General features: G+C 41.5%; 1 long non-coding RNA gene across 2 annotated transcripts; it reads left to right on the top strand.

Moving 5' to 3' along the window:
- The first annotated feature begins 137269 nt into the window (after nucleotides 1–137269).
- On the top strand, nucleotides 137270–139223 carry LOC123330866. 2 transcript variants are annotated; one of them, XR_006547110.2, is made up of 3 exons: nucleotides 137278–137815; nucleotides 138096–138247; nucleotides 139049–139223. It is a non-coding gene; the product is annotated as an uncharacterized LOC123330866 (long non-coding RNA). The 2 variants fall into 2 exon arrangements; XR_006547109.2 differs by having other exon boundaries at nucleotides 137270–137815; nucleotides 138096–139223.
- Nucleotides 139224–144179: the final 4956 nt, after the last annotated feature.

The raw sequence follows: 144179 nt of genomic DNA, 5'->3' as shown, positions 1-144179 counted from the left end.
AGTTAGGAATTTAAGTAAGCACAGGAAATGCTGAAATTCTAGGAAATTGTCATAAATCATTTAATCAACTCTTCTGTGTTTTGAATCTATACAAACTGGTATTAGTTGTGAAATCTCATTCAATTTCTTTCCATCTGTTTTAGATTTGCATTTATTCTTAGAAGCATATGAGACATTTTTCAAAAATCAGCAATTAGGTCATGTATGTTCTGACCATTAACATCTGAAGTTGTGATTAGAGTTTTACAGATTGATAAAATAGCTAGTTTAGTAGTGAGTCCTTTTCACACAGTACTATTTTAGTTAATAATCCATTTAAGTCTGTATATAAACACATAGATGATACAACTGAGACAATGAAGATGTGCTGAGTCCAGCATGTCACTGGAGGGGCAGCACGAGATGGAGAATGACAGAGGAAGGAAGCTTGAGCACTAAGCTTGATGTGGCTCAAGCCTGATGCAATTTCCTAATCCATCAACATGAAGACAGGGTGAATTTAGCTCTCCACCTTTAATATTTTGATAAGGCATCCTGAGACTGAAACTGAGACTGAAATGGTGTCAGTGAACCAAATAGGTTTGAAGAACCAAGAGGGTTTTTTCCCCCCAAGTTTCACAGACATTGACAAACTCTGAGAATGAAATGTATATTTCTGGATTCTTTTTTTTTCTGAGTTTATTTTCCTTTTAAATCATATGTTGCAAATATATTTTATCTCGAGATCCAGTCCCACTTGACCAATAGTGGCCACCCGACACACCAAGATGAGGTTTCTGAAGCCAGGTCCAAGGCTGGTGGAGTTAAGAGTGCCATGACTGATAAGTGGTGATTGCCTTGGGGCTGAAAAGGGTGAAATGGCAATAGCTGTGCCCATGTCCCATCCCTGTTCCTGGTCTTTTCATTAACACCAGCGTGTCCTTCATCTCCCATTAGGTACTTCTGAAGTGAAATGAATGCTGGGATTCTATATTTCCCCACTTTTCACCAAGAAAATTTAGTTCATTGTTAAAGTGGCAATATTCATCCAAAATATTTAGCTTTTGAGTCTTTGATAAGCAGCTTCAATTTCAGTTATATCTTTTTTTTTTAATTGAACTGCAGTTGATTTACAATGTCTCAGGTATATGCAAAGTAATTCACCATTACAGATATATATTCTTTTCAGATTCTTTTCCATTATAGGTTATTACGAGATATTCAATACAGTTGCCTGTGCTATACAGTAGGTCCTTGTTGTTTACCTATTTTACATATAATAGTGTATATCTGTTAATTCCAAATCTTTATAATGACCTAACAATCATCAGTTGACTCACTTAAACAACTAATCTATTTAAAGGGGAAAATTTTTTGTGTTCAACACTGTTTTGGCAAAACAAAAAATGCTTTTTGATTCTTTGACTTTTAAGCCAGTTCCATTAGACACAATCTAAAAGATACGAGAAATCGTGACTTTCCTGCTATTCCACCTCCTTAGGTTTGGATGGCTGTGCTTTTCTCTTCAGGTCATGTGACACCACAGCATGATCTGACAAGTAATTAACTACTTTAGAAGTTACTCCAGAAGTTACTCCACTTTGGAGCAGAAGCAATTCTATCCCTAATAGTTGCCTGGCAGGTTGATTCTTCCTTCTGGCTCTTAAAACTCTATGTAGTAATTGCCCCAGAATTTAAAAATTATCTGGGGAATTCCTTGTTTCACATTTAGGGTACAAATAGCTAGTGACATTCTGTAACGTGTTTGTGAAGGGATGGAGAATCACTGTATGGATAAGAAAGCTGTCTCTTTTTACTACAAAGACCTGGAAAACCCTTATTTGACCAGACTGCAGAACTGAGTTTCAAAATTAGTAAACTGATAATGTGTTGGAATATGTGTTTGTCAAGAGCTGTCTCTACAGGACACATCTCAGAGTGAATGCTCTCACACTCAGGCACTCTGGGTATGGATTTGCCTCCTTTAATGTTGGTTTTGTTGGTGCTGTTAACTGTTTGCAAAACAGTGTCATGACAACTCTCTTCAGAGTTAACAATTTGGCCTATAAATTATCCACTTATTTTCTTGATCAAAAGATTGTCCTTTGACACTGCTCTCCTATCCCTCCCTTTTATGCTTGTCTTCATTTGATCATTAGACCATGTTCTACACACTAAACTGCTAAATTCCCTGAGATTGAAGCGGGGGGCAGGTTCCAGGTCCTCTTTCAATTTCTTCTATCTTCTCTAACTTTATATAGTCTCATGCTACACTTGACATACAAAGAAACCCTCACTGAATAGTCCATGAATGATCATGATAGCTGTGTGTAGTTTACACTGGTTATTTACACTCTGTCCCTTTTAAGAAACTGGGGGTGGTTCAGTTGGGATTTTCCACTATTATCATTTTCCCATCAATGAATATAAACCCCTGAATTCTCAAGGCAGGTTCAGTATCTTAATGGCTTGAAATAACTGAAAGTCACTGAACTAAGTTATTCTCAGACCAGAGACATATCTCCAGTTTGGGGGTAATTAAAGGAATCAGTTTGAAAATAACGTATTATTAACTTATAGCAAAGATAAAATAGGAAACTTAGACCTTGCTCTCAGGTTGGTTGCAGTTTGTTTGGAGGAGATGAGAGGAATGTGAGAGAGAACATATGCACATGAGGCTTTTGGTTGCTCAGTCCTCAGAGACTATATAAGTTAGAGGAGAATGATTCCTGAGGATTGGTTATGGGTGAACGCATTAGGTGTGAAGCGAATTAAGTCAGGTGTTAAGGAGAACAAGTTTTGGAAAGGCAGGAGGGAGAAGGCAGGCTTTTCCAGTGAGTTGTCAACAGGGACACACACACTAAAAGAATAACCAGTGTGGTCCACGAAGCGGACAACCATAGGAATTACACAAACTCAACAGGGAGGGGTCCGGTGATAGTGACCTTTAAAGCTACATTGAGAGGCTTGTGGTTAATGTGATAGGAAATAAGGAGCTACTGAAGAATTTTGACGTGAGGAGTGACATTACAGGTGCTTCCCTGGTGGCTCAGTGGTAAAGAATCCACCTGCCAATGCAGGAGATGCGAGTTCAACCCCTGGGTTGGGAAGATCCCTTGGAGAAGGGAAATGGCACCCCACTCCAGTAGTCTTGCCTGGGAAATCCCATGGACAGAGGAGCCTGGTGGGCTACAGTCCATGGGGTTGCAAAAGAGTCAGAAATGACTTAGCAACTAAACAACAACAACAAAAAGTGACATTACAAAATGATGTTTTCAGACTCGATTTCTGCAGAGATACACAGGATGAAGACTAGCAACAGGGCAGCTGAAATGGCTTAGCAGGAAGGTAAAACAGGACATTCTGGCTACGGTGGGGGCTGTGGGAACAGAGGCCAGATATATTTTGAAAGAAAATACAACCTATCTTGGTGTCTGGCTAGATGGAGGATGGAGGAAGTCAAAGGTAAATTTGCAGGTGGGTAGATGAGAAGGGAGGGGGCTCCATGACAGAACCAGGGGAGTCAGAGGAGGAACTGTCTTTTAACAATTTGAAATGACGGTGAGCAGGGTAAGGAGGTAACACTGCAGGAGGCAACAGAAGGAGGAGACTTGTTTCAAAACCTGAGTCTAAGTCATTTAACTTCACTAACAAGGAGAACAGTCCCTGACTCACATGGCTGTGAAGCTGATTAGCCATGGTAAGACTGTGGAAGTGTTCTGTGAAGCACTCTCCAATGTATCCAATGTATGCCTTTGGCATTTTATTCTCTGTGAGTCTCCTTCCCCGCTGCATGTGATACTAAAGAGGATGTAAAACTTCTGCTCATGAATTTCACTCCAGTATGTTTTTATATCACTTCTGGTGGAAGGGAGATTGGTTGGGAGGCCTGAGCAGTGAAATGGGTAAGAAACTGTAATGAGGATCTTAGTCCAGGGTACTTGATGGCATAAGATGAACTAAGCAGACTTAGACACTTTTTAGGGGGAAGAGATGACAGAACTTACTGACTGGATGTGGGAAATGAGTAAGAGGGGGTATTATAGGATGATGTCTAGGCTTTCAGTAGAGGCACTAGTATAGACTAAGGTTCAGATCATTGAGATGGAAAAGATCGGAGAAGGAAAGAGGTAACCAGGGAGGAATATCACAAATTTGGTTTTGGACATTGTAGTAGGCAAAATAATAGCCCCCAAAGATGTCCACACCCTAATGCCTTGTGAATATGTTACCTTCCATGCAAAAGGGACTTTGCAAATGTGATTTTGGTTTCTGAGATGAAATTATCCTGGACTGTCTGGGTGGGTCCAAGGTAATCACAGATCTCCTTTTAAGTGAAAGACAGAGGCAGGAAAGGTAAGCGTTGCAGTAATGTGATGTTAGAAAGATGGGAGCTCACTTTTAAGATGGAATAGGCTATAAGCCAAGGGATGCAGTTAGCCTCCACAAACTGGAAAAGGCAAGAAATGGATTCTCCCCTAGAGCTCCCAGAGTGAATGCAGTCCTGCTGAAACACTGATTTTAGCCCAGTGAAACCAGTGTTGGACTCCAGACCTCCAGAACTGTAAAATAATACATTTCTGTTGTTTGAAGCCACTAAGTTTGCAAAAGTCTTTTTACAGCAGCAATGGGAAACCAATACAGACATATTTGAAACTGAGATACATAAGAATCATCCAAGCAGAGATCTGAGACAGTTTTATAGAGGGATCTGGGATGGAATTATATACTAATGACAGAAGCACGCTGGCTACGACCAACCGCGCAGAAGCGCGCCCTAGAGGAACTACCCACGCCCGAGGTCAGGGGCGGCAACCGAGAGCGCCAGGCTGCAACAGCCCAGGAGTGGTCGAGAGGAGCTACCCCACACCCGAGGTCAGGGGCGGTGGCCGCAAGGAGCTACCCCACACACGAGGTCAAGGGTGGCAGCCAAGAGGAGCAACCTCATGTCCAAGGAGCAGCGGCTGCGCTTTGCTGGAGCAGCCATGAAGAGATACCCAACATCCAAGTAAGACGGTAGGTGTTGCGAGAGGGCATCAGAGGGCAGACACACTGAAACCATAATCACAGAAAACTAGCCAATCTGATCACACAGACCACAGCCTGTCTAACTCAATGAAACTAAGCCATGCCCTGTGGGGCCACCCAAGATGGATGGGTTGGTGGAGAGGTCTGACAGAATGTGGTCCACTGGAGAAGGGAATGGCAAACCACTTCAGTATTCTTGCCTTGAGAACACCATGAACAGTATGAAAAGGCAAAATGATAGGATACTGAAAGAGGAACTCCCCAGGTCAGTAGGTGCCCAATATGCTACAGGAGATTGGTGGAGAAATAACTTCAGAAAGAATGAAGAGATGGAGCCAAAGCAAAAACAATACCCAGTTGTGGGTGTGACTGGTGATAGAAGCAAGGTCCAATGCTGTAGAGCAATACTGCATAGGAACCTGGAATGTTAGGTCCATGAATCAAGGCAAATTGGAAGTGGTCAGACAGCCAAGAGAGTGAATGTCAACATTCCAGGAATCAGCAAACTAAAATGGACTGGAATGGGTGAATTTAACTCAGGTGACCATTGTATCTAATACTGTGGGCAGGAATCCCTCAGAAGAAATGGAGTAGCCATCATGGTCAACAAGAGAGTCCGAAATGCAGTACTTGGATGCTATCTCAAAAATGATAGAATGATCTCTGTTCATTTCCAAGGCAAACCATTCAATATCACAGTAATCCAAGCCTATGCCCCAACCAGTAATGCTGAAGAAGTTGAATAATTCTATGAAGACCTACAAGGCCTTTTACAACTAACACCCAAAAAAGATGTCCTTTTCATTATAGGGGACTGGAATGCAAAAGTAGGAAGTCAAGAAACACCTGGAGTAACAGGCAAATTTGGCCTTGGAGTACGGAATGCAGCAGGGCAAAGGCTAATAGAGTTTTGCCAAGAGAACGCACTGGTCATAGCAAACACCCTCTTCCAGCAACAAGAGAGAAAACTCTACACATGGACATCACCAGATGGTCAACACTGAAATCAGATTGATTACGTTCTTTGCAGCCAAAGATGGAGAAGCTCTATACAGTCAGCAAAAACAAGACCGGGAGCTGACTGTGGCTGAGATCATGAACTCCTTATTGCAAAATTCAGACTTAAATTGAAGAAAGTAGGGAAAACCACTAGACCATTCAGGTATGACCTAAATCATATCCCTTATGATTATACAGTGGAAGTGACAAATAGATTTAAGGGATTAGATCTGGAGATGTGGATGGAGGTTCATGACATTGTACAGGAGACAGGGATCAAGACCATCCCCATGGAAAAGAAATGCAAAAAAAGCAAAATGGCTGCCCGAGGAGGCCTTACAAATAGCTGTGAAAAGAAGAGAAGAGGAAAGCAAAGGAGAAAAGGAAAGATATAAGTATTTGAATGTAGAGTTCCAAAGAATAGCAAGGAGAGATAAGAAAGCCTTCCTCAGCAATCAATGCAAAGAAATAGAGGAAAACAACAGAATGGGAAAGACTAGAGATCTCTTCAAGAAAATTAGAGATACCAAGGGAACATTTCATGAAAAGATGAGCTCGATAAAGGACAGAAATGGTATGGACCTCACAGAAGCAGAAGATATTAAGAAGAGGTGGCAAGAATACACAGAAGAACTGTACAAGAAAGATCTTCATGACCCAGAAAATCACGATGGTGTGATCACTCACTCACCTAGAGCCAGACATCCTGGAATGTGAAGTCAAGTGGGCCTTAGAAAGCATCACTATGAACAAAGCTAGTGGAGGTGATGGAATTCCAGTTGAGCTGTTTCAAATCCTGAAAGATGATGCTGTGAAAGTGCTGCACTCAATATGCCAGCAAATGTGGAAAACTCAGCAGTGGCCACAGAACTGGAAAGGTCAGTTTTCATTCCAATCCCAAAGAAAGGCAATGCCAAAGAATGCTCAAACTACCACACAATTGCACTCATCTCACACACTAGGAAAGTAATGCTCAAAATTATCCAAGCCAGGCTTCAGCAATACACAAATCGTGAGCTTCCAGATGTTCAAGCTGGTTTTAGAAAAGGCAGAGGAACCAGAGATCAAATTGCCAACATCTGCTGGATCATCAAAAAAGCAGGAGAGTTCCAGAAAAACATCTATTTCTGCTTTATTGACTATGCCAAAGCCTTTGAGTGTGTGGATCACAATAAACTGTGGAATATTCTGAAAGAGATGGGAATACCAGACCACCTGACCTGCCTCTTGAGAAACTTATATGCAGGTCAGGAAGCAACAGTTAGAACTGGACATGGAACAACAGACTGGTTCCAAAGAGGAATAGGAGTACGTCAAGGCTGTATATTGTCACCCTGCTTATTTAACTTATATGCAGAGTACATCATGAGAAACGCTGGGCTGGAGGAAGCACAAGCTGGAATCAAGATTGCCGGGAGAAATATCAATAACCTCAGATATGCAGATGACACCACTCTTATGGCAGAAAGTGAAGAGGAACTAAAAAGCTCTTGATGAAAGTGAAAGAGGAGAGTGAAAAAGTTGGCTTAAAGCTCAACATTCAGAAAACGAAGATCATGGCATCTGGTCCCATCACCTCATAGGAAATAGATGGGGAAACAGTAGAAACAGTGTCAGACTTTATTTTGGGGGGCTCCAAAATCACTGCAGATGGTGACTGCAGCCATGAAATTAAAAGACTCTTTACTCCTTAGAAGGAAAGTTATGACCAACCTAGATAGCATATTCAAAAGCAGAGACATTACTTTGCCAACAAAGCTCCATCTAGTCAAGGCTATGGTTTTTCCTGTGGTCATGTATGGATGTGAGAGTTGGACTGTGAAGAAGGCTGAGCGCTGAAGAATTGATGCTTTTGAACTGTGGTGCTGGAGAAGACTCCTGAGAGTCCCTTGGACTGCACAGAGATCCAACCAGTTCATCCTAAAGGAGACCAGTCCTGGGTGTTCATTGGAAGGACTGATGCTGAGGCTGAAACTCCAATACTTTGGCCACCTCATGCGAAGAGTTGACCTATTTGAAAAGACCCTGATACTGGGAGGAAATGGAGGCAGGAGGAGAAGGGGACGACAGAGGATGAGATGGCTGGATGGCATCACCGACTCGATGCACATGAGTTTGAGTGAACTCCAGGAGTTGGTGATGGACAGGGAGGCCTGGCGTGCTGCAATTCATTGGGTGGCAAAGAGTCGGACACAACTGAGCGACTGAACTGAACTGAGCACATATATATATACATATATATATATATGCATGGCATATATACTATATATATAATATTTTAACATCTCTGAAATCAGGGTATGTCTTATAACTGATCATATAATTGTTATTGACAGGCAACATGCCTATGCATGTGCAGGCAGCCAGACTGGACAAATGTGACCCCTGAATATTTCAGTCAACAAAACACAAGAACTATTTGAGAAAGGTCTGAAACCTAGTTGTTGTCTGGATGCTTTCTGTTAACACATTTTGATAAGATCAAGAAAGGGCCAACGTCAAAACTTTCAGAATCTTACACTAGAATCTTTCTCCTATATTAGTAGAGAATTCTCTTTAGTAATGCTGATTCTCTTAAGTAATACTTTTGATGGATAGTAAACAAAGATAAACATGAATCTGAGTCAAAAAGTAGCTCCGAAGAATTGGTCTCTGAAAAATCTCAAATATTTAATACATTAAGCAATACATAGGCTTCTAATATTTCCTTTTAATACATGCACAAAGGTCTAGGAGATATTTTTCAGAAGTTATGAAATAAAAATTTTAAGTGGTAAGAAAGTTTCATGTCATTGTAATTAACATGTTTTACTTCCACCACTCATAAAATAACAGTGAATCTTACAATTGAGTGGTGCCTTAAACTTGACAATCTTCATTACCATGGAGATGAGTGTGATGATAGAAGATTCAAAGAGAGAATATAGAACAAGAAAAGAAGATCCAGGGAAAATCTCTCAGAAATATTAGTGCTGAGTAATGTGACATTATATAGAGTCATAAAAATATTTATATTCCTGGGCTTCCCTTGTAGCTCAGTTGGTAAAGAATCTGCCTATAATGCAGGAGACCCAAGTTCGATTCCTGGGTCAGGAAGATCCCCTGGAGAAGGAAATGGCAACCCACTCCAGTATTCTTGCCTGGAGAATCCCATGGACTGTAGGCTGCCAGGCTCCTCTGTCCATGGGGTTGCAAGAGTTGGTCACAACTTAGTGACTAAACCACCACCACCACCACCACCACCCCCCAATCACACTTGGGGTAATTCCTCCCAAGAAAGTCATCCAAAAGAAGAAAAAGAGAATTACACTGGGTAGTGGGAGTTTACTTCCATGAGGAAGTGAGGTGGGCCCGAATGACAGTCTCAGAAGCCGGACTCTGACCCTCAGTCCCAGCCCTCTGACACTGGCAAGCTCTCCATGCCTCATGCCAAATGAGATAAAGTCCATCATTATTCAGATCATAATAGGCTTGATGAACCAATGACCTTTGTGTCCTGGAACTCTCTTTTCCCTCTCCAAATAGGTATAGAGGCCATCCTGACTTCTCTGTGTAATCTCACATTTAGACTTACCAAAAGAGAGGAGACAATTAGATCAGTTTGATCTTTTCTAATATGGTGCTCAGATATTAGGCAGAGTCTCTTGTGGAGCTACTGTGGGCCTTTCTGACATGAGATGCCTACCTTCTGGCCCAGGTACAGATCCCTGGCCCATTAGTATCTATAGGGATGGCAAAGTCACCCGGCTTAGAGTGTGACAACTTAGGAGGACAGATTTGTCTGCAGTTACTTTCCTCTTAGGCAGGCTTATGGCCATAACAGGCACTTAGCATTTCATGGACTATCCAGAACTACACAAATTGGAAAGGAAGGAATAGGTGTGCTTTTTATTACAGAAAAGAGAGAGGGATAGCAATCGAAATGTCTGAAAGTAATGAAATGATTATTCAATTACTTTAGTACATTCACTCAACAGAGTTTTTTTCATATTTAGAAATATCAATTATGAATAACAAGAATAACAAGTAACAATATGGAAAAGGAAAAATACAACATTGAACAAAACTATCAGTGAAACTCCATAAAAACATATATTTATATGGAAAATTATCCTAGTTGTTTAGGGAGTGGGATTGTAAGTGACCATTTTCTCTGTAATTTGATTTGTGAGGCATTATTATTTTATAACCAGAAGTAGAAAACATTATTTGAACAGTTATAGTTTATGAAATAAAGCCATAAATCCAGCATCATAAAAGATACACAATCTAGAGTTGCAAACTACTAAAAAATGAAAGAAACTATATGACAAGTGACCAATAAAAGTCTGATCTAAATAAATGATGCTTTAAAATGAACTCATAAAGACCCAAAGCAGAATGATCTATTTCCCTTAATATTTATTTCATCAGAAATAAATTTATTATCAATACAATAGTTCTTGCAAAAAGCAGAATAGATTTTTATGTAACTTCTACTTAATAATATTTTGACTTCTTCAAAGATCTCAAAGGGTTTTCACATATAATAAGATTTCCTACACTGACAATTGAATAGTACACATATCAATCCCATTTTTACAGAGGAGGAATTGGTAAAGACATGTTCAAGATTATCCACTGCTCAAATATTCAAGTGAAAAAGTTGCTAATTTTTGTCTTACTTAATTGATGATATCAAATACCCAGCATTCTGTACTCAACTGGCATCACTGAATAATAATTTTCTAGCTAACTGAAGCCCACGTCTTTAGATATCAAGGACCCCCACTGCCACATTCAGGATTATTCCCTCTCATCAATGCATTACAATTTTCCCTGCCTCCTTAAACAGGATACATTGAACATAATTTAGCCTTTTAAAATCAAAGATTCTACTTATTAAAATGAATATCAAGACTTATATACTAATTGTTTTTGCAATGGCTTTTGGGGTTTTTTAAATGTATAACAATTTTTATGGAAAAATGGCCCCAGATATAATTTTATCCTTTGAATTACTGAATCATTATTCCTGAATATTTTTATGTGTACACACACACACACACACACACACACACACATTCATATTCCATCCTGGTGAACCTGCCTATTTTCTTACTGCCCCTTTTTTTCTATTTGAAATATATATTTTTTATTGAAGTATAATTGACTTACAATGTTTCAGGTGCACAGCAAGGTGATTCAGTTATACAAATACACATATAATAACTGTATTTGAAATTATTTTCCATCCTAGGTTATTCTAAGATATTGACTATAGTTCCCTATGTTACACAGTAAAACTTGTTGATTATTGCATATCTATTTTTTAACTAGAAATCTAGCATTCTATTCATACTAAGTCAAATAAGTAGAATCAAAATGTCATAAATTTTTTAGTTAGGCAAAAATTCATAACTTTTCTAAAATATATATATTATACATATTTATAAATACGTATATAAAATCTTTTGTACTATACTTGATAAAGGCTTGAGAAAGAATATCAAAAAAAAGAGAAGAGATGGAGAAATTGGAGAACATATACTAAATGAAATGGGAGCACTGAATATGAAATAGAAAAAGTAAAACAAACTAGCTAAAGGTAAAAAGGTCATCATATAGTCCAGTTGTTTTTAAACATGACTGCTCATTAGAAACCTATCTGGAGCTCTGGAGAAAAAAAGCAATTCCTGAGCATTTGCATTTTTCAAAAATTTCAAGATAATTCTGATATGCCTCAGATTTTTAAAAGTGATTACAGGTTTTTCTATTAGATCCTAGTTTGGGTGATATCCTGGTGGCTCAGACCATAAAGAATCAGCCTGCAATGCAGGAGACCTGGTTTCGATCCCTGGGTCAGGAAGATCCACTGGAGAAGGGAATGAAACCCACTGCAGTATTCTTGCCTGGAGAATTCCATGGACAGAGGATCCCGGTGGCTACAGTTCATGGGTTGCAAAGAGTTGGACATGACTGAGCAACTCATACTGGATACTTTGGTGATATAGAGTTCTATTATTCTTCTGTTGACCAATCATGATACAACAGTATTAAGAGTTACAAAATCTTTTTTTTTTTTTTCTTTCTTTTTTTCTTTTTTTATGGCTTTTACATTTTTTTTCTTTTTTTTTTTTCTTTTTTTTATTTTTTTTTTAAATTTTATTTTATTTTTAAACTTAACATAACTGTATTAGATTTGCCAAATATCAAAATGAATCCGCCACAGGTATACATGTGTTAAAATCACAAGAGTAAAAGATATTTATAAGAGTTCACAATCAATAGCCAAACAAAAAATAAAAGATAATAACAATTATAAGCCATAATGGCAATATGATTAACTTAACAATATAAAATAATTACATACAATTTGGAGAGGTGTCAAGCAGAGTTGTGGTAAGTAGAATTGCATACATGCACATGTTTTCATCCACCCAGCCAGTCTATGTCTTTTGGTTGGTGCATTTAATCCATTTACATTTAAGGTAATTATCAGTAATGTATGATCGCCATTTTCTTAATTTATTGTTTATTCAGGTTTATTTTCTGTAGGTCTTTTCCTTCTCTTGTATTTCCTATCTAGAGAAGTTCCTTTAGCATTTGTTGTAAAGCTGGTTTCGTGGTACTGAATTCCCTTAACTTTAGCTTATCTGGAAAGCTTTTGATTTCTCCATCAAATCTGAAGGAGAGTCTTGCTGGGTATTCTTGGTTGTAGCTTCTTCCCTTTCATCACTTGAAATATATCATGCCATTCCCTTCTGGCTTGTGGAGTTTCTGTTGAGAAATCAACTGATAGCCTGATGCAAATTCCCTTGTATGTTACTTGTCATTTTTCCCTTGTTGCTTTTAATATTTTACCTCTGTCTTTAATTTTTGTCCTTTTGATTACTATGTGTCTCAATAGGTTCCTTCTTGGATTTATCCTTCCTGGAACTCTGTGCTTTCTGGACTTGGTTGACTATTTCTTTTCCCATGCTCAAAAGTTTTCAGCTATTATCTCTTCAAATATTTTCTCAGGTCCTTTCTCCTTCTCTTCTCCTTCTGGGACCCCTAGAAGGTGAATGTTGGTGCATTTAATGTTGTCCCAGAGGTCTTGTAGGCTGTCTTCATTTCTTTTTTTTTTTTAATTTTATTTTATTTTTAAACTTTACAATATTGTATTGGTTTTGCCAAATATTGAAATGAATCCGCCACAGGTATACATGTGTTCCCCATCCTGAACCCTCCTCCCTCCTCCCTCCCCATACCATCCCTCTGGGTCGTCCCAGTGCACCAGCCCCAAGCATCCAGTATCATGCATCGAACCTGGACTGGCGACTCGTTTCATACATGATATTATACATGTTTCAATGTCATTCTCCCAAATCTTCCCACCCTCTCCCTCTCCCACAGAGTCCATAAGACTGTTCTATACATCAGTGTCTCTTTTGTCTTCATTTCTTTTGTTTCTTCTATATTCTGTTCTGTGGCAGTGATTTCCACCATTCTGTCTTGCAGGTCATTTATCTGCTCTTCTGCCTCAGTTATTCTGCTATTTATTCCTTCTAGTGTATTATCCATCTCTGTTTATCCTTTAATTCTTTTAGGTCTTTGGTAAGCATTTCTAGCATCTTCTCAATCTTTGCCTCCATTCTTTTCCAGAGATCCTAAATCATCTTCACTATCATTATTCTACTTTTTCTGGAAGGTTGCTCATCTTCACGTCATTTAGTTGTTTATCTGGGGTTTTATCTTGTCCTTTCATCTGGAATATAACTTTCTGCTTTTTTATCATGATTAACTTTCTGAATAGGGTTTTTGTTTTAGCTGCTGTGAGACTCTGCTTCTTCTTGCTTCTTGTCTGCCCTCTGATGGAGGAGGCTAAGAGGCCCATGTAAGCCTCTTGATGGGAGGGACTGGTGACTGGAAAAACTGGGTTTTGCTCTGGTGTGCAGGGCCTTTGCATTATTGCTGAGGAAGGCTTTCTTATCTCTCCTTGCTATTCTTTGGAACTCTGCATTCAGATGCTTATGTATTTCCTTTTCTCCTTTGCTTTTCACTTCTTTTCACAGCTATTTGTAAGGCCTCCTCAGACAGCCATTTTGCATTTTTGCATTTCTTTTCCATGGGGATGGTCTTGATCCCTGTCTCCTGTACAATGTCACGAACATCCGTCCATAGTTCATCAGGTACTCTATCAGATCTAGTCCCTTAAATCTATTTCTCACCTCCACTGTATAATCATAAGGGATATGATTTAGGTCATACCTGAATGGTCTAGTGGTTTTCCCTACTTTCTTTAATTTAAGTCTGAATTTGGCAATAAGGAGTTCATGGTCTGAGCCACAGTCAGTTCCTGGTCTTGTTTTTGCTGACTGTATAGAGCTTCTCCATCTTTGGCTGCAAAGATTATAATCAATCTGATTTCAGTGTTGACCATCTGCTGTTGTCCATGTGTAGACTCTTCTCTTGTGTTGTTGGAAGAGGGTGTTTGCTATGACCAGTGCATTCTCTTAGCAAAACTCTATTAGCCTTTGCCCTGCTTCATTCTGTACTCCAGGGCCAAATTTGCCTGTTACTCCAGGTGTTTCTTGACTTCCTACTTTTGCATTCCATCAATGCAAAGAAATAGAGGAAAACAACAGAATTGGAAAGACTAGAGATCTCTTCAAGAAAATTAGAGATACCAAGGGAACATTTCATGCAAAGATGGGCTCAATAAAGGACAGAAATGGTATGGACCTAACAGAAGCAGAAGATATTAAGAAGAGGTGGCAAGAATACACAGAAGAACTGTACAAGAAAGATCTTCATGACCCAGATAATCACAATGGTGTGATCACTCCCTCACCTAGAGCCAGACATCCTGGAATGTGAAGTCAAGTGGGCCTTAGAAAGCATCACTATGAACAAAGCTAGTGGAGGTGATGGCATTCCAGTTGAGCTATTTCAAATCCTGAAAGATGATGCTGTGAAAGTGCTGCACTCAATATGCCAGCAAATGTGGAAAACTCAGCAGTGGCCACAGGACTGGAAAAGGTCAGTTTTCATTCCAATCCCAAAGAAAGGCAATGCCAAAGAATGCTCAAACTACCACACAATTGCACTCATCTCACATGCTAGGAAAGTAATGCTCAAAATTCTCCAAGCCAGGCTTTAACAATACATGAACCATGAACTTCCAGATGTTCAAGCTGGTTTTAGAAAAGGCAGAGGAACCAGAGATCAAATTGCCAACATCCGCTGGAGCATCAAAAGAGCAAGAGAGTTCCAGAAAAACATCTATTTCTGCTTTATTGACTATGCCAAAGCCTTTGACTGTGTAGATCACAATAAACTGTGGAAAATTCTTCAAGAGATGGGAATACCAGACCACCTGACCTGCCTCTTGAGAAATCTGTATGCAGGTCAGGGAGCAACAGTTAGAACTGGACATGGAACAACAGACTGGTTCCAAAGAGGAATAGGAGTACGTCAAGGCTGTATATTGTCACCCTGCTTATTTAACTTATATGCAGAGTACATCATGAGAAACGCTGGACTGGAAGAAGCACAAGCTGGAATCAAGATTGCCGGGAGAAACATCAATAACCTCAGATATGCAGATGACACCACCCTTATGGCAGAAAGTGACGAGGAACTAAAAAGCCTCTTGATGAAAGTGAAAGTGGAGAGTGAAAAAGTTGGCTTAAAGCTCAACATTCAGAAAACGAAGATCATGGCATCTGGTCCCATGACTTCATGGGAAATAGATGGGGAAACAGTGGAAACAGTGTCAGACTTTATTTTTCTGGGTTCCAAAATCACTGCAGATGGTGACTGCAGCCATGAAATTAAAAGACGCTTACTCCTTGGAAGGAAAGTTACGACCAACCTAGATAGCATATTCAAAAGCAGAGACATTCCTTTGCCAACAAAGGTCCGTCTAGTCAAGGCTATGGTTTGTCCTGTGGTCATGTATGGATGTGAGAGTTGGACTGTGAAGAAAGCTGAGCGCCGAAGAATTGATGGTTTTGAACTGTGGTGTTGGAGAAGACTCCTGAGAGTCCCTTGGACTGCAAGGAGATCCAACCAGTCCATTCTAAAGGAGATCAGTCCTGGGTGTTCATTGGAAGGACTGATGCTGAAGCTGAAACTCCAATACTTTGGCCACCTCATACGAAGAATTGACTCATTGGAAAAGACCCTGATGCTGGGAGGGATTGGGGGCAGGAGGAGAAGGGGATGACAGAGGGTGAGATGGCTGGATGGCATCACCGACTCGACTGACATGAGTTTGGGTAAACTCCGGGAGGTGGTGATGGACAGGGAGGCCTGGCGTGCTGCAATTCATGGGGTCGCAAAGAGTGGGACAGGACTGAGCGGCTGAACTGAACTGCAGGGCCTTGCTCAGAAAAGCTTTAATCCAATTATCTGCTAATGGGTGGGGTTGTATTCCCTCCCTGGTAGTTGTTTGGCCTCAGGTGACCAGCCCTGGGTCTATGGCAGGGCTAATGAGGAACTCCCTCTATGGTAAAGGTAATAGCGAACTCCAAGAGGGTTCACGCCAAAGGGGACCTTCCAGTGCCCCCATCCCTGAGGTTAGCCCCTGCCACGCCATGCCTCCACAGAAGGGCCTCCAACACTAGCAGATAGTTTTGGTCAGTCTCTTGGGAGTCACTGCTCCTCTCCTCTGGGTCTTGGTGCATGCAAAATTTTGTTTGTGCCCTCAAAGACCAGCATCTCTGTTTTCTCCCAGTTCTCTGGAAGACCTGTAATCAAATCCTGCTGGCCCTCAAGGCCAAATTCCCTGGAGATTCCCAGTCCCTTTGTCAGATCCCCAGGCTGGGAAGCCTAATGTGGGGCTCAGAACCTTCACAACATTGCAAGAACTTCTTTGGTATTATTGTTTTCCAGTCTGTGGGTCATCTACCTGGTGGGTATGGGATTTGATTTTACTGTGATTGCGCCCCTCCTACTGTGTTGCTGGGGCTTCTTCTTTGTCTTTGATGTGGGATATTTGGGGGGTTCCAGCATCCTTCTATCAGTGGTCCTCCTGGTTCAATAGCTAGTTGCAATTTCGGTACTCTTACAGGAGGAGATAAGCACACAACCCTTTACTCTGCCATCTCGAAGCCCCTCCAGGTGATTTTAATGGGAAAAGCTGTGGTTTGTCATTCTCATTCTCTCCCTACCTAGGGCTGTAAATGTTTGGCACAGGGGTGGGCACATGACTAGAGTCTAGTCATTCAGTTCCTTCCTTGGACATTTAAAATTGAAAGAAAAGGAGGGAGGGTGGGAGAAAGATCAGTCTCTTATCAAGTGACCAGACCCATCAAATGAAAATTCTGAGATCTGTTAAAGGTGATATATCTGACACAAGAACCTAAAGGCTGAGAAAGTATAAGAAAGAATGTGGAGAGGCACAGATGGAACGTGGAGAGACCTGACAGCTTCCAAGAGCCTGGGTCTAGTGCCTTCCTGAGGTCCAGCTAAATCTCTGTCTCTGGGTTCTGTGAGGCACCCACGTATTCTAGGGTGACCTTCAGAATATTTAACAATGGCACAGGAAAACAAAAATCAGGACAAGGCCAGAGGCCAGTACACAATCCTGGAATTCAGCTGTCATTCCAGGCATTACCCCTTTTGTTACAGAGCATAAAGTCCTGAGATAATTCCCAGGTGTCTGAGGCTGGGCAGAGACACGTGAGGGTCTCAAGGCATTTGACAATATTACTGGCGTCTCCATGCCAGTGCAACCAGCTGACTATCAACTCTGTCTGTATCCTTATAAGAAATGCTGCTCTTCCACTATAGTGGTTTGTGTCACTCACAACTTTAACTCTGAAAACCTATGATTTGTGCTGTGTCATGATTTGTCATCTATTTTGCTGACATAATTTGATGGTAACTTCAGAAAGTCTTAGGGCTTGAACAAACTTTGAAGTCATTTTGTCCAATTTCCCACCTAATGGGAAAATTCACTTTTCATCTAAATAATTTAGTACGTGGTAGAAAAAACTTATGCCTTTCAACTGAATAAAAGCATAAGAAATATAACCCACAAATTAAATTTTTATATTGTACGGTAATAGCTGTTTACTGTAGAAAATTTTTTAAAAATCTAGATGAAAAAAGCATAAGATGGAACCCATCCAATCATTAATTTTTTAAAAATCCCTGTTTATACTTTTGTTTGTATATATCCCGATTTTATGCATTTATAGAATTTCTAATTTTTGCAAGACAAGTTTTACCTGGAAATCATCTTTTAGTTAACACAGTATGCTCCTTCTTTCCATAAAACCCAGATTTTTAGTCTCTCATCTTGTGTTTCATTCCTTGGGTGTGTGGGCACTGGGGGAAGGGAGGAGGGCAGAGTTTCAGAGTTCTTTGAGGTACGATGTTTACGTAGCTCTTTGCTCCCAGGGCAGCTCTCAGGAGAACAAGGTTGACCTTCTTTCCAGGCAGAATTATTCATGTCACCACTTTTACTTTGGAAGCTGTTTAGCAAGTCATGTCTGACTGTATGAGAAAGGATGAATTTACACGTTCAGCAGCAGGTGCACCAAAGTCAACAAAGTCCATTATTTAATCCCCAATATTAGCTCCCAAGTTGAAAAATGGGAGGAAGACAAATGAGTTCTAGAACCTCATATATCATTGAGCTTCCTTTCTTCCAGTGGGAAGTAAAGTCTTTCCAAGTAAGAAAAGCTGTTTGCATTTAATCACTTAGAGTTATATCCTGAGTATTTTTAAGGTGATGCAAATTGTTGGTGTAAAAGAGGACCTGCCAGACCAAGGGAAGAGGCTGGCCTTTTTTCTTTACCTTCTTCCGTGGTAAAGAATCCACCTGGCAGTGCAGAAGATGTTGATTTGATCCCGAGTCAGGAAGATCCCCTGGAGAAGGGAATGCCAACCCACTCCAGTATCCTTCCCTGGAGAAGCCCATGGACAGAGGAGCCTGGCAAGAAACAGTCCAGCCATAGGGTCACAAAGAGTCAGATACGACTGAGCGACTACATACACACACACTACTACACACAATTTTTCTTCTAAGTTATGAATTTTTTACAATAAACATATCACTTCTGCAGTCATATTAAAACCAATAAATATATAGAAAGAGGAAGAAGAAACAAAAGTCCAGATGATGGGAGTAGAGTGTGTGTGTGTATTTGTATACAGAAAGAATAGTTTTCCTTCACTCTTCGTTTTTATCTTAAATTACAAAAGCAATACATGAATACATAACAAATAATTCAGATATAATTTCAATCATTCAACAGATAGCCACTGAATACCTATTATGCACTTTTATTCTTCATGGTTCTGGAGGACAGAACAAGTAGTAGTAGGCAGAAGAGACATGGAGGTAGAAGATGGCTCAGAATAAAAAAGAAGAGATATGTGTATATGTATAACTTATTCATGTTTCTGCACAGCAGAAACACAACATTGTGAAATGACTGTATGCAAATAAAAATTTTTTTAAAATATATTATCAGAACTGCCAACAGAATGGGTGGTTTTATACAAGCAAGAACTTCCATGTCATTGTAAGTATTCAATCATGTATGTTACTGTGGAAATTCTTATACTGAAAGATAGATAATACATACATGACTTCTAAGATCCTTTCTGAGAATATATTATTTTCTAAATTAACATTAAGGATCAGGAGATAAGTCCTCACCAGGCATCAGCCATACAATATTGGGAAACTCAATTCCCTCCTGATAGTCCTTTCTAAAATAAAATTCCCTCCTGATAGTCCTTTCTAAAATAAAAGAAATAGCACTGACTTAAACCAACGTAAACTTGACAGGTGATATTTAGAGAACGTTTCAGAATGTTTCATGTTTAGTAGATAAATGTAGTCATTTGTGGTAAATTATCTAATGTAATTATCAGGGCTATATCATCAACTATAATATTAAAATCCTTAATGAATTTCTGAAACTCAAACCAGACTTGCAAGTACTACTTTAAAAAAAACCTCTGGTTCTACACACACTGCTCATCTATTATTTCCACACTTTCACAATATAGTTATGTCACAATATGACCTTCTATATACTGGCACTATTCATACCACAATGATTCAGAAATAATTTTAGAGATTTAGGACGGAGGATCCTGGTAGGCTACAGTCCATGGGGTCGCTAAGAGTCAGACACAACTGAGTGACTTCACTTTCACTTTTCACTTTCATGCATTGGAGAAGGAAATGGCAACCCACTCCAGTGTTCTTGCCTGGAGGATCCCAGGGACGGGGGAGCCTGTTGGGCTGCCGTCTATGGGGTCGCACAGAGTCAGACACGATTGAAGCGACGCAGCAGCAGCAGCAGCAGCAGGCATTTTTTTAAAGTAAAAGAGAATTATAAAAGCCAAAATAAGATATCACTTTATATCCCCTAAGATGACTATAATCAAAAAGACACAATAAGAAATATTGGTGAGGATATGGAGAAACTAGAACCCTCATGCACTGCTTGTGGGAATATAAAAAAATACAACCATTCTGAAAAAGTTTGGCAGCCCATCAAATGCTAAACATGGAGAGTTATCACATAACCCAGCAACTCCACTTGCAGGTACACACCCAAGAGAAATGAAAACTTATATTCACGGAAAAACTTGTCCATGAAAAAAAAAAAAAAAAAAACACTTGTCCATAAACATTCATAGCAGCATTATTCATATAGCCAAGAAGTAGAAATAAATCAGATACCCATCAACAAATAAACAAAAATGTAGCATTCATACAGTAGAATATAGTTCAGCAACAAAAAGGAATGAAGTATTGACGTGTGCTACAATGTAGACGAACTTCAAAAACATAACACTAAGTGGAGGAAGTCAACCACAAGAAAGTACTTATTGCACGATTCCATTTATGTGGCATGTTCAAAATAGGTAAATTCATAGAAACAGAAAATAGATGAATGGTTGCCTAGGGCTGGGAGTCTGTGGGAGGGGACATAAGAGGGATTGCTAGTGGGAAAAGGGTCTCTTTGGGGGATTGTGAAATGTTCTAAAATTAATTTTGGTGATGATTACACAACTCTGAACATACTAAAATCCACTGCACTGTGTACTTTAAATGGGTGAATTTTATGTTATGTAAATTACATTTCAATAATCCTATTTTTAAAAAAAGAAATAAAGTTAAACTTTCACAACTCCATTTCAGCTTCCCAAATGTCTCTGGCTGATATCTAGCCTACTGTAATATTTCCTATATATAGCTTCATAACTAAGACACCACTACAGAAATAGGATGTGGTCTTCCGGTACAATGTTCAGCTATGTGTCAGAGGTTTAAAACAAAGGCCAGAGGGTAGAACAACCTAGAAAACCAAATTTAGATCTTGTGAAAAAATATTGCATAAGTGAAATATTAGCTTCAGGGCCTCATGAGCTGATGGGACCCAGTTAAAATTACTGGACATCAGAGCTCTGTGACACAGATCAAAAACTAACTAGAAAATAAAGCAGATGTTTCAGTGTTTCAAGGTGTGCATAGATGAAAAGCCTCTCAGATTGGAGTCAGTCTTAGAAAGATCAGAAGACAATACAAGAGTAAATAAGTCACCAAATAACAAAAAGAGAAACAAGACCACAAATTAAGACGTTCACCAAAGAAAAAGGTGTAGTGAATTAAAAACAATTTTTCCTTTTTTTCCTGTGCTTGCCTTGTCTTCTCAACAGGAATGAAAAATCCAAAGGGCAAGGTCCTTTTGAGTCCCTCCATGGCACTTTACACAGAATTCCTTCTGCCAGAGGGAATTCTAGTGACCGAAGGACCTGTTACCCACCTTGTGGGCACTCTCACAGCATCTCATCCCATAGCCCCTGTGTTCATCTGCTTCTGACACCTGGCTCCTCCATCTGTCAGATCTTCCAGGCTCTCTCCCAGCTTATGGTCCCCCACCATGCTGGTCCTTTTGCCTGAACACTCTGCCATGTTCTTTTCATAACCTTTTTTCATCCTTCAGGTCTCAGCTAAAATGTTATCTCCTCCAGGAGGCTCTCACCACCCCATATTAATTAAGTGGGTTCCCATGAGAGTCTGTCATCTCATCCAAGTTGACCTCATAGTAAACAACACTTCACAAATATTTATTCCATTCCTAGTTTTATACAAAGGTACTGTTTGAGGTGCTGAAGATATAGAATGTACTAAACAAACAGCCACTCAGTCATGTCCTACTCTTTGTGACCCTATGGACTGTAGCCCACCAGGATCCTTGGTCCATGGATTTTCCAGGCAAGAATACTGGAGAGGGTAGCCACTCCCTTCTCCAGGGGCTCTTCCTCACCCAGGAATCAAACTTGGGTCTCCTGCATTGCAGGCAGATTTTTTACTGTCTGAGCTACCAGGGAAGCCCCCAAACAAATAGTAATTCAGTTCATATTTGTTGTTTCTTACACAGTCTTTGTAAGCAAACTATAACCTCCTTGTAAGCAGGGACTGGCTAAAATGACAGCATGATGTAGTGATCAAGTGCCTGAGAATTACAAGAGAATCCTGGCTCTCCTGCTTAACCAAATTATTTAACTTCTCTGAGCCTCAGTTTCCTCATCTGTAAAGAAGGCATAATAATAGTTGTTACAAGAACTAAATACATAGTAGAATTTAGTTACTTTGATAACTATTGGAAAAATACTTGACCGTACTATGCTCCAAAACATGTTTATCAAAGAAAAGTTTTTTGATTATTGGGCCAATACTGTACATGACAAACCAGTGGCTGTAGTTAAATGAATTAAACTATTTTGTCTGTGGTTAAAATTATTTTTGTAACTGGGCTAATACATAATGAGAGAGTAGATCAGCAACAATAAAATGCCCCCTTTCATGCTTGAACACTTTGTTAAAAGAAATTCTTTGGTCTTAGATCCAATGTGACATTCTTGGTCAATTCCAAGCCAGTGGAAGAATTCTCTTTTGAATTTGCTAGAAATATTGTGGTTGTTTTCTACCAGAGAGGAGGTTCTGGGACTTTCCAGGAAGAAAGAACTATCAACTTCCGGCTTTGTCTACAATCTGACTTCCAATGTCACCTGAAAGAAACCACGTGTCTCTAGGAGCTGTTGGAAGGGTCGCAGAGATACCTCTGTATTTGTCATCTGCTTCTCCTATCCTCTTATTATAGCCACAATTTTTATTAATAATTTGAAGTTTCCATCCATATAAAACCAAAATAGAGTTATGAAGAGGCTAACTACTAACCATTCTGGATGGCAATAACTTCTTCCTGTAAACATCAGCCAAACAAAAGTAAAAATGCAGTGCATCAGCCCCTGTATTCTATATGTACATACTTCTAGGACAGACATAATAAAATGGAAGGAGGTGGACTAAAGTAATCCAAGCAATTGGGAGCTGCCGGCTTGTATTTACAATGATCTCGCTAAGTTCTGGCACTATTGAAGGTTAGAGAAAAGCAAAGTATTTTGTCACAGATTTGCCTTCAAGAAGTCTATAGTCTCTTTAGACTATAATCTCCATACGTGAAAACAGGAAAGACTTTATAAAGGAGTACAGTATATGGCAGGCAGAATAATTAGCACCACCCCCAAAGATGTCCACATCCTAATTTCAGGATCTGTGAATATATTAGGTTATGTAGCAAAAGGGAATTTAAAGTTGCAAACATAATTAAAATTGCTAATCCTCTGACCTTAAAATAGGGAGATTATTCTAGACTGTCCAATGTAATCACAAGGGCACTTTAAAGTGGAAGGAGGAGGCAGAAGAGTGTTAGAGAAAGATACATGATGATGAAAGTAGGGTCAGAGAGAAGCTGTTTTGCTTCTGGATTTGAAAATGAAGGGAAGGGAACATGAGTCAAGGAATGCAGGCAGCCTCTAGCTGTGAAAAGTACAGAAACAGATTCTCCTTGATAGAAGAAAATTTCACATATTAAGATGTGGGGAAGTCATTCTGGCTTATACATAATTTGACTTGAACTTTGTGCTAACTAGAACAACTTGTCTTATGGCCTGTCAAACATGCATTGTACATCTGTTTCAACCATTAAAGAAAAGAATGCATTTAAAAATCAAACTAAAGTAAGTGTGATTCAGGCTTCAAAATGGGAGGTGGGTGGCCACTGTGGATGTGGCTTCAGACATGTTGTTCCTGCATCATTGAGAATTTGAAATTTCTGAACTGTATCAGCCTCAAGGACAGACTCAAAACAACATCTGCTAGTAGCATCCAGCCACAACCTTATGGTCTCAAGGTCATCCCTCGTAACTATGCAACCATTCTGGACACCAACAAGTCTTGCTTAACAAGCCCTCTTACTTCTTGCCAGCTTCAACTCTTAATTCTTGACAAACAGCTTATGCAACTTTGTGGGTTTTGCCTAAATTAGCCTTCACCACTTTGGAGTCCAGCAGAACACAATTCAAGTGTGTTTGAATCTGTGTCTCCTAGCTATAGTCCTCAGTTTGACTCAAATAAACTTTCTTTTCTATTCCTATTAATAGATTGTTTATTGATTATTTCCATCTACATCCTCCAGAGCTTTCAGGAGGAATGAAGCCCTGCCAACATCGCAGTTTTAGCCCAATAAGATCTTGTTGGACTTCTAACCTACAGAACTGCCAGATAATAAATGTGTGTTGTTTTAAGTCACTAAGTTGTTTAAGCAACTGATTTGTTACAGCAGCAATCAGAAACTAGTACAACACATAATAATACTCTAAACTACTATTATTAGAAAATAATTTAGAAAGTGGAGAGACAGAAATGCTGATTAAAGTTATTAGGAAAAATGACTTTGAGTGACTGCGATTTGAGAATACTCTTTTCAGAATTTATAGGATGAAATGTAAAAGACAAAATCTGAGAAGGGATCTATGTTAGATCTATAAAATCAAAACAGGAGCATTGGTTTGTATACTAAATCCCAGATTACCAGAACCAGAAAGTAATTCCTTGAAACTTGAAAGAAGTAGCTTTAAGATGGATGGACAGATAGATATATGGATGAATGGAGACAGAGATAAAGGAAGAGAAAAAAGCAGAAAGATAAAGGGGAACTGCTGCTTTATGCAATATGAGACTTTCATCTTTAGAGGAAGCAGGGGCTGAAAGTATAAAAAGCTTTAAAACTTTCAGATAAATTCAGGGATACCAGATCCAAAATGAGGTCAGGGAAACCAAGATGTTGGGGTGAAAGTCAAGCCTTTGTCATGTAGATAACTTGCTTCCCCCCCTCCCCCACCACCTCAGTTACCAAATCCTGTCAGAGATAGTTCCAGCTTCCAGCAGCTTAGAACTCACACATATGGCAATTTCTGTTCTTATCTCAGGTTTGAAGATTCCTTGGAAAATAACAAAGTTGGCTTAAGTGTTCCTCTCCCTCCCCACTATCATGTGTCTGTTTTTCTGGTCTAAAAACAGCAAACAAGAAAGGGCCTCGTGTGCTCTTTCAGAGACATACTTGAAAGCTTAGGTCTTGAGCAGCTGGAAGCATCCTTCCTAACTATGGGGGCGTACACAGTTGTCCTGCTTCACAGACACACAATTACTCTCCTCCTACAGAAATTCTTCTCCCCTTTTCAGATTCTATTCCCTATTTCCTACTAGAGGGCCTTTCTCTGAGCTATTGAGTAACATTCAACTCCCTGGGAGATACCAGACAATGAGGTGTGAGGGGACACCTAAGAAATATGCCAGGTCTAGCTGCTCTTGCCTCCTCCAGAACTACAGTCCACATTTGCATGGATAGAGTACATGGGATCAGTGGGGACCCAGTGCAGCAGGAAACTGACCCTACCAGTCATGAGGCCTGACAGTGGGGCTTGGTGAGGTCATCACTGCATCTGCTCTTACACTTAAGGGATGAGACTCAGAGACCAGATGCTGAGCATTCCTCACCCGTTAGGACTCCTGGGGGAATATGGGATCATCTACTAAAAGCCTGCAAGTTCACTTAGGTCTTTAGACCAGTAAGGTTTGGGAACTGCGTACAGTGGATGCCTTCCAATCTGGAGTCCGTCAAGACTCAAAGAAAAAGAGAGCTTAAGCTACCAACCTCATCTATTTGCCTTCTTGTAAAATTGTCAGAGTGAGTCCAAAACAGTTGTAACTCATTTCAAACCCAGGTGTGTACATATCATGCTTCCTTTCAATGAATGACAAACTTTGAAATATTTTAGGTTCCCAGCAGTTGTTCAAAACCGATAAGGAATACAACCAACACACACAGCACTGAAATAAAACAATTTGATCATTACATGACTGTCTTATAAGGCAAATGTGCCTTTTTTCTCCCTTAAAGATATCCCTGGAGGTTTACAAAATTGGGGAGTGGAGGGCTTCTCTGTCCAACACAATGGGCTGTCACTCTTTCAGGAGGTAAACCTTATCAGCAGCAGAGGAAAATGTTGGAGCCAATTCAGGAGACATTTTAAGTAGACTATTTTACCAACTGAAGGCCAAAAGGGAAATAGGAAACAAATAATCATAAAATGAACTTTCTGCTGCTGGAATATAAGAGCTCAGTGGAAATTAACATCTCTGCTCTGCTATTCCACTGGTAGGGATTTCCAGTGCTATTCAAAGAACTTTGCTCTTTCATCCCTGTCACACTTCTTGTTCTTTCCAATGTTTACTTCTATTATCACCCACCAATATATGAGGCAATTTTGCGCATAAGACCTTTCCTAAAGCTTGGCTCAGTTCTATTAACCTTTATGTGTAATTTATAGTTAAGGTCTAAATGGCACCGGTCCATGTAAATAGTGTCTTGTGGGCTCTGCCATCATGAGGAAAGTACTGTGCTTAAGTGGCTCCAACACATTTGCTCAGAACATTATGAAAGGAACTGCTGAGATCTCTGCAGGACATTATTTAGTGAAATTCTACAGAAGATTAACATTGCTTTGTAACAGACTTTTCTCTGTGTTAAGCCTAGAAGCATTCAAGGAAATCTGTGGAATCCAAGGCTTTGTCTTTCTTTCACATCAGTTTCTGAGCTGCTCATCTAAAAAGAAAAAAAGTCTGGAAGCCAGAAACCTCAGAGACTTTCTAATTTCCTTGGGATCTCTCATCAAAGATGAGTAGATTTGAGAAGTCTCTCTACGTCTCAGGAGTGAGCACAAAGAAAGGAAAGCACCCTTGGCCAAGGTGGTGCCATGGAACAAATTTCTCACATTCTTCTTCAACCTTCCTTTCACTTTCTCTCATCCAAAAGCAGTCTGTATATCTCTAACCATTCCCAGATACCCATCCAGACTCACAGGAGGCCCTAGAGTGTCCAACTGGCCCAACCAATCTGCTGCTAAAGACCCCAGAAACTCGAGCAATTTCCTATCTGCTTCCTTCCTTTCATCCATCCATCCAGACTCATTTATGTCCTATTGATCGCCTATATTTGTGAGGTCCTCCTAGATTCTGGGCAAGATGAATACAGCTCTTTTTCTCATGAAGTTTTATATCCAGGCTGGAAAGAGACACATTCAAAAGGTAATTTCACAAATAACTGTAATTGGATAAGGACTTTAGAAGAAAAGTATGGTGCAATGAGAGAATATAACAGAGGTTTCTGGCCTAGTCTGGATGTGGAGGTGAGAGAGGCCAAGAAGAGTTTCTCTGAGGCAGTAACATTTGTGCAGATTTTTAAAGGATGAGCAGGAATTCATCAGGCAGATGGTGAGGGATGGAGCGTTGGCAGGAGGGCTGGGTGGGTGGGTGGGGTTAGAATCTAGGCAGCCAGATAAACATTTAGGAGCACCCTGATGTATGAATGACTGCAGAGGGCAGGAAGTATATTTGGAGCATGGCCAGCAGGGAAAGCAGAGCAGATCAGGCCAGATTTACCCTTGGAAGGGCTTAGGAAGACACAGTTGTCAGCTTAGCTTGTCCTCGAGCAGTCAAAATTCTGAACTCATACCTTCTTGGGGTTCTCAAGCTGGGTGAGCCCTAAACTCATCAGACCAGTATCTCTGAGGCCAGACACTAGGCCAAAGCCACAAGTGATAAGCAGCCGACCAAGGGTATAAACCAAATGCAATGTGTTGACCTGGTTTGAATTCTTATTCAACTGAGTCACCTGCAAATAGACATCTGGGGACATTGAGGAAATAGACAGCTGACCCTTGAATAACACAGCCTTGAACTGTACCAGTCTGGTTATATGCAGATTTTTTTTCAATAAACATACCAAAAAAAAAAAAGTTTGAAACATTATGTCTTTTGTAGTGAGGTAGTTAGCCTAGTCTTACCTAAGCATATGGTGAGTGATATTTAACACAATTAATAACGTGGGTTTTTTTCTTTTGCTGTTTCATAACGTTGCTTCCAAAGAACTGCATCACTGAACAGTGTGCCTCCCACTCTCTCTTTCCCTCTCTCTCTCTTTGGTTATTAAGGAAATTTGGTATCAGCCTATCATTATAGGTATGTATTTTGTTTTTTTTTTTTAAGTTTGTGATACTGTATTATGCCTATGACTGTAATACTGTATGTCATAAAAATTTTTTTAACAATTCATTCTTAGTTTATAGGCTAGGCTACAGTGAAACAATCATAGGTAGTTTGCCATAAAGCTATCATACTGCTGCATCTTCATAATCAATGTATGTGAATAAATATGAATTTCTTGTTCACATTATCTTTTTACTTTTAATATTAGTGTTAGTAATACATATAACACCCACAGTGTTTTGTATCATAGAAGACATTGCTGATGTACATACTTATAGATGATTCATTTTGTAAACAGACAATATAAATTTAGGGTATCAATAGATTCAGTACCTTACTATAAGTGTATTTCCTATTCTTTTCCTTAATGACATTTTCTTTTCTCTAGCTTACTATATTGTATACAGTATATAATACCTATAACATGAAAAAATGTGTTAATTTTTTCCTGGTAAGGCTTCCAGTTAATAGTGGGTTACTAGAAGTTAAGCTTAGGAGGAGTTAAAACTTATACTTGAATTTTCCACTGCATAAGGGGGAGGGCAGTGACCCTAACCCCTGCATTATTCAAGGGTCAATTTGAATATTAGATGATATAAAGAAATTACTGGTAATTTGAAGATACAAAAATGGTATTATAGTTGAGTAAGAAAATGTCCCCTTTTTCCTAGTATATTAAGAGTAAATATCATGATGCTTATGATTTAAATTAATTTAGCAAAATTTTCAGTATATATGGAAAAATATTAGTAGTTATTCTGCTAGGTGATGTGTATATGGGAGCTGATACTATTCTTTTGTTTGAAAATGTTCATCATAAGTTAAAAATATGAAAAAGAAAAAAATACCATTAGTCATCAAGCTGGCTCAGTAGTACTATCCTGGGGAAAAGTCAGCTTCAAACTAACCATCTTACCAAAGGCAAAGGGCATGAATAAAGAATAAGCATTTTCCTTTTAAATTTATTTTTTATGTTTGTTTATCAGTCTGTGAAAATTCAGTTCATACTAATAAAGCTCTTGAAAGTGAGAATAAGTACATATTTATTCAACCACAAAATTGATCACCTAATTGTAACTGTGATGAGCCCCCTTCCTTGTACAACCTGCCCGTGCTGGGTAAAGGGTTCATTACCTAGAGTCTCTATCCAGCACAAAGCAGTCAAAAGGTGATTTGCACTAATTGCTATATTAGAGAAATGCAAATCAAAACTAGAATGAGATATCATCTCACACCAGTCAGAACGACTATCATTAAAAGCCTACAAGTAACAAATGCTAGAGGGTGTGGAGAAAAGGGAACCTCCCTACACTGTTGGTGGGAATATAAATTGGTGCAGCCATCATGGAAAACATTACGGAGGTTCCTCAGAAAACGATTTGCGATATGATCCAGAAATCCTACTCCTGGATATATCCAGACAAAACAATAATTCAAAAAGATACATGGACCCTTATATTCATGGCAGCACTATTCACAATAGCCAAGACATGGAAGCAACCTAAATGTCCATCGACAGATGAATGGATAAAGAAGACATGGTATAATATACATAGGAGTATTATTCAGTAATTAAAAAGAATGAAATAATGCCATTTGCAGCAACATGGATGGATCTAGAGATTATTATACTAAGCAAAGTAAGTCAGAGAAAGACAAATACCATATGATATCACTTACATGTGGAAGCTAAAATATGACACAAATGAACCCATCTATGAATCAGAAACAGACTCACAGACATAGAGAACAGACTTACGGTTGCCAAGGGGGAGTAGGGGTGGAGCCGGGATGGACTGGAAGTTTGGGGTTAGCAGATGCAAACTATTATATGCAGAATGCATAAACAAATAAGGTCCTACTAAACAACACAGGGAACTATATTCAATATTTTGTGATAAACCATAAATGGAAAAGAATATGAAAAAGAGTGTGTGTGTGTGTGTGTGTGTGTGTGTGTGTGTATCTGAATCACTTTGCTGTACAGCAGAAATTAATACAACACTGCAAATCAACTATACATGAAGAAACAGTTGATTGGTTTCAACTCTTGAAACCTAGTATTTATTCTCCATAATTAGTAGTTGCATCAATTTTACTGGGACATTCCCATGCCTTAGAGAACTAAAGCTAGGGGAGAGGATATTTGATTTGTACTCTTTTGTGATCTTGATGTCAACTGATTCTTTATTCCAGACTGGCAAACAATTCGCTCACAGTGGAAAAGGCTTGGATGGGGCAGAACAATAACGAAGCATGAAGTGCCCACAGACTCTAAAGATGAGGTCACCAACCTGCAAACGCAGACAGGGGAGCCTTAGAGCCCCAGGACCTTCAGGCCACAGGAACAGGGCTGCCAGATAAAATACAATCCAAATAAATAACATTTTTTTTTAGTTGAAGCTCCAATACTTTGGCCACCTGATGTGAAGAGCCGACTCATTGGAAAAGACTGATACTGGGAAAAGTGAAAGTTAGTCGTACAGTTATGTCCAACTCTTTGCAATGGAACTCCCTGGGCAAGAGTACTGGAGTGGGTTGCCATTTCTTTCTCCAGGGGATATTCCCGACCCGGGGATTGAACCTGTGTCTCCTGCATTGCAGGCAAATTCTTTACCAACTGAGCTGCTAGGGAAGATGCTGGGAAAGAATGAGGACAAAAGGAGAAGGGGGCAGAGAGGACAAGATGGTTAGATAGAATCACTGACTCAACGGACATAAGTTTGAGCAAACTCCTGGAGATAGCAAAGGGCACAGAAACCTGGCATGCTGCTAGTCATGGGGTCACAAAAAGTCCCACCCGACTTAGCCAGCCACTGAACAATAACAATGTCCTCATTATTGCATGGGGCATACTTATACTAAAAAATTATTATTGATCTGATATTCAAATTTACTAGGCATCCAAATTTTTTTTCTTTTCTTCCTTCCTTTTTTTTTTCTTATTTTTTCTTTCCTTCCTCTCTCCTCCCTTTCCCTCCCCACCCGCTACCCCCTACTCCCATTTTCAAAATTTAAAAACCCTACAGAGGAATGGATGAAGGACAAATAAATGTACAGATGGGAAAAGCCAGATTGTAGGAATGGAGAGAACAGTGCACCCAAATTATTCATTTCCCAAATGTTTCTGATCCATGAGGCAGGACACTGGGTTAAGGAATTCAGATGCAAGCCTTTGGGCCAGGGAGGAGTGACTGAGGAATTGTGAGCAAAGAAGTGAGAACATGAGATTGTTATCTGTGGATAGTTCTCAAAGGAGACACTTTCCCTTATCACTTTCTGCCTGAACCTCTGGCTCTGTTCATTAATATTTTAAGCATTAGTCAGAACCCACTGCATACCAGGCCCTATGGGAGATACAAAGATAAATAAGACACCTCAGCTGCCCTCAAAGAGTAACACTCGAGTAGCAGAAAGTACCGGAGAAGGCAATGGCATCCCACTCCAGTACTCTTGCCTGGAAAATCCCATGGATGGAGGAGCGTGGTAGGCTGCAGTCCATGGGCTCGCTAAGAGTCAGACATGACTGAGCGACTTCACTTTCACTTTTCACTTTCATGCATTGGAGAAGGAAATGGCAATCCACTCCAGTGTTCTTGCCTGGAGAATCCCAGGGGGAGCCTGGTGGGCTGCCGTCTATGGGGTTGCACAGAGTCGGACACAACTGAAGCGACTTAGCAGCAGCAGCAGAAAGTACTAAGGCTCTGGAATTGCCTTCTGGAAACAGATAACTGGGTTCAAACTCCAGCTTTGACAGGTACTAGGTATTTCTTTGCACCAATTACTTGAGCTTTCCCCTATCTGGGAATGGTAAGTGGATAAGACTTGTCATTTCATAATCATGAAATGAATTTAAAAGTTCTTAGACTAGTGTTTAGCACCTACAAAGTATATGTAAGTATTTGGTTTTAAAAACAAGCAACCCACAAGATACCAACTAAAAGGTTTTCTAAGACTGTGATGCAATTGCAGGAAAGAGAATACACACCAGTATATAGGGAACAATAGGAGCAAAGATGCAGAGAATAAAGCATAAAGTGAATTTTCAGAATAGCAAGTAATTCTTAGTAAATGCTTAGAACTTTGGAGTCTGTTAAAAGGAGTCCTGAGAAACAAAACAGAAAGGAGAGATGGGTCTCCATTACAAAGGGCCTTGAATGACAGCCTAAAGAGTAGTGACTGTCCCACAGGCACCTGAAGACCACTGAAAGTGAGCAAGGGAGAAGCATGATATTGGGAAAGGATTGTGCCACTGTGTATACTACAGAGGAGCCTGAAGGCTGGGGACTTGATAAAATAAAGAATGCCTGTTTTCAAAGCAAGTATCAGACAGTGTGAGCAAAATGGTCCCTGCGCTCATGGAGGCTACAGCCCAGCAGAGGACCAAGATGTTACACAGATAGCCATACAAATAAGAGTTAAAAAGGAAAAGACAGGGTTTTCAGCTCATAAGGATCTAAGGTAGGTGGAGGGGCGAGAACACTGTCCTGAAGCAGGAACATCCAGCCAAGATGTAAAGATGCACAGGAGGCAGCCAATTGGGAGTGCTGGAGAGAAGAGCTTGCCAGGCAGAGGAGCGGGACAAGCACAGGCTGTGAGGAGGGGGACAGGCCCTTCAGACATTCTGAAAAAGGCCAACGGAGGCAGAGCATCGAAGAGCAGGGAGAATGGGGCTTGAGATATGGGAGCATCAGGCAGGGTTAAGTCACTTTCCACCTTGGCTACAATTGGTTGAGTTAGAAACCAACACTTGATCAAAAGAAAGCCTCCACTAGGCTCTCTGGGCCCCTGTGAGGTTGGCCTAGAGTGAGGCCAGACATCAAGTGCCTGAGTCAATCAGAGGTCCTCTCTGGCAGAGTTTGAACTTGGGACAGAGAATGAGAAAAAGACTCAGAAAGAGAGAAACGGTAAATGACAGATAAATACAATGCAGTTAAGTGGCAGCACAGAAATGAAGACATGGGCCAGGTAGACTTATTAAGGATCTTGGTCTTCCTCTCAAGAATAAACACTGGTGAGAAGTGATGGAAACCTGACCTAGGACCACGGAAGAAGAAATGAATTGGGGGGGTGGGAGGTGGGGGCGGTGGGTTTAGAAATACAGCCACAAATCCTTTGGCATTTTTCTCTCAATTCACTTCCTGTTGAGTGTGGGTTGTACTTAGCAGTTTGCTTCTATTAATAACATATAGAATAGGGCAAAACTAACACTGTATGACTTAACCAGATTGGGTTATAGAGAAACTTCGGCTTCTGAGTCTCCCTTCTCCCCCACCGCTACCATCACCCTTCCCCATCCCTCTCCCTGCCTGTGGGGAGAAGCAAGTTGTTGTTTTAAGCACACCTATGGAAAGACCTAGGACTCACTGGTGGCTCAGATGGTAAAGCATCTGTCTACAATCTGGGAGACCTGGGTTCGATCTCTGGGTCGGGAAGATTCCCTGGAGAGGGAAATGGCAACCCACTCCAGTACTCTTGCCTAGAAAATCCCATGGACAGAGGAGCCTGGTGCAGGCTACTGCCCATGGGGTTGCAAAGAGTCGGACACAACTGAGTGACTTCACTTTACTTCACTTTATCTTTATGGAAAGACCTACACAGTGAGGAACAGAAGCCTTCAGTCAACAGCCAGCAAGGAATGGAGACCTGCTGACCACCACATGAGTGCCCTTGGACATGGACTCAATAAACCTCATTAAGCTTTGCAGTGATGGTAGCCCTGGCCAACAGCTGCCAAAACCTCAGGAGAGACCTGTTTAGCTAAGCCACCTAACTCTCAGAAACTCTGCAAAATAATAAATGTGCTGTTTTAAGCTAAACTTTGGCATAACTCGCTCAGTGGCATTAGATAATAAACATAGAAAGCAATGGATGAGATTGTGTCACATGGGCAGAACTGCTAAGACTTTGCAAGGATAGCTGTTAGGCACCAGAGAAAAGAAATAAAAGGGATTCTGAGCTCTGGGCCTGGCTCACTGAGGTTCCGCTTTAGACAAGGGGAAGAACCATGGAAAGAAAAACTCTAAAGGAGAAAGAAAACAATTTCCATTTTGAACTCAGTGACTCCAGATGCTGGTGAGCTTTTCAGATGCTGCAGAGATGTGGAAATATGGGCAGGTGGTAGAGTGGTGAGGGCTTCATTGACGGGTGTCACCTGGGCAGAGGAGAGCTCGGTGGTGGAATGCATTTCCATGCAGGGCGAGGAGAGAAGATGAAAAGAGATGAAAGGCAAACCACCAGAGGCACACACATTTATGGACCCAAAAGAGGAAAAAGAGATATAATGCTCAAAAAAAAAAAAAAAAAGGTGAAGACCCTAAAAAGAGATTTGGTGAGAAGATATTTAATAGTGTCAAAAAAAAAAAAAGAAAAGAAAAATCAAACGCAATCTCTGGAAGTTCTACCTCTGTTTTTGGTTAATGTTTTTGGTAATGTACCTCTGTTTTTGGTTAATATAAACCTGCTCAGTCCTTGTTGGTGCAAGTCAACACTGGCTGCACAGATGATATCAAATGTCTACAGCTACAGTATGGAAAACAAGATCTTGTGGTGACCTAGCAAAGCATTTTCCACCATGTAAAGAAGAGGTGGCAAGAATACACAGAAGAGCCACTCAAAAAAGGTCTTAATGACCCAGATAACTATGATGGTGTGGTCACTCACCTGGAGCTAGACATCCTGGAGTGTGAAGTCAAGCAGCACTTAGGAAGCATTACTACAAACAAAGATAGTGGAGATGATGCAATTCCAGTTGAGCTATTTCAAATCCTAAAAGAAGATGCCATTAAAGTGCTGCACTCAATATGTCAGCAAATTTGGAAAACACAGCAGTTACCACACAATTAGAAAAGGCAAGTTTTCACTCCAGTCCCCAAAAGAGCAATGCCAAAGAACATTCAAACTACTGTACAATTGTACTCATTTCACATGTTAACAAGGTTATGCTCAAAATCTTTCAAACTAGTAAACGTTTCAGCAGTCTGTGAACTGAAAAATTCCAGATGTACAAGTTTGGTTTAGAAAGGGCAGAGGAATTAGAGATCAAATTTCCAACATTCATTGGATCACAGAGGAAGCAAGAGAGTTCCAGAAAAACATCTACTTCTGCTTCAGTGACTACCCTAAAGCCTTTGACTGTGTGGATCACAACAAACTGTGGAAAATTCTTAAGGAGATGGGAGTACCAGACCACCTTACCTGTCTCCTGATAAGTCTGTATGTGGGTCAAGAAGTAACAATCAGAGCTGGACATGGAAGAACTGACTCGTTCAAAACTGGAAAGGAGTATGTCAAGGCTGTATATTGTCACCTTGCTTATTTAACTTCTATGCAGAGTATATCATGTGAAATGCCACGCTGGATGGATCACAGGCTGGAATCAAAATTTCCGGGAGAAATATCAACAACCTCAGATATGCAGACGATACCACTCTAATGGCAGGAAGTGAAGAGGAACTAAAGAGCCTCTTGATGAGAGTGAAAGACAAGAGTGAAAAAGTTGGCTTAAAACTCAACATTCAAAAAACTATGATCATGGCATCCAGCCCCATGACTACGAGGCAAATAGAAGGGCAAAGAGTGGACTTTATTAAGTGGACTTTATGACAGACATTATTTCTTGGGCTCCAAAATCACTGCAGACAGTGACTGCAGCCACGAAATTAAAAGATGCTTGCTCCTTGGAAGGAAAGCCATGACAAACCTAGACAGCATTTTAAAAAGCAGAGACATCACTTTGCCGACAAAGCTATGGTTATTCCAGTAGTCATGTATGGTCAAAGGTATGGTTTTTCCAGTAGTCATGTATGGATGTGAGAGTTGGACCATATGGAAGACTGAGTGCCAAAATATTGATGCTTTCAAAATGTGGTGCTGGAGAAGTCTCTTGAAAGTCCCTTGGACAACAAGGACATCAAACCTGTCAATCCTAAAGGAAATCAGTCCTGAATATTCATTGGAAGGACTGACACTGAAGCTGAAGCTCCAATACTTTGACTACCTGATGCAAAGAACCAACTCATTGGAAAAGACCCTGATGGTGGGAAAGATTGAGGGCAGGAGGAGAAGGAGGCGACCAAGGATGAGATGGCATCCTTGGATGGCATCACTGACTTAATGGACATGAGTCTGAGCAAACTTCAGGTGATACTGGAGGACAGAGGAGCCTGGAGTGCTGCAATCCATAGGTTGCAAAGAGTAGGACACAACTTAGCAACTGAACAACAACAACAGCAAAAGTTTTCCCCAGGGCACTTATATATCTCTCTCAAACTGCAGCAGAAGAATGTTCATAATTATCTGTAAACAATCTGCTCTTTTCACAAGTGGGAATTTTTCAAGTTGCACAACACAGAGCCCTTCTCATTTACCTCAGGGTTTCCACTGCAGGGATACTTGGGAGGGTTGAAGAAGCAAAGGAAATGGTTTCCAGAACACACGCCAGGCCTCCTGGAGAGAACTATTGGGTTGGCAAAAAAGTTCATTCTGGTTTTTCTATAACATCTTAGGGAAAAAACCAAATGAACCTTTTGGCCAACCCAATGAACATCTCTCACAACAAAACAGCGGTTTCTCCAGCAGCCTTTTATTTCTGAAGCATCTCCTGCATGCTCTGCCTTTCTCTACATGCTGCTTCTTGTTAATCCACTAACTAATGACTTCTCCACCTTCTTTTATAGCTTCGATTTACTAAAATGATCTATTGCCTCATAGTTTCTGCTTATTGCCTTCTCTTTCCACATCTCTGGCTTTCTTTCTGACAATGGGCTACCTTGTTTGCTGGTTAGTCTCTCTTCTCTCTTTTCTTTCTGGGTCTTTCTCTCCCCCTATCTCAAGTTCAAACTTCCCAAGAGAGAGGCTTTGATTGGTTCAGACAGTCACAATCTGGTGCCACTTCAGGCCACCTCACAGGGGCTGTCTTTGGATCAGGTGTTGGTTCCTGGCTCAACCAGTTGTGGCCAAGGTTGTAGGGGAGATGGACATGAGCATGGAGAATTCCCCATCGTCTCTTTCCAAAAAGAGGCAGTGGACCCAGAAGCTTCTTTGAGTCTTAATGACCTCTGGCATACAAATCCCTGAAAGAGTTAATGATAAAAATGGTTTGGTAAATGCATTACTATTTAGAGAAGAGTTTTGCACAGTGTAACTTCTCCCATGATTGATATTGTGTTAAATATTTGAACTTTATTCAGATTTTATAAGGAATTTCTCAGGCAATCAGAACTTTACTTTTAAACAGTTGTTCTATTAATAAATCTTGGATTTTTAAAAAGCACGTTTAAATAAAATCTTTATAGTTAGAGTTTTTTAAAAATGGTTCAAAAACTTCCTCTTCTGTGTATAGATTTGCTCTATATGGGTTTTTCCCTTTACTATTAGCAGCAACTACCTGTAGTACTAAACCTCAAAGTAGCACACGCTGGCAGCTTACAGATGAAAAACCCAAGGCAGTGATGTAAAATTCGAGCAAGAAAGCCTTTGATAAACTGAAAAGACCTAAGTTACTTCAGCAGACTCTGCTTAACCTTAGCCAGTTAGTTCCTGCTCCTTGTGCTTTTCATTCGTTGAGCACCACTACCTGCTAGGCATTTTCCTAGTCTGATAAGTTAATAAAGATGGTCAAGACAGAAACGCTGCCCTCAGGGGGCTGCCTCCCAAGAGGGGAGGAAGGGGCTGCCTCTTCCTTCTCATCTCTCTTTGGTCTAGTTCATGCTCTCTTTCCTCCCTTCCCCTTTACTTTGTGCATCTTTGGGAAACAGGTTTGTTGCTATTCAGTTTCTTCTTTCTCTGTGTTTCTTTACTGCCCTTGTCAAGGGTTCACAGACACCCTGACTCTGGCTCCATGAACAGGTACAAACTGAATGCAACTGGAAGAAACGGGACTGGGGAGGGAGCATGTGTTTTCATTTATGTGCCTTAACATTGTTCAAATTATTCTAAACTTTTATTATAAACTGCTCTGTATAATAGAAAAACAAAGAAGTTCGAAAGGAAGTTTTTATCTATAAAGAAGGAAAAGAAATGAGAAGGGATGGGCAACTGTGAACAAATGGAGTGGGTAAAATTTTCCATGACTCTACTGGCAAGATTATTTTGTTTTCATTGTTTTAAAAAAGCCATCTCAAAGGAAGTATTGTGGAGTGAAGGAGGACCATACTATAATCTGCAAATGACTGGGAAAAAAATCCCTTTTGTCCTTTAGATTTGGTTGATTTCTGTAGATTGCTTTCTTATTCTTGAAATTCAGGAGACCTATTCCTCCTTCACTATAGAAAAGTAATTGACGTGATAAAATAAGCAAGCATTTGGGAAGCTGAGATTTTAGAGGCAGGGAATGGAAAATTTGGTGGTGAGGGGCCAACAGGGCATGGTCTCTTAGATGTGTGAGCTTCCTGTAATGCGGAATGCGTACGTGTAAAATCACCAGTCACTACATTTGCAATAACTTAATAACATGACCGTTCCTCCACCCTATCCTCCTTCCCCACACCAAGTTCTAGTTTCACTCTGGGCTACTTACTGTAAACCTTCACAAAGAAAGAAGGAAGTAAACCTACGAAGGAGGCAGCAACGTGTTCCTCAAACCACATTCTTAACCTGATGAAAGCTTATTTTATCATCTTTATTAGTAGTGCTACATGGTTCAGAGTGGATGGTCCAGATCTTACATTTAATCATCTCTTTGTGCCCTGGATCTTCCAAAGTTATTCATAATTATTCAGAATCTCACTGGGGTAGAGTTAGCAGGCAAAAACAACCCTAACCAGGGTCAGCTTCATTCTGCCCCAAGACTGTATCTGGTCCCTCACCTGAACTAAAAAAGAAGTAAAATATGTGATATTTCAGTCACCAGGTCCTTTCCAATGTCAGGGAAGCAATGAGAGCGCCTGTTTATGCCATTCCTGCTAAAAGGTCTCCGTGTGTGTAACGCCCAGTGGAATCAGTTCCCAGCTCCCTAAAATCAACTACAGCTGCAGGGGAGAGGCAGCAGCTGGCGGGGGTAGGGGTGGGGGATTGGGGGGGTGGAGGGGGGTGGAGGGGCGGCGGAGAGACACCCGCAATCCCCGGCAGAGCACCAGGGGCAACAGGGGAGATAACTGTGTTTGAGGAAACTGATAGGATCTGGAGAAAAACCAAAGCTTAATACCTTGTCTGTCATTCCTCTGAAAAATTAGGAAATAGCAGAAGTAAGCAAATTGCTGTTTGAGTAGTGACTAAGGGAAGAAGGAAACTCGGGGCCTATAGCATTGTTCTAAGGCAGCCCTTGGATCCCAAACTGGGCTTGGAACCAAGCCAGTTAAAGGCAGATAGGTCTGTGCCAATGGTTAAGTTAGTAATAATTCAGAATAATGTTACACCCTTAGACAGATTCAAAGTGGCATTTTAAACTCTATTCAGTTAGCTGAGCCTGCCGGCTGACAAATGTAACCTTAAGAGAAGGCAAACCATGAGCATGTAAATATTTTAATTAAAGCTGAATAATATCACTGTGCTTAATATTGAATCTGAGACTATTATCACCCACTGCTTATGTTCTGACAATGGTAAACATGAGTAGCTAGTAAGAATGTGATGGTCTGCTTAACCAAAAAAAAAAAGCATTTTTGAAATCACCCGAGGCTAAGATTATTAACAATTCAAAGAGCAATAACAAAAGTTATGAATCTTGGTTTACAAATTCTAGAAAAATATTGTTTGTCTGTCCTTTGATTTTATGAGGCAATTCTGAAAAACATCAATCAAAGACCTGCACGGAATTGCCAGGTGTGAAGACAGGGTATGATGGGAAATCCAGATGGTCAAACCATCAGCAGAGTTTTTATATTTGTGATTGGTAGAGAGGAGGAGGCCGATGTTTGAAGTACAACAGATGGGAAATGCCAACTTCATCACTTAAAGTATTATCCTCGCTCCCTCCCCACAATCTGGAAACGAATGATGATGTTGCTCTGTTTAAAGACAGCAGTCCTTTTCTGCATGAGGGGTGACTTAACGGGCCCCTTTAAGTACCCTTACACACCTCTTCGGGTTAAGATGTCACCATCATGATCTCCATTAGTTAATAATAAGAGGAGTGACTGCCAGTCATTAAAAAATAACAATCTTAGTAGAAATTTGAAAATAATGAACACATTTTACAATTTGGAAAGGCAAAAATGAAAAAATATTTTTAATGATGAACGATCAGGTGACAAAATGTGTAAACTAACACACACACATGTGTGAGTACAGCCATACTCGAGCAATATTTACATTTTTAAGTAGCAGGGGAAAAAAATGATACTTTGAAATGATCAGGCATCTTAATTTTGGAAAATACTACAAGCTTAAAGAGATCTAATTGGTGTCTCAACCAGCTCCCCCAACCCTCTTGCCTTAGGCAGGTAGCAGCAAAGAGAGTTATTTAAGGTCATGTAACCAATAATGATCATAGCAAACACCCTCTTCTGACAACACAGGAAAAGACTCTACACATGGACACGACCAGATGGTCAACACCGAAATCAGATTGATTATATTCTTTGCAGCCAAAGATGGAGAAACTCTATATAGTCAGCAAAAACAAGACCAGGACCTGACTGTGGCTCAGATCATGAACTCCTGATTGCCAAATTCAGACTTTAAAGAAAGTAGAGAAAACCACTAGACCATTCATGTATGACCTAAATCAATTCCCTTACAATCATACAGTGAAAGTGACAGATTCAAGGGATTAGATCTGATAGACAGAGTGCCTGAAGAACTATAGACAGAGATTTGTGACATCGTACAGGAGGCAGTGATCAAGACCATCCCCAAGAAAAAGAAATGCAAAAAGGCAAAATGGTTGTCTGAGGAGGCCTTACAAACAGCTGAGAAAATAAGAGAAGAAAAAGGCAAAGGAGAAAAGGAAAGATACACCCATTTGAATGCAGAGTTCCAAAGAATAGCAAGGAGAGACAAGAAAGCCTTCCTCAGTGATCAATGCAAAGAAATAGAGGAAAACAATAGAAAGGGAAAGACTAGAGATCTCTTCAAGAAAATTAGAGATACCAAGGGAATATTTCATGCAAAGATGGGCACAATAAAGGTCAGAAATGATGTGGACCTAACAGAAGCAGAAGATATTAAGAAGAGGGGGGCAAGAATACACAGAAGAACTATCCAAAAAAGATATTCATAACCCAGATAACCACAGTGGTGTGATCACTCACCTAGAGCCAGACATCCTGGAAGGGAAGTCAAATGAGCCTTAGGAAGCATCACTATGAACAAAGCTAGTGGAGGTGATAGAATTTCAGTTGAGCTATTTCAAATCCTAAAAGATGATGCTGTGAAAGTGTTGCACTCAACATGCCAGCAAATTTGGAAAACTCAGCAGTGGCCACAGGACTGGAAAAGGTCAGTCTTCATTCCAAACCCAAAGAAAGGCAATGCCAAAGAATGCTCAAACTACCGCACAATTGCACTCATCACAGCTAGCAAAGTAATGCTCAAAATTCTCCAAGCCAGGCTTCAACAGTACATGAACTGTGAAATTCCAGATGTTCAAGCTGGATTTAGAAAAGGCAGAGGAATCAGAGATCAAATCACCAACATCTGTTGGATCATCGAGAAAGCAAGAGAGTTAGAGAAAAACATCTGCTTCATTGACTACGCCAAAGCCTTTGACTGTGGAATACAACAAACTGTGGAAAATTCTTCAAGGAATGGGAATACCAAACCACCTTACTGGTGAGAAATCTGTATGCTTCCTGAGAAATCTGTATGCAGGTCAGGAAGCAACAGTTAGAACTGGACATAGAACAACAGACTGGTTCCAAATAGGGAAAAGAGTATGCCAAGGCTGTATATTTTCACCCTGCTTGTTTAACTTATATGCAGAGTACATCATGAGAAACGCTGGGCTGGATGGAGCACAAGCTGGAATCAAGATTGCCGGGAGAAATATCAATAACCTCAGACATGCAGATGACACCACCCTTATGGCAGAAAGTGAAGAAGAACTAAAGCGCCTCTTGATGAAAGTGAAAGAGGAGAGTGAAAAGGCTGGCTTAAAGCTCAACATTCAGAAAACTAAGATCACGGCATCCGGTCTGATCACTTCATGGCTAATAGATGGGGAAACAATGGAAAAAGTGACATACTTTATTTTTTTAGTCTCCAAAATCACTGCAGATGGTCATGAAATTAAGAGACACTTTCTCCTTGGAAGAAAAGTTATGACCAACTGAGACAGCATACTAAAAAGCAGAGACGTTACCTTGCCAACAAAGGTCCATCTAGTCAAGGCTATGGTTTTTCCAGTGGTCATGTATGGATGTGAGAATTGGACTATAAAGAAAGCTGAGTGCCGAAGAATTGATGTTTTTGAACTGTGGTGTTGGAGAAGACTCTTCAGAGTCCCCTGGACTGCAAGGAGATCAAACCAGTCAATCCTGAAGGAAATCAGTCCTGAATATTCATTGGAAGGACTGATGCTGAAGCTGAAGCTCCAATACTTTGGCCACCTGATGTGAAGAACTGACTCATTGGAAAAGACCCTGAGGCTGGGAAAGATTGAAGGCAGGAGGAGAAGGGGATGACAGAGAATGAGATGGTTGGATGGCATCACCGATGCAATGGACATGAGTTTGAGTAAGCTCCAAAAGTTGGTGATGGACAGGAAAGCCTGGCATGCTGCAGTCTGTGGGGTTACAAAGAGCCAGACACTACTGAGCAACTGAATGGAACTGAACCAATAATGGAGAAAGAGAAAGGAACCCAGTATCATCAAACATCAAATTCTTAGGAGTTCCTTTTCTCTGTCTTTAAGTTTTGACTCCACTTAGATTATTCCTAAAATAGAGGAACAGTGTGTCCATGCAGTCCGGGGTACAAAGAGTCAGACACGACTGAGCAACTGAACTGAACTTTTGAGGAAAATAGAGGGAAAAACTACCCCACCCATGAAGCAGCTGAATTAAAAGAAAATATAAATTGACCTTTAAAAATATTTTGATTTAAAGTTCTTTGGAAATGGGTGATATAAATATAAGATTGGCTAATGTTCAAAACTGTTTATAATTTTTATTTATTTTGCTTCAAGTAATTATTTATCTCAAAATGAAACCACAATTATTTGTAAAGATGATGCTTTCTGGCTCTCAACTTGGGAATATTTGCCAGAAAACAACTGAGGTATACACTCAGTCAACAAATACATCCACACACTGGGGGAAAGCAGCCGGGAGCAGGCTTTGTCTCTGTAACCAACCTCAGCTACACTGCTCTTCCTCTAAGGAAAAATCTGCCTCACTTTCATTTCAGTAGAGTCTTATCAAATTGTTCGAAATATCTTACAAATTAACCAAAAGATAAACAACATATAACATAAATGATCAAAAAAATTATAAGTAATTTTTAAATGGACAATGATTATTTGCAAGAATGTTTAACTTCATTAAGAAGTTAATGCAAAGGAGTTAAAATAATAAGAAATATGAGATACTATTTTTCACTTGTCAAATTGGCAAAAATCTTTAAATAATATCTAATGGTGGGAAATTATATAAAAATATGTACAACGGTGTATATACACTGCTAGAATAAATTGAGCCAACCTTTCTGAAGGAATATATGTATATGTATAGGTTTTAAAGCCTTTAAAAGAGTACATATTCTTAGAGCAACTAGATATCTAGAAATTAATCTAAGGAATCATCATAGATGTTAATATAGTTTCAAGTATGGTCATTACAGAGCTACATACATTGTCCAGACCTTGGAGGCAACCTAGATGTCCAACAATAAAGAATTTTTTTCAATTTTTATAAAACAATCATATGACAGAACATTATGTAGAGGGAGAAGGATACGTAATGTTCACAACGCATGAAAAGATTTCAACACTACTTATTACGCTATTTCAGTTTTGTATTCATGTACCCAAGATAATAGAAAACAAATCAGGCTGCTGCTGCTGCTGCTAAGTCACTTCAGTCGTGTCTGACTGTGCGACCCCATAGACAGCAGCCCACCAGACTCCCCGTCCCTGGGATTCTCCAGGCAAGAACAATGGAGTGGGTTGCCATTTCCTTCTCCGGATTATCTCTGGAAACTGGAATTATTGTTGGTTTTTATTTGTTTCTTATTGTTTACCTGTCTCTTCTATAATCCTCTTGCTACTGCTACTGCTACTGCTAAGTCACTTCAGCCGTGTCCGACTCCGTGCGACCCCATAGACAGCCTCCTACCAGGCTCCTCCGTCCCTGGGATTCTCCAGGCAAGAACACTGGAGTGGGTTGCCATTTCCTTCTTCAATGTGTGAAGGTGAAAAGTGAAAGTGAAGTCGCTCAGTCGTGTACGACTCTTAGCGACCTCATGGACTGCAGCCTACCAGGCTCCTCCATCCATGGGATTTTCCAGGCAAGAGTACTGGAGTGGGGTGCCATTACTATTCTCTAAAAACAATTGTTTGAGATATAATTCATATATCATACAGTTATGATTTACTTCTACAATCAAGAAAAAAACATAAAATTATTCTTACCAATTGAGTTAAAGCTTTGAGAGGTAAACATTTCATTAATATTTCATTTCCCACTTTGTACAACATATTGCATCTCAGAGCACCTTTACCTTATACAGGGTCTTCTAGCCAAGTGGACCTCACTAAGATGGACAACTAATGATGTGTTTCTGCCACAGTGCAAGTAATTAAATCTTGTTGGTGTCTTTGCTCCCTCTTACTAGAAATTACACTATGAATAAGACAGCAGAATAGCCTTATTTTAAAGTCCTAAATATACATCACGTCCCTCTTTCTGACACACGGTGGGTCTTCGTAGAATGACTTATACCCAGCATGACTCATACCAAGAGAGATGGTGTCCATTACATCAAGGATTTACAACCACAAAGAGGTGCAAAACTTGGGCAGCTATGTACACAACTGAATAATGCAATTTCTAATGTTTATTTCCTCTTCCATTAACACCAAAAAAAACCTACCTCCTTAAATGTGAATAAAATTTGCATTCAGAGACATCTAAAATACTGGCCAGTTCCTCACTGAAAAGACCATAGTGATGCTGGGAACGCTGAAGAGGGGAGTTGGGGGCAGTTTGCAAGCTTTTGGTTGCCAGGGGACACTCACCATCTGTGGGTCGAAGAAACTGAATGCTCTCAAACGGATGGCGGAAAGAGCCAAAGCGCTGAAAAACAAGGGTCAGTACAAGGGTTAAGTGAAAGTGAAATTACGCTGACCCAGAAATGCAAATCAGTGTGCCTTAGCTCTCTGGAGAACTCAAGGTGCCCAAACACTCCATTGTTTCTTCGGATTACCTAGTGTCCCAAGAGAGGCTTCAGTGATTCAGAGAAAAGAAATGAAATGCAGAGGGAAACAGCAGGCAGTGGCAGAATCCAGTTTTATCTGAGAAGCATCTCCACAGTTTATAGTGGCCTTCTTATAGGGACGAAAAATGCAGTTTTGAAGTTCTGTTCCCTTTCTTTGTACTGCTTTTACTACCTTTAGTAGGCCAAATTCAAAGCTCAAAATCAGAGGTGATTTTAAAACTGAAAGCCAACCAATCATAAGAGTAAGAGGACACAAGCTTAGACATTTATAATTCTCATCTCCATTTTGTTCTACCAAGTTGCCTAGTGTGCAGGACTTCTGGCTGCTGATAGCTTCCTGAAGTATAAATTTCAGGTAAGTAACATCATGGTTCTCATCTCTAACAGAATTAGGATGGAGGAGGGGAAGGGAAGATGGAGGAATGGAGAAAAGGAGTCAGGGAAGGGAAGAGAGACAGGTGATAAGTTAAAGAAGAAATGAGTACAAATTTACAAGAAAAGGAACAGAACTGAAGGTCAGATAGGGACTCACAGTGAGGGGGTAAAACAAGGAACAAGGTAAAGACAGTTAGCGAACATGGGTGGAGGGAGAAAGGGCCTAGGCTTGAATCTAGGCTTCCAGCTTGACTTCTGGGTGACTTGGCAAGTTACTTAACCTCCTGAGGGACTGTTAAGAGGGATTAAATTTGAGAATGAACAAAGTGCCTGGGATGGGGCGGGAGCCCAGTGAATCTTCAGTGACCACAAGCTCAACTGTCAGCCCCTTCCTGTCCCAGAGGGAAGAGTGAGCCAGACTCCCAATCTCAACCCTCCTCTGTCCCCACACCTGACCATTTAGAGTTCTAGTCACACACTAAAGACAGGAGACACTGAGCTTTTGAGTTGAAATCTCGGTTCTGTCACTTGCTGGCTGTTAGTGCATTAATTCATGCAACAAATACTCATCAACTGTTTGCTGTCTTCAGGTTCTGAACTAAGATTTGGTGAATGCAAACAGACATGGCCCCTGCCCTCATGCACCTTACAGACTTGTGAGACAACCAGATATTAATCCAATAATAAAGCAAATAAATATAAGATGAACACTATGGAGGAGAAGCACATAATGCCAAAAAAGTACACACAAGTCCCTTGAAGAAGACACTACTGAGCTGAGCTTTGTCAGCTGAGTGGGTATCAACCTAGGCTCTGAAAGGGATGGTAAGAACATTCCAGGCTGAGGGAACAGTTGGCTGGCTCAAGGCCCAGAAAATGAGGAGACTGGGTTGCCACATGGGGCCAGGCCAGGAGGGCATGGTGAGCCTGGTTAAGGACCCTGGTCTCTAACAGTGAACAGAAGTAGCATTGGAGGATTTTTAATCCAAAAAATCACATGATAATATATGACTTTTGAGAAGACCACTTAAGCTTAGTATTGGGACTAGATTTGAGGAGGTATACTTTAGACCACTGAGGAGGCTCCTTAGCTGTCCACAGAGGGCAGATGGTGGCTGGGCTGGAATGGAAGTCAACAGGGAGTCTACGGGTGGACACTATCTCCACAAGACTTGGAAGCTGGGTATCAGGAGAGGATTTCTCACTGGAGGAACTGGATGCTAAAATTTTCACTCACCAAGACAGGGAGTGCTGGGAGAATGCCAAGCTGGGGCAGGCTTGCTCATGGGTTTGGTTTTTGACATGTTTATCTAGGGGTCCATGGGGAAGCCATTTAACCCCTCTAAGCCTTGGAATCCTTGTGAGGATTAAATGAGATCATATGCTTGAATGTTTGGCACAGGGCAGATGCCAAGGAAATGGTAGCTAGTGTGTTACTGGGACCTCAGACAGGAAATATGAAGCAGGTTTGCCTTGGCCCTTCCACAGAGGGAAGCCTTCCACTTCACAGCTCACATGGCATCTTTCTTGATACGATATATGATCCACACATACATGATCCTAAAGCAGAAAGTCCCATTTGAGCACAAAGTAAATCAGGATCCTTGGATCACGCTAGGGAGATACTCACATTTATTTATCAGGAGATTCCTTTATCTGCCTCCTTTAAGTTATTAAGAAAAGTGAAGTTCTGAGACTTGTATACACAGTACTTTCTTTTTCACCTCTTCCCTACATGCTGCTGCTGCTGCTAAGTCGCTTCAGTCATGTCCAACTCTGTGCAACCCCATAGATGGCAGCCCACCAGGCTCCCCCGTCCCTGGGATTCTCCAGGCAAGAACACTGGAGTGGGTTGCCATTTCCTTCTCCAATTCATTTAAGTGAAAAGTGAAAGTGAAGTCGCTCAGTCATGTCCAACTCTTAGCTGCCCCATGGACTGCAGCCTATCAGGCTCCTCCATCCATGGGATTTTCCAGGCAAGAGTACTGGAGTGGGGTGCCATTGCCTTCTCTGTCTTGCCTAATCTGTTTGACAAATACTTCTTAAGCACCACCTTTATGTATGAACTATAGAATATAAAGATAAATGAAATCCATTCTTGTTCTTAACTCATTGGAAAAAAACTCTGATGCTTGGAAAGACTGAGGGCAGAGGAGAATGAGGCAACAGAGGATGAGATGGTTGATTGGCATCACTGACTCAATGGACATGTTGTTGTTTAGTCGCTCAGTCATGTCCAACTCTCTGCGATCCCATGGACTGCAACACGCCAGGCTTCCCTGTTCTTCACCATCTCCTGCAGCTTGCTCAAACTCATGTCCACTGAATCAGTGATACCATCCAACCATCTCATCCTCTGTCATCCCCTTCTCCTCCTGACCTCAATCTTTCCCAGCATCAGGGTCTTTTCCAATGAGTCAACTCTTCACATCAGGTGGCCAAAGTATTGGAGCTTCCACATCAGTCCTTCCAATGAATATTCAGGATTGATTTCCTTTAGGATTGACTGGTTTGATCTCCTTGCAATCCTAGGGACTCTCAAGAGTTTTCTCCAACGGACATGAGCTTGAGCAAACTCTGGGAGATAGTGAAGGACAGGGAAGCCTGCTGTGCTGCAAACTTCTTGCATGGGATTGCAAAAGTCAGACACAACTGAGTGACTGAACAACAACAAAGTCCTTTTTCTTAAGGAACTTGAGGTCCGGGAGGAGTCACAGGTACCCGCTGAAATGCCAAGAGGAAGTGTATGATAACAAATAGTGGGAAGCAAGACTCTCAAGTCTAGAAATAGCACACCTTCAGTTTCAAATTAAAACCTGAAACATAAGTGCTGCTTTCAAATGCTAAGCCAGTCCCACGTGGTGAAGGATACCATTTAAGTTTGGAGTCTGGAAAGCCAGCTGGATGAATATTGTCTCAACCCATGGCAGAAGAGAAGACAAAGATACTGTCTGGTATAAATATAATAAACACAGACACCCAAAATTCACAGTTAGAATGAATTTTGGGAAGAGGGGGTTGGGGGACATCTTAAGTGCTAAATCTAAAGAAAAGGAGTATTTTTACAGTGAAAGATTTTCTACAACATCAGATTAGAAAACTATTTGTACAGCCAGGGAAGTGATGGATATTATGGCACATGGTGGACACCAGTGGTTTTTCCTCATAAAGGTAACTTGAAAAAGATCCACAAAATTCTGCCCAGCGCTGGATCTGCTACCCACCTTCCAGGGTCAGTTGTCTACAGAAGAGGAAACTCAAGGAGCCAGCTTATCTGTTAGGTTCATGTACTTTGTAAAATGTCCTCTGAAATTTAAATTAAAACCCATTCTTCAGTAGTGGTCTTTCTTTTCACCTACATAGCAATTTAAATATGCCATTTATTTTCTGTCTGCCATGAGACTGGGAAATTAGGTATTATTAAACATAAAGCAAAGTTAATTCCAGGAGTTCCACAAATCAAAACTATCCCTCCAACATTTTTACAACAGGAAACTTGAGAGTGAATTCCAGAGAATCCGCTTTCCAGATGGTCTCTTCCTCCAATAACTGAAATACTTAAAGCCTGAATATTCACTGAATTGCTTGAAGCCAGAGTCTAGACTTTGCCTAATAGGTTCAGTCAGCTAGTTTACTGAGTGAATCCAAAACAAGTTCTCAGTTTACACTTCCCCCTTTAGCAGGCTGGTTGCCATTACTCAGAAAAAGTAATCCCATTAGTGGGTAAATCAGTTCCAACACATTTTCTAAGACCTGACTCACACGTCACCTCCATCACTTCCTCATTGGTCTTTATACACAACTCATTTGGAGTCTATGTCACATCGGACGAAAATTTTTTCCTGGTGCCATCTGCTCTTCAACACTATGAGTTCCTCAAGGGAAAGGACAAGGGGATATGTGTTATTGTGACGTAATACGTGACACACAGTAGGCATAGACAAACAGGAGAAAAACTCAGAAATATATTCAGAGGGACACGTGGTCCAGAGAAATAATGAAATCGCCCCCTTCCATAGGCATACACAGAGAGGAGGACAATGAAAGCCACTGGGGTTATGGTGCCACATCCAGGACCACGCTGCTCGAGAAAGCTGGATGCCAAGCTAAGACCCAGGCTTGAGGACCTGTCCTTGCTGCCTGCAGTCCATCTCTTTGAGGGTGGTTTTGCCTTGCTATTTCCCCTTGGGTCTGGCTCAGTGGTCAAGGGGATGGAACAATTCCAGAAGCTAGGTGTCTTGTCTAAGGCAAGTCTAGGATCCCACCCAACTAATACAAACATGGCAGGGGGTTGAGGACCTTGCTGTTGGCTTCTGTTTGTTGAGTTTTAACGGGGAGTGTGGAGGGTCTTAATGCCAAAAGTGTCTCATAAACTAACAACAAGTCTCTGAATGGGCTACATGCTTCAGGAGTAAACCTAGTTGCACAACCCCCTGGAGATACACCATGAAGCTGCATCAACCCCATTGGGAAAAAGCCTTTATCAAAGCAGGAAGCAGGGTATAAATTCTATACCCAAACAGGAGTTCAAATGAAAATCCTACATCTTTTGCCTCAGAGGCTTTTCAAAGGAAATGTGTATCTTTGTAAACTCTCCTGGAAGCTGTTTTTATAAACATGATTTTTAAAGCAATCTTTTAGATTAGACATGAATAAACAGCACCAGAAATGTTACATACACTATTTTGATTACTAATTTTAGTCTTCACGTTCATAAAGTTAAATTCTTAATTCTATGCGCAGATACACTTAAGACACTTTTCTTCATTTTTAAAATCAAGAATCAACAAACCTTAGAGCTCAAAGGGACCTCATCAGTCATGTGGTCCAATATACACAACTGGACTTTGCTTTGCAGAAGTAGAAAGAATCATGTTTTGCCCTGTCAAGAGACAACTTGTGTACCGACATGAATCCAATAAATAGGCTTTGATTACAGATTACTGAAGACAGTATTCCCCCAAAAGTGTTTCCTATAAAATTAGAGACTTCTGAGGTAATTTTTTTTAAAGATTCTGTGATCAAATAAGTTTTATAACTATAGGACTAAACAAAGCTTTAAAAAGCTCTTTTTGTTTTGATTCTACATTGTCAGACTTATAAGATTTGTCAGACTTATCAGAACTTATCAGATACCAATATATACATCATGAATATCCAAGAAGGAGATAAAGTATGTGACATGAAGGACCCCAAAACTCCTCCTCCCTCCAGGAAATATCCATAGTGTCAGAGAATGTCAGTGAGCAGTGGAACACTGCTTAGAAAAGCTGCCTACAAAGTTTTCAGCTATAATAAACATCTGTAATTTGTAGTAGCTACTGGTTCTATTCACAGAAATAGAATGTAAATTTGTTCCTGAGCGTTCCTGCTGCTGCTGCTGCTAAGTAGCTTCAGTCGTGTCCGACTCTGCGTGACCGCATAGTCGGTAGTCCACCAGGCTCCCCCGTCCCTGAGAGTCTCCAGGCAAGAACACTGGAGTGGGTTGCCATTTCCTTCTCCAATGCATGAAAGTGAAAAGTGAAAGTGAAGTCACTCAGTCGTGTCTGACTCAGCAACCCCATGGACTGCAGCCTACCAGGCTCCTCTGTCCATGGGATTTTCCAGGCAAAAGTACTGGCGTGAGTTGCCATTGCCTTCTCCCTGAGCATTCCTAGTCAATGCAAAAAGCACTGATCACAAGATAACAATCACATAAAAAGTTCTGGGCATTCATCAGATGAAAACAGTTGTCCCAGGAGCACCAGCTATTTCTGGTACTTGAAAGATATGGCCCCTCGGGTGTCTTCATAAACAGGATCAGGATGATGTCCTCAACGACACCCGCTTCAGTGCATAGAGCTTATAGGCAATCTGATAAGACCCTTTTCTGGACACAGATGGCATGCTGCCACAGCGCAGTTCAGTAGAAGCAGCTTTGTAAGAAGTCACACCATGTTTCACATGTTCATAGTATTCAACTGACTAACTTGACCTGAGACTCGAGCCACGCTCTGCCAATAACCAACCATGCCTGTCTCCAAGGGTAAATCATTTGCCTACTCAGGTCTTGAACTTGATGGCCCCTGCAGTCTAGCTTTAAAGTTGTAGAAGTCTATAGGGTTTATTACTTCATCTTTCAGAAAAGTGTCAAGTTTCCAGTCTTCTTCTGAAAGCATGAATTCATCCTGGCAGGTATGTGTACCTTAAGTTGCTTACACTCATGAAAGAAAGGAAGTGAAAGTGAAGTCGCTCAGTCGTGTCGGACTCTTTGCTACCCCATGGACTGTAGCCTGCCAGGCTCCTCCATCCATGGGATTTTCCAGGCAAGAATAGTGGAGTGGGCTGCCATTTCCTTCTCCAGGGATTTTCCCAACTCAGGGATCAAACCCAGGTCTCCCACATTGCAGGCAGACTCTTTACCATGTGAGCCACCTGGGAAGCCCAGCTTACACTCATAGGGGATATATTTAACACACCACTAAAACCTTAAGCCATGATAATGATCAGACACATGGCAATGTATCAGAAATCTGGAAGAGCCAGAAGAAAAGAAAAGAAGAGGGAGAATACCAAAAATAATTTAATCTACCTGAGCATTTTGCTTTAAATCCTTAGTTTCTTTCAAAGACTGTAATAATGATGGAAATAATACTCTCAATAATTTTCTCTAAACCAGTCTATACTTTCTCAGGAAATAATAATATAGTAGTAGCAGTAGAAGCAGCAGCAGCAAACACTTATTTGGTGCTTCCTATCTACTAGGCCTATTATGGGCCACACATAACTATTCTTTAAATGCTCGCAATAACCCCAAAAGGTAGATCTTTCTTATTCTATTTCACAAATGAGGAAATTGTGACTCCGAGGGGTTGGATAACTTGCCTAAAATCCTGTGAATAGGGGCAGCAGATCCAGAACTGGAGCCCCTTCTGGAGCTGAGTTGTGACCAGCCCATACAGCTGCCTCTGGCACCTGTGGTCAGAAATGGCCCCTGTCTGCCAGGAGGCCTCACTCGAGCTAGATCCTGGATGGTAGACAGAGCACCTTCCTCTTAAGTCTTTGCTGAAGAAAAGATGTTCTAAGAAAAGGAGATTTGTAAATGTAGAGAATAATAAAGGTTTTAATGACAGCTGACTGTCACCAAAATATTAATGCCACAGAAAACAATGCTGTAGCTCTCTTGAAAAGCAAAAGGTGGTTTTCACTGTGACAAGACAGCAGATATTACATCATTTGGGAAAACTTGACCAAACAGACCACCCTAAAAGGCAACAGAGTTCAGACTGCAAGAAGGCAAACTGCCCTAGGGAATGAAGGCAGGCCCTGGTCCCTCCCGGGTCCCCAGGCTGTCTTCCTCTTGGTTAACATAAAATACTGCGGGTCTTGCCCAACGTCCCCTCTTCCTTCCAGCCCTGCTCCCTCCTCTCCCAATACCCATTTTCTTGTTTGTTGGAGAGGCAGGAGAGGAACCCACTCTGGAATATGTGGTCTAGCGCCACTCCAACATGGAATCACATGTTGTCATCACACTCCAAGACTGGTATCCCTGACTTCTCATTACCTTTCATCAGAGGATCTCAAATCCCTTTTCAAACAGTTATGAATTTCTTATGTACTTTCCTAAGAGCTGAAAGTAGAAACACAACGATTCTGTCTTATTCCCTAAACTACCACGTCTCTTGAAATTCTCAATCTAAACACATACACACATATGCATGTGCAGAAAGAGACTTTTTCTAAATGGTGACAAAGCTATGGAATTATTCACATCCTGTCTTCTGCTCACAATAGGGTGAGCCCCTGTCATCTGTATACTCTAAGCGTTAATAATGACGTCAAGTATTCTGCACATCATTAATCAAGGGAGAATTCATTTCCTTTTGTGAAGTTCCCTGTCTCCTTTTATTAATATGTCTCCTGACTCATCCCATATCCTGACTTCACAAAATCCTGACTTCACTTCATCCTTTTCTCATCTCCCAGCTGTGTGGTCCTGAAGTGTGGTGCTGCCTCCATAAAGAAAACTGTGCATTTCAGAACTGGGTGAATTGGTTCTTCAAAGCTGGCTACTCTCAAAGTGAATGCAACTTGCTTGGCTCTTGAGAATGAATTACAAACTCATCACGGTCATTGTCCTAATGGATATGGACAACCAAGAGGTGGAGTTTTAGCCTAACTTGCTTAGCTCCTGCTACTTCTCTGGTTTCTCCCCTACCTGATGTGTTAAGTTAAGGCCTGGGAGTAACCTGAGATGGCTGCTGTCTCAATATTCACTGTGGCTTCCTTCTAGAGCCCCACTCCCAAATCCAACATCCAGCCCCTGAGGTTCCACCTGGCCTAAGGGGCAGCTCCAGGCCATTTCAAGGTGGTCCCTGAAAGATGGAGCTGAGCTGCTTGTGCGGCAGACCACAGGGCCAGGAAAGCGCCTTGAGGCCCCCAACTTCACATCACCTTTCTTAAGAAGCCATTATATAACTTATTGTTCTCTACCGTGAGCAGAATAATCTGGAAAGCAGATTTTTATTTCTTCAGCTGTGATCAATAAGATTTAAGGTTTCATCACCTTATTTTCCTAGTTCTCTTTCTAGGAAAGTCATGATTTAAAGTTATTCCCTCCCTGCTTTAGGCAACATATTAGAATCCCTGCCCTCAGACTTTTCTGGTGGTGCAGTGGGTAAGAAGAATCTGTCTGCCAATGCAGGGGACATGGGTTCGATCCCTGGTCTGGGAAGATTCCACATCCTGTGGAGCAGCTAAGCCCATGTACCACAACTGCTAAGCTTGTGCTCTAGAGCCCGGGAGCCACAGCCACTGAAGGCCCCGCGCCCTAGAGCCACACACTGCAACTCCTGAGGCTAAGTACTAAGTACTAAATACTGCAACTATTGAAGCTCGAGTGCCTAGAGCCTATACTCTGCAACAAGAGAAGCCATGAGAAGTCAGCACACCGCAACGAAGAGTAGCTCCACTCGCCACAACTAGAGAAAACCCTTCCAGCCATAAAGACCCAGTGCAACCAAAAATAAAAATAATAAATAAACTTAAAAAAAAGAATCCCTGCCCTTGACTTTTCAAGGAAGGGGAGTGGGACTCTGATGAGACCTTGCCAGGCCTGACTCGAGTTCTTCTGGATGTCCCTCCACCCATCTGGATACGCATTATGTCTCATTGTTTTTCTTCCATTCATTCAACCTACTAACACACTACTAACCTAATGTGTTCCAGGCTTCACGCTGGAGACAAAGTAATGAACAAAGTAAACAAGGGCCCCTGCTGTCTTGAAGCTACAGTCTGGAGGGCAAATGGCAAACAAACAGGCAAAGAGCTGCATTATTGCAGAGTTGTGATTTCTAGAAAAGTATAGGAAGTCACAAAGGAGCATAACAGGCAGATCTAGTGGAGAATATCATGCAAGAGCATTTGTCAGCCCACCTGTCATGAACAATAGCCCCCATAGGTGTGGGCCACAGTCAGGGTGTGCTTCTCCTTGCCTTCCCAGTCTGGTGAGGATTCCCTAAAAGAAAAGCAACATCATTCAGGGTTTGCATCAGAGAGAAATCTAACTCAGCATCCTCGTTTGTTTTGAGACCCAAAGGGCTTCAGGAGACTGCAAGAAGCAGGATCACCTGTCACACAACTCCAGGGCTATCCATGCAGCTACTTAATGACAGGTCTCACATCTTCTAAGTAAGATCTTTAATTCAGTGGAAGAATATTTGAGCAACTGTGGATCTTCCAGAGCTTCTATCACCACTTCTCTCCCATTTCTGCAATATAGAGCTGGGGAAGCAGGAGGTGCAGACTACTGGGTATAAGACATGTTCATGGATGGATTATACAACATAGGCAATGTAGCCAATATTTTGTAATAACTGTAAATGGAGTATAACCTTTAACAACTATACAAAAATAGAATTTTTAAAAAGAAAAAAAAGACATCAGCAAACAGATTTCATCTCTCCTCAACAACTCTCCTCAGGAACCATAAATTCCCCTAATTAACCCCAGATTTTCTAGCTTGGCTTTATGATAGTGGGCGCCAGCCTGGATCAGAACCCCAGGCCTGGGTGTGATGCCTGGGTGTGGCTCACAGAAGTTCACTAGAGGTTCCTTGAGACCTTCACAGGGACAGGGGCCCTAAAGCAGAACAGTCACACTGTCCATGAGAAAGCTGTGCATGGACTTGACTCCCCCAAATGTGTACAGTGTGAGGCATAAGAGGCAGGATCTAGAGTCAGACAAGCTTGAGTATGTATTCCAGCCCTACTATTGGTTAGCTACAGGACTTAGAGCATGTCATTTAACCTCTCTGGGCCTCAGTTTCCTCATTCAAAAACCTCATGTTCTCTGTGTGCACGCATGTGTATAGGTTAAATTAGATAATGTATACAAAATGATTAGCAAACTAAAATCCTCAAATATATATGAATGCAGGTCAAAATCCAACAGTTAGAACTGGCCATGGAACAACAAACTGGCTCCAAATTGGGTAAGGAGGACGTCAAAGCTGTATCTTGCCTCCCTGCTAGTTCAATTTATATGTGGAGTACATCATGCAAAATGCCAGGCTGGATGACTCACAAGCTAGAATCAAGATTGTCAGGAGAAATATCAACAACCTCAGATATGCAGATGATACCACTCCAATGGCAGAAACTGAAGAGGAACTAAAAAGCCTCTTGATCAGAGTGAAAGAGGAGAGTGAAAAATTTGGCTTAAAACTCAACATTCAGAAAACTAAGATCATGGTATCCAGTCCCATCACTTCGTGGCAAATGAGGAGTGGAAATGGAAACGGTGACAGATTTTATTTTGGTGGGCTCCAAAATCACTGCAGATGGTAACTGCAGCCATGAAATTAGAAGACGCTTGCTCCTTGGAAGGAAAGCCATGACAAACCTAGACAGCGTATTAAAAATCAGAGACATCACTTTGACAAAAAAGGACCAGTAGTCATGTATGGATGTGAGAGCTAGACCATAGTGAAGACTGAGCACCTAAGAATTGATGCTTTTGCATTGTGGTGCTAGAGAAGACTCCTGAGAGTCCCTTGTACAGTAAGAAGATCAAATCAGTTCATCCTAAAGGAAATCAACCCTGAGTGTTCAATGGAAGGACTTATGCTGAAGCTGAAACTCCAATACTTTGGCCACCTGATGTGAAGAGCCGACTCACTGGAAAAGACCCTGATGCTGGGAAAGATTGAGGACAAGAGGAGAAGGAAGTGGCAGAGGATGAGATGGTTGGATGGCATTATTGACTCAATAGACATGAGTTTGAGAAAACTCTGGGAGATGCTGAAGGACAGGGAAGCCTAGTATGCTGCAGTCCATGGGATCACAAAGAGTTGGCCACAACTTAGTGAATGAACAGCAACAAATGTATGTATATATGCATGTGGGTGTATACATATATATTATATATACATGTATATTCTATATTATTGGAGTAGGAAATGCTAACCCACTCCAGTATTCTTACCTGAAGAATCCCATGGACAGAGGAGCCTGCTGGGCTACAGTCCATGGGGTTGCAAAGAGTTGGACACAACTGAAGCAGCTTAGCATAGCATTCTATATTATATGCATGTATATTCTATATTATCTAAAAAAGTATACATATATAAAATAGCAAGTACTTACATGTCAGGTACTTGCTCAGAATCACACGGCTATTAAGTGACACAGCAGTTTGCTACTTTGAACCTATATGATGTGACTCTGGCAGCTTAACCATTCTGCTATGAAAGTGAAAAGTGAAAGTGAAGTTGCTCAGTCATGTCCAACTCTTTGCAACCTCCTGGGCTGTAGCCTACCAGACTCCTCTGTCCATCAGATTCTCCAGGCAAGAATCCTGGAGTGGGTTGTCATTTCCTTCTCTAATAAATAGCAAAAAAAGAAAAGAAAAAAGTGGGGGGAGGGGCGGGGAGCAGAGGAAGAACAAAAATAAGAAGGAAGAGGGGCAATAAAGATAAAATAAAATCTAATGCAGTATTTTAAAAGTCAAAATGAATGAAAAAAATCCACAATGAACAAAACTTCAAAATGTTAAATGAAGACATGATTCTCCAAAATCACTTTAGTGGTATCCGACTCCTTGCAACCCTATGACTGTAGCCCATCAGTCTCCTCTGTCCATGGGATTTTCCAGGCAAGAATACTGGAGTGGATTGCCATTTTCTTCTACAAGGGAGAAGACATGATTGGTAAAAGTGATTTTTTCTTCTTGGTCTTCTCTGGTGGCTCAGAAAAGGACATCTTTTTTGGGTGTTAGTTCTAAAAGGTCTTGTAGGTCTTCATAGAAACAGTGGAAGTGAGAAATAGATTTAAAGGAGTGGATCTGATAGAGTGCCTGATGAACTATGGACAAAGGTTCGTGACATTGTAGGGGAATCGGGGATCAAGACCATCCCCAAGAAAATGAAATGCAAAAAAGCAAAATGGCTGTCTGAGGAGGCCTTACAAATAGCTGTGAAAAGAAGAGAAGCAAAAAGCAAAGGAGAAGAGGAAAGATAAACTCATTTGAATGCAGAGTTCCAAAGAATAGCAAGGAGAGACAAGAAAGCCTTCCTCAGTGATCAGTGCAAAGAAATAGAGGAAAACAATAGAAAGGGAAAGACTAAAGATCTCTTCAAGAAAATTAGAGATACCAAGGGAATATTTCATGCAAAGATGGGCTCGATAAAGGACAGAAATGGTATGGACCTAAGAGAAGCAGAAGATATTAAGAAGAGGTGGCAAGAATACACAGAAGAACTATATAAAAAAAGACCTTCACCACCCAGATAATCATGATGGTGTGATCACTCACCTAGAGCCAGACATCCTGGAATGTGAAGTCAAGTGGGCCTTAGAAAGCATCACTACAAACAAAGCTAGTGGAGGTGATAGAATTCCAGTTGAGCTATTTCAAATCCTAAAAGATGATGCTGTGAAAGTGCTGCACTCAATATGCCAGCAAATTTGGAAAACTCAGCAGTGGCCACAGGACTGGAAAAGGTCAGTTTTCATTCCAATCCCAAAGAAAGGCAATGCCAAAGAATGCTCAAACTACCGCATAATTGCACTCATCTCACACGCTAGTTAAAGTAATGCTCAAAATTCTCCAAGCCAGGCTTCAGCAATACGTGAACCGTGAACTTCCAGATGTTCAAGCTGGATTTAGAAAAGGCAGAGGAACCAGAGATCAAACTGCCAACATCCACTGGATCATCGAAAAAGCAAGAGAGTTTCAGAAAAACATCTATTTCTGCTTTATTGACTATGCCAAAGCCTTTGACTGTGTGGATCACAGTAAACTATGGAAAATTCTGGAAGAGATGGGAATACCAGACCACCTGACCTGCCTCTTGAGAAACCTATATGCAGGTCAGGGAGCAACAGTTAGAACTGGACATGGAACAACAGACTGGTTCCAAATAGGAAAAGCAGTACGTCAAGGCTGTATAATGTCACCCTGTTTATTTAACTTATATGCAGAGTACATCATGAGAAATGCTGGGCTGGATGAAGCACAAGCTGGAATCAAGATTGCTAGGAGAAATATCAGTAACCTCAGATATGCAGATGACACCACCCCTGGCAGAAAGTAAATAACTACAGAGCCACTTGATGAAAGTGAAAGAGGAGAGTGAAAAAGTTGGCTTAAAGTTCAACATTCAGAAAACTAAAATCATAGTATCCGGTCCCATCACTTTAAGTAGATTGGGAAACAGTGGCAAACTTTATTTTTTAGGGCTCCAAAATCACTGCAGATGGTGACTGCAGCCATGAAATTAAAAGACGCTTACTCCTTGGAAGGAAAGTTATGACCAACCTAGATAGCATATTCAAAAGCAGAGACATTACTTTGCCAACAAAGCTCCATCTAGTCAAGACTATGGTTTTTCCAATAGTCATGTATGGATGTGAGAGTTGGACTATAAAGAAAGCTGAGTACCGAAGAATTGATGCTTTTGAACTGTGGTGTGAGAGAAGACTCTTGAGAGTCCCTTGGACTGCAAGAAAATCCAACTGGTCCATCCTAAAAGAGATCAGTCCTGGGTGTTCATTGGAAGGACTGACGTTGAAGCTAAAACTCCAATACGTTGGCCACCTGATGCAAAGAGTTGACTCATTTGAAAAGACTCTAATTCTGGGAAAAATTGAAGGCAGGAGGAGAAGGGGATGACAGAGAATGAGATGGTTGGATGGCATCAGCGACTCAACAGACATGAGTTTGGGTAAACTCCAGGAGTTGGTGATGGACAGGGAGGCCTGGTGTGCTGCAGTAATGGGGTTGCAAAGAGTCAGACATAACTGAGCGACTGAACTGAACTGAACTGGTGGCTCAGATGGTAAGGAGTCTGCCTGCAATGTGGGAGACCGTGCTTGATTCCAGGGTCAGGATGATCCCCTGGAGAAGAAACTGGCAACCCACTCCAGTATTCTTGTTGGCACAATCCCATGGAAAGAGGAGCCTGGTGGACCATGGGGTCACAAAGAGCCGGACATGACTGAGCAACTAGATGATGATGAAGGCTCCAATATGGTTCAGCATAACTCTGAAAGCAACACTCTCAGGAAAGAGTACTGCTTTGCTTGTTCTTCCTGAGGTTTGAGAATAAATGGACCTTAGTGAGTGAATGGAGCTGGCTTGCGGTGGCTGGTGAGAGCCAGTTCTCTGTACCTCTTCCCAACTCCACGTTAAGGACATCACCACGGTAGCTTGATATCAAATATGGTGAGAATATTTATAGCAGGGAAATTGGCAAAGGAGATATTGGTTTACCATCATCTACCTACTAGAAGGCTTGTTAAGTCTGTTTGGAAACAAACATCACTGGGGAGGGTGGGGTTTTAAAGCTGGCTATCCTGCAGGGCACAACTGAGACTTGGGGCCAGATGACCATTAGCTGTCACATGCATTGCAGGATGTTGAGCACCATCTCTCGGGTGGGGACAACCCAAAGTGACCAAACATTGTCCAGTGTCCTGGGGGTGGGGAGGAGTTGTTTTTTACAGAACCAACAGTGACCAAAGGAGACAGCAGCAGGCTGAAGAAGCCCAGATACTAGAAAGAGTTCCTTCTAGCCCTTTCCCAGCAGGGAGAGGCAGCAGTCAGAAAGAGTCTACTTAGCCAGGGGTTTCCTAACTCTTGGGTAGAGATTTGTCATGCTCTCTGGGGCCTGAGGATTGGTCTCCTCAGACAAACATTTGGTTAGTATGAGGGGTAATCCAAATTATGATTAGAAACAGATATCCAGCTCAAGACTTTGGTTTGGCCCAGAACAAAACCACACACCGAAATCCCTAATCACTTTCCAGGAAAAGGCCTCTCTTCCACTGGGACTGGGGACATCAGCCTCCTCTTGAACTTTTAATCCATTCACGTATTTCTAGATTCCTGTGCTTCTCCCTGAGGCAGCAGCCTGGAGGGAGTTTCCAGCAGACCCTGCTGCTGCTAAGTCACTTCAGTCGTGTCCGACTGTGTGACCCCATAGACGGCAGCCCATCAGGCTCCCCCGTCCCTGGGATTCTCCAGGCAAGAATACTGGAGTGGGTTACCACTTCCTTCTCCAATGCATGAAAGTGAAAAGTGAAAGTGAAGTCGCTCAGTCATGTCTGACTCTTAGCGACCTCATGGACTGCAGCCTACTAGGCTCCTGCATCCATGGGATTTTCCAGGCAAGAGTACTGGGGTGGGGTGCCATTGCCTTCTCCGCCAGCAGACCCTAGACTCCCAATACCCTCCACTGCCACTGTGGCCACGGTGTCCCAGCAACTGGGTCACCTGCAAGTTGGGGACCCTGAAAGTTCTAGTCACCAGGATTTGGAATAAAATAGGAAGTGAAGTCATCTTTGATACAGCATTAAAACTTTTAAAAGAATATTTAATACTTAATTTACTTTAAAAAGTTGGCCAGCGCTTCTTCTAGAAAACATCAAATGATGGATGATGCTGTGGGAGGGCCTGGAGGTCCTGGAGAAGCCCATGGCCCTTGAAAGTGGGGCCGGGGCAGCTGCCAGCTCCAAGACCCACAGCTGTCTCACCGTTGACCTCTGGAAAGAGATGGCGTTCGCCAAGTTTCCCCGTCCGGAATTCACTGACCATCTTGTAAAGACTCACACTAGCGTTTCTGTGCAGACTCCACAGTAACACAAGAAAACTAAAGTGAATTAAGTCTGTTTAAAAAAGAGAGACAGCCAGCAATTTTGACCCACACCCTGCTATGAGTTTCTCTCTCTCTCTCTCTCTCACACACACACACACACACACACACACACACGTGCACGCTCATCTCCGCAGCAGCTGTGGCCCGACAGTGTCTTCATCCTGGACGCCTGCTTGGTTTCCAGCACACAGCTGTTGAATTGACCCTCACTCACCCTCTCCAGCTGTTGTTTGCAGATTGAGAAGCTAGACAACTGAGGGAGAAGAGGCAAAACTATGCTAAGTAGAGGAGGACAAGATTAGCCTACTCCTTTCTTGGAATCTCAGGGATCCAAGGACTGTGTTGTACGAATCAGGATCAGCCATTCAGGCCCCAGAAAATACCCGTCCACCTGTCTTCACTCACACAGCCAGAAACCCAAGCCCTTGTTTAGGTAGCTGAGGAAGCTAAACAATGTGCCATTTGAACTATGACCACTGTGAGGACAACTCCCAAATCTTCCTCTTGGGCCCTGACTACAGTCTTGAGCTCCAGACCTGCCTTTCCAGTGTCAGGTCCCAAGGAACATCCTGCCAGACCCTCAAATGCAGTGTGAGCTCGAGAAGATCCCTATTCCCAGCCTAGCAGACCCTCCTCCTGGGTTCTTCCTCTCAGCAGCATCCTTCCCCCAGCCCCCTGCCTGCAGTATGCACAGGCTGGAAACCTCAGGTCACTTTCAAAGCCCTCTTCTCCTCCACTGCACACCCCTTCCGTCTCATAGATCTGCTCCTTACATTCATTTCTACAGAAACGATTCTCTCTCACCTAAATCACTACACCGCTCTGGCAACTGCTCACCCTGTCTCATTTCTGTCCTTCCTTAGACACTGTTTCCTAACCAGCTCAAATTCTGTCCCCTGCTTATAAAACAAGAATGGCTCTTCTTGACCTATGACGCTCCTGAACAAGGTTTTCAAGGACCACCATGGTTACCTACCACTCCACTTTTCTCATCTGTCCTTATGTAATAGGCAATAACCTTTGTACTCAATTCAGTATTACAAGTTAATCACTAAAGGGATTTTGCCTATAAGCTTAAATGATACATAATGGGGGGCTTCCCTGGTGGCTCAGTGGTAAGGAATCTGCCTGCCAATGCAGGAGACACAAGAGACACATGTTTGACTCATGGGTCGGGTCACACCAATCCTCTGGAGAAGGAAATGACAACCCACGCCAGTATTCTTGCCTGGACAATCCCACGGATAGAGAAACCTGGTGGGCTACAGTCCCTTGGGGTCCCCAAAGAGTCAGACACAACTTAGTGACTAAACAATAGTACATAATGGCTCATCTCTGGGAACCCTGCTTCCCAGGTAATAAGCATTAAACTAAAATACCTTTGTTTAGCTTAGAGGAAACATCCTGACCAGGCCCACCTCTGAATGACTGCAGGGAGGAAGAAATTAACACCTCCCTTCCAGAGGCTGACCGGAACCAGGAAGTATTTTAATTTACTCCCTCTTCCCACCCTTTTTTTTGTCCTTTTTTGTCTGGATTCTTTCACTCAACCTAATTATTCAAAAGAATTCAAAAGTTCAAAAGTTGAATGAATTTCAAAAGTTCATTCATCTTGTTGCATGGTATCAATAGTACATAAACAGTATTCCATTGTTTATCCAGTCACCTGTTGATAGACATACAGGTTGTTTCCAGTTTTTCTTGCTTGTTCAAACTTTTAATTTTTTAAAAAAATTTTTTAATTGGAGGATAATTGCTTTACAATATTCAAATTCTAACTCAGGCAAGATCGTTCTTTGGGGCACAAGCCCACTATCTCCTTGCTTTGCTGGCCTTCCAAATAAAGTCATTATTCCTTGCCCCCAAAACTGGTCTCTCAATTACTGGCCTGTTGTGTGGTGAAATGTATGAGCTTAGACTCAGTAATGCTTGGATCCCTCCTAATCTTCCAGCCATTACAAACTCCTTGTCTCCCTAAAACATGGCAAACATGCCCCACTGTTGCTCATACTACTTCCTCAATATGGAATCTCTTTCATCCCTTTCTTTGATTAACCTTGAGTCTTGAATCAAAGGCTGCCTCCTCACCTCCTCCTTGGAAAATCTGTTTCTTCTTCATTCCCATGATTCTTTGAGATACAGATTATTTTTTGAGTGTAGTTTATGTTTCATGTCATCTTATGCCTTAGCCAGTTCACCCCTTTCATTCTATACATTAAAATATTGAGGCACAATATCCACATTTACTAGTAAATTACTTAGCAAATAGTGGCTGAATTAAAACCAATTCCTATTAGCTAAAGAAGGCAACAGATCAACTAATGAGGTTAGAGGTCAGGATAGCGGTCAGGACAGCGGCATGAGGGGTCTGGGTCACTGGAGAGGTTCTGCTTCTTTGTCTAGGTACCGATGGGAGTGTTCAGTGTGTGAAAATTAATGGTTGGTACACTTTTCTAGAATGTATATTACTCTTTTCTGTATGTAAATATATTATGTATTAATAAAATTGGCTTTAAAAAGAAAAAAAATAAAAATAAAAAAATAAAACCAATTCCTAGAAAGAACAGGCCAACTCACCAGATAAAACTAGGTTAATATTAGTTTCACAAGGCAGCATGGCGTTGAGGGGATATTCAAAGAGTAATACCAGAGAAAAGAGTTGAGGGTGGAAGGCAAAGACAGATCACCGCCTTACTTTGGCAGTGAGCAAAAGGGAAGAGGCCCACCCCACTCCAAATCCCCAGTTCTCTCAGGGATTGACAATCTTTATCTACAGAAATAAAAAACCCTGACCAGGGTCCCAATACCTGTGCTGTAACACAGAACAAGCCGAAAGTGGCCTTGGGGTTAATAGTTAAGAAACTGACCCCAGCAGTGAGCTCACTGGGCCAAGCACACATCACTGAGCCTTTCCCCTGGGATTTCTTTAAATGTGGTAACTGGATAGTAAATCTTCCCTTGGTGCTGATCGTATATTTAAACTGTGGTTCTTTTTACTTGAAATATTTTTAAAGAACGAGCCTCAGGGGACTGTTGATGAGAGTAATTACAAGCGAAGCACACATCCTCAGCCAAAAGTTTCTTCGAAAACTTAAACATCAGCTCAACTTAAGTGACTAGGAAAGCTGAAAACGTGGGGAAGACACAAACTGTTACTTCTTAAACTCATACTCAGATCTTACCGTTGAGCACCCTGTTCACAGAAGCCACCGGGTCTAACTGTTACATGTCACACAGATAGGAGGAGTTATTTTCATTTTAGAAATGATGGCACTGAGGTTCAAAAGAATGCATGTGAGTTTACCTATTTCTCAGAGAGCTGATAAGCATCTAGTGAAAGTCACTCAGTCGTGTCCGACTCTTTGCAACCCAGTCCTGTACAGTCTATGGGATTCTCCAGGCTAGAATACTGGAGTGGGTAGCCTTTCCCTTCTCCAGGGGATCTTCTCAACCCAGGGATCGAACCCAAGTCTCTCATTGCAGGAAGATTCTTTACCAGCTGAGCCACAAGCATCTAGAGGAGAAGTCATGTACAGTTAACTCTACAGTATCTTCCATGGCATCAAAGAATAGTATGAGTTGAAAAAATACTTGCTTAGCCTCAAAATTAAGATTTCCCACCCTTCTGAGGAAGTCCTACCTTTGGTAATTATACGCTACCAACTACACGCCGGGAGCTGCTCGGCCACGCCTCCATTGCTAGGCCACACCTCCCATGGTGTTCCCGGCCAACAAGTCAGTGCACTGTCCTGAGAGATGGAGCATTCCTCTGACCATTGATTCCCTCCATGGCCTCGCTGAACTTTCCCTGCACTGGAACATACAGTATGGCCCTCCCCATCCTCTTTACATCCCTTCTGTCTAGGATCAGACTTGCATCCCAGTCTGATGAGGTTCCAGACTCCCTCCCATTTTTTTTTTTTCCATATTCCTTCCCCCAGTAAAATCCTGGCACATTTAATCCAGTCTTGATGTCTGCTTCTGACAGGACTGGAGACTGCTGCTGCTACTGCTGCTAAGTCGCTTCAGTCGTGTCCAACTCTGTGAGACCCCATAGATGGCAGCCCACCAGGCTCCCCCGTCCCTGGGATTCTCCAGGCAAGAACACTGGAGTGGGTTGCCATTTCCTCCTCCAATGCATGAAAGTGAAGTCGCTCAGTCGTGTCCGACTCTTAGCGACCCCATGGACTGCAGCCTACCAGGCTCCTCCGTCCATGGGATTTTCCAGGCAAGAGACTAACATGCCCCAATTTTTGCTTTAATAAATAATTGATAACCTTCATTCATTTCTGAATATTTGTGTGCTCAGTGGCTAAGTCGTGTTCAGCTCTTTGCGAGCCCATGGACTGTAGTCCGCCCAGGCTCCTCTATCCATGGGATTTCCAAGGCAAGAAAACTGGAGTGGGTTGCCATTTCCTTTTCCAGGGGATCTTCCCGACTGAGAGACCAAACCTGCGACTTCTGCATCCCCTGCATTAGCAGGCGGATTCTTTACCACTGAGCCACTAGTGAGCACTTATTATATGTATGCCACGAATACAGTGGTGAGCAAGAACAGCATTATTGATGCCCTTAAGAAACTGGTGTGAATCAAATAATTACAAAAATTAAAAGCACAGGGAGCCATGATGAGATGTAACAGGAAGAACCTGACCTAATCTATGGGCTTGAGATCTGTGCTGTGTTTATTTGCTCAGTTGTGTCCAACTCTTTGCAACCCCATGGACTGTAGTCCACCCAGGCTCCTCTGTCCATGGGGATTCTTCAGGAAAGAATACTGGAATGGGTAGCCATGCCCTTGGAATCTTCCCATCCCAAGGATCAAACCCAGTTCTCCTGCATTGCAGGTGGATTCTTTACTGTCTGAACCACCAGGGAAGCCCAGGCTTGAAAGAGAATCCCCTAAAGACGAATAATGTAAGATGAGACATGATGGATAAGGAAGAGTTAATCAGGCAAAGGTGCAGAGCATTTCAGGCTGATGGAATAGAAGGAGCAAAAGCCCTGAGGTGGCAGGAAGCTCAACAAACCAAAGGCCACAGCGGCAGGGAATGGAGAACAATGAGACTGAAGAGGAAGGCAGCGCCCATCTCAGAAGGCCTTGTGGGATATCTGGGAAGATTATTTATCTTTCTAAAGTGAAAATTCTTTAAAAGCAAGTAGCCCATACAGGCCCTCTTTGCCAGATCTAGTATAACACCTGGCACAAAGTAAATTTCACTAAATGTTTATTGAATCAAAGTAGTAGAAATCAGTGAAGAAATATACTATTTGCATTATTATCCTTAACATCAAGGATGCAGCAAATTAGACAAAAGCATCAACCAGGAGAAGTTTCTGTGCCCCATGAGCTGGTAAGACTGATGATAACAATGAGGATGATCCTTCTCAGGCATTGGTCTCATCACTGTTGAGGCGGAAGCAGAGAGACACCAAAGCAGCAGCCACCAGAGTAGGTAGAAGATCAGGCTGCTTAATTTAAATACTGACATTACCACCTCCTCCCTGGGTGACCTTGAGCAACTTACCTAATGTCAATGCATCTCAGGGGCTGTTGCTGCTGCTGCTGCTGCTGCGGCTAAGTCGCTTCACTCGTGTCCGACTCTGTGCGACCCCATAGATGGAAGCCCACCAAGCTCCCCCATCCCTGGGATTCTCCAGGCAAGGATACTGGAGTGGTTTGCCATTTCCTTCTCCAATGCATGAAAGCGAAAAGTCAAAGTGAAGTCGCTCAGTCATCTCCAACTCTTAGCGACCTCGTGGACTGCAGCCTACCAGGCTCCTCCGTCCATGGGATTTTCCAGGCAAGAGTACTGGAGTGGGGTGCCATTGCCTTCTCCTCTCAGGGACTAGGCAAAGCTGATTATACTACTCCATTGGAGTGCTGGTGGGGGGACTGAGAGAAATCACTATGTAAAGCCCATAGAAGGCTACATGGGGCATAGCATATGTTCAATTAATGATACCAATTGTTAAAAATCAAACGTGTTTCTCTCTGCTGAGATAAGAAAACATTAGCAGGGAGACTTCCCAAATGGGGGTGAGTTGTCATAAATCATCAGTCATCAGAACTGCGTGGGATCACTTATGACTCAAGAGGCCAGCTTTGAGGACCAACTGGGTGGGCTGAAGACCCTGGGGCCTGGCCAAGAAACAGGCCCAGACATGCATTTTACTCAAGCTCTGAATCCCACACTGATATCTGAATTAAGATCTGAACATCAGACCAGACAGTTCGTCACTAACGTGGAGGTATATGCCATACACTCACAGGGCAGGCAGCGCTGGAGAAAGGACACACTGCTTTCAGCAGCTTCCTGTTCTGGAGGGCAGAGGCTGTGCCTTTTGGCTTCATTTCAGAAGAGCAAAAGGCAGCACCAGAGCAGATGCAGCTCAGTTCCTGACTTTCGGGTTTGTTTTCCCATGTTGGACACTGCAGTTAGAGCCCAAGCTTAGAAGAAAATACTGATGGAATCATCAGATGAATGGAGGAAAAATACCTGGCTCCTACCCCAAGTTCAGTGTCCCAGCTGGCTCTGGTTGCCTTGGAATGAGGCAGGGTGTTTGGGATGTAATTGCCTGGGCAGAGATATGAGGTATGCGGGCCTACGTGCTCTGTAGCACACACCACCAGGCCGGGAGTGACTCTATTTAGTGAGTGTCCATCTGATAACAGCCTGGATCCTTAAGATGCCAGCTGCCTGCCAAGCTGGACATGTCCAAACAGTGGCACCCAGAGGTCCAGGAGACAGAACAAAGGACCTGTTATTGGCTAGACCTGTGTTGGCATGTTATCTCCACCAAAACAAGTCTTGAGCCAGGCTGGCAGAGAGGCTGTACCCAGGCATCCCAGAGTCCAGAAGGGAGACTATCAAATTCTATAAGGGCTCTCTGATGGCCGTTTCAATGTCAATGGTTGAACCTGGGCTGTCTCCTTGGGATTTAGCACTTGGGCTTATATCTTCCTAAGAGTATTCTTTTCTATGCTGCCCATTGTCACCAACCCCCTAGAGTGCTGGCTCTCTTGGTACCCTCTTCTTTAGAGCACAGCATCCCTCAAGGTCTGAAACCTGCCCTCTCCCCACTTCACTAGGACATAATATTAATTATGACCAACATATATTTACTGCTTACACCTGCCACTTACTGCTTTACATACATTTTTAATTCATTTATTCATGGCAGCAACCCTATGTGTACAGCTGTTTCTCCATTTAACTTTCAAGAAAACTAAGGCAGAGTGGTGAAATAATTTACCCAAAGGCACATAACTAGTAAAGCAGCAGAGCAGGAAAGCAAGTTCAGGTTGTTTGGATACAGAGTCCCTGCTCCTATCCATTAGGCTGTATTTCCTCTCTCTCCATAATTGATTTCTTACTGATACAAAAAATTTTAAAGGCCTCCCATTTCTAAGCCTGTTTTTCCAGAATGAACTGCAGCCCAGTGCAGAGCTAGGATTTTATAACTTCCTATTTTATGTATGGGCTTCTCTTGTGGCTCAGCTGGAAAAGAATCCACCTGCACTATGGGAGACCTGGGTTCGATACTGGGTTGGGAAGATCCCCCGGAGAAGGGAAAGGCTATCCACTCCAGTATTCTGGCCTGGAGAATTCCATGGACTATATAGTCCATGGGGTGGCAAAGAGTTGGACACAACTGAGCGACTTTCACTTTCACTATTTTGTGTATAGGAAAATTGGGAAAAGCTGACAAATTAGGAGAGACTAGGAAGGAAAGCGGAGAAGGCAATGGCACCGCAATCCAGTACTCTTGCCTGGAAACTCCCATGGACGGAGGAGCCTGGTGGGCTGCAGTCCATGGGGTCGCTAAGAGTCGGGCACGACTGAACGACTTCACTTTCACTTTTCACTTTCATGCATTGGAGAAGGAAATGGCGACCCACTCCAGTGTTCTTGCCTGGAGAATCTCAGGGACGGGGGAGCCTGGTGGGCTGCCGTCTATGGGGTCACACAGAGTCGGACACGACTGAAGCGACTTAGCAGCAGCAGGAAGGAAAGATGAATGGCTCAAGAACTTGACAGCAGCACTAATACTGAGAACTCTGGTGTTTTAGCCAAGTGAGTACTTGGGCAAAGTATCTTTCTGGGTAGAAGCTATGTCTTGGAGCATCTGGTTTAAGAGAGACATAACTTAGCCCAGTCGAGGAAACTGGGTGCATAGTTAGGAAAAGCAGCTACTGACTCATGGTTTATTTATAGCACTGTCTCCCCACAGAGAGAAACAGCAGCCTTGCACAACTAAGCTCTTCATTCATATTGGTGAGCCATTCCCAGGAATTCACCCCAGAAGGAACTCCTTGCAGTCATGGAAATGCCGGAAAGGAACAAACACCTCTGAGCACTTACTCAGAGCTCCCAGAAAGCTTAGACGTGGTTGTTCCTTTCTCCACTTTATAGATGAGGATTCCGGGGCCCAGAGACCTTACATACATGTCCATCACAAGTCCTAGGAAATCCATGGACTCAAACTACATCTGATTCCAAAGGAGGGAAGGACTCAGCACCAGTGCCAGCCCAGCTTTCCCAGGAATCTTCCCTGATTCCTCACATCAGTCCCCCTTCCTGGAATACCTGTACTACTTGTGATCTTTGCCATCATCTAGTGCTAACCCTGTTTCATACCGGGCTAATTTTGCTAGCCAACCAGGCTATAAATTTGTTGGAGTTGTTGGGGGTGGGTACAATAACTGGGGGTTCAAGTTTATTTCAAGCTATGTCTGGGTATTTCAGGGCAGGAAAATTAGGAAAGGTAAAGATCTAGACCCACAGCCTGGTGTCCCGGGTAAAAAGAGTCAGTCACTTCATCCCCAGAAGGTGCACTTTATGAACAGTGTTAGTCGCTCAGTCATGTCTGACTCTTTGTAACTGCAGGCTCCTCTGTGATTTCCCAGGCGAGAGCACTGGAGTAGGTAACCATTCCCTTCCCTGGGGATCTTCCCAACTCAGGGATTGAACCTGGGTCTCCCACATTGCAAGATTCTTTACTGTCTGAGCCACCAGGGCACGGCTTTACGAGTCCCTAAAACATAAGCTAGGAATGACATTCATGATACTCTTGCCCTCCTTTGTCAGTCTCTCTAAAACTCCTAGAAGTTGAGTCCAAACTTTGCCAAGCATCCCCCAAAGCAGGCGACTGACTGCACTGTCACTAACTCGGGTTTGGTCCAAGGGGAAAGGAAGCTGCACTTTTGTTAATAACCCTGCTTCTGCTTTACTCTAGCCCACCCTGCTGCAGGCCCACCTCCTGATGTGGTGCCCACCAACAGAAGACCCAAGGTCTAACTGCAACCCCTCCTGAACCCCCAGCACATCAGACGAGAAATAATGCCACACGGCAGGCGCACTTAGACATGCACGCGTCATTACCAGTCAAAGCCAAGATGTATTTCAGGAGAATTTATAAGGCAAAAAGCACCCTCTAATTTAACAAAAAAAAAAAAAAAAGCATGAGGGCTGGGTGTTCCTTTCTTTTCCAAAGCCAAGACACAAAAGCTCTTCTCATATGAAAGAGCCTGAACCCACCCAACCTGATTCTCTCCTCTCATTCAACAAGACTTCAGTGTCAACGACGGTGACCACGGCATACTGAGTCACATCAGAAAGAGGCCACAAGAGGAAGGTGTCATCCTGTCCTGCAATAAGAAAATGATGTCTTCCTGTCCTGCCACCTATCCAGAATATGGGACAGCGAGGGAGCTGACTGCTCCAAACGCAAGCAGGGCAGAAGGCTCTTCCATGTGCTGTGGGAACCACAAGATCACCTCATATCATGATTTATGACAAAAACAGAGCTGGGACGGCAGAGCTGGGTCTGAAATAGGGTGAAGTGAAGTGAAGTGAAGACCTCATTACAGATCCTCCCTGATGCCTCTCAGCTATTTGATCGCCCTGTTTTAAGACAAATAATGAGGTTGTCTTATGTTCAGCCCTTTTCTCCCTGCTTTCTAAAGGGACAATTCCTCCAGTCAGTGGTTTCATAGAGATACGTAGTGTATTCTCACATATTACAGGGCAATGACTGCCGGCCTCTCCCCTCCTGCTCCTAGGTTAGATGAACATCTTGTATATAGGTGACTCTCTTCACCTTGAGCTGTGGCTCCCCTCAAAGCCTTATTTGTCACCTGCTTCCGCCACCTGCTCCTGGGGTCCACTGTGAAGAACGTCTGCAAGAGTCAGGAGTTCTGTGTCATAACCCAGGTCTCTCCTGCCACTCCTGCCCTTCTCAGCCTCTTTTCTTCTCTAACTGCATTCCCCTCCGATTTTGTCTCGACTGGTTACTCTTGGTGTTTGCTTCCCCAGGGATGTGTGTGTTCCTGGGTCAAAAAGTGAAAAGAACTACAGGCAAAGGGGAAGCCCCTTGTCCTCCCCCTCCCTGGCTCTGTCCCCATCTCCCTACAGGTCACCTGCCATCTCTGTGGGAAGGAACACGACCCTTCAGAACTGCCCTTCAGAGGTCATGGAAAGAGCTCAGTGCTTCTCAAATCATCTGAGATGAAAAACTACTTTATTTATTTATTTTTTAACAATTTTCAATCCATTATGAATCAAATCACTTGTAAAATAAAAATAAATTACTAAAAAAGAATTTTAAGTGAAAAGAATATAAAATACAAGCCTAACTTTTCTTGTTATTAGATCCAACAGTTCTAACATGAGTCTAGCATTTTGTTATCAAAGTTTCTAAACGCTTGCTCTCAAAATCTTACTTGGTTTCCAGGCCAGCACAGGTTGGAGAAGCCCTGCTCTAACTTAGCTATTTACTTAATCACTTAGAGCCTGGATCTCTTATAAGATGGGAGACCTCTAGGTAGGTCAACCTCTAGGTAGGTCCACATCTGCACATTCCAGCAACTCATTTCTGATGCTTCCTTAGGTTTTACAAATATTTCTGACATTAGAATAATGCTGACTTCCTGAGCAGGGGATTAGTCTGCACTTTGTACTGCTGATTGAGAGCTACCCAAGTCTAAAGCTCCTTGGAGAACAATGAAAGAAATGTGAGAGAGGACCAGGCAAACACTGGCAGCTCACTGTCTCGGCCTTTCCTGTGTGGAACCAATGGGTGTTTTGAAAAGCATCCTGAAAACATGTCAAAGGTCTAAGAACTGTAATCACTGGAGCTGGTGAGTCATGGCCCAGGCTGGCAGTAATGCAAATGCCAGCGACACAATGGGTGGCTGTCTATTCAAAAACCTTCCCCTGGAACCATGAGGGGGCATCCCATAAATGACTACAGACAGGAAAAGAGGGTTAGCTTGTCAATTAACTGAGAGGGAATGGTGGCCCAGTTAAAATAATTTCTCTGCTTCTAGAAGAAGCAAAGAATTCTCAGGATCTACCCTAACAAAGGACAGATTGCACTGCAGGAACAAGATTGGGTGCAATCGTCCTTTACTATGAGAAGCTGGTAAGGGAGGTAGGACCCAGAGCAGGGGCAGATAGGGCATCATTTCCTAGAGACAATTGCAAAAACACCTTTATTGGCATCCAATCACTTCACCATACACTTCAAATATTTACAGTGTACAATTCGACAAGCTCCGACACACATAAACCTGTGAAACCACCACCAAATTCACAATAAGTAGCGTACCCATCACGGCCCAAAGTTTCTTAATGCCCCTTTTTAATCCCTGCCTCTCACTTCTTCCCACCCCACCGACCAGGTGACACTTTCTGTCACTAAAGACTAGTTTCCATTTTTCTAGAATTTTATATAAATGAGAGCCTACAGGATATGCTCATGTTTGATCTGACTTCATTCATGTAGCAAAATTATCTTGAAAAACAAGTCTGAGATTCATTCATGTTTTTCTATCATTGTTCATTATGTTTACAGCTAAGTAGTCTTCTAGTTAGAAGTGCTCTTACATCTCAGACAACGTTGTCTTGGGACTAAGATTCTGAGGTGTTAAGGAAAGTTTATGACGATTTAGACCTTTCTTAGAGTGGAAGCGTGCAGCTCCTATCTTAGGAGATAAACTGTTTTTATCTTACAAGGTAAACTGCTTTTGCTTCAAAGTTAAGGAGAGAACAAAGAAACATCAGCTGATCAAGATTCTTAAATGACAAAAAGGACTGTGCATTACCCAAGGTGTGGGGGCTGTGAGGAATAAGGAGAAAGAGACCCAAGAGACCCAAAGACATTGTTCTTACTCAAGATAATACTCAGACTACTCTCACTCTCAATTTTCTGTTTGGTGTGTTTCTTGTCTTGTGGTAGTAAATGCTCTGAATGGAATGTTCCCACCACAGTTAGGATTTTGTGTTTGGAACTGCTATAAAGGAAGACTACTCTGCAACCACAATTAGAGTTATTGGTTTATTTGTCCATTCACTCACTGGATTACATGTGTGAGGTGTCATCTGTAGGCTGGGCATCATGATGGGGGTATAGAGACACACCAAAGATGTGGAGAAAGACTTGGTTCCTGCTTTCACAGAGTTATAGGGTGTGCAGGCTTCATGGCTGGTTAGTTTTACAATGAACTCCTTCTCAATAAATGAGTATCAGAGAGGGCCAGGCTGACACCATCATGGAGACTAGAAGCCAGGACTGAAGGTAGATATGATGGCAGAAGCAGAGCTCTGGTTCCCAGACTATCATCAGAAAGCACGGCGGCCCACTGACAATGACAGCGAATGCAACCCCGACTCCCCAGCACGGGGCAGGGGGTGAGACCTGGCACGTCTGTCTCTAAAAATCAGCTCTGGAGGTGTACGTTGTTGTTTGCACCAAAAAGCAGAGAAACCTATTTTTCTAACTAGATGACAGTGTTCTAACAGATTTCTGTAAAAAGCAGACCAGTACTTACTCGTAATCCTTCTGTAATAAAGTTACACTGTAAGAGCACAGGTGGAAAATGGCAGGATACAAAACAGAATGAGTTGGATGATGATTATAATAAATCAAACAAGCAACCAAGTCCTTGGAAAGGAAGCACAGTAGAGAAATGTCCAAACAAAATGCCAAAAAATGTGAAAAAAAAAGTAAAAAAGCACTTGTTTGTGTCTTCATCAAATTTCCTAAGTGAGTATTTTGCTATTCAGGTTTTGAAGAATTACTCTGAAACACATTCTTCATGAAAAGTCATAGATTCTCAGCCAAAGGAAACCAAAGTCAACCATCTGAGTTTGCCTGCAGTCTAGAGAGGAACCTGCAACCATGGAGGGACTTTGGGGAAACCAGTGACACAAGAAGGGTGAAACCTTGCAAAGGGGCTTTGCCAACTTGATGAGTTCACCTGAGGTACAGACAGTGACAGAGAGATGCGGATGGAAGTGGGAACTGGAGTCCAGCTGAAGAGCAGCAGTGCAGACCCAGGCCTACACAGCCTTCAAAGGGCTAGGGCCTGGCTGAGGGACCACAAGAAACTCATTTTCTCTGGGCCTCTAGAATCCTTGTCTGTAAATGGAAAAACAAGACTGGATGAGCTTTACGGTCCCCTATAACTCTAAATGTGTAGGAATCTGAATTGTCTGATTCATTTCAATGTCTACCACTGAAGACCTTCTGTGTGTGAAGAACATCTCTTCAATTTAACTCACATCAATGCTCACATCAGTCAAAAACAAGTTTTTTTGATTGCACATTGATTGGACACCTATTAATAAATGTATACTGTTGCATATTTTCTAGAAAAAGAGTTTTGCAAAGCAGTCTCTGATTAGAGCAAAGGCTAAGAGAGCAAACCTACCTCTTATATAATGTGATAATTCATTCTGATTAGAGACATGGGAAAAAGGATTTTGCAGAAGTCATGGAATAGAAATTGACACATATCTCAGTGGGAAGATGCCAAGGTATTGAGCAAAGGCCTGCTGCCCTCATGGGCATTGCTGTGGGAAGAGGTATCCCATTCTCTCTCCCAGAACCATCTCTACTCCCAGCTGTCGACTGAAGTCAGAAGTAAGCTGCTGTCTGTTGATGAGGAATGTGAGAACAAATGCACAGATGGGTGGAGCAGGAAGCTTGAGGGAAGGTCAGAGAGAAAACAAACGGGGTTTCCTGTGATGAGTCACGGCCTTCGGAGAAATAATTTCAGAGGGCACCACAAAGTCCCCAGCACCTGTCTGTCCAAGGCTTGCACTTTGTACAGAGGAAAATGTAGCAAATGAAGTACCAAGCCACATCTGACAGCCCACAAGCCATGCGCAGGGCAGAGGCCTGAGAAGGAGTCAGGCTGAGCCAGGGACACTTTGCACATTTGACAATTTGCACATTGTCTCCCGGTGTCTCCAGGGCACACTTATGGGTGGGCTGAAGATTCTGGGTTCAAGTTCTCCTTTTCTTTTGGCTGTTGTTTTCTTCAATAGTCACAGCTTGAATTTTCAGATAAAGAGTTTTCTTCTTTTTTTTTTCTATTGTTCTGTGATGAAGATCAATGTAAATCAGATAAAGTTTTTAAGTGTAAAAAACCTACTGAATCTAGAAAGAAAACAAATTTGACCATCCCTGGTTCCTCTGTTGGTTTCTAGAGTTGCCTCTTACTCTGTTCTTATATTTTGCTTCCTCCACCATCTTTGTAGCTCTCAGTTTTATACCCAGTCTCCTGGGCACAGTATCAACATGCCCTTGAGCAAAAAGAAAGTCCAGCTGTCTCTGTCTCCTTAGCTCCCAGACACCAAGGCTCTCCTTTTCCCTCACAAGGGCCTCCAGGAGCTGTCCTCCAAGAGGACAAGATCCTCCAAACTACCTGGAGGTGGGAGTCACTGAACACCCAGAGGGACAAGAAGCCCAGGAGGCACCACAGGGCCCTTGATAAAGTAATGGGATTTTGGTCATCTTAAGGACCTACTCTTTGCACAAAAATGATTATATGAAAGTTTTGAGTTTTAAAACTCAGTCCTCAATCAGTCAAAGTTACAAACTTAAAAATCTAGGTCTTCCTTAAACTTTTAAGTTCAATGTAGAGAGATTATTTCTCTTTCTCAATATAGCAAATTTTAATCACATTTAAGGGAGCTTTTAATCAATGCTTGACTCCAGTCACAAATTTAGTTCATGAAACTCAAACATTTTAAACCATATTTATATAGTTAGCATTTTTAATCTCTCTTACATCAAATGACTAAAAATAACCTATTATAGATGCATTAAATTTAGTTTTAATGTATAAAAAATCTTTGATTCTCTCAAATATCCCAACATTGATTGATTGGAATTTTAGAATATCTTTTAATTTAAAATCACAAACCTAAATCAATTTCTTGATTGCATATTTCAAATTGGTATCAAATGGGTGATCATTACTCTAATAGGCCAATTTCTTGTAACTATTGCAAATGTGTACAAATTAACAAAAATATTATGAGTCTGGTATTTCTCTTAAACATTTCAACACATATTTACAAATCCTCACAGGATTAAAAATGCGTACCCAATTCCAGACTTTACATTACAACTCACTCTTGGTGGTGTACATTCCATGGGTTTGGATAAACGGATGGTGACACTGTTACGTAAACTATGAACTTTGGGTGATTGTGACGTGTCAATGCAGATTCATCGATTGTAACAAAAGAATTGATGTTTTTGAACTGTGGTGTTGGAGAAGACTCCTGAGAGTCCCTTGGACTGCAAGGAGATCCAACCAGTCCATTCTGAAGGAGATCAGCCCTGGGATTTCTTTGGAAGGACTGACGCTAAAGCTGAAACTCCAGTACTTTGGCCACCTCATGCGAAGAGTTGACTCATTGGAAAAGACTCTGATGCTGGGAGGGATTGGGGGCAGGAGGAGAAGGGGACGACAGAGGATGAGATGGCTGGATGGCATCACTGACTCGATGGACGTGAGTCTGAGTGAACTCCGGGAGTTGGTGATGGACAGGGAGGCCTGGCGTGCTGCGATTCATGGGGTTGCAAAGAGTCGGACACGACTGAGCGACTGAACTAAACTGAACTGTACCCCTGTAATGGGGGATGTTGATAATGGGAGGCTATGAGGCTATGGGGACAGGGGGTAGATGGGAAATCTCCCTCTTTGGTTTTGTTGTTTAAAATTAAACCTAACACTGCTCTAAAAATATAAAGCCATAATTTTAAAAAATGTTTACTCTCCATGGAGATGACACCATCTTAAATAGTCTTGCATTCCCCTCCCAGGCCATTTCAAGGTACCATCTCAGCTGGGTTAGGTTTGTTAACAACCCCTGGGCCTGGTAGCGACACCACAGACCCCTGCATCCATCCCACTTGTCATGTTGAGGTGCGGTCCTGAGTTGCCTTGTCTCACAGTTTGCCTCCCAAAGATTCTAGACAGTCCTAACTTGAGACTTTTCTTTCCCAGTTCACCACTTGGTTAGTTTCAACCAATCTATCTGCTGCTCTATTCCAGTCTTAATTTTTTCTTTGTCATCCTTTGAGCACCACAGCTCTGACAGACATTTGGTTCTACACCATGGACTCCCTGACAGCCTTGTCCAACTCTGGTTCACAGTTCCAAGTTCATGACATTGATAAGTAGAAGATGGTAGGCAGAAAAGATGGAGAAGGTAAAGCATATTTAGATTTTTAGTTGACTTCCTGCAGGGCACCCTCTTCTCTACGAGGACCAGGGAACAAGCAGGGGATATATCATTAAGGCTGCATTCTTTCTCCCTAGTGGGGTCATCTCAGTCACTGCTCACTTGCCTGACCTCAGGATCCTCCCTGAGGAGTCCAAAAGGTCTACCAGGGTCCAGACATCTCAGGTCAGTGCACAGAGCCAAAGGGCTAATCAGATCGACAAGTGACTTTGCTCATCTCTCTGTCTCTATTTCTCTTTCTCTTCTCTCTCTCACACACACACCTCTCTATGCAAGTGATCCTCTGCTGCTTGGATCTCAGACTCAAAAGCATTCTCTATTTAAATATCATGAGGTCAGATACTTCCAAACTGAAAGCTTTAAGCAGGGATTACACTTATTCTATATCTCCTTCAACTATTGACCATGGAGCTACCTAACTTATTTCCTTTTTTGTCTTCTTTACAGCACTCTCACCTAAATATCAAATAGGTTTTTGTACTGAGGCAGACAAGTTGAACGACTAGTTGAAAACAGATCATTTTGGGGAGAGGGGAACAACTGAACAAAATACACATGGCAGATCTCCCTTTCTACCCAGGCAGTGATAGAGTGCTGGGCACAGCATTGGAGAGCTTGGTCTCCATGCCAATTTCTCCTACAAACTGCATCTTGGACCCAATCTCTGTGAGCTTTAATGAAGGTGATAAGGGTGTTTCCAAGATTAAATGTAAAAGCATGGGAAACACTGTAAGTCTTTTCTTTAGTTGGGTACCAGGATCTGACATGTTCCTTGATCTCCTCCTGCTTCATTGACAGGCCTTAGTATCTTTACTGGTTCCTCTTCATCTCCCAACCTCTATTGATTGGGTTCAATATTTGGACTTCTGCTTTCTATATCTTCTTACTTACTTGGTGATATTATCCAGTCTCATGGCCTTTAATATCATCCATTGGCTGATGATTTCGACACTCTGCTCTGCAGCCCAGAACTCTCCCCTGACATCCAGACTCGTATTTCCACCTGCCTACCCATCATCTCACTTGGGTGACAAATAGGCATCTCAAACGATCCGTTCCAAGCCTACTCTCCTGCTGTCTTTCCTTGTTCAGTAGATGGCAATTTCCATCCTTCTAGTTGATTGGATCCCAAATCGTGCATTCATCCATGACTCATCTCTTTCATGCTTCCTGTCTATTCCATCAGCAAATCCTTTGAGTCCTATCCAAAAGCTATCCTGAATCTGATGGTTTTTTACCACCTCCACTGCCACCACAATGCGATTGAACATTATATCCCACCTGGATTCTTGCTCTAGTTTCCTAAGTGGTCTTCCTAATTCTGTCCTTGCTCCCTTCCACCCTCCTTGGTCTGTTTTCAACATGGCTGATATCTTGATCTTGTTAAAATATAAGTTAGATCATGTCATTCCTCTCCAAGAAACCTTCCAGTTTCTCCCTCATCACATTCAGAGAAATTATCATTATATATTACTTACCATAAAATAGGGGTCATAACAGTATCTACTTCAGAGGGTTGTTGTGGGGATTAAAAGAGTCAATATAGGATCTTCCCTAGTTACCCAGTGGTTAAGAATCTGCCTTCCAATGCAGAGGACTCAAGTTCAATCCCTGGTTGGGAAACTAAGATCCCACATCCCGCAGGGCAACTAAGCCTATGTGCTACAACTAGAGAAGCCCCAAAGCACCTCAACAAAGACCCAGCACAGCCAAAATAAAAAAAGAGTCAATATATATATACAACACTTAAACTAATATTCACTTAGTGTTTCCTGTGTATCAAGCACTGTCCTACTTATATATATTTCCTCATTATGCATTAACTCATTAATTCTCATAAGTATTCCAAGATATGTACTGTTATTATGCCCATTTTACAGTTGAGAAAGCTGCACTACAGAAAGGTTCAATAACTCCTCCAAGGACACAGCTAATGAGTGGCATCTGGCCTCCACAGCCTGTGCTTTCACTACCCTGCCTAGTCAGTAAGGCTGCTTCTGTGACATACTCTGTAGATGCTGAATAACAGCCCATAGAATGATCAGCCATCTGATCATTCCAGAGGTTCTCACTTAAGCCACAAAGTCCATTTATTCAATAAATATCATTGAGTGACAATATCCTAGGCACTGGGGACATGGCAGTGAACAATCAAAAAATGGACACAAAACTCTGTCTTCACAGAGCTTACATTCTTTTAGAAGTATCACTAGAGGCTTGATTTGTATGTTGCCTAATGGTTCTTCTCTCAGACGATCAGGTCAGCTTCATTCGGCACGTCTCTCGGGCAAGGCACCTGGCTAACCTCTATGGGAGGAACATGAATGATTCAGATGTGAACCTTGCTCTCAGGGAAGTTGTACGGTAACATGGGCCTGGGTATCTCTAGGAAGCAGTTCTTGTTTAACTTGTTTCTGGGTCGGTCCCATGCTTTTTCATTTGCATACTTCTCATCAAACATCAAAGGTGCCTACGGGGGAAGAACATTCGTGTGGTTTCCTATTTTTCTTCCCACAGAGCCTAGAAGAGTGCTTTGAATACAGTGGCTTCTCACTTTTATGTTCTCTATGAAGGATCAGTTCTAGGAGTCCTCAAAATACTATTTAGCCACAAATTTTACTCCCCGTATTTCTGCCCTTATGAAGGCCACAGGAATTTAGTTCATCTGCAGATAGGAAGAGGAAAGAACTAAGGCTATGAGCTAATTTTATAATTATAAATATTTTAATAGTCCACTCCCTGACTATTTTTAACCATTTGACCACCAGGATTGAGGAACCCTGATAATCTAACAAATCTGCACTTAAAAATACATAAGACTAATTGTCTCCACAGGTATACATGTGTTCCCCATCCTGAACCCTCCTCCCTCCTCCCTCCCCGTACCATCCCTCTGGGTAGTCCCAGTGCACCAGCCCCAAGCATCCAGTATCATGCATCGAACCTGGACTGGCAACTCGTTTCATATATGATATTATACATGTTTCAATGCCTGTGGCGGATTCATTTTGATATATGGCAAAACCAATATGATATTGTAAAGTTAAAAAATTAAATTAAATTAAAAAAAAAGACTAATTGTCACACACACACACACACACACACACACACACATACATACATACATACATACACATCCTTCCTAAAGTCCCTCAATGATTTCCCATTTTAGGGGGAAAAAATGGCCAAGTCCTCAGCCATGTATCCAACTGCCAAAGGCCATGAGTGTCCCAGCTGCTCCTGCCTCTCCAGTCTGGCCTCACCGAGTACCATGAGTCCCCTTGCTTTCTGCACTCCAATCATAGGGTTTGTTCTCCAAACAAACCCACTCCATTCTGCCACATGGCTTTTGGATGTGGAGTTCCCTCTTCCTAGACTGCATTTCTTTTCTCCAACCTTCAGATTCAACTCAGTCATCACTTCTTTGAGCCAGTCTTCACTGGCCCTGGGCCCCAGACTCTTCCACCCAATGCTGCACCTTCCTAAAACATCAGTACCTCTCCTTTAGGCTCCTAGTCATCTGTGCACTCAAACCAGTTGCAATTTTACTTGTTTAAGTGAAAATATGTCATTAATATCTCTCTTTTCCACTAAATATGCATCATGAGTCCAAGGGCCATTTCTCATTTTACTCACCGTTGTATATCCAGAGCTGAGCACAGCACTGGAAACAAATAAAAAGTGCTTATTCGTCCAGTGAATGTTTAATGAGTCCCTTCTTGTGCCCAGTCTTGTTCTATGTGCTAGGAATACAACAGTAGACAGGCCAAAGTCCCTGTCTTCCTGGAGGTTACATTCTAGTTTTGGAGAAGAGTTAATAAACAAATAAGCAAGATGATTTCAAGGAATGAGTCTTCTCAGGGTAATGGGGTAGGATGTGACCACTGGGGACAGGATGGGATGCTACTTTAGAAAATAGTCAGGGAAGGCCTCTCTCAGGAGGTGGCATGGGAGCAGTGTCTACAGCCTTCTGAAAGACAGACTGAATTTTCAGTGCAGAAATTGGGACAGTCTCAGGCAAGCCAGAACAGTTGATCACCCAGCACCAAATGCTGCTGGGAGCCTGGCAGCCTGCCTTCAGCCACTTACCCAGGAAAATGCTGCTCCTATACCTTCTAAATCTCTTTTCCAGAAATACTTACTTTGGGAGAAATTAATACAACTTAGGACTTAATAAATGCTTTGTAATGATGAGGAAGCTTCCTAGGCAACCACACCCACTCAGCTCCGGAACGAGGCTGGCTTGGGGATTCCCACTCACACCAGGCCCCCTCTGTGACCCTCAGGCTCTTAGAGGTCCATATTTGGGTTTCCATTTGGGTGGAATCCACCCACCAGGAAAAGCTCATTTCCTCCCCTTCTCTGGCTCACACTCCCAGCCTGGAAGCTTCCCCCATATTACTCCTTGGCAAACTCCCTCTGTGCTCCCTCCTGGCTGGTTATGTTCCCAGCAAGTTCCACCCAACAATAAGCTGTCTGTAATCAACTACAGAGTGGTGGATCCCTGGCCCATGGTATTCCCACTCTTTGGGGAACACGTTCAAGCAGACCCTGCCTGAACAAATGGGTGGAGGCCCCTTGGCACAAGTGCTCATTCTTCCCACTCTAATTGCTCTAAATTCCCTCTTTAATAAATTTCAAAACAGTTCAGTTCGAGGGCTAAATTTACTTTCTGTTTCATCTTCAGTCAAATTCCTAAGCCACTGTCAAATCTTCCTTTCAAATAGATGTGTGTGTGTGTGTGTGTGTGTGTATAAATCACTTTGTTGTACACCTGAAACTAACACAACATTATAAATCAACTATACTTCAACGAAAAAAATAGTGCAAGACAACCTCCAGACTGGGAGAAAACACTCGTAAATGATGAGAACAAGAAGGGCCTAATTTCCAAAATATACAAACAGCTCATACAACTCAACAACAACAACAAAAAACCCCAATTAAAAAATGGGAAGAAGACCTAAACAGACATTTCTCCAAAGAAGACATACAGATGACCAATAGGCAAATGAAAAGATGCTCAACACCACTAATTATTAGAGAAATGCAGATCAAAAAAACAATGAGATACCACCTCACACCACTCAGAACAGCCATCATTAACAATAACAAATGCTGGAAACGGGGAACCCTCTTACACTGTTGGTGGGAATGTAAATTGGGACAGCCACTATGAAGAACACAATGGAGGTTCCTCAGAAAACTAAGGAACTAGAGTTGCCACATGCTCCATCAATTCCATTCTCGGGCATATATAAGGACAAAATTATAATTCAAAAAGATACATGCACCCCTATGTTCATAGCAGAACTATTCAAAATAGCCAAGACACAGAAACAACCTAAATATCCATCAAAAGATGAATGGATAAGAATGTGATACATATATACAATGGAATACTACTCAGCCGTGAAAAAGAATGAAATAATGCCACTGGCAGCAATATGGATGCACCTGGAGATCATCATTCTAAGTGAATAAGGCAGATGGATAAAGATAAATATATGATTTCACATATACAAATGAACTTATTTATAAAACAGAAACAGACTCACAGATTTAGAGAATGAACTTGTAATTAACAGGGGGAAATGGTGGGAGGGGAAGGATAAATTGGGGGTCTGAGATTGACCTATACGCTCTGCTATATTTAAAATAGAAACCAACAAGGACTGACTGTATAGCAAAGGGAAACCTGCTCAATATTCTGCAATAACCTAAATCAGAAAAGAATTTGAAGAATAGATACATGTATAACTGAATCACTTTGCTGTACACATGAAGCTAACACAACACTGTTAATCAACTGTACTCCAATATGAATTTTTTAGAAAGGGAGACAAGTATAAGTACATAAAAATAAAATAAAATCTGACACAACCTATCTATGAAACAGAAACAAACTCAGACACAGAGAAGAGACTTGTGTTTGCCAAGAGGTAGGAGGAGGAGGAGAGGAATGGATTGAAATCGGAGGATTAGCAGACGAAAACGATTATATATGGGATGGGTAAATAACAAGGTCCTACTGTATAGCACAGAGAATTATAGTCAATATGCTGTGATAAGCCATCATGGTAAAGAATCTAAAAAAAGAATGTGTTTGTATGTGTTTGTGTGTGTGTGTGTGTATAACTGATCACTTTGCCATACAGCAGAAATTAATACAATATTATAGATCAACTGTACTTCACTTTGAAAAGCCTGGCCCACAATGCAGAAATTAATTAAGGAAAAGCATATTAAATAGAAACAATATATGCTCTCTTTAAAAAAAAAAAAAAGCTTCTCTTTCTCTCTTACTCTGTCTCCCATCTTCCCCTCTCCCTTGCCTTCTCCCCCTTCCTCCCTACCTGTTCCTACTCTTCTGAGTGTCCTGGCACACCACAGTCAAACATGCAGAGTTCCACTCCCAACTCTCCTCTCACCATCTCTGTGGGCAATACTAGCACTTACCTCATTGAGATGTTAGGAGGATGAAGAGAGCTAATACATGTTAAGCACCAAGAACAATAGTACACATAGGCCTTCACATGGATTTACCAAACAAATGTTAGTTCTTATTGTCTCTGAGATCTGAGTGCCCTTCGTGCCCTGCTCAGAGAGTAAGTGACTGCCACCCATGGTTTTACTTGAAGGGACAAAATATCCTTGTGTCCATATGCCTTCCTGCCAACTTTAATATCCCCACAACTAGCATCTGTATGTAACAGAGCACATGAGGAGGAAGAGAAATCATGTAACAACTCGTCCCCATCCTTTTTCCAGAGGCATTTATCTCATTAAATGGATGGGAAATACTAGAGCTGGATGGGGAGGAAAGAAGATGTGGCTTATTTGCAAGAGATCAGAAGCTGGGGGTAGGCATCATGAAGGCACTGGGCTCTTGAGCAAGTGAGAGCTGGAGCAAAAGGCATGGAGAAATAGAAAGAAAGTGTGTGGAGAGGAGAGACTCAAAGAAAAAAATTCATCTAGGATTCTGGAACCAAGTCCTTTCAAAATCAGCACACCTTCCCCCACCATGTCCCCACTCTACCCAGATCCAGCTAGGCTGCTTACTGCAGTCAGCCTGGTCAAGAGAAAAGAACCTGGATTTTCAAGCCAGCATGAACTCGGAGCAAATTCCAGTTCTGCCATTTACTCATTGACAAAGTAAACCAACCTCTCTAAACCATAGGATCCTCCTTTGTAAAAATAAAAATCAAGACATTCTAGAAGAGTAGTTGTGAGGATTAAATAAGATAACACGTGCGACAGGCCAGCTTAGAGCCCACTAACTCGTAGGTGCACAAATCACTCCACTTCTTCCTAATCATGACCCCGTGTACGCCCAGAGGTTACCCAGCCAGCTTTTTCAACGCACACCAAATGCATAACCTCTTGCACATGTTCACATCTAGTTTTTACATGTAATTTATTACATGTAATGCAATTCAACAAATACACCATTTGTAGATTTCATAGACTATAAACCAAGTATTAGGGATACAACAGGATCAAGTCCTACTTGCTCCTTTCCCCCTTCCCAAAATTTATAATCTATAAGGAAGATTGGCAACACTAATATGCAGTTACAATGGTAATGAGCATTCCTGTAAGGGAAATATAAGTGCTGTCAGAACACACAGCTTTCACATAATAAATACATTAATGAGACCTATGTCATTCATGCTGTGTCAAGATTCAGCAATCAAGTACAACCACAATAGAAACCCACACAGACATCACAGTGAAGCTGATTTTTATGTTCAAGAAGTTCCAAAGTAGGCACATAACTGAAGACTACATAAGCAATCACCTTAAAAAAAAAAATTCCCTAAATTACCTATCAAATACAGTATACATGGTTTTTATGCAAAATCATGCATGGCTATGTGTATGTAAACATGCAATAGTATATAATACAGAAAATTTATTGAAGAATAAATATGTAAAATATAAGTTTATAGATTTTTTTATTACATAGAAGAGAACAAAAGCTGAATTAGAAAAAGTTTGCAAAATCAATCTTCTTCATGTAAAAACTTTCTGTAGAAATGCATGTTTATTTCTGATAAAGTCCTGAAAGGCCCAGGAAACAGCAGCAATGCAAAGCACATTCACATTCATTTATCACTCTGACTTTTTCTCAAAAAATGGTAATAAACTCAGGAAATCATCCTTTGGTTCTTACAGGATCTAGTTAATCTAACAGAGTAATAGAAAACTGGCCCCCAAAACCATGCTAGCCTTGTATCCTTGAAGAAATCTCAAGGTTTTAAGAAAACTTAAAGGTCATTAGTCCAACCTCTCATTCAATGTTTCAGTCCCTCCCAAGGGACCAAACAGCCTTTACTTAGATCACCCCAGTGGTTGGAAGCCATCCACTCCACCTAAGAACACCTCCAGCAATGAACAATCAGTTACTTCAAAAACTTAATACATCAAAATCATGTGTTGTGCATAAAAAAGAGTGAAATGATGCTATTTGCAACAACATGGATGGACCTAGAGATTATCATAATAAGTGAAGTAAATCAGACAGAGAAAGACAAGTCCTATGCCCATATAAGGTACATGTCTAAGTATAAAATCCATATTATATGTGGAATCTTACAAAATGATACAAATGAACTTATTTTCAAAACAGAAATATACCGACAGACATAGAAAACAAACTTATGGTTACCAAGGAAGATAGCAAGGGGCAGGGAGTAGGGAGAAAAACCAGGAGTTGGGGATTAACATATATATGTGCTCAGTCATGTCCATGGACTGTAGCCCGCAAGGATCCTCTGTCCATGGAATTTTCCAGGCAAGAATACTAGAGTGGATTGCTATTTCCTACTCCAGGGAATCTTCCTGACTTAGGGATCAAACCCACATCTCCTACGTCAGCAGGTAGATTCTTTACCACTGAGCCACCTGGGAAGCCCTCAACATACACACACTGCTATATACAAACAACAAGGACCTATACGGCACAGGGAACTATATGCAATATCTTGTATAACCTATAATGGAAAAACTCTGGAAAACAATATATGTATATGTATAACTGAATCACTTTGCTGTACAACTGAAACTAACACAACATTGTAAATTAACTACACTTCAATTTAAAAAAAATAAAGGGAGAAAAATAATGTGTTGCATCAGGATCCTCCTGGCATTGCTTCACTTTAAAAATATTATGAAGAATTTACCCTGTAATATCCTTAGGTGTATAAAAAATTCACAAAAATTGAGTTTTTCAACCACTAAGCTCTCAAATGATAAATAACAATGCAGATAATCACAACATCTGTATTAAAAAGTTCAGTCTAGCTCATTTAATAGGCAAAACAGATCTCACATTGCACTTCATTAAATAACAAAGGTTATGAAAATGATAATATGTAACATTAGCAAAGGAGCAATGAAGCATGCTTAGGAACTGGTGGTAGAATGTAGATTGCTAAACACTTTATGTATTTCAGTTTGGCAGTACTCATCTGTCAAAGAATAAAGACTAAGATCACCAGCGGTTCATCTGTCTGTCTGCTTGCTTTCAATCACAGTTGAGTCAAGCAAACACATACCAGTGTTGATGTTAGCAGAGTACTTGGTTCCCTGAGGAGGAAAAAGCTGAGAAGGGGGAGTATAGGGAGGAGGTTTTTTTCTCTTTGTTTTTGAAGTGCTAGGGAGGAATGCCTGGTGGTTATTTTAACTAAGCACTGAAAACTAGTGTTCTGGGTAGGCACTTGGTTTTAACAAGTCCCATTATTCACCAGTGAGAAAAGCCTTTCGTCAACTCTGGGGGTTGGGGGTAGGGAGAGTCCCTTAAAGTTCACAGTCCTTTATTAGTCTGAGCACGTTAGAACCAGTTGGGATGAAACACAATCTTTAGCTTTGATATTTCCTAGGCAAGTTCTGCTGCAAGTGACAATTTTTCATTCACTGATTTGACAATGAGTATTAAGAACCAATTCCATGCTGGATGCTGACAATACAGTAGTAAGGAAGACAGATAAAGTCCCTACACTCATGGAAACTGCTACTTAGTAATGTGATCTTGTCAAGAAAATGTTTATGTTACTTGATCTAAAAATTCCACCTCAGGAAGCCCATGCTAAGGAGATAATAAATAAAGTGGTCAAATATTTATACACAAAGATATTCACTGAAGTATTGCTCAACAAAAAAAAAAGAAAGAAAGAAAGAAAAAATGGAAACAACCTAAACTTCCAACAATAGGGAAACTGTTGAAAAAAAAAATTCATAAAATCATAAAATTGACTACAATAGGCTTAATAACATGGGAAAACATGCTACAACTTTAAACAAGGCAAACAATATAACATAGACTGTGGTCTCAATTATATTAAATGAATTTTTAAATACCTAGACAAAAATATACCTGAAATGCTAACATTATTGGTATATGAATGGTAGATTATAAAAAGATTTTTCTGTTTATATTTTCCTTTGCTTTTATGAAAGCATGTGTTAATTTTATAATATAGAGTTTGGCAAGCCCCCTGCCCCTTTCAAAAAAAAAAAAAAGACGAAAAGAAATCATAACAACCCCCCCCCCCCCGAAAAAATAGGCAAAACTGGAAAGTTCTCCACAAATGGCTTAGCTGTGTGTTTGCAGTGTAACCTAGGACTCTGTATCTAAAGGCAGAATTTCCATGAGAATGAATCTCAATTTTGCTCCTACTGACTCTATAGAAACTATGCTCTCCATGGTTTACCCCAAGAGGAGCAAACAAGAACGATACACACTTTGGGAGGTAGACAGTGTCTCTCATTCTCCATCTCTGGTATTGTACGACCAAGGAAAAAAACCCATGTCTTATTTCTGTGGACCATGTAGTTAAGGAGACGCCCTCCACATACATTCTCATCTAGAGCCTCACAGCAACTCAAGACGTGAAAATAAACTCAGAGATGTCAGCGGCCCTGTGCCGAGTCTCTCAATGGTGTAACCAGGGCGTCACGACCCAGATGCAGGCCTAGGGGGTCCAGACCCTGCCACGTCCGTGGCAGACATCCAAGGACTCACTTGGTGGAGTTGAGAACTGGCCAGTTACTCCGCAAACACTGGTTTTACTGTAAGCTCAGCTGTTTCTACTTAAATCTACCAAAAGACACCAGAGCTGTAGATACTGAGATTTCACACCTACTAATACAAACTCTCCATCCTCCTCCACCCCTCCTTTTCCTACTTTCATTCGTCTTTCCATTGAACACAGGAGAATAGGAGATGTCGCAAAAACAGGCTACGCCAACACACTTATTATCCAAGAGCTAAGTACTTCTATATAAAAGTTATAGTAAATCGTTCTCCTGTCACCAGATAAAATACCTAAACACAAGTTCTGATTTCCTCATCTGTCAACAGGATTGACATGCGTTTGCCCTTCCTATCATTTCCATGTCACAGGGTTGTTTAGGGATCAACTGAGATGAAAACGTGCAAGAGAGCACGTGGACTAGGAGATGGCTCTTTCCTTAAGTAAAATGCAAACCCAGAGGCCTGGGCCCCGTGGAGTCCCCCAGGAGCAAGGAACGGCTAGCCCAAAGAGCCCCCGCGCCAGGGCAAACTAACGTGACCCTAGTTGTCCCTTCCTAACAGAAATCCCCGGGTGCTATCGCCGGGGATCAAAGATCACAGCCCCGGGGTAGCCATCAAGTCATAAAGATGCTCAAACTCCGCAGCAAGCGGGCCAGCGGGGGATGAAGTCCTCCGCAGGCAGGCGGCGGCCGGGACTGTCAAGGCGCACGGCGCCTGCGCGCGCAGCTGCCCCCGAATAAATAAATAACAGCGCGGGCGGGCGGCGGCCCCGGCTTGGCGCCCTGCCGGGCCCCGGCCGGCTCGCAGCTCACGTAGCGAGAGCGTGAGTCAGAGCGTTCGACCGCAGCCCAAACCCGGGTGGGTGCCCTCGACAGCGCCGGCCGCCTGCACGTACCGCCGGCTCTGTGCGCCCGGCGCTCCTGGCTGAGGGCACCCCTTGTGGCCCGGCGGGAGGGGCGCCTGGGCTTGAAAGCCACGTGGGGCGAGCTCGCCTTTCTCTACCGGATCCTCCGCGGGAACTCGACCTTGCCCTCGTCCCTGTGTGCCTTCCCACTTGGAGCCGCAGTTTGGCCCGACCTGGTGACTCCCCCTTCCCACCCTCTCCGAGAGGTCGGGAGGTAGATGGAGAAGGGGGCTCTGGGCTCCAGCTGCAGGGGTCGAGTCCAGGGCAGACTGGGGAGGCTGAAGCCAATAAATTAAGGGAGGAAAGTCCCTTATCAATTTAATCTCACACGCAGCCGGGACTTCACTCGAGTTGGCCTGCATTTCCTCAGATCTGCACCTGTTTAGTTGCTACAACCGACTTTATAAGAGGAAGTTGCCTACGTGCCTGCCGGCTGAAGGACGGAATTAGAAGTACTGTCCCCTGAACGTATGAGCAGAGCAGAGCCTCCTGTTCCGCTGTGGATCTACAGAGTTGCAGGACTGGGTCTCCTGAGGCCCGGCAAAAATTCCAAGTCCTCCTTTGCCCTTTGATACAACAGCCTTTCCCGCAAGTTAAAAAGCTTTCCTCTTAGTGCATCTGAGATGTGTCAATTTTCAAAGCCTGTGTGAGGGGGTAGGCTTGTTATGGGGAAGGAGACAGGAGAAGGATGCTTGTGAAGGGAAGGAGAGAGATGAGGAAAGGAAGAGGAAAAGTTAATTAGGAAAGGAGCGCTGAACAATGAGTAAAGTGATTCACGGAACATTACTGTGCCCCTAATGAAGGTCCGCTCAAAATCCCATGGACGGAGGAGCCTGGAAGGCTGCAGTCCATGGGGTCGTTGAGGGTTGGACACGGCTGAGCGACTTCACTTTCACTTTTCACTTTCATGCATTGGAGAAGGAAATGGCAACCCACTCCAGTGTTCTTGCCTGGAGAATCCCAGGGACGGAGGAGCCTGGTAGGCTGCCGTCTATGGGATCGCACAGAGTCGGACACGACTGAAGTGACTTAGCAGCAGCAGCAACGAAGGTCCGCATATCTGGGCACTGGAGATACAAAATAAGTAGCTCTCATGGTCCCTGCGGTCAAGGGTTCACAGTTGAGAGGGGGACACCTACCAAGTAGAGAGTTAAACATAAGGGGGACTTTAATGCAATGTTCAGCACCGAGGCTCAGGATTCAAGCTGTTCAAGTCACCATGCCAGTTTTGCAGCTTACAGCTTACATGTGACCTTAGCTAACCCACTGACTGTCCCCAACTCCCCTCACTTTCCTCGTTTGAAAAATAAGAATGGTAAAAACACTACATTTTAGGACTTTTCAGAGAAATAAATACATTAATACAAGCAAAGTCCTTGAACAATGCCCTATATTCACTTGGCACTCAATAAATACTGTCAACAGAATGAATAAAGGAGACCCTGGCACAGCCAAGTTCAGCAAGACAGGCTGTGTTCTGCACAGCTCTGGGAAGTCACATACACAGAGATGTAGATGGAACTTTCCAGAGCTGTGCAGCGTGGTATTCCTGAGGACAAGTATGTCTATTTTAAACTCATTCATAATAAAAATTGAAAATTCAAGTGCATTTATTCATAAATAAAATGTGGCCTATTCATAAAATAGAGTACTATTAAAGCCATGAAAAGGAATAAATTACATCTATGTGTATCAAAATGAATGTATCCAAAATATATTGAATGAAGAACAGTAAGTTGCAAAATGATACAGACTATGCCATTTATATAGAGAAAACATGCATGCAAAAAATTCTTTATATTTTATATATGTGTGTTTTTTTAATGCAGTGAGAATACACACAAACTTAAAAGTATCTCTAGATGGAGGAAGAGGAATTAGGATTTGAAATAATGGTCATTAGGAATTTAGCTTATTCCAGATTCTAATTGTTTCAAAGAACAATGCAGTTACCTACCCTGTAGTTTTGTATATTTTTAAGGTATGGATATGTAAAATAAAACCAGAAGCAACTATGTCAACACTGGCTAATTTGGGGTTGCAGAAATGTGAGTGATTATTGGTTTTTCATTTGTACTTTTCTGTATATTCAAATTAAAAATAATTGTAACCTTGTAGTGGAAATGTTATGTAAGGGGTGGGCCTGAAAGCTAGGCTAGCTTACCCGGAACCTTTGGTAACAACAGAGGACAGAGCTGGCTTCCCCAGCCCCCTCTGTTCTAACTGTGCCCCATGGTGGAAGTGGGTGCCTCTGGCAAACCAGGGCTGCCAGCAGTCTGGGCCAGGACTTCCCTGAGTATGGTGATGCTGGGGCCTACGCTTGGCAAATTCCTCTTTCAATCTTTAGCATCCCTAAAATATGGCATGCTGGTGCCTGCTGGGGAAACACCATAAGACTGTAGAATCCTGGAGAGAGGGTACCATGCTCCACAGGCATGTCATCGATGATACTGAACATTTCAGTAAGCTGTTGAATGTCACACAACAAGTGAATAGTACAGGTGGCCATGGAAAGCATATCCAGCTCCCATCACTGAGGTCCTGCTCTCCCCAGCCTCTGCTGAGATCCCTTTTATGAATGTTGCCCTCTTTGGTAGCAGCTCCATGCAGCGGTGAAGATTCCAGGCTTTGCAATCACTCAGAGCTAGGCTCAAGTTGCCAAGGACTATGATTTGGGACAAGTTACTCAACTTCCCTGAGCCTCTGTTTCCCCTTTTATCAAGTGGGGATAACTGCCTGCTGGGAAGACAGGACAGGAGCCCTGGGTCAAGGTGGCTAAGTGTGTAGCATCAGGAAGAAAAGTCTTTTGATAACTGAGCCTGTTTGAAAGAGGAGATTAGTTCTTATCCTGTGGCTCTCCTTTACCCTAATAAAGGGTTAAATAGCTGTGTAGAAAGGATGAAAGCCCTTGCCTTCATCATGTGACACTGAACTTGATATTGACATTCTGAGAGAGTTTTAGGGCTAGGAATGGTTGTTTAAAGAATGCCATCCCTCCACCCCTTAAAGAAGCAATTGTGTTTTTGTTTCTTAATAGCCAGAATGAGCCACTGAATGCCCTCATCGCCAAACAGGATGTTCTCACATTAAAAAAAAAAAAAAAAAAAGTCACTGGGACACCAGTGACTTCTGAAGGAAGGAGATGGAACTTCTGATTTAAGTGAAACACACTAACACACTTTTTCCTCCTTTCATTGCTTGTTCTCCCTGGCACCCATAAACAAAAGTGTCTAAGGCATTTTTAACTTAGTCGTGCTGAAAATCCACAATTTAAACCCGATTCCCAGCTGTTCCTTTAGAACGAGTTGCGCGAGATGTTGTTCAGTCCAACCAGCCCTGGGGAGGGTAAACACTTACAGCTGGATGGTGGGACGTGCAGAACATCAGGGGAACATAACCAAGCAGAGGGAAGCATGTGCTGTGACTAATAAAGAACAACCTGGGGTGTGGCTGTCATGAGAGAAATCACCTCCCCACAGGCCCTGGCACCTAAGAAAGCTGGGGAAAACAATGTCTGACTCCCAGGCAGTGTTTACCCAGCCAAGGTGAACAGGGCTTCAGTCATCACATTTGTGCTTTTCCAAGCTGCCCTTCTGTGTTTGTTAGGAAAGGGGATGCTGCTGCAGGGAGTGTAAACGATCGCCTTGGATAAGCCCCATGTCTATGAACACAGCAGCTCAGCCCACAGCAAAACAGAAAAGCCCCCACCCTTGACCCAGCCTGAACAGAGATGCCCAAACATTTTCCCTGAGCCTCCCTGGCCCAACACTCCACCCTATTCTCTCACCAGGGTTTGGCTAGGTATACAGGGAGGCTCCTGGCACAGGGCACCACCATCAGCTCCTCCCTCTCCTTTTCCTTCTACTCCAACCGTCCTCCCAAAATCTACATAAATGTCAAGTTCTGAAAACCCTTCCTGTGAAACATTCATAAATCCATCCTCCTTCTCCAGCTACCCTAGCTGAGGCTCCAGATCGAGGTCAACATCAGCAGTGATAAATCATGTTGATACTATCTGCCCTTGATCTGATGTGATGAAAATGACAGTTAACTTCTGTGATCTTCTTCCTCAAAACCATAACCCCAGTCTACTTGTGAGGAAAACATCAGACAGATCCAAGTTGAGAGACATTCTACAAAATACCCAACCAGCACTCCTTGAAACTGTCAAGGTCATCAAAACCAAGAGAAGTCTGAGAAACTGTCACAGAAAGGGAGCCTAAGGAGATGTGATGAGTAATTGTAATGTGGTATCCTGGATAGGATCCTGGAACAGGAGAAAGGACATTATATAAACGCTAATGAAATCTAAATAACTATGGTCTTTAGCTAATAACAGTGTATAAATATTGGCTTATTAATTTTGACAAATGTGCCATACAAATATAAGATGTTAATAATAGGGGAAACTGGGTGTGGTTGTATACATGCAAAATCTCTGTACTTTCTTTGCAGTCTTTCTGAAACTTCTGAAACTACGCTGTCAATGATAAAATCAAATAATAAATTTAAAAATATCTTGAGGCAAATGACAATGAAAAATACAACCACACAAAATCTATGGGATGCAGCGAAAGCAGTTCTTACAGAGAAGTTTATACCAATATGGGCCTTCTTTAAGAAACAAACAAACAATCTCAAATAAACAACCTAACCCACCACCTAAAAGAATTAGAAAAAGAGCAAACAAAACCTCAAGTCATTAGAAGGAAGGAGATAATAAATATCAGAGAGGAAATAAATAGTAATCAAAAACAATAGAAAAAAATAATCAATAAAACCAAGATCTGGTTCTTTGAAAGGGTAAACAAAATTGACAAACCTCTGGCCAGGCTCACCAAGAAGAAAAGAAAAAAGACCCAAATAAACAATATAAGAAATGTAAGAGGAAAAATCACAACTGATACTGGAGAAATTAAAAAAAAAATAAGAGAATATTATGAACAATTACATGCCAACAAATTTCACAACCTAGCCTAGAAGAAACAGACAACTTTCTAGAAACATACAACCCACCAAAATTGAATCAAGAAGGAATAGATAACTTGAACAGACCAATCACTAGAAGTGAAATAGATTCTATAATAGTAATTTTTAAAAACTCCCTACAAACAAAAATCCAGAGCCAGGTGGTTTCACAGGTGAATTCTACCAACCATACAAAGAAAAACTTATATCAATCCTTCTCAAACTCTTCCAGAAGGTCAAAGAAGAAAGAATACTCCCAAAGACACTCTATGAAGCTTCCATCATCCTAATACCAAAACCAAAGTCACTACCAAGAAAGAAAATTACAGGCCAATATCCTTGATCAATATAGATGCAAAAATTCTCAACAAAATATTAGCAAACCAAATTCAACAACACATAAAAAATAATTATATACCACGACCAAGACGGATTCATCCCAGGGTCATAAGGATGGTTAAATAAACACAAATTAATGTAACGTACCACATCAACAAAAGAAAAGGCAAAAACCACATGATCACCTCAGTAGATGCAGAAAAAGCATTTGATAAAGGTCAACATCCATTCATAATAACTTTTATCAAAGTGGGTGTGTAAAAGTGGTTCAGTCGTGTCCAACTCTTTGCGATTCCATGGACTATACCATCCATGGAATTCTCTAGGCCAGAATACTGGAGTAGGTAGCCTTTGCCTTCTCCAGAGGATCTTCCCAACCCAGGAATCAAATCCAAGTTTCCCTCATTGCAGGCGGATTCTTTACTAGCTGAGCCACAAGAGAAGCCCCAAAGTGGGTATAGAGAGAACATATCTCAACATAATAAAAGCTATTTATGACAAACTCACAGCCAATATAATACTCAATAGTGAAAAACTAAAAGCCTTCCTGCTAAAATCTGAAACAAGACAAGGATGTCCACTCTCACTACTTCTCTTTAACATAGCACTGGAAGTCCTAGCCACAGAAATTAGACAAAAAAGAAAAGAAAAAATGCATTCAAATTGGTAAAAGGTATTCAAAGAGGTAAAATTTTCATTATATGCAGATGACATGATACTATAAACAGAAAACTCCAAAGACTTCCCACAAAAACTACTAGAACTGATAAATGAATTTAGCAAGGTAGCAGGAAACAAGATTAACATAAAATTGTTTGCATTTTTATACTAACAATTAAATATCAGGAAGGGAATGTAAATAAACAATCCCTTTATTGCAGCAAAAACAAAATAAAATATTTAGGAATAAACCTCACCAAGGTGAAAGACTTACATGTTGAGAATTATAAAACATTAATAAAGGAAACTGAAGATGATTCAGTGAAATGGAAAGATATCCCATGCTCTTGTACTGGAAGAATTAACATTGTTAAAATGGTCATACTAACTAGAACTCTCTTATACTACTGGTGGGAAATACACACACACACACACATACACACACACACTGGAATGTTACTCAGCCATGAAAAAGAATGAAATAGTGCCGTTTGCAGCCATGTGGCTGAACCTAGAGATTACTATACGAAGTAAAGTAAGTCAAAAAGAAAAAGACAAATACCATATGATACCATTTATATGTGGAATCTAAAATATGACACAAATGAACCTATCTGCAGAACAGAATCAGACCCACAGACAAAGAGAACAGGCTTCTGGTTGCTATGGAGGAGAGCGGGCTAGGGAGGAAAGTGCTGGAAATTTGGAATTAGCAGATGTAAACTAGTATATATATAGGATGGATAAACAACAAGATCCTACTGTTTAGTACAGGGAACTAGATTCAATATCCATATCCCATTATGGAAAAGAATATGACAAAGAAAATATATATACATACACACACACATGTAACTGAATCACTTTGCTGTACAGCAGAAATTAACACAACCCTATAAATCAACTATATTCAGTAAGATGTTTAAAAATTAAAAATTAAAACCATGCCAAAAAACAAGATTATTAAAAATAATAATGGGAATTTCCTGGCAGTCCTATGGTTAGAACTTGGAGCTTTCACTGCCATGACCTGGGTTTAATACCTGGTTGGGGAACTAAGATCCTGTAAGCCATGAGGCACAGTCAAAATGAAAAATAAAAAAATAAATAACTCTGCGTGTATAGGGCATGGAGCTGGTTGTAGATGAGGGGAAGGATGTGAATAATCAGGAGTGTCCTTAGGGTAGCACATCCCCTCTTGGCCTGAAAAATCCTAATACCATTAGCTCATCCACTCCTACCTCCCAACCACCAACAAAGGTGTCTCTTCAAATGTTTCTTAAAATAAGAGATGAAGACATTTTCTTTCTTTTCTTGATTACATTTCAGAGAAGTAAAAAGAAACTAATCGCATACAGGTTACTCACTATGTTAAAATTTAGTATATTGCCCTAGCATGGTAATGTAGTCCTAAATTATTGTACATCCCATGTTTTAGGTCAAGGTGTTCTAGAGCAGTGGTTCTCAAGCTTTGTTGTACTTCAAAATCACCTAGCAGGTTTGGTAAACAGATTTCTGAGTTATTCCCTCATTAGGTCTGGAGCGGGGCCTGAGTATTTGCATTTCTAACTAGTTCCCAGATGATGTTCATGCTTCTGGCCGGCGGGACTATAATTTGAGAGCGGCAGGTCTAGGACTTTCTTCCTTACCTACTCACTTTTTTGCCTTCCTATCCCTGTGCCTTTGCACATTCAGAGTTTCATCTGGAACGTAGTCAACATATTTCATACCAAACATGCCAACACATTTTCAGGTTACAACAGTGAACAAAAGAAATAAGGTTCCAATCCTCGTGGAACTTACATTCCAGTAGTTAGACAATAAGTAAATAAATATACAAGAGAATTACAGATGATGGAAAGTGCTCTGAAGGAAATAAACAGGAGGATATAACAATAACTAAGAGTAGGACATTTGAATGTCTTCCCATTTATTTGTGCCTGCTTCAATTTCTTTCATCAACATTTTATAGTTTTCAATGTGCAGATCTTTCTCCTTGTTGGCTACACTTATTCCTAAGTATTTTTTTTTATACTATTATAAATAGGACTGCTTTCTTAATTCTTTTTTGGATAGCACATTGTTAGTGTATAAAAATGAAACTGATTTTTGTATGTTGATTTTGTACCCTGAAACTTTACTGAATTTTTTTATTATTTTATTAGTCTTTAGAGTTTACTATATACAAGATTATGTCATCTGCAAAGAGATAATTTTACTTTTTCCTATCTGATTTGGATGCCTTTTACTTCTTTTTCTTGTCTAACTGCTCTGACCAGGACTTCCAGTACCATGTTAAATAGAAGGGATGAGAATGAGCATCCTTCTCTTCCTAATTTTAGAGGAAAAGCTTTCAGCATTTCACTGCTAAGTATGATGTTAGCTGTTGCCTTGTATATATGACAAGTCTGTATGGCCTTTATTTTGTTCAGGTACACTCCTTTATACCTAATTTATTGAGATTTTTATCATGAAAAGATGTTGAATTTTGTCAAATGCTTTGCCTGGCTCTATTGAGATGATTATATGATTTTTATCCTTCATTCTGTTAATGTGGTGCATCACCATTTATTGATTTGCATATGTTGAATCACCCTTGCATCTCAGGGATAAATCCCACTTGATCATGGTGTCAAGGAAAGCGAAACTGAAAGTGAGGTTGCTCAGTCATGTCTGACTCTTTGTGACCCCATGGACTGTAGCCTACCAGGCTCCTCTGTCCATGGGATTTTCCAGGCAATAGTACTGGAGTGGATTGCCATTTCCTTCTCCAGGGGATCTTCCCGACCCAGGGATCGAAGCTGGGTCTCCCGCATCGTAGACAGACGCTTAACCATCTGAGCCACCAGGGAAGTTGATCATGGTGTATGACCCCTTTAATGTGCTACTGATTAGGTTTGCTAGTATTTTGTTAAGGATTTTTACATCTATGATCATCAGGGATAGTTGCCTGTAGTTTTCTTCTCTTGTAGCATCATTGTTTGGCTTTGATACCAGGGTAACACTGTCCTTGTAAAATATCTGGGAATACTCGCTACTGTTGCTGTTTAGTCACTCAGTTTTGTCTGACTCTTTTGCGACCTCAGGGACTGTAGCCTGCCAGGCTCCTCTGCCCATGGGATTTTCCAGGCAAGAATACTGGAGTGGGTTGCCATTTCCTTCTCCAGGGGATCTTCCTGACCCAGGGATCAAACCTGTGTCTCCTGCCTGGCAGGTGAATTCTTTATCACTGAGCCACTCTGGAAGTAGAAAAATTCCATTATTTCCTCTTGGAAATGTTCCCTCCTCCTCTTCTCTTTTGGAAGAGTATAAGAAGGAGTGATATTAATTCCTCTTTAAATGTTTCACAGAATTCATGAGTAAAGCCATGTGATTTACAGTTTTTCTTTGTTGGGGAATTTTTGATTACTGATTCAATCTCTTTCATGTTATTGGTCTGTTCGGATTTTCTGTTTCTTCATGAGTCAGTCTTGGTAGGTTGTATGGTTTTAGGAATGTATCCATCTTTCTAAGTTGTCCAATTTTTTTGGTATATAATTGTCCATTGCCAACAAAGATCCATCTAGTCAAAGCTATGATTTTTCCAGTACTCACGTATGGATGTTAGAGTTGGACCATAAAGAAAGCTGAGTGCTGAAAAATTGATGCTTTTGAACTGTGGTGTTGGAGAAAACTCTTCAGAGTCCCTTGGACTGCAAGGAAATCCAACCAGTCAATCCTAAAGGAAATCAGTCCTGAATATTCATTGGAAGGACTGATGCTGAAACTCCAATGCTTTGGTCACCTGATGTAAAGAACTGGCTCATTGGAAAAGACCCTGATGCTGGGAAAGATTGAAGGCAGGAGGAGAAGGGGATGAGAGAGCATGAGATGGTTGGATGGCATCACCAATTCAAAGGACATGAGTTTGAGCAAGCTCTGGGAGTTGGTGATGGACAGGGAAGCCTGGCATGCTGCAGTCCATGGGATCTCAAAGAGTCAGGCATGACTGAGCTACTGAACTGAACTGAATTGTTCATAGTAGTCTCTAATGATCCTTTGTGTTTCTGTGGCATCAGTTGTAATAATTTTGAGTCTTTTCTGATTTTGAGTCTTTTTTTTTTTTCTTTTTTAGTCTACCTAAAGGTTTGCCAATTTATTTTTTGAGAAAAACAGCTCTAGTTTTGCCCATTTTTCTAGTCACTATTTTATTTATTTCTAGTCTGATCTTCATTATTTCTTAGCTTCTGTTAACTTTGGGCTTAGTTTGTTCTTCTTCTCCCAGTTTCTTGAGGTATAAAGTTAGATTTTTCACTTAAGATCTTTCTTTTTTCTTAATGTAAGTGTTTATCACTATAAACTCACATCTTAGAATTTTGCTGTATCCCATAAGTTGTGCTATACTGTGTTTCCAATTTCCTTTGGTTCAAGATAGTTTAAAATTTTTTTCCTGTTGATTTCTCCTTTGACTCATCGGTTGTTTAATTTCCACACATTTTCCAGTGTTTCCCCTGTTACTGATTTCTAGTTTTATACTACTGTAGTTAGAAAGGTACTTGATATCTCACAGGTATTTCTCAAAGAGCTCTTACCACCTGAATCACTAACTTGGATTCTGCTTCTGCAAAATGACCTAAGATAAATAAGCACAAGACCCATATCAGGATTATTAGGCCAATGTGTATTTTTGATTCAATTTCCAGACTCTGGATGAGTTGTTGACAGGCTCTGGGAAGAAGAGAAGAACCATGCTGACTTTAAGGAAATAGAGTAAAAAATGGAAAACAGACCTTCATCATTTTGCTTGAATTGTGCCGGATCTGTGACACATCGTTTAGTTATATGAGACAATAAACCTTTTTATAAGTCATTTCAAACTAAAATCTCTGTTACTCGCAAGGAAAATTGTCCTAACTGCAATACAGGAGGGTCATCAGAGAAGCTGACCTTGAAGTAACATTTATTTATTTTTAATTTAAATTTATTTATTTTAATTAGAGGCTAATTACTTTACAATATTGTATTGGTTTTGCCATACATCAACTTGACGTGACATTTAGATTGAAAATATGAAGAAGAGCCATCCATTATATATCTGGGGAAAAAAACAAAAACACTAAAGTGAAAAGATAAATGTACTTCATTCATAGCAGCATTTGATAGTAGCCTTGTTTACAATCACCAAGATATGGAAGCAAAGTAAGTGTCCATCAACAGATGAATGGATAAAAAAGATGTGGTACATAATGTACAATGGAATACTACCCAGTCATAAAAAAGGATGGAATTTTGCCATGTGCAACAACATGGATGGACTTGGAGGGTTTTAAGTAAAGTGCTATAAGTCAGACAGAGAAAGACAAATACAGTATGATATCACTTATATGTGGAATCCAAAAAAATACAGCAAACTAGTGGATATAACAAAAAAGAAATAGGCTCACAGATATAGAGAACAAACTAGTAGTTAGCAGTGGGGAGAGGGCAGTGGGGGAAGCAAAATATAGGGTAGGGAATTAAGAGGTACAAATCATTATGTATAAAATAAACTGTAAGGATATATTGTACAACAAAATATATATTTTATAACATACGATATATTAAAATAATATATCGTATGTTATAAAATGTAATCAATACTTTATAATAACTGTTTAAGAAGTTTAATCTTTAAAAATTCTGAATTACTCTATTGTACACCTATAACATATAATATTAGGCATCAACTCTACTTTAATAAAAAACAAATTACTTAACTAATTTTTAGAAAAGAAAAACAGCCACTGATGCAAAGAGGCAGGAAAAGGAAAAGAGAGAGTAACTAGTACAGAGGCCATGCAATGGGAAAAAGTTTACCACGTGGAGTGATAGAAAAGAGGCCAGTTTAAGTGAGGTGGAAGGAGACAAAGTTGGGCCAGTGAACAGAGCAAATCTTACTGGACATTTTACCAATTAAAAAATACATTTTTTCAACCACATAGGCAAAAACAAAGTTTTAGTTCGTATTTCTTTTACTACTGAACTATATTTTTTATTTGCCTATTGGCCACTTATAATTCTATTTTGAATTCCTAATAGGTGTAACTTATCCAAGCAAGGTGAACAGAACTCTACTCAGCAAAAACCCTTATTCAAAGAAACCTTGTCTTAGCAAAGGATTAATGAAGAATTCAAATTTAGATAGTTTCAGTGAAAATTTTGCTTAAGGTATGTATCTATCAGTTTTTATGATTTTACCACTGAAAAAATTCAGTTAAGCAAATACCCATCACAGTTCACATCAGATCAGAGGATCCTATCATATGAATATACTATAATCTATTTAACCTTATTGACTTTTGCCAGCATTTCATATAGTAATTAATAGTTTTGCAGTGAATGGCCTTGTACACCTTTTCACAGTTATTTAAGTAAAACCTGTAATTTTATAAACATAGACTTTCTGAATCACAGAAAATCCACATTTCCATTTTAAATGGATGTCACCAAGCTATTCCTGAAAGTATGTACCAATTTATACTCCATTTAGAGCAAATCTTACTGGGCATTTTACCAATGAAAAAATACATTTTTCAACCACATAAGCAAAAAGAAAGCTTTAGTTCACATTTCTTTTATTATTGAACTATATTTTTTATTTGCCTATTGGCCACTTATAATTCTATTATGAATTCCTAATTAATGTCTTTTTTTAATTTGATGTAAGGAGGTAAGGATTCAGCTAAATTTATTTTCCAGAAGTCTTGACTGGTGTCCCACTATAATTTATTGATTAATCAATATTTTCCTCTCACCAATTTGAAATGAGATTATTATCAAATATTAACTATTTTTATATGCTTGGGACTATTTCTACACCCCCTATTCAAGTTCATTAATATATTTATTCCTACATCAGTACCAAACTGTTAATTTCTGCAACAAAAATGCTTGCTTTATACCTGCCTTTTCTTGGCTATTCACATTGCCAAGTTTTAAGGGTTATTTATTTGTCTTATCCCCCTAGTGAACTTAAGTTCCTTTAGAGCAGGAACTGTTGCTTAAGCATTTTTATAGCCTCGACAACTTGGCTGAGTAAGTATTTATTTTTCTTAGTAGATTTCCATCCTGCTCCACCACCCCACAGAGCTTGCTCAGAGTAATCATTCACTTTAATAATCACGTTCATTAAGTTTTAAGTGTTAAAGAAGGAAAGGCAAGATGTTCCAAGATAAGAGATGGAAATCAAAAGAGTAAATTCATGAGAGGCTGAAGCAGACAGCCCTCAAGGTAAGAATGGAAGGCAAACAGGATGATAAGCAGTCCCAACAGGGATGACAGTCTGTTCAGAGCAACACCGAACTACTGGCGTCATTGAATCAGCCTTGGTGTTTGATTAAGTGCTCTGGTCAACAGATCTTGACGACCAAAGGACTGACTGCCTTTGTCATCCAATTCTGGAATGGCAGCATGGAGAACTGACCACCCATTTCCTCCTGCACTTCGTGAAGAATGACTGTCACTATAAAGTACTGAGACTTGGCATACACATACCTAATCTTCTTGAGGAGCCCTCTCCCTTTCAGAGTAGACACCCGCATGTTGATCAATTGCCTGTGTTAGGAAGCTGTATATTTATTCCAATGATTTGGCTGTAGACCAAAAAGTTGTGTTGGCATTGCTCTCAGAGCCTAGGGATAATCCACGTGTAAGAGGATTTGGGATGAAGACGCCAGCAGAGAGTTAAACTCCCAAAACTAACACAGAATCATCATTTTCCAAAATTTGCATCCATGTTAAATTGTTAAAATTTTGGCTTTTCAGTCATGTGGAGAGTCTGGTTTTCGAGGCCAGGGTGTGTTTGAATATGTATAACAAGTGCCCTTGGTGATTATTTATCAGTTTGGGAAACACTAACATAATAGATTGGATTAATCTGGGTAGAAATGGGTGCTCTAGGAGGCTTACAAAACAGGGGAGTCCAATTAAGTTAATTAGGGTGCATCCTTCAAACAAAAATGTAGCCAAAGAAAACCCAGCCTAATTATTTACACAGAAATCTTTTTTTTTTTTTTTTAAAAAAAGGCAACCTATGCTGATAAAAGAGCATGTGTAGGACTCAAGTCTAAAAAAAATCAGAAAACATGTATTATTAAAATGAAAGAATGAATGACTACACAAACCAGCAAAAGCAAATTTTCAGCTCCCCTTTGATAAGAGAATTTCAGAAAAGCTCTAGCCATGGCACTTGCTAATATTAGGTATACAGCTGGCCAGGATGACACCCACCCACCTGAATGCAGGAGTTTCAATATGGATTACTTCTGAACAGTTTTTTACTTTTAAGTCACATTATATAGAACTGATGGACACAAAGTTTGTGACCTTGGGCAAGCTACTTAACTCTGTGGGCCAATTTTCCACCTATAAAATGAAGTTACACTCTTTCTTAGTCCAGGTAATCTGTAAGCCCTCCCACAGGCCTTCAAGTCTTTGGTTGGTTCCAGGACGTAACCATCTCTCCTGTGATGCACACACAGAGGTCCCTGATGCGGACACTGGCCTGGAATCTCATGGCCTCACTTTCTCCAGTCCTTCCCTAAGACAAGACCTGTGACTCAACCTTAGGATGTAGACAGAGAAGGCAAACCACTTCAGAGAACATAGCCTCCTCTACCCATTATTTCCTGCTCTCTGAAGGGGGTCCTGAAAGTCTATAGATTCAGATCAGATCAGATCAGAACAGTTGCTCAGTTGTGTCCAACTCTTTGCGACCCCATGAATCGTAGCACGCCAGGCCTCCCTCTTCATCACCAACTCCCGGAGTTCACTGAGACTCACGTCCATCGAGTCAGTGATGCCATCCAGCCATCTCATCCTCTGTCATCCCCTTCTCCTCCTGTCCCCAATCTCTCCCAGCATCAGAGTCTTTTCCAATGAGTCTATAGATTAGATAAGAGCATTATGTCAGTTTCAAATTTTTCTGCTTTGATAATCAAACCATGGTAGAATGAAAAGAAAGAAAGAGGGAAGAGGGAGGGAGGGAGAATGGAAAGGAGGAAGGAAGAAATCACCTGGGCATCCCCGAAGCCAAATCAAAACTATCAGGTATTGTTCTTGGCTTTTGTGTAGAGATTGAGAATTACCAGCTGGGTAACAGGAAAGCCCTGAGACTTCAAGACACCCTCAGACAAGAACTTGTCCTAAAGTTTTCTAGTCTCCTACCCTGAAGCCCTCGGGCCTCTGTCTATGAGGTCACTAGCTGGCCCACTAACATATGATCCTTACAGAAGGGAAGAGCAAGTCTCAAATGCCCAACTCATAGCCACAACCCCAAACTGTTCATGACTGCTTTGTTACAAAAAGTAGGGAAAATACCTTTTTAAAAAGACAATGCCAAATTTAAAAAAAAAAAAAAACACCTAATCCAAAAAGATACATGCACCTTAAGGTTTATAGCAGCATTATTTACAATTGCCTAGACATGGAAACAAGCTAAGTGTCCATCAAAAGATGAATGGATAAAGAAGATGTGGTATTTATGTGCAATGGACTACTACTCAGCTATAAAAAAGAACAAAATGTTGCCATTTGCAGTAATATGGATGGACTTGGAAGGCATTATGCTAAGTGAAGTAAGTCAGACAAAGAAAAAAAAATATTGTATGATATCACTTATATGTGGAATCTAAAAAATAAAACAAAATAGTGAAATAACAGGAAAAGAAATAGACTCACAGATGTAGAGAACAAACCAGTGGTTATCAGTGGGGAGAGAGAGGAGGGAAGAAAATCAATATGGGGATAGGAGAGTGGAAGGTACAAACAATTGGGTATAAAATAGACTTGAGGATATACTGTACAACACAGAGAATATTTTGTAATAACCGTAAATGAAAAGTAAACTTTAAAATTGTATAAAAATTTAGACACACATATATACTGACGTGTATAGCACACAAATTATGCTCAGTAATTTTTTTTTCATCTTTCCCACAAATGATAAGAACGTGCCTGATAGTATGAATATCTTTAAGATTGTGGCCAATATTCAAACATGAGAGTAAGTGGGGAAAAAAATTCAAATTAACCAGTGGTAAACAGATTAATTAATTCCAATCAGGAGGTAAACTAGCCAGAGCTGCAGGTTTAAATCAGAAGAAAGAATTCATTAAGGGTCTAATTTGAAACCAGAAGCTTAGCTGTGAAAATAGCCCTATTTGTAGAACATATATAAGGAGTCACTTGTTATCTCTGTGACTATTAAAAGGTGTTCAGCATCTCTTTCAGGCAATGGCACCCCACTCCAGTGCTCTTGCCTGGAAAATCCCATGGATGGAGGAGCCTGGTGGGCTGCAGTCCATGGAGTCACTAAAAGTCGGACACGACTGAGCAACTTCCCTTTCACTTTTCACTTTCATGCATTGGAGAAGGAAATGGCAACCCACTCCAGTGTTCTTGCCTGGAGGATCCCAGGGACGGGGGAGCCTGGTGGGCTGCCGTCTATGGGGTCGCACAGAGTCGGACACAACTGAGGCGACTTAGCAGCAGCAGCATCTCTTTTGGTGCATAGGCAGGGCATCCTGGCATTCAGAACTTCCAACTGTTTCCCAGCCAAAACTCTCAGTCAAAAGCAACCCCACCTTGCTTGAAACAGTAAAAACTGTCAACTCTGGAACGTTTAAAATTATAGAGAAGATGAAATAAACCAAACCATGCCATTAATGGTTTTTTCAGACAGTTAGGAATGATCTCTGTATATTTTATATTTTAAATATCTGGCACTTTTAAGAAATTTTAGGAAATTTGATAGATTTGGACTTTCATTCTAACTTAAAATGTATTTATTTTTCAGTGCTCAGTCATGTCCAACTCTTTGCAATCCCATGGACTTAAAACATATAACTGAGTTAATTTTAGACTTAGATCTTCAATTGAAAGATAAAGAGTATTATGCAGTTTGTAAACAAAATTGGAGTGTATATGATTAACTTGAGAGCACCACATTCATTAATTTAATTAGATTTATTAGAATGGGAAGGTTTAGATAGGTAGGCTAGTCAGTCAAAGTGCTTTAAAAAAATGAGATTTAGTCAATTATAAATGCAGCCTAAAATGTTCAAGGGAATTTCATAAATTAAGATGTAAACAAGACAAACAGTTTAAGGCAATTCAGCCTGTTCAGCTACTCAATCAGATAATCAAATAACCCCCCTGGATTTATTATGTTTATTAATAAAATAAGAATTGTAATTTGAACTTGAATGTTTCAGGAAAAGTAGATTTATTTTTATTTTTTAACTTTTCTAAATTGAAGAATAATAATTTTTAAATCTCAAGGTTTAAGTTCTATTTAGTATCCACAAAAATAGATTGCACAAATACTAAATAACTCCTTCAACAGTACCAGTTTTTAGGTTGATGACCACTTAAGATTTCTATTGTATTTGGAGAAACAAAATTGATACAGAAAATGGAATTTATTCAATTTTGAATGAAATATTTTTAAACTATTTTAACCCTCAGAAGAAAGGGGAAAGGAAATAGAAAAAAATTCAAGAGCTGATAATAATGAGGATGATATGAAAGCTGAAACTTATTTTGTGCTTAATATATTCCTTCAGTTCAGTTCAGTCGCTCAGTCGTGTCCAACTCTTTTCGATCCCTTGAATTGAAGCACACCAGGCCTCCCCGTCCATCACCAACTCCCAGAGCTCACTCAAACTCATGTCCATCGAGTTGGTGATGCCATCCAGCCATCTCATCCTCTGTTGTCCCCTTCTCCTCCTGCCCCCAATCCCTCCCAGCATCAGTCTTTTCCAATGAGTCAACTCTTTGCATGAGGTGGCCAAAGTGCTGGAGTTTCAGCTTTAGCATCATTCCTTCCAAAGAACACTCAGGACTGATCTCCTTCAGAATGGACTGGTTGGATCTCCTTGCAGTCCAAGGGACTCTCAAGAGTCTTCTCCAACACCACACAGCACAGCTCAAAGATCTTCACACGTAGTTCCTAAGAACCATGAAATCGTGGAAGAATAGCTTAGAAGAAGAAAGGAAGTGTGTGGGCTATCACAAGCTAGGAAAAACTCTTCTTAATATACATCAATGTTTTCTTTTCTAAGACAGCCCAGTTACAATACGCAGTACCCTGTGATACACCTGTTCACTTATTCCTTCACTCTTACAACCAACATTTATTAAGTTCTTACTATGTGTCAGGCTACTGAGCAGTGCATAGCGTATAGGAAAGCATGCCTAGAGAACAATTAGGAGGCTGATGTCATGATCCAGGTGGACTTCACAGTACCTGATTTAGGGCAGTGGCAGTGGAGGTGTTGAAGAAAGGACAGACTGAAGAGTTACTTAGAAGTTAGAATTGATTTAACCACTGGAAATAGGACATTAGGGGAAAGGTGGTATCTTTTCGCAGCTCCTCAAAATGCAAGGCCTGAGACCAGAGTTAAGGTCACAGCAACTGATTTGCTAGATGCAAGCCCAAAGAATTGAAGATGAGGAAAAAGGGAAGCGAACCAGGACAGCTATGCAATGACAGCGTGCTGCATGGGCCACCCTGGATCCTGGTTCACGACAGAACATAGAAAGAGAGACAATGGGTCACTCAGTAGTACATTTTTTTTTTTTTTTTTTTAGCACACAAGACTCCTTACAAGAGCTACAAAAAACAAACATTACCTGAAGCAATCCACAGAAAGAAAAAGAGGGACTTTATCTCACAAGTTATCTCCTGTGTTCTGTTTACCAAAACAAACAAACCCTAAGGAAGGAATGTGTGCAGAGATAGGAGGTGAGAATTCCATTTTGAAGAGTTTCACTGGCTCTTAAGAGATGTCCATATGGAAATCTCCAACAGGCAGTTGAACGTTGACCGAGTCTGGAGCTCAAGAGAGAGAAAGCCAGGTTAGAGAAAACCGGGTAGTGAGCACATGGTGTATTTTAGGCTGTGCCCCACTGAAGCCCTCTCTGGGAACGAAGCACTGACTCCCCCAGCCATCAGAATTGCTGCCTGCTGGTGGCCATGGCCAAATCCCTCTCCAAGAATGATCCTCTATCAAAGGAAACTAACTTACCCAAGTCTATGCACCTATCATGTGCATGCAGTGACAGACTGATGTGGGATTGCAAAGGCCTGTCCTCTTTGCCTCAGTACAGGTCATTTCTGCAAGATCATCCCAACTTGAGTTCCCTAGAACTGGATGATGTCAGTATGAAACCACACTGCCGGTCCTGTCTCCTTCATCCCACTTCTAGGGTGGTTTCTAAGAGCAGCCACCTGCATGCAAATCTGTGTGTCAAAGTCTCCTAGAGAACACTACGCAACACAGAGTAGAAGCTTGTCTGTGACAAGAAAGGAAGATACCTAAAGAAGGGTACTGTCAAAGGAGGGTTTTTTGAAGTATAGTTGATTTACAATATTGTGTTAGTTTCAGGTGTACAGCAAAGTAATCAGTTGTTGTTGATCAGTTGCTAAGTCATGTCTGACTCTTTGGGACCCCATGGACTGCAGCATGCCAAGCTTCCCTGTCCTTCACTATCTCCCAGAGTTTGCCCAGATTATACATATTCATATTTTAAAGATCATTTTCCATTATAGGTTATTACAAGATATTGAATATAGTCCCCTGTGCCTCCAGCAAATCCTTGTTGTTTTTTTAGTCTATTTTATGTATGGTAGTTTGTATCTGTTAATCCCATATTCCTAATGTATCCTTTCACCCCTCCTTGCCCCTTTGGTAACTGTAAGTTTGTTTTCTATGAGTCTGTTGCTGTTTTGCATATAGATTCATTTGCACTATTTTTTATATTTCACATATAAGTGATATTTTATAATATTTGTCTTTCTCTGTGACTTACTTCACTAAGAATAATATTCCCTAAGTTTATCCATGATGCTACAAATGACATTTCACTCTTCTTTCTGATAAATATTTTATTTCATACCACATCTTCTTAAACCAATTGTCTAATGATGGGCACTTGGGTTGTTTCCATATCTTGGCTATTGTAAAATAGTGTGGCTATGAACATTAGAGTGCATGTCTCCTTTCAAATTAGAGTTTTTGTCTTTTCTGGATATATAACCAGGAGTGGGATTGCTGGATAATAAGGTAGCTCTATTTTTAGCTTTTTAAGAAAATTCTATACTGCTTCACATAATGGCTGCACCAATTTACACTCCCACCACAGTGGAGGAGGGTTTCCTTTTCTCCACACCCTCTCTAGAATTTATTATTTGTAGACTTTTGACGATAACTATTCTGACTAGTGTGAGGTGATACCTCATTGTGGGTTTTCAGTTGCATTTCTCTAATAAGTAGTGATGTTGAGCATCTTTTCATATTACTGTTGGCCATCTGTATATCTTCTTTGGAAATATATCTTTTCAGACCTTCTGTCCATTTATTGATTGGGTTGTCTATTTTTTCAACATTGAGTTGTATAAGCTGTTTGTATAATTGTGGTATTAACCCCTTACTGGCCACACTGCTTGCAGATATTTTCTCTTACTCCATACCTTGTCTTTTCCTTTTGCTAATGGCTTCCTTTGCTGTGAAAAACCATTTACGCCCCATTTGTTTATTTTTGCTTTTATTTCTATTGCCTTAGGAGATGTATCTAAGAAAATATTGCTATAATTAATGTCTAAGAATGTTTTGACTATCATGTCTTTTTGGTTCATGCCTCATTTTTGTTATTTTATTAAAGTATAATTGATTTACAATGTTGTATTGGCATGTCTTATATTTAGGCCTTTAAACCATTTTGAATTTATTTTTGCATATGCTGTGAGGGAGTGTTCTATTTGATTTACATGTAGTTGTTTAGCTTTCCCAGCACTTGTTGAAAAGACTCTTTTCTCCATTGTATATTCTTACCTCCTTTGGTGGCTCAGATGATAAAGCATCTGTCTATAATGCGGGAGACCTGGGTTCAGTCCCTGGGTTGGGAAGATCCCCTGGAGAAGGAAATGGCAATCCACTCCAGTACTATTGCCTGGAAAATCCCATGGACAGAGGAGCCTGGTAGGCTACAGTCCACGGGGTCACAAAGAGTCGGACATGACTGAGCGACTTCACTTTCACTTTTGTTAGAGATTAATTGACCATAATAAGTGTGGGTTTATTTCTGGGATCTCGATCCTGTTTCCTTGATCTATATGTCTCTTTTTGTGTCACTAGCACACTGTTTTGATTCCTGTAGCTTTGTAATATAACCTGAAGTCTGAGAGGGTTATGCCTCTGGTTTTGTTCTTCTAACTTGGGACTACCTTGGCAATTCTAGATCTTTTGTTGTTCCAATCTTAGACTGCTTTGAGTAATATAACCATTTTAACAACATGAATTCTTCCTATCGAAGAATATGGCATTATCTTTCCATTTCTTTGAATCATCTTCAATCTCTTTTATCAGTGTTTTACAGTTTTCAGTGTATAGATCTTTAACCTTCTTGGATAAGTTTATTTCTAGATATTTTCTTTTTTTGATGTGATTTTAAATCAGGCTGTTTTACTTTCTGATATTACATCATTAGTGTAAAGAAATGCAACAGCTTTCTGTATATTAATCTTGTATCTTGCTGCCTTGCTGAATTCATTAGTTCAAATAGTTTTAGGGTAGAAACGTTAAGGTTTTTTATAGAGAGTACCATGTTACCTTCAAAAAGTGATAGTTTTACCTCTTCTCTTCCACTTTGTATACTTTTCTTTCTCTTATCTGATTGCTGTGACTAGGACTTCCATTACTATGTTGAATGGAAGTGGTGGGAGCGGGTATCCTTGTTTTGTTCCCAAATACAGCAGGAAGGCTTTCAGTTTTTCACCACTGAGTATTAAGTTGGCAACGGGGATGTCATAAATGGCTTTTATTATGTTGAGCTATTTTCTCGCTATACCCATTTTGGTGAGTTTTTATAAAGAATGGATGTTGAATTTTGTCAGATACTTTTTCTGCATCTATTGAGATGATCCTGTGTTTTTTGTCTTTCCTTTTGTTCATGTGGTGTATCACATGATTGATTTGCATATGTTGAACTATCCTTGTGACCCTAGGTGAAAACAACTTTATCATGGTGTATGATCCTTTTTATGTGCTGTTGGACTTGGTTTCTGAATATTTTTTTGATGATTTTTGCATCTGTACTCATGAAAGATATTGTCCTATAATTTTTTTTCTCTTAATTTTGTAATGTGTTTGGTTTTAGTATCAGGGTGGGTGATGGTGGCTTCACAGTATAAATTTGGGAGTGTTCCCTCTTTTTTTGTTTGGAAGAATTTCAGTTCACTGGTAGAATTCCCCAGTGAACCTATTCAGTTGGTCTGGGACGCTTGTCTGCAAGGAGTGTCTATTTCAATTATTCAGTTCAGTCGCTCAGTCCTGTCCGACTCTTTGTGACACCATGAATCACAGCACGCCAGGCCTCCCTGTCCATCACCAACTCCCACAGTTTACCCAAACTCATGTCCATCAAGTCAGCGATGCCATCCATCCATCTCATCCTCTGTCGTCCTCTTCTGCTCCTGCCCCCAATCCCTCCCAGCATCAGGGTCTTTTCCAATGAGTCAACTCTTCGCATGAGGTGGCCAAAGCATTGGAGTTTCAGCCTCAGCATCAGTCCTTCCAATGAACACCCAGGACTGGTCTCCTTTAGGATGGACTGGTTGGATCTCCTTGCAGTCTAAGGGACTCTCAAGAATCTTCTCCAACACCACAGTTCAAAAGCATCAATTCTTTGGTGCTCAGCTTTCTCCACAGTCCAACTCTCACATCTATACATGACCATTGGAAAAACCATAGCCTTGAATAGATGGACCTTTGTTGGCAAAATAATGTCTCTGCTTTTTAATATGCTATGTAGGTTGGTCATAACTTTCCTCCCAAGGAGTAAGCATGTTTTAATTTCATGGCTGCAGTCACCATCTGGAGTGATTTTGGAGCCCAGAAAAATAAAGTCTGACACTGTTTCCACTGTTTCTCCATCTATTTGCCATGAAGTGATGGGACCAGATGCCATGATCTTCGTTTTCTGAATGTTGAGCTTTAAGCCAGCTTTTTCACTCTCCTCTTTCACTTTCATCAAGAGGCTTTTTAGTTCCTCTTCACTTTCTGCCATAAGGGTGGTGTCATCTGCATATCTGAGGTTATTGATATTTCTCCTGGCAATCTTGATTCCAGCTTGTACTTCTTCCAGCCCAGCATTTCTCATGATGTACTCTGCATAGAAGTTAAATAAGCAGGGTGACAGTATACAGCCTTGACATACTCCTTTTCCTATTTGAAACCAGTCTGTTGTTCCATGTCCAGTTCTAACTGTTGCTTCCTGACCTGCATATAGGTTTCTCAAGAGGCAGGTCAGGTGGTCTGGTATTCCCATCTCTTTCAGAATTTTCCACAGTTTCTTGTGATCCACACAGTCAAAGGCTTTGGCATAGTCAATAAAGCAGAAATAGATGTTTTTCTGGAACTCTCTTGCTCTTTCGATGATCCAGAGGATGTTGGCAATTTGATCTCTGGCTTCTCTGCCTTTTCTAAAACCAGCTTGAACATCTGGAAGTTCACAGCTCACGTATTGCTGAAGCCTGGCTTGGAGAATTTTGAGCATTACTTTCCTAGCGTGTGAGATGAGTGCAATTGTGCGGTAGTTTGAGCATTCTTTGGCATTGCCTTTGGGATTGGAATGAAAACTGACCTTTTCCAGTCCTGTGGCCACTGCTGAGTTAAAATTAAATAATTTTAATTATTACTATAGTTAAACTTCTAGTAGTTGATCTATTCAAAGTGATTCATTTCTTGTTATCTCAGTTTTGGCAGGCTGTATGTTTCCAGAAACTTGTCTGTTTCTTCTAGGTTGTCCAATTGGTTAGCATACAACTGTTCAGAGTATTCTCTTCTGAATTTTTGTAATTCTGCAGTGTCAGTTGTTATTTCTTCTCTTTCATTTTTTATTTTATGTATGTCCTCTCTCTTTTCTTCTTGGTGAGCCTGACTAGAGGTTTGTCAAATTGTTTAACTTTTTAAAACATCCGTTCTTGGTTTTATTGATCTTTTTAATTATTTTTTTCTGGTCTCTATATAATTATTTTCCTCTCTGATCTTTTATTATTTTTTCCTTCTGCTTAATTTGGGTTTTATTTGTTCTATTTTGAATTCTTTTTGGTGGTAGACGAGGTGGCTTACTTGAGGTTTTTCTTGTTTCTTGAGGAAGGCCTGTATCACTATGAACTTCCCTCTTAGATCTGCTTTTGCTGCATTCTGCAGATTTTGTAAGGCTGTATTTTCACTGTCATTTGTCTTGAGGTATTCTCTGATTTCTTTTATTGTTGACCCACTGGTTTTTAAGTAGCATGTGACTTAGCCTCCATGTGTGTGTTCTCTGTTTTCTTTCTGTGGTTGACTTCTAATTTCATACTGTTGTGGTCAGAAAAGATGCTTGAAATAATTTCTATCCTCTTAAATTTATTGAGACTTGTTTTTGTAACCTAGTATGTGGGTCTTTCCTAGAGAACATTCCAACCAAACTTGAAAAGAATGTGTATTCTGGGGTTTTTTTGTATGTAGTATCTTATAGACATCAATTAAGTTTGTAGTTTCTTGTTTTTTAATCCCATCTGCCACTCCATGGGGCTTCCCAGGTGGCCTAGTGGTGAAGAACCTGCTTGCCCATTGCAGGAGACCCAGGGGACGCAAGTTCAATCCCTGGGTTGGGAAGATCCCCTGGAGGAGGGCATGGCAACTCACTCCAATATTCTTTAGAGAATCCTATAGACAGAGGAGCTTGAGGGGGCTACAGTTCATAGGGTCACAAAGAGTCAGACACAATTGAAGCAACTTAGCACTCACACACACCATTCTATGGCTTTTGATCACGAAATTTAGTCTATTGACATTTAAAGTAATTATTGATATATATGTACTTATTGCCATTTTAAACCTTGTTTTCTAGTTGGTTCTGTAATTCTTCAAAGGAGGATTTTCTAAATTTAGAAAGACTAAGCATTTTTATCTGCTGATGAGAAAGAGCTAGTTGAGAGGAAAGAATGGAAGATTCTGGATGAAGAAAAGACTGAAAAGAAATGGCATCCAAATCACAGATACAACAACTGTCTAAGAGGAAAGACATTCCCTGTGATAAGAATAAGGGAGAGGAGACTATAAGTGTGAATGTAGGTAAAATGTATTTTCACTGTAGGGAAGGTTAGATCATCTACTGAGAGTAAGAGGAACTGGAAGCTGGAAGTCAGAAGCTTGATGAGAGTGGGGAATGTTAGAAATAGGTAGTGGGGACAGTGGCTGGGAGAACCATCCAGTAGAAGGCTATCGAACTGCTGAGCAGTGATGAAGTCCAGGTTGAGAATGAGGTCACCAGGAATTTATGGTGGCAGTCATCATAGTACTAAACATGGAATGTTATAATTACTCACAGGCCTCTCTCAGCACATGTGCCTGACAAGCTGGTGTATCCACTCAATGCTGGACAAATGGATGGACCCAGTTTGAGTGAGCCCTCTAGTTGAAGGACCACATCTCCTCCACCAACAGAGTTTAATCAACTAAAACCATATGAAAGCTATCTTGGGTCAATCTCTCGCTGATATTTTTAGTCTAAAGACATGTTAAATCTAAAGACATATATATGTTATATGTGTCTGTGTCTGTATATATATATGCTAAGTTGCTTCAGTTATGTCTGACTCTTTGCAATCCCACGGACAGTAGCCCACCAGACTCCTCTGTCCAAGGGATTCTCCAGGCAAGAATACTAGACTGGGTTGCCATGCCCTCCTGCAGGGGATCTTTTCAACCCAGGGATTGAACCCACATCTCTCTATGTCTCCTGCATTGGCAAGTGGGTTGTGTATAGATACAAATATATACGTGTATGTATTACATTATGTATGGATGCTTTTTAATTCATGTATGCTATGCAATATGTGTATGCATTAAGTAGTTTTCCAAAGATCACTGGGCAGGGCAGAGCTCAGATCAACTTGGGTCATCTGACTTGCATTCCATATACTGGGATATATGATATGCTATGTGAAACTGCCAAGGAGTTCAGGATGATTTACTACGCTTCCAGTGTTTCCTTCCTTCCTTCCTCCCTCCCTCCGTCTTTTGTCTCTGAGCATGGTACACCTCTTGGAATCCTTTCTGATCTCCCTACCAAGCTGTCCCCCGGCTTCATTATGTTCAGCCCTCATTTGCACATGCTCTTGACACCTGGTGTTTGGTGGCAGAAATGGCTGATAAAATTCCACACTGATTAATTTCATGTTTAATCTAACTGATACTTCTGTAGCCTTTGCAAATAACCTTTTTGAACAAAAACTGCAACAGCTCATTCCAAACCCGATCAAAGAGGTATGCATGACTCACAGCCACTAAATAAACATTGATGCCTGATGGCAGTAATATGGCTATTTATATTCAGAGCCTGATTTAACCAGTGGCATTCCTGTAATAAGATAATAAGCATGAGCTGTTTACTAGAAAAAAAGGAGAGACTGTGGTGCTGGTATTCAATAAAATCTCTTAACAGGCAAATGAGTCTCTGAAATTGGTTGGCAAATACATCCAGAATGAGATGTGCTAATTAGTTGCTGTTACTGATTTTCTAAAATAAAGAGTTTAGACTTAAATTAGCCCTGAAATTTAGTACAATAAAAATATTGGATATATGATATCATGTTGAGAGTCTTATAGATTATATCTAATATATGTCCAGCGATACAATTAAGAAAAAAGAACTCTGCATATAAATCACGGGATTTTAAATAGAAACTGTCTAAGAAGAGGTTTTAAATGTAAGGAATTAGATATTTGTATCTCAGGTTCAAGTTTTTTTTTCTATACAGAAAGCATTTGTAGGTGAACCTCTTGGCTATGCAAGCAAAGATGTCTATTACTATAAGCACTTTAATGTTTAAATAGGAAGAGCGAAAGAATATAAGAATTATCGTGATCACTTCTGGATATCCTTTAAAATAGATTAAGCCATTCAAAACCAAGATTGCAGACGTTCTAGGTGAACATATAAGAGATAATAGTCTGGATTCAGAAATACATGATGAAAGTGTCAAGCTTATGAAGCCTCTCCCAGCACCATCCAGTGCTGGTTTTCCTCCGTTGCAGTAAGAGCAGCAGGCATGCTGTGTTTGCTCCCTTTCTCCTTCTGCCATCACTCCAGGCAGCACCTTCCAGCTGCTAAAGATGCATGTTCAAGCTTCCATTTTTCACTGCTTCCTTCACCAACCCAGAAGGAGCTGCCTCTAATAGGACTTGCAATTTCAAATAGTGAGATGATCTCAGAAGATATCCAAATACTATTTTTTAATCAAATATTATATCTAAAAAGATATGGCCAAGTCATAACAGGGTTCAGCTTGTATATCCATCATATATTTTCCCCAAACCAACTGAATTCAAGAACTTGTTTGAACTTAGCTGTGAGATGATGCTTGTTTTCCCAGAACAAATAGTCATTCTTCTTTTAAAGCAGCTAGATGGCTGATATCAGTGCTATAGCCCCAAAGTAGTAATGTTTCTAATGTTAGCAATGAGTCAGTTCATTCATTTAGCTTCTATTTATCTATAGCTAAACTAACAAAGGTTGATTATTTATTTACTTTAATTTAGATGTTCAGTCTGTATCAGAGTCTTTAGTTACCAAGGGTAATTGATGATGTACATTTTTGTTTCCATGTCACAGCCGTGCCCCAGATCAGGTAGCAACATTTTCAGCTAACACTGAAATCTAGAATTGTTAGGGACACTCTCATATAGTCTAGCAAATAACTGAAATTACAAACAGAATCCTAAGTCATGAACATGCGGTCTTCCCTATATTTTTCAACAATATAACTTAAGGTTCTTTTGAAACTAATTCTAGCTAGCTTAAGACGAAAGGTAATTTACTTGAAAGGATATTAGCAATCTTATAAAAGGTAAGGAAAACTTGACAAGTTGCATTTCAGAAGTGCAAGAACCACAGCCAGAAACATGAAAACACAAATTTCTAGGCTTATTCTCCTGTTTTTGGTAGCTCAAAGACTTAACATCTCTTGGTTCCTTTCTTTTTTAAGATTCCATACTCTTAGACAAAAAAAATCCAGTTGGTCTAACTGGGCTCCAACAAATGACCTGAGCAAATCAGTTATGACTAACAAAGAGAGGGTCAGTATCACATGGCATAGACATGGCTTCTGTGCAAGTCCCAAGAGACTGGAGGATGGTCCTCTACACCAGTGCTCCTCCAAGTGCTGGTCCCCAAAACAGTTTGAGGCCAAGCCATGAGGGTACTGTTTAAGGAGCAGGCACCAGAATCCAAATCAACACACTGATTACTTCACTGAGAAAATCTCGCTATTAAAACTGGTCAGCTGAACTAGAGAGAGTGCTAGTGACACAGTGGGCCGCCTCCTGGGCGGCGCGTCCTACCTCCTCGAGGACCAGTAGGTGCAGTCTGCAGACCACCCTCGAGTACCAGTCTCTTCTCTTCAGCCCTTGTCTGACGTTATGGGACTCATACCAGGGCAACCGAGAACACAGACTTTGAAGCCACCTGGGATTCAGTTCTCACTCTGTTGAGTTGCTGAATGACTCTGAGCCTCAATTTCCTCATCTAAGCTGGAAGTAATGATACTACCATATGTGTCAGGATTTCTTCAATTGCAGGCAGCAGAAAATCAAGTCATTAAGGTAAATCAGATGAAATTGTTGATATCCAATCTGCAAAAATGGCAATTTTATGTGGTTCAAGCTAATAACTTAAGCTAAAAACAATTTTATTTGCTTCTGACACTGGCAAGTATAACAGTGGTTCAAATGAATAAAGAGAACTAAGGCTCCAGTCTGAATCTAAGGCTTGAATGAATAAAGAGAAGCTCTCTCTTTTCCAGCAACCAGAGTTGGATCATGTGGCACAGTATGAGGCTAACCAGCCCTACTTGGGTCATGCTCCCAGTCCCTGGCCCAATCACTGTTTTAAAAAAAAAAAAATATATATATATATATATACACATATATATATATATATATATATATATATATATAATGCTTCTTGATGGGCCAGACTCGGGTCATGAGCTTGGGAGACGATCAGGCAGGTCTGTCAGATAAATCCTTTCTGTTTTGTTCTGTCATATCCCTAGTGCCTAGCACATAATAGATGTCCTCAAAATTAGGTAAATAAATGATTGAGGAGGGGGTATTGTGCAGCCTCTCCAGCCAAAAGGAGGCAGACAAAAGCAACAGAATCCCATGATAAATGCCGACATCATATGGTTGTTGTGAAGACCAAATGAGAATGTGATGCACATGGGACAGAGACAGGCACACAAGAGCACTTTTATCAGCCACATGATCAGGTCAGAGTGGAAGCCCCTCTCTTCCATGCAGTGATTTGCACATAGCAGGCACCCAGGTTTTTTAATTGACTGGATGAGCTGATAAGTGAACTCATGGACAGACAATGAGCAATCTGGATCCCATATCTTCCTTTGGAAAATGTTCTCTATCCTATGGCAATTCTGATTTTGTCTGAGGTTTTCCTATAAACAATAGACACGAATCACATGATCAAATAAAAGCAAGAGCAAACAGGTGATAAATTACAGCTGGAGGCATTTTAGGTGAAGACCTACATTAGGACAACTTTCTAGGGTCTAGAAGACAAATCTTCAGTGACACTTAAAACAGGCTGGTTTTTATTGTGATTCTTTCTGATAGAAGAAAAGGGACAGATGACTTCTATGAGTTCTTGCCCAGCAACTGGCAGCTCTGGTTGGTCACATTCCAATCCAAGTGAGGACAGAGGAAAGGGGACAGGAGCAGCAGACACAGTATCATAGCAGGATGCTTGACTTGGAAGTGTTCACAGTGCTTGTCAGTCTAATTTCCTCTTTTTGTCATAGGGGAAACTGAGCCTGGACAATGAAGGGGCCTGTCTAAGGGGTGGAGCTGAATCCAGCTCTTCTTAGTCCATGTCGAGTATCTGTCCCACGTCACATCACAGGCAGTGATGGCTTCCCATCAAATTAGGTTATTTTATTTATTAGGTTATTTCATTTTCTAAATTAAAAATGTGAACTTAACAAAGGATAGTTGAGCCTTTTCTGAACAGGAAAAACATACATTAGATGCTAAAATATTAACTCTGTCAGCAGACTGTCTGCAATCAGGATAAACCAAGATATGTGCTCACTTACAGGGTTTGAGCGTCATATTTGTGGCAGACTATTAGTTCCCCGCCCAGTATATACTCTCCCCTTCATCACTGGCAGAGCCCCTTCATTGCTGGTAATGACAGGATTCCCAGCCTAAAACTGTTTATGACTTGCTTGAAATGAAGTAACAGTGACAGAGGCTTTCCAGAAAGCCCCCATTACAGGGACTGTCTTTCCTCTTTCTACATCTTCCAGATGCTAATCAGATGGCTGGAGGTCCGGAAGCCAGACTATAAACATGAGATGAGGGTCTATCCTAGGGACTGCGGATGGCGAGCTGCCAGGAGTTTGGGTCCCCCTAAACCTCATGGCACCACCGCATCAGCCCTACACTGACTACTTCTTGTTAGATGAGAAGAAAAGAAAGCCTGTCTTATTTAGACCAATCTTCAGATCAGCTGAGTACAGTTTCTGACTGATTCAAGCTTATAGCGTGGTCTTGGCAAAGTTCTTTAGTCCCTTCATGCCTTAGTTTCTTTCCCCTTAAAACTGAGTAAGAGTAATAAGCAGCTTTAAAAACACATAACACAGTGTTTTAAAATTCTATAAAAATTTTGGATGTAATTCAACGGAGTGAGGGGGTGAATATATAAGTATCTGAACTTGACCACTTAGTCAATTCGAACAGTTCCTGTTCTATTTAATTTTTACATGGAATTTCCAAGTAAGATTTCATTTGGAGGAAAGAAAAAAAAGAATGTAAAGGCTAAAATAATTTGAAAATCACTGGCGTAGAAAAATGTTTAATTCTTCACGTGTGAAAAGGACAGATGCGGCACACTGCTGGTCCTGAGATGACAGTTTTCTAGCACTGCCAATGGACCTGCTGATGCTCTTTGGGTCCTTCTTGGAAACAACAGCCCACACTTACAGACACTCACCTACCTATCAAGCAGTGAAAGTGCCCTGACCCCTGCAGGAACAAAACCAGCCACCCAGCTGGTTTAACCCCCTGGAAAATAACTAATGAAGACTTTCCTAGTGGCTCAGTGGTTAAGAATCTGCCTGCCAATGCAGGGGACACAGGTTCCATCTCTGCTCCAGGGAGGTTGCACGTGCTGCAGGGCAACTAAGCTTTTCTACCACAACTACTGAGACCACAGACCACAACTGCTGAGACGGAGTTTGAGAGCCCATGCTTTACAATAAGAGAAGCCACCACAATGAGAAGCTTGCACAACACAAATGGAGAGGAGCCTCCACATTCCACAACTAGAGAAACCCTGCGCATAGCATTGAAGACCCAGCACAGCCAAAAAAATTTTAATTATAAAAAACTTGAAAAGAATAACTAATGAGCCTGAGAGCCCTGTGGCAGCTGCTCTCTGGGGTGAAATAGAGACCACAGGAAGCTGAGGAGCTGTGTCCATTAAGAAGTGTCTTGTCACTCAGTGGCTCCTCCCAAAGCCCTGACCTCTCTGACCCGTCTGGCTCCATGCACCACTGTACCCAAGGATTCAATAGCCTTCCACGTGGGAAAGAGAGCCCTTCCAAAGGGAGGAAGGAAGGAAGAAATGGAGACGGAGGGAGGGAGGGCAGGAGACAATGGAGGCAGAGAGGAAGGCTGGAGGGGAGAGAGAATGAGAGGAAGGGAGAGAAAGGGAAAAAAACTCCTGAGCTGTTCCCACACTTGGATTCCTAATCAAGCTGTCTCTCAGCAGAACATCTCACCTGAGCCCTGGCGAAAGAGCTAAACCACAAGGTACTTGAGACCTTTGAAATCAGCCTTTGTCTGACAAAATCCCACACCCATCCATAGAAGTAGCTTCAAAACCCCAGAAAATGATCCAAGCAGGGCCCTCTGATTATAGAAGGCTCCCCTGTACACTGCTGTTGCGCTGTTGCTAAGTCGCTTCAGTTGTGTCCAACTCTGGGCGACCCCATAGATGGCAGCCCACCAGGCTCCTCCATCCACGGGATTCTCCAGGCAAGAATACTGGAGTGGGTTGCCATTTCCTTCTCCTCTACGCTAAGCCACCTCAAATCAGCACAGCTGAGGCTTACATGGTCAGAGTCCCTGGAGCAATCTCAGACGCTGACTCCAAGTTCTCTTTTCCAACAGACTTGATATTAACTTTGACTTGACAATCGAGTTGCAGCTTGTTCTGCTCAAATTCTCCAGCTGTTTCTCTGAGTGTGATCACTGCCTGTCTTCCTCTCACTCTGTAGGGTCATGTCCCATCCCTGAGCCGCAGATCCCCTGTGAGCCCTTGTCTTTAACTCTTGCTCACTCTGTACCCAGTCTCCAATCCACAGGTGCCAATCCAACCACTCCCAGCTGCCAAAATTCAGACTCTTCTGGAGATAGTCAGGCTCTGTCTGCCTTCCTTTCTCACATTCTCATATCTCTACATGAACACAGCTCACTCAAATACATCACTGAAACAGAATATATTTGATTTGCATTGCATCTTGTCTCTTTCTTTTTCCACTCTACTTTCCCACCCCAATTAGACTGCAAATACTTCCCTCTGAATGGGTTTTTGAATGGTGATATGAGAAATAAAACAAAAAAGATGGCATTAAAAATTAAGAGACTTAAGGGAGAGTAATTGTGAAAAGACAATGGAAGGTCCCTGGTTTCTGTAAGATTCATCGAGGTAGAAAAGAGTGCTAGATACTACCCCTTGGTCCTCAGCTTCTATTTCCACCCTTTTCTATGCTCCCCTCTGGATCACAGGGGCTGGGAAGGCATAAAACCATATTTTCCCAACTTCCTTTCTGCTAGGGATCTAGATGAGATTTAGCTTCTGGTAATAAGATACACACATATGCTATCTGGAATGCAGAAGAGAAGTGGAGTGATTCTCTCTGAGAAGTGGTGACTGGTGAGTGTGCTCCCATAAACACAAGTTTCGCAGTGGCCACACTCCATGGTATACTGTCTGATGACCAGTCTCATGGGGATTAGGCAGTTGTCAAGCTAGCAGCATTTTCCCGACCTCTGGATGATAGTAGAGAGTAGGTGGAAAGGAGAAAAAAGGAACTGCATTCAGTGAGGTGGACTGAGTTGCATGCTCTTTGCTAGAAGAACTCTAGCTTCTGATCCCCACATTGTCTCCCCATAAAATAGGGTCACATGATTAAGATACTACTCCTTATAAATGAACTTTAAAATGAGATAGTATCAGAATGCCTGCTGTTCACAAATCAACCAATGTAACCCATTACACTAATAAATTCAAGAGGAAAAGTCACAAGTGTGTATCAACTGATACAAAAAAAGCATTTGACGAAAATTCAACACCCATTGATGATAAAAACTCAGAAAAGTAGGATAGCAGGAAATTTTCTAAATTTGATAAAAAATATTTATGAAAAAACTAACATTATATTTAACGCTAGAGGACTGAAAGCTTTCCCCCTAAGATCAGGTCCAAGGTAAGGATGCCTACGAGGATGTCTGCTACCACCACTATTATTCAGCCATGATCTAGCCAGCTCAATATGGCAAGAAAATGAAATAAAAGGCATACAGATACAAAATGAAGAACTAAAACTGCCCCTATTTGCAGATGCCATTATGGTCTACATAGAAATCCCAAGGAATCTCAAAAAAAGAAAAAAAATCCTTTGAACTAATAAGTGCATTCAGCAAGTTCACTGATAACAAGATCAACATAAAAAATCAATTGCAACAATGGAAAAAAATTAATTGTATCTCTATATCCTAACAGTGAATACTTGGGAACAAATTAAAAATACAAAACCATTTATTATCAGTCAAAACATACAGCAACAGAGTGACTGCTGTTCACAGGTCTCTCAGCTACTAGCGAGCCCCGTTCTGAGAGAAGACACCTCTCCATCCTGACTCTAGTAAAGAGGTCAGGAAACCTTGAGTAAGGTTGGAGGTATTAATTTCGGGCAGTTAATTACATTCTTTCAGCATCCATCTCCCTGAAGTTTTCACTGGGCAAATCCTTCAGGAGGACATTCGCATTAGCTATTCATTTCCTTCCGCACTGACTAGAGAATGAAGTGACTATTGGCTATGTCACACAACTCGTCGAAATTCACCCCTGGGTGAAGTGATCCTCAAATAATTACCAAATGTAGGTAACTGAATTAGTGAATTACCTTGGCTCCTTTGAGATGAAAGACTCTTTAGGAATGTGAAGTACTTTGGCTCTTTGTTATTAATAACCTGAACAATGAAAGAACCCAAAGTAGTATTCGATATGCTCCAAGAATAGAATGACTAAAATTAAAGAATGCAATTGGTTTTCATTTTCCATACTTTTCATTTTCTATCCTTTTCATTTCAATAGTCAGGACTGAATATGACAAGTCATCAAATCTCCTCTGATGTTAATAAGGCATCAACTAAGGAGCTCTGGGAAGAGAAAAATTCAGCTGAAGTGTGACAAGTACGTGGTTCTCCTTCCTTCTGTGACATATTATTATACCACTTCTTCTCATCCACCCTATTAGACTACTCTACAGGTGAAAACCTCCTACGTTGCTTTGTTTTCTTCTGTCCTAGTCTAATTTTCCAAAATTAAGAGTCTCAACTACTCTTTCACTCTCCAAACAATTGCTCCTATCAGCGATACCCACCAGAGAAATACAGGATGCCCTCGGCTTAGTGCTCTCCCCTGGGTGTGAAGAATACAGAAGCCCAGAGGAGAATCTCAGGCAGACAGCTTGGCTTGGGGCTGGAGGAGTACAAAGTGGTGGGGAGGGAGTTGAGGGCAGGCAAATCAAGGCCCAGTCTCCCTGAGTTGGGGGGCAGAGGGCTGAAAATGGTGCAAGAGATGCCACGCCCCACTTATGCTGGATATGGGTGGGCTGCATTTACTGAATCCAATTTATAGTCAAACATTTTTAGTTTTCACTTTTTGAAGCACTGAGGGTTTTCTACTTCTCTCCCTTTCTAAATATCTTTTTAAGTGTCATTTATTTATTTTGGAATTGGAATGGGTAATACCTTCAGATAGTTCACAATTCAAAAAGCATTCAGCGATATACAGTGAAGACTCCCTCCCAACTACATGCTCCAGAAACCCAGTTCTCCCTCCCGAGGCATAAGCATCATCACCTTCCTACTTTTTCTTGCAGAAATATATAAGCGAATTTGTATAAGGCATACATTCACCATCTTTTATTTACACAAATGATAACTCACTATTCTGTTCTATACCTGCCATTTCTCACCTAATATATCTTACAAATTATTCCACACCAATACACAAAGACCACCTCAATCTTTTCTTGATGATGAACAGTAATCCATTATATTAACATTTCTTCATTTGTCTACCCACTCTCCCATTGACATTATATTATATTTGGACATTAATGGACATTTCCATTATATTCAATTTTTTGACACTACAAATGGTGCTGCAATGATTACCCTGTCAATAAGTGATCTCTGGCGAGCAGCCAGGAGGAGATATCCCATGTCCAACGTAAGGAGCAGCAGCTGCACTTTGCTGGAGCAACCATGAAGAGATACCCTACGTACAAGGTAAGAGAAACACCAGAAAGACGCTAGGTGCTGAGAGAGGGCATCAGAGGGCAGACACACTGAAACCACTATCACAGAAAACTAACCAATCTAATCACACGGACCACAACCTTGTCTAAGAAGCCAAGCCATGTCGTACAGGGCCACCCAAGATGGACAGGGCTTGGTGGAGAGTTCTGACAAAATGTGGTCCACTGGAGAAGGGAATGGCAAACCACTTCAGTATTCTTGCCTTGAGAACCCCATGAACAGTATAAAAAGGCAAAAAGATAGGACACTGAAAGATGAACTCCCCAGGTCAGTAGGTGCCCAATATGCTACTGGAGATCAGTGGAGAAAGAACTCCAGAAAGAATGAAGAGACAGAGACAAAGCAAAAACAACATCCAGCTGTGGATGCGACTGGTGATAGAAGCAAGGTCCGATGCTGTAAAGAGCAATATTGCATAGGAACCTGGAATGTTAGGTCCATGAATCAAGGCAAATTGGAAGGGGCCAAACCGGAGATGGCAAGAGTGAACGTCAACATTTTAGGAATCAGCAAACTAAAATGGACTGGAATGGGTGAATTTAACTCAGATGACCATTATATCTACTACTATGGGCAAGAATCCCCTAGAAGAAATGGAGTGGCCATCATAGTCAACAAAAGAGTCCAAAATGCAGTACTTGGATGCAATCTCAAAAACGACAGCATGATCTCTGTTCATTTCCAAGGCAAACCATTCAAAATCACGGTAATCCAAGTCTATGCCCCAACAAGTAATGCTCAAGAAGCTGAAGTTGAACGGTCCTATGAAGACCTACAAGAACTTCTAGAACTAACACCCAAAAAAGATGTCCTTTTCATTATAGAGGACTGGAATGTTAAAGTAGGAAGTCAAGAAACATCTGGAGTAACAGGCAAATTTGGCCTTTGAGTACAGAATGAAGCAGGGCAAAGGCTAATAGAGTTTTGCCAAGAGAACGCACTGGTCATAGCAAACACCCTCTTCAAACAACACAAGAGAAGACTCTACACATGGACATCTCCAGATGGCCAACACTGATCTGTAATCAGATTGATTGTATTCTTTGCAGCCAAAGATGGAGAAGCTCTATACAATCAGCAAAAACAAGACCAGAAGCTGACTGTGGCTCAGATCATGAACTCCTTATTGCAAAATTCAGACTTAAACTGAAGAAAGTGGGGAAAACCACTAAACCATTCAGGTATGACCTATATTAAATCCCTTACAATTATACAGTGGAAGTGAGAAACAGATTTAAGGGACTAGATCTGATAGACAGGGTGCCTGATGAACTATGGATGGAGGTTCGTGGCATTGTACAGAGACAGGGATCAAGACCATCCTCATGGAAAAGAAATGCAAAAAAGCAAAATGGCTGTCTGAGGAGGCCTTAAAAATAGCTGTGAAAAGAAGAGAAGTGAAAAGCAAAGGAGAAAAGGAAAGATATAAGCATCTGAATGCAGAATTGCAAAGAATGCTGCTGCTGCTGCTAAGTCGCTTCAGTCGTGTCCGACTCTGTGTGACCCCATAGACGGCAGCCCACCAGGCTCCCCTGTCCCTGGGATTCTCAAGGCAAGAACACTGGAGTGGGTTGCCATTTCCTTCTCCAATGCGTGAGAAGTGAAGTTACTCAGTCGTGTCCAACTCCTAGAGATCCCATGGACTGCAGCCTACCAGGCTCCTCTGTCCATGGGATTTTCCAGGCAAGAGTACTGGAGTGGGATGCCATTGCCTCCTCCGTCCAAAGAATAGCAAGGAGAGATAACAAAGCCTTCCTCAGTGATCAATGCAAAGAAATAGAGGGAAACAACAGAATGGGAAAGACTAGAGATCTCTTCAAGAAAATTAGAGATACCAAGGGAATATTTCATGCAAAGATGGGCTCAATAAAGGACAGAAATGGTATGGACCTAACAGAAGCAGAATATATTAAGAAGAGGTGGCAAGAATATACAGAATTGTACAGAAAGATCTTCATGACCCAGATAATCACAATAGTGTGATCACTCACCTAGAGCCAGACATCTTGGAATGTGAAGTCAAGTGGGCCTTAGAAAGCATCACTACAAACAAAGCTAGTGGAGGTGATGGAATTCCAGTTGAGCTATTTCAACTCCTAAAAGATGATGCTGTGAAAGTGCTGCACTCAATATGCCAGCAAATTTGGAAAACTCAGCAGAGGCCACAGGACTGGAAAAGGTCAGTTTTCATCCCAATCCCAAATAAGGGCAATGCCAAAGAATGCTCAAACTACTGCACAATTGCACTCATCTCACACGCTAGGAAAGTAATGCTCAAATTCTCCAAACCAGGCTTCAGCAATTCATGAACCGTGAACTTCCAGATGTTCAAGCTGGATTTAGAAAAGGCAAAGGAACCAGAAGTCAAATTGCCAACATCTGATGGATCATCAAAAAGCAAGAGAGTTTCACAAAAACATTTATTTCTGCTTTATTGATTATGCCATAGCCTTTGACTGTGTGGATCACAGTAAACGGTGGAAAATTCTGTAAGAGATGGGAATACCAGGCCACCTGACCTGCCTCTTGAGAAATCTGTATGCAGGTCAGGAAGCAACAGTTAGAACTGGACATGGAGCAACAGACTGGTTCCAGTAGGAAAAGGAGTACATCAAGGCTGTATATTGTCACCCTGCTTATTTAACTTATATGCAGACTATATCATGAGAAATGCTGGGCTGGAGGAAGCACAGGCTGGAATCAAGATTGCCGGGAGAAATATCAATAACCTCAGATATGCAGATAACACCACCCTTATGGCAGAAAATGAAGGAGAACTAAAGAGCCTCTTGATGAAAGTGAAAGAGAAGAGTGAAAAAGTTGGCTTACAGCTCAACATTCAGAAAACTAAGATCATGGCATCCATCCCACCACTTCATGGCAAATAGATAGGGAAACAGTGGAAATACTGGCAGACTTATTTTTGGGGGCTCCAAAATCACTGCAGATGGTGACTGCAGCCATGAAATTAAAAGACGCTTGCTTCTTGGAAGGAAAGTTATGACCAACCTAGACAGCATATTAAAAAGCAGAGACATTACTTTGCCAACAAAGGTCCATCTAGTCGAAGCTATGGTTTTTCCAGTAGTCATGTATGGATGTGAGAGTTGGACTATAAAGAAAGCTGAGTGCCGAAGAATTGATGCTTTTGAACTGTGAGAGTCCCTTGGACTGCAAGGAGATCCAACCATCCATCCCAAAGGAAATCAGTCCTGAGTGTTCATTGGAAGGACTGATGTTGAAGCTGAAACTCCAATACTTTGGCTACCTGATGTGAAGAACTGACTCATTTGAAAAGACCCTGATGCTGGGAAAGACTGATGTGGGAGGAGAAGGGGACAACAGAGGTGAGATGGTTGGATGGCATCACCGATTCCATGGAGATGAGTTTGGGTAGACTCCGGGAGTTGGTGATGGACAGGGAGGCCTGGCGTGCTGTGGTCAATGGGGTCGCGAAGAGTTGGACACAACTGAGAGACTGAACTGAACTACTGAAGTGATCTCTACATATAGGAGTATGTCTGTAATTTAATAGAATTAGGGCTTCCCTTGTGGCTCAGCTGTTAAATAATTCACCTACAATGCAGGAGACCTGGGTTCAATCCCGGGGTTGGGAAGATCCCCTAGAGAAGGGACAGGCTACCCACTGCAGTATTCTGGCCTGGAGAATTCCATGGACTGTATAGTCCATGGGGTCACAAAGAGTCAGACAAGACTGAGCAACTTTCACTGATAGAATTATTATAAATAATTCCTGTAACTAGAATTCCTGAATCAAATATTTAGCATTTGTCATTTTGATATTGCCAAATTGCAAATTCATGTTATCTGACACAGCATCCTTTGCCATCTTTCTACTGCATTTATTTTTTTCTTACCTATTGTGTAGTGATGACATAAAAATATTCCCTGATTTGTCCATTGACTTTTGACCCAGCTATGATTGTTTTTGCATGGATATATTTTTTAAAACCTGGTTAATATTTTCAATCTTTTATTTTATGACTGCTATAACTTGTCATATATTTAAAGGTTCTCTTCAGTCATAAATTATGAGAAAATTGTTTATTTTTTTTTTCCTATTTTGTGGCTTCATATTTTTCTATTTAAAAATCTGTAACCCATTTGGAATTTATTTGGTAACATTTGAGGTATGGCTCCAATTTTAATTATGTACTTATTATTATAGCTAACTACCCTGTTGTCCAAATATCATTGATAAAAACCCAGTGGTTCCAATGATTTGAAATGGGACCTTTTGTTTTGTGTGTTGTGTAGTTGCTAAGTCACATCTAATTCTCTGTTACCCCATGGACTGCAGCCTGCCAGGCTCCTCTATCCATGGAATTTCCCAGCAAGAATATTAGAGTAGATTGTCATTTCCTTCTCCCAGGGTTTTTCTCAACAGGGATCAAACCCTCATCTCCTGCATTGGCAGATGGATTTTTTACCATTGAGCCACCAAAGGAGCAAAATGGGACCTTTAGCATGTGCTAAATCCCTATATATATTTGATCTACTTCTTAACTTTCTATTCTCTCTCTTCATTTATGTACCAGTGGCACCCTGGTTTGATTTTTTTTAATGTAACTAAAAGTAGTTGTACCTTCAATTTTTAAAAATGTATTTATGTATCTCCTTAAGTAACTCTTTCCTTGGGTTAGTGATCCATGAAAACAAGGTTTCCTGTCTGTGTCTTACAACTTTGTTTACTTTCCCTCAGATAGCTCAGGACTAGATTTTTCTTAGTCTTCCAGGAAAAGAAATTTAGCCTCTACAACCTAAGTGCCATAGTCAAATGAATGGCATAACCTTGGGCTTATGAGATGACCATAGGAATATCATATTTTACTTTTCCAAATCCTGGTGCACAACACAGTCACAAGGAACAGGCTCTTTGATTTCTATGCTAATACTAAGTCACTTCAGTCGTGTCCGACTCTGTGCGACCCCATAGACGGCAGCCCACCAGGCTTCCCCATCCCTGGGATTCTTCAGGCAAGAACACTGGAGTGGGTTGCCATTTCCGTCTCCAATGCATGAAAGTGAAAAGTGAAAGTGAAGTCGTTCAGTCGTGTCCAACTCTTCACGACCCCATGGACTGCAGCCCACCAGGCTCCTCCGTCCATGGGATTTTCCAGGCAAGAGTACTGGAGTGGGGTGCCATTGTAGCCACTTTAAAATAAAAGTTGTATAATTAATGAATATTTACTATATAGCACGTTGTTTCAGTTGGAATGCCTTTGGTTTCAAGTCATAGCAACAGATTCAAACCGCCTTCCAGAATAAGGAAATGCATGAACTGTGATAACTAGTTCTCAAAGAGCAGGGAGATGGATAGGCAGTGTCAGTACCCTGGCTGTGTCATTATAAATCCAGGCTCTTACCATTTTATGTTCCTCCATCCTCAGTCATTGGCTCCATTCTCAGACTGATGGAAAAACATCTTCAGCGTTTCCAAGTATCCTCTCCAGACATGACAACACCTTGAGAAAGAAGAGATAGCATCTCTTTTTGTTCTTTTAGACAAGGAAACATTTCCCAGAAGTCTCCCATGTATGACTGATCAGAATTTGGTGACTTTCCCATTTCCAAATCAATTACTGACAATAGGAATGTGATCACCTTAAGATCAAGCAGACCCATCCCTAGGGTGGGTGAAGGTGAATTCCCACCAAGGCACATGGCTGCTTGCAAGAAGGTGAACATCTGCACAAAACCTGGATTCTGGTAGTGACAGGAGTGGGCAATGGAAGCTGATAATGAGTCTGCCCTATGCCCCTCTCTTTTTCTCTCTCCTGCCTGGTTCCCTTGGCAAGACATCCAACAACGTCCCCCTTCACGTATACTTAGTGTTTAGTCACGTATTAACTGCAAACTACAAAATTCAGTCAACACTCATGGAACTCATACTACATGCCCAATACTATGTGAGGAGCTGAGGACTAGAAGAAGGAAAGACAGGGATCCCAATCTCAATGATTTAATGGGAGAGGCAGAAAATTAATGAATTTCATAGTACGGTGATAAGTGCTCTATGTACATAATCTAAGGGTGCTACGGGAGTTCTAAAGAACGAATAACTTCATAAGGAACTTCACAGTAAAACAAACGGAATATTCCAGCTGAGCTTTGAAAGATAAGTAGGTAATCAAGGAAGAAGGATATTCAGGCAGGGAAATTAGCTAGTACCAAGGGCCAAGAGGGCACTGGGCTGGCATGCTCAGGTCACCACAAGTGTAAGATGGCAGTGAGGTGCTGCTTTAAACAAAGAATCAAGGCATCTGGGGGAAGTTTTGGGTCCTGATTAGCAACTTGTTTTATGCTGTTTAAGAGACATCATCAGTGGATATCATCCCTAAGAAGCTCTGAGAGAGGTTAAAGCTAATCATAGCATTCAAACACAAACAGCATATTATGAATCAACTATAGAGTGGCGCTAGTGGTAAAGAACCCATCTGCCAATGCAGGAGACATAAGAGATGCAGGTTCGATCCCTGGGTGGGGAAGATCCCCTGGAGGAGGGCATGGCTACCCACTCCAGTATTCTTGCTTGGAGAATCCCCATGGACAGAGGAGCCTGGTGGGCTACAGTCCATGGGGTCTCAAAGAGTCTCACACAACTGAGGCGACTTAGCACACAGCACATTAGAGACGACAGACCACCTCTCAGAGACCCCCAAATCTTCCTCTCAGTTCACAATCAGACTTCTTGCAAGTGATATCCACACTAACAATCTTCTTACTTCCATTCAATCCTTAATCCCAACCCTCTGAGGTTAACAATATGGTGGTTATTCCTGCAAAAGTCACCAGTGGCCTCAATAACTATAAAAATATAATAAAACCAACAACAACAAAATAACTCCTCTTACATCCCACCTTCCAATCACATGAACTATTTATAATTCACAGATTACATTGATTAATACATTTAGAGACCATAGGCACTGAAAGTATGAATTCTTTCTCCCTTCAATATAAAATTAAAAGCATTCCTAAATCATAATCTTTTCCATAGGGACTTCTTTTTTTATCATATTCCATCCAAAAAAATTCCCTTTCTCTGTACCTCTGCTTTATTGCTTAAACACATGCCCACCAATTGAGTAATCCAGCAATAAACATACACATACCTTGTTTGTAGTAGGTAAATGGTGTCCCCGCCAAAAGATATATTCACCCAGAACCTCAGAATACAATCCTATTTGGAAGAAGAGGCTTTGTAGATGTAATGATTCTTAGAGATGAAAATACCAGACCACCTTACCTGTATCCTGAGAAACCTGTACTCAAGACAAGAAGCAACAGTTAGAACAGGATGTGGAACAATGGACTGGTTCAAAATTGGGAAAAGAGTACATCAAGGCTGTATACTGTCACCCTGCTTATTTAACTTATTTGCAGGGTACATCATGCAAAATCCTGAGCTGGATGAAGCACTAGCTGGAATCAAGATTGCCTGGAGAAATATCAATAACCTCAGATACATAAATGATACCATCCTAGTAGCAGAAAGCAAAGAGGAACTAAAGAGCCTCTTGATGAAGGTGAAAGAGGAGAATGGAAAAACCTGGCTTAACATTCAACATTCAAAAAACTAAGATCATAGCAACCAGTCCCATCACTTCAGAATAGAATACAATATAGAAGGGGCAAAAGTGGAAACAGTGACAGATTTTCTTTTCTTGGGCTCTAAATTCACTGTGGCCGGTAACAGCAGCCACAAAATTAAAAGACACTTGCTCCTTGGAAGAAAAGTTATGACAAACCTAGACAGCATATTAAAAAGCAGAGACATCACTTTTCCAACAAAGGTCCATATAGTTAAAACTATGGATTTTCCAGTAGTCATATATAGATGTGAGAGTTGGACCATCAAAGGCTGAGCACTGAAGAACTGATCCTTTGAACTATGGTGCTGGAGAAGACTCTCGAGAGTCCCTTGGACAGCAAGGAGATCAAGCCAGTCAATCCTAAAGGAAATCAACCCTGAATATTCATTGGAAGGACTGATGCTGAAGCTCCAATATTTTGGCCGCATGATGTGAAGAGCCAACTCATTGGAAAAGACCCTGATGCTGGGAAAAATTGAGGACAGGAGGAGAAGGGGTGACAGAGGATAAGATGGTTGGATGGCATCACCGACTCAGTGGACATGAGTTTGAGCAAACTCTGGGAGATAGTGAAGGACAGGGAAGCCTGGTGTGATGCAGTTCATGGGGTCTAAAAGAGTCAGACACGACTCAGCTACTGAACAACAACAAGATGTAATGAAGGTAAAGATCTCTAGACGAGATGATTTTTGATTAGGGTAGGCCCTAAATCAAATTGATGAGCTTCCTTGTAAGAGATAAAAACAGAGAATCACAGAGACATGTGGGGAGAACACCACATGAAGATTAAGACAGAGATTGGAGCAATGCTTCTACAAGTCAAGGAATACCAAGAATTATTGAAACCCCCAAAGCTAGGGGAGAACATGGAAACAGATTCTTCCTCAGAGCCTCCAGAAGGAACCAACCCTGCCTGATGGGGACTTCTGGCCTCCAGAACTGTGAGTGAACACATTTCTGTTGCTTTAAGTCATGCAGTTACAATAATTTGCTACGGCAGTCCTAGGCAACCAATACATTACTGTGTAACGTTTTGAATTAAAATCAGGGAATTTTTTATTATAAGAAAACGAAACTCACTCCAGTTAGCTCAGGAAGAGGGGAATTTATTTTTAAGAACTGCAATCTCACAGGACACAAAGTCTTTTGGCCGTGCTATGATCCTTCTTAACAGAGAGCTCAGGCAAAGAGGGTGTTTGAGTTATTCTTTGCCTCTCTTTCCTTTTCTTTTCTTCCCTTTTAAAAAATGGATTTTCCCCTCCAGAGAAGATCTCTTTCCAACTTTTTAAGTATAGTTGATTTACAATGTTGAATTCTTTTGCGTACAGCAAAGTGATTCAGTTCTACGTATATACAGATATGTATAGAGACACAGAGAGAGAGATCTTATTTTAACAAAACAATCTGATGGAACATTCTTTCAGGAGCCTGTTTAGCTTTCTAGAAATTTTTCCTTTGCTTTGGCTACCACTAGTTTGTTGAGCGGAGAAGGCAATGGCACCCCACTCCAGTACTCTTGCCTGGAAAATCCCATGGATGGAGGAGCCTAGAAGGCTGCAGTCCATGGGGTCGCTGAGGGTCGGACACGGCTGAGCGACTTCACTTTCACTTTTCACTTGCATACATTGGAGAAGGAAATGGCAACCCACTCCAGTATTCTTGCCTGGAGAATCCCAGGGATGGGGAAGCCTGGTGGGCTGCCATCTATGGGGTCACACAGAGTCGGACACGACTGAAGTGATTTAGCATAGCATAGCATAGCATAGTTTGTTGAGACCCTTTCCTAATAGCCTCTCCCTTGGGTCTAAACTTCTCTAAGTATATAGTGCTGTGCCAGGGCCTGGTGAAGATAAGAAATAACAAAAGATCCAGAAGACACAAGCTCAGTTACTGCAGAGTTCATGCAGTATGGAGCACCCAGCTAGGCCAACACTGGGAGGGCCCAGGAATCTTCAGAGCCTCATCTGCATGAGATTTGCAAATTAAAAGGATCCTGGTCAGGAACCCATTCTTCTCAGGCTGGTGGGGAAAATCTGATCATTGTTGTGCTAATCAGGTGGACAGACTCAGCCTAGGCAGGGGAGGAGGGAGAAAGGTTAATTCCCAAAACCAAACCCTTTCTCCAAGCCCTGCAGCCAGCAGCCCTCCTGGCTCATCTGAAGGCCCCCCAAATTGTCATTAAAGCTACCCTAAAGGAGAAATATTGGAAAGGGAACATATGTAGGAATCTTTTAAAACCCTGCAAGACCTTCACACCATGATTCCTTCTGTGATGAATTACAAGTACCGAAACCTAAATAAAATAACTTGTTCCTAAATTTCTAACTTTAAATATCAATACATCTCATCAATACATATCATCTCTTCTATGTACCAGCAAGGGGTAGCCATAGGTGGTGTCAAAAAGCTGTGTAGATGGCAGACCCCACACACAAGGCATTATGGCAACACACACACACACACACCACACACACCACACACAAGGCATTATGGCAACACACACACACCACACACAAGGCATTATGGCAACACACACACACCACACACAAGGCATTATGGCAACACACACACACACACCACACACAAGGCATTATGGCAACACATACACACATCCCACACACAGGGCATATTATGACAACACACACACACGCCCCTTGTCCAGAGAGATAAGTGGCCCAATTGTCCAGCAACCAAAACCCAGTTCCCAGCTGGCCAGATTTCCAGAGAGCTAAAGCTGAGGGAGGCTGGTGTCCCCGGCATGGGGATAACTGCCAGGGTCCCCCATCAGGTAACCAGTAACTGTGAATGAGTGTTTCTTATGAATGAATGGGACCACTGGGCAGTTTGACCAACATTAAAACAAAGCATCGCATCTGGAGTCTTGAACATCCACAGAAAGGGCCTGAACCAGAGGAAGCTAACGTGGAACACGGGACCTCTCCTCCCTGGAAAACTACCCTTCCACCCCAGCCATCCGTTTCCCAATTCTCCCCTCACCCTGCTGAGAGCTCCCAGGCGGTGTCCTACCCACCCAGCTCACTTCCTGTTCATTCATTCACTCATTCAACAAACATTAACAGGCACCTACTGTGTGTCAGCCAGTGTGCCAGGCCCTGGAAAGACAGGGAGACCAGACCCAGCCTGCTTGCCAGCCCTGCTGGGGACAGGGAGGCAGCCATTCCCCTGCTCCTCTCATCCCAGGCAGGCACCATGCCAGGCCAGCTCTTCAGAGAACTACGGCTTCTCCATTTCTTCTTCCTGACGCTCACCTCGTGCAGGAGCAGTGGCTCAGAAAATCTTTCTTTTCACTTGTATTATAGGATTTTTTTTTAAAGCAGCAGCAGCTTTACCTTCCAAGAAGCCTGTGGCTTAGCCTAATATTTACATGTATTTGCATTTCCTTTGTACACATGGATGGGGAAAGAAAGGGTGGGGAAGGGAATTTGGCTGGGAATGAAAATTCGCTCTTAGCCAATCCTCAAAGTGCTATTGCAATTGCCAATTTAAAATCAAGATGCAACTTGTTTAGCTAAAATTCAGATAATTTCCATCACTCCCACCCTGACTCTTCATCCCCTGCAAACTTGCAGCTCCTTAGCTGGCCTGTGCATCACTCCCAGTCATATATGAGGGAGCTATATTTGGTGTTATTCTTAGACACACTGGAAATTTTCTAATTCTGCAGGTTTGGGTCATTTTCAGAGAGCTCTGTGGGCACCCTCTGGTGGCTGACTGAAAATTTTACCTGCAAAAATTGCAGTGGAACTGAGATGGCTTTATTTGGCAGTCGGGCTTTGCAGTTGGACGGTAAACATTGTAAGTTTATTTGCTGTACTTTGTACCACCTCTTTCGTCACATGATGCATGGCTGGAACCATAGCTCTGTGGCCTGTCAAAAGGATTGGCACCTTATAGAAAGGGCAGAGCTAAGGCATGGGGCCTACCTGTGGGGCAGTTTTTTCAAGACAGCCCGAGTGAGGAGGGTGAGGGTAGCCCTTCCGTGGGCTCTCAGAGGACTCACCCAGGAGGAGAAGCCGCTGCAGGCCAGGCTTGAAGGGCTTTCTTCCCAGACTTCCTGTTTCTCTGCTGCTCCTAGGAGCAGCCATTCCTTAGAATCATCCTGATCTGCGGGAAAGAGCACCGATGGAAGAGCGGAGGAGGCAGGAAGAAAAACTCTCTCCACCTGAGGATGCCGCCCCAAGCCCTACAATCAGAGAATCTGAAGCGCATGGCTGCTCTGTCAGCACAGTAAATACCCACACCTGATTTTCCTTGGCTCTTTCTCCAGGGATTTTATTCGTCTCGGGATACCCCCTCAAAGTCCGCTCAGGTGGCCTTTATTCTGCAAAGAGTGAAGAACTAATGTGATGTCACCCAACCTGCTGGGGGCGGGGGAGATTCAAGACTGGAGTTTTCTCACCTGCCCATTGATGCTGGGGAATACTTACCTGCAGCCCCTGTGGTCACCCCTACCCTGCACTCTATCAGAGCAAACTACTCTTGACCAGCAAATCATGATGAGACGTCTAAAGGGCAAGGTCTTAAGGAAGGGTATACTTGAGGGTCAGGAGAGTAGCCATGTCACAAGTGGGTTCCAGAAGCTGGCAAGAGAACCCAGTACTCAGATTCCAGGTTCCCTCCATAGGCTTCATTTGGCCCAAACACTAACGTTTACCTGGAATCAAAGAGGCGCTGTCTACTGGGAGCAGCCTTCTTTATTGCTACCATTTTTCATTTGCTTTTGTTCACAACCAGGCCCCAGGGCAGAAGGGAAGGCTGGTGAGCCATCAGTCACCCCACACTCACGGGGGCAGCCCCATTCTGCCCCGCTGGGTCTGAGAGCACCACTGAAGCAGACAGTATTTTTGGTGTGCAGCCCAGAAGCTAAGATGTAACTGGAGCAGAGCGAGAAAAAAAACTTTAAAAACCAGTGTGACCACACCTGTGGGAATAGACAGATCAACTACGTTCAGAGCCATTAGCCTGGAGGCAGGGCAGTCTGGGAGCTCCTGTTGAATGTGAGCTGAGCTCATGGGTTTCTCTCTCTAGCCTGTGCTTCCAGCAGAATGCAAAGACTATGGCAAGGTTGCTATGTGTCAAGCCCGCGGAATGGAGTGGACAGCGTGCTCACTGCAGCCAAAGACGCGGTGCAGCCGCCACCTACCCCAAACCCTTCATGCATCAGCCCTGGTGACAATCAAATGAAGGAGGTGCTGCTGCTGCTGCTAAGTCACTTCAGTCGTGTCCGACTCTGTGCGACCCCATAGACAGCAGCCCACCAGGCTCCCCCGTCCCTGGGATTCTCCAGGCAAGAACACTGGAGTGGGTTGCCATTTCCTTCCCCAATGCATGAAAGTGAAAAGTGGAAGTGAAAGTGAAGTCGTGTCCAACTCTTAGCGACACCATGGACTGCAGCCTACCAGGCTCCTCCATCCATGGGATTTTCCAGGCAAGAGTACTGGAGTGGGCTGCCATTGCCTTCTCCATAGTATATGATAGCAGTCCCATTTTACTGTTGAGGAAACAGAGTCATAAGTAAGTAAAGTGTTAGTCGCTCAGTCGTGCCCGACTCTTTGCAACCCCATGGACTGTAGCCCACCAGGCTCCTCTGTCCATGAGATTTTCCAGGCATACTGGATACTGGAGTGGGTTGCCATTTCCTTCTCCAGAGGATCTTTCCAACCCAGGGATCGAACCCGGGTGTCCTGCACTGCTACCAACTGATCTACAGGGAAGCCCTTGTAGAGTCATAGAGGAGTTAAATAAGGTTACACAGCTAGCAAGAGGCAGAACCTGAATTCGAAACCAGGCAACTAGACTCCCGAATCCCAGCTCTAATTGTCACACTCTACCACCTGTCTCCCAGGGCAGTGTTGCGAACCTCCCACTCGTTAGGTGTTGCAAAATTTCTGCTAGACGTTGGTGAGCAACCCTCTGGCTTTGTGGCCCGCCGCAGAGCCCAGGGAGTGGCCCTCCTGTCCCCTAGAGCTGATGTGGAGAGGGCCCTGGCTCTGGGCACTGCTCCAGGGATCTCTTCCAGGAGCTTGGGGTTCACTGCCACTTCTGACTAGAAGAGTAACATGAGTCTTGACTCTGCCCAGGTAGCCTGGGTCTGTCTATCTAGGGCTTCAGACCTAGGCTGGTGTCCCTCTCTCCCTTGGCCAGATTATTCCGATTACCCTGGAAGCACGGATGTTTAGTTTATGGGACATAAAGACAGAGCCAGTTCCTTCACTGAGCATCAGGCTCCCCAGGGCTCTGCTTAGACAGCCACTCAGGAAATTGGGGAGGGGGGCTCAATCCCAGAGCTGCTCTGAGGAGGCAACATCCATAGGGTGTTACTGTACTTTCCATTTGCATTAACACTGATTAAATCAAACACTTAGCTATTTGATTAAGAAATGTCTCAGACAGATTTTCCTCCTTCCTCACTTACTGATCACATACCTGGCCACCTTCCAAAACAGATCTGGTCTTTGTCTTTTAAGATTTGTATTCTGGCAGGTTGAGTTGTATCGAATGGGATCAACACCATGACACCAACGTTAAATTGCCTGGTGCCTGTGCTGGCTGTTTCCCATCTGTCCCTCCAGATCTCACTTCACACTTCTCCAACTGCTCTGTGTGCCCCAGGGAACTGACCTGCAGGGGGCCGTCAACGGGTTCCTGTTCTTCTGGCTTTTGTTGAGTCCACCCAGTGGTCAATGGCAGTAAATAAGTAGGCAGGAGATGAGAGAAGTCAGCGGGGTTCTCCCCCTGGCTCCCTTCCTGCCAGGCTACCGTGGATTATCTGTGTCCCTCTACTGAGGCCACAACTCATATAGCCCAGTAACCACTGATAGTTATAACTACCCCCCGACACTTAATAGCTTAGCTCTGTGGGCAACTCATCTCTGTCCCACATGGCATAAGCCAGAGCAGCATGCCTAGGGTTGGAGAATCCACTTCCAAGATGGCTAACAAGTCAGTGCTGATTATGGTCTGGGTGAGCTTAGTCAGGGCTGTTAGCAGAGGTAACAGTTTCCCAGGTGGGCCTCCACTTGGGGTTGTTAAACTTGCTCCCAGCAAGTGTCTGTGTTCCAAGAGCAAGTGTCCAAGGGAAAGGAAATGGAAGCTTCTAGTCTTTAAGACCTGGGCCTGGAAACAGCTATACAAACTTCTGCCAGGTTCTATTGGTCAAAGCAGTTGCAGAGGTCCCTCTGATTCAAGGTGAAAGACCACAGACCCCCACTCTTGATGAAAGGAGTATCAGAGAATTCCATCCGTCTTTAACCCACCACATTTTGTAAGTGCCCCTCCTATGGCTACCCACTCCAAGATCTGCAGCAGCCTCCCTTTCTCCATGAGGGTGTGGAGCAGCTAGCTCCCCATTAGTGTTCATCCCAGGGTTCTACAGTTTCCCTGGTTTGATTTCCCTAAACTCTGATCACACATTTCTAACAGTCTCTTTATTAAACTCCTCCTCAAAACATCCAGTTGCAGTGTACCCAGGTATTTGATGGGATCCTGGCAACATTCCTCTGCAAAGTTCCTACTTGCCCCCCACAGGAATATCCCCTGAAACCACCTCCTTAAGACCTTTCCTGCAAACTCCCACTAGCCCCCAAACTCCCCACACTCCGTTCGCTTCCTGCTTTACCCAGTGTTTTCCTTCTGGCCCTGGGAGAACTCTGCTCAGTCATTAACTGCACAGACTTATCAAAATAATTACTGCCTTCCTGCTTCCAGGGTGCTCCTGGCTTCCTATCCACCTCACCCAGAAAAATGTTAGCACTTTTATAGAACTCTATAGTCAAATCTGAACCCAAAGAGAAATAACTAAAGACAGATATTTGTGACCCTCCAGTTAAGCCAATAAAGGACTCCTTCTGGTCAAGCTAGGCTTTCAGATCCCCTTAGATCACACTGGCAACCTCCAAACCTTCCTGCTTTCAGCCTCCCCTAGACGTTTACCTTGACCTAGGGTCTCCATGCAGAGCTTGAAGATCTATTTTCCTTTCTTTGACTTTTTCATGAGGACTCTCATGCTTTCAATGTGGGAACTATAACTGATAAATTCAGAGCCAGGGCAAAAGGGCATATTTATTGCTCCAATGCCTCGTTTCATTCAAAGACAAGTATATTTCCAGCAATTGAGAAGGAACAAAGGTTCTATTTCTATGACACTGTAAAAGATAGCATTTTCTGGATTCTTATCTGGAACTCTGATAGTTATGGTATCTGTCATGTACTTAATCAGCAGAGCCGAGAAAGGCAGCACTAAACTATTCCTAAAGCACTTTCTCATCTTCTATTACTTCTAGAATGTCTTTTCAATAATTAATTCATTGATGAAATATTTTTTGAACACTTGCTATATGTGGCAGTACTGGGAACAATGATGAACAAAAACAGATGGACGAGAAGACACATGACTCAAAGAATTCCACAAATAAATCTAAGATAACACATTGCAATACCAGTTTCCTTGTAATATGAGGGTGTAGACAAGGGAGATAGTGATAATCAGTGAGGTCAGAGATAGGTATCTGTCAGCCTTAAGTTCCACCGATGCTCTTGCCCTCTACCAAACTCAGCACTGCCCAGGGGATAAGGTGAAACAGCTAAAACAAAAGTGCTAGCCCTGCTGCTTGTAGCCCTGAGCTGCTAAGTGCTTAAGACCTCCACCTACAGCAGCCCTGTCAGGTCCCTAGTCCAACACACCCACCCTTTGAGATACCAGGAACCCTGGGCACCACTCCCGTCAGTGGCAGGCATATGGAGTCCGTCTTGGTAAGAGGCTTCTTTTGAAGCACAGTGAAGTTGCACCTTGTCAAGGTCTTCTTCATGATGTCTACCTGTTGCCATGTTAAGCTGCCCAAGGTCTCTCATCCAAGCAGCCTCTACCCTGTTAACCGAGATGCCTCAGGGGAATGCTGCCAGAGATGCCGGTGGCATATTGCCCAGGTCTTTTTTAAATTTTTTTTTAAATTGAAGTATAACTGACTTATAATGTTATGTTAGTTTCAGGTATATAGCAAAGAGATTTAGTTATATATACATATATGTTCTTTTTCAGATTCTTTTCCCATATTGCTGTTGCTGTTTAGTCACTAAGTCATATCCAACTGTTTGTGACCCATAGACTGTAGCCTGCCAGGCTCCTCTGTCATGGAATGTCCCAGGAAAGAATACTGGAGTCTTTTCCCATATAGGTTATCATAAAATATTGAATCGAATTTTTGATGCTATACAGTAGATCCTTATCTATCTTATATATAGTAATATGTATATGTCACTCCCAATCTCTCAGCTTATCCCTCCCTCCCTCTTTCCCCCCAGGTAATCATAAGTTTGTTGCCTACACCTATGACTCTATTTCTGTTTTGTAAGTAAGTCCATTTGTATCAAATTTTAGATTATATAAATGTGATATCATATGATATTTACCTCACTTAATAATATGACAATGTCTAGGTTCATCTATGTTGCTATAAATGGCATTATTTCATTCTTTTCCATGGCTGAGCAATATTCCATTGTGTGTGTGTGTGTGTGTGTGTGTGTGTATACACATACACACACATATACACCACATCTACATCCATTTGTCTGTCAATGGACATTTAGGGTATTTCTAAGTCTTGGCTATTGTTAATAATGCTGCCATGAACATTGGGGTGAATGTGTCTTCGAATCAGAGTTTTCTCTGGATATATGCACAAGTCCAAGTCTTTAAAGAACTGGGCTTTAACCTTCCCTTAGTTCATGCGCAAATGGAAGTCTTTCTACCACGAGTCTGGGCATTACTACCCTGATATTTAGTTTTAGTTGCTCCTCTCCTTATAGCTAATTATGGGTAAAAGTATACATTTAGGCAGTACCCAAGGTTCTCTGGGCCCATGTTCATCCTGTCTTCTAAGGAGAGCCAGCTGCAGTGGGCAGCCCGCTGGGATTCTGTGTTCCCCAGATACTGCCCGTGTAACTACAGCAGATACTCCACCAAATCCTGCCCTTCCCTGCTCCTCCCTGCTGGTGTGTGCAGAATGTGTGTGTGCCTCACAGCTGAGGCCTACGTGCTAGGATGAACGTTCCCATCTGAGGATGCTAGTCTGGTGAGGCAACAAACAATCACTGAGAGAAACATGAGTCAAAGTTGGATTTAAATGCTGGTGCTGCCACTTACCAGGTATGTGCTTGT

The sequence above is a fragment of the Bubalus bubalis genome, chromosome 20, assembly GCF_019923935.1.
Source record: "Bubalus bubalis isolate 160015118507 breed Murrah chromosome 20, NDDB_SH_1, whole genome shotgun sequence".
NCBI classification, from domain to species: domain Eukaryota; kingdom Metazoa; phylum Chordata; class Mammalia; order Artiodactyla; family Bovidae; genus Bubalus; species Bubalus bubalis.
The sequence above is the reverse complement of the archived record's forward strand: the minus strand, read 5'-3'. Positions and strand labels throughout refer to the sequence as shown.